Source organism: Mustela lutreola, chromosome 13 (genome assembly GCF_030435805.1).
Source record: "Mustela lutreola isolate mMusLut2 chromosome 13, mMusLut2.pri, whole genome shotgun sequence".
Classification (NCBI taxonomy): Eukaryota; Metazoa; Chordata; class Mammalia; order Carnivora; family Mustelidae; genus Mustela; species Mustela lutreola.
The window spans coordinates 82454933-82557499 of NC_081302.1; the positions used below are offsets into that span (position 1 = coordinate 82454933).

The 102567-nt window shown below is 40.0% G+C and overlaps 1 protein-coding gene across 4 annotated transcripts; it reads right to left on the reverse strand.

The window, feature by feature from the left end:
* Positions 1-710: 710 nt before the first annotated feature.
* On the reverse strand, positions 711-91458 carry TNFRSF19 (TNF receptor superfamily member 19). 4 transcript variants are annotated; one of them, XM_059144108.1, is made up of 11 exons: positions 90898-91458; positions 84215-84304; positions 70975-71080; positions 69407-69517; positions 56338-56516; positions 47451-47536; positions 14418-14582; positions 13842-13967; positions 9085-9187; positions 8088-8487; positions 711-3655 (listed from the first exon to the last, which is right to left on the reverse strand). In XM_059144108.1, exons 3-11 carry the CDS (start codon positions 71041-71043, stop codon positions 3647-3649), a joined length of 1248 nt encoding a protein of 415 aa, XP_059000091.1. In that variant the 5' UTR covers positions 71044-71080; positions 84215-84304; positions 90898-91458; the 3' UTR covers positions 711-3646. The 4 variants fall into 4 exon arrangements, with proteins under 4 accessions (XP_059000091.1, XP_059000090.1, XP_059000089.1 ...); XM_059144107.1 differs by lacking the exon at positions 84215-84304; XM_059144106.1 differs by lacking the exons at positions 84215-84304; positions 90898-91458 and adding an exon at positions 82094-82305.
* Positions 91459-102567: the final 11109 nt, after the last annotated feature.

Genomic DNA, 102567 nt, shown 5'->3' on the forward strand with positions numbered 1-102567 from the left:
TAGAATCTTGCAAGCTCTAAGTTACTTTTTTCAGAGAGGATGGTACCCACACGCCCAGCCAGACTGCACACCCATGGGACAAGTATACTTGAGCCAAGGAGCTGGGGTGTGAGTGGTGTGGAAGGAGGAAAGAATCTAATGTTCTCCCTTCAGGGAATTCATAGTGTCATTTAACACCACAGACTGACTGAGCGAATACGGTGCACTTTAAAATAACTCAGTTTTTTTCCAGGAAGTTTAAAGTCCTCTCTCAGAATCTAATAATAGCTTTAAAAGCTTAACTGGGGGGGAAGGAAGGTCAAAAGGTGGGAAGGAAAGAAGAAACTCTTCCAGGGACCCGTGTTGCTCTGTGGGAGTCAGTCCACTCCTCTGCAGAACACCCTACTGACCTCCGGAGAGGATGAACATCAAACCTCCCCACCTTTCGTTCTTTCCCTCTTTACGTCATAAAATGAAGGAGGAAAAAGAAGAGGTGATAATAAAATCTTGATGCCAAAGCTTCTCAATGAACTCAGAGCACTCCTCAGCAGCTTGACAGGCGTGAGAAATAGAACCAGCTAACTGCAAAGGATTTCAAATCCCCCTCGTGACATTTGAAGGGCCGAAGGGTTCAACCGGAAGGACCAGAACTTAGCAAGGTCCCCACCTGGAGAGCCAGGGAGGAAGACGAGTCAGTATTCCCATCACCAATCATTTCTGTGCTGGACATGTCAATACGAATACCGGATAACGATTTTATTCACATATAAAAAAGGGTATTACAAAACTATTTGTATAAGAAAAAGAAAATTTACAAATTTATAAATTCCAGTATGCAAAATAGTAACGATGAACTCTAAATCGATTCGAGCTGGCGACCTGCAAGCAAGGACGGACTCTTGTCCTTTTCTTTTCAATTTTTTTTTTTTTTTTAAACTAGCACTGACAATAGAGCTTAACTAGGTAATAGCAACATTAACATGTTATCTAAAGTCGAAAAATCTATATTTGAAAAATATATTCCATATACACAAAATGAGAAAACCCATGCCTTTCCATGGTCATTCCCCAAATCCTTGTCTCATTCTTGTTGGTGGGTTTCTGCAACTTTCGAAGTCACACCAATTCTCACTCCTAGACCCGACGATGATTTCCTGGTGCCTGTACCTTAGCAGCCAAGTTCCTGTAAGCGTTGTAGAGCACTCAACCCCGGAAAATGCAGATTGGGCTTTCCCTCTCAAGGGTTTATACAGAGTATAGAATCTAACATTATTGGATGTTTCTGCAGTAGGCGGTGGTAAAACGTCTTTATCTTGATAAAACAGCCTGGGATTTTTCCAGTGCAATATCAGATGAAATCGACTTTCAACCCGAAGTGTTTCCTTACTGATCCGAAGTGATGTTTTAGGGTTTGGGGCCACAGTCTCATGCCTGTCCATCTAGCTTTCTCCGGCAAGTATTTGTCTTTGAAGTTGAAGAGAGTTTCTACATGTGGAAAATATATTTAGGCCACCAGAAGGAGCACAACTCTGACTGACTTTGATCATCCCTCTGTCAAAACAAAACGATCAGATTGCAAACAATGGCATACACATATGTGAATTACAGTGAAGCCACTCGAAGAAACTCTAGTGTGCGTTTTCATAGACATCTTGTGGTCAAATCCTAAATATTTTCCTAAAGGCAGCTCTCATAAGAGCTGGCAAGTTATCCAAGTTGAAAAACCGTTGGTTAACGCTAAGAAGGGAAAAGAAAAGAGGGCACGAGACAGACAGAAAAGATTGTGGGTCACCCTGAGATTACACTAATTTCTTGTTTTGGTTCAGGTAACTGCGGTCCTGAGGAGAACTGAGCCCAGCAAGCTAATCCACACATGTCAGAGCCTAAGACTGACAATAGGGGAGAGAAACTGGTCCCGCCACGAGGAAGGGGGCTCAGTAGATTTGCCTCATGTCTTACAGAGAGAGAAAAGCATAGTCTAATAAATGAGAAGAGAAAAATGGCCTAAGAAAGACAGAATTTTTCCACGTTCAGTTTAATGTTAGGTAAAAGGCACTGATCTGGGTGGCAGTGGGGGAGGGATTGTGAAACCAAGTTTTTTAGTGACTCCAACAAGGTCATGTTTGATTTCTTTTTTAAGTGCAAATGTGACAGAGCTAATAGTAATCAGTTAGAAGACAAAGGCCAGAGCTGATCATGGAGGTTCAAGAAGGAAAAAGATAAATCCTACTCCGGTAGTCCTCTCCAGGACACCAAGACTAAGAACAAATGAGCCATCCCCATGTTCGTGACTGAGCTGGGTTCGTGTCTGTCTTAGCTGTAGAGAAAGTTCTAGTGCGTAAATACTAGGATGGGACACCTGAGACCCCGCTTAAATCCAGCATCACTGGCTAGGGTAGGAGAGAACTGTGCTAAGGAAGCGGGCACCATGGGAGCGCCACTTGGTCAGATCCCATAAAGGCAGTGATGAGCTGTTCACCTATAGGCCACCTACAAATAGGGCGTTTTCTTCTCCTACTAGTCTGTAGTGTCTCCTAGGATGACTCCTGTGTTGCATTTCAGTAGGAGGGGAACCAGACAGGGGGTACTTTCTGAAGCCCTTAGTATAAGATACGATGCATGAAAGCAAAGAGAAAAACATACTCACAGGTAGAGAGAACAGGGGGGTGGTCGTCAGATGGCAGGAGGTGAGGGGGAGGTGGAGGAAAAGAAAGCATTATCTTTATAAATCATCACTCTTCTCTAAGAGAGAATTCTGGATCTTCTAAGCTCAGTCACAGGGACAGAAGTAGCAAATGCTTCCATGTCAACTGATTTTCACAGAAATATGTTAATCATTGTATACAAGTCTCTAGGATACGTGTGCTAAGTGGTTTTGAATGCAGGGTGGTGGGGTAGGGGGCTCTTTCACCACCACTCCCTCAGCTCGGGCCCCTCTCCCTACTAGCTTCAGCAGGGGTTCACGAGTCAGTGACTAAGGTTACAAGTGTTGATTCTGGAAAAGACTTGCTATCCTCTTACTCCTAGTTCCTAGATGTTAACTTCAACTAACAAAGCCCTGACTGAGGCAGTCAGCATCAAGTCAACTCTAATTGCCTGAGCTAATCAGATGATGAAAAAGTGAGCTTCACCAAATACAAAAACACTTATTTTTGAACCACTCTACAGAAACAACTAAAGTAGCTGTTTGGACACTGACTTTTAGTAAGCTAATCGGCTATACGAAATTATTTCTGGAAAGAAAGTGTAAATGAAAACCTATACTCTGGGTCTTCAGTTTGGTAAAACCACATTCACCATGAAAATAAGCATGAGTGCATTTCTGTTTCTTGTTATATGCTCATAATCTCGTAGGCTGCAAACTCGAGCCATCAGCCTTTGAAGTTACGCTTTGTGGCATAGAAGCTTCTTGTTTAGGAAAAATGCAGAGTATCGTGAGTGCCTGGAGTCTTTTCTTGTTATTCCTTGAGGTTTCAGCTTACAGCTGGTCTGGCTCAGAAGCAACTGGTTGAAAGGCTTAAAATGCCATCAGTTTGGTTCAGATTTATTTTTTTCCCCCAGAAGCCATGCAGGGTCCAGACGGGGCTCAGTCCGTAAGCCTAAGTGGAGGGGTGAGTGCACACTGGGTTCCATCCATTTTCTTCTACTGTAGAAAGAAGCAAGTCCTTTAAGCTTCCTAAAACAGCAACAGAAAGGAAAGCTTGAAAAACAAGACCTTACACATGAAAGCTACTGGGCTAACATTGTTAAAAATTATTGTAAATAACTTTTACTAGTAGCACACATGACTTGAATAACTTGAACATCATTAATGATGTTTGAATATCCAGGTACGTATGTACTCCAAGAATAAAATAAAGATTTTATAACAATTCACTATCACTCAGTATTTGCAAATGACACTGCAGAGACAATAATGTGTGTCCCACAGGAAAAAAAAATGTATTAACGAATGATTCTTTTGCTCATTTTGACCCCATTCAAACACTTAAAGCTTGTTTCTATGTTGCACTCTTTTGAAGCATTTATAGGTAAAGCTGTTAGGATCCTTTTGGTCCCTTCTTTGAAAGGACAAAGATGATTAGTGAATAGTGACACTCTCATTCTTTGTATTTAAAACTTCTGCTAACCCACTGGAGAAAGTTTAGAGATGGTTTAGAAATGATTTCCCTCCTGATCTTCCTGGAAGGCTCACACTCTCCGTAGGGCAAATATCCTCGGCGCAGTGGTGTCCTTCAATCTGTCCCTTATCACAGAAGGGCAACGACCTGACTTCTGAAAACATCAGCCAAAGGCACATTACTGTGAGTAAATAAACCTTCATTTTAAGCAGTAATCTTTCATTCACTTATTTACCACTAATCTGACATTGGTGACATATCTGGTAAGTTTACAGGAAAAGATTTTTTTTCCCTAGGTAGATGAAGAGAGTCTAGAAATAGAAGCTTCTGAAAGAACTCTCAATAATCTAAAATAGTTTCATCAAATATGTTGATCAGTTGGTATGACCATAATTATCACATTAACACGACTGTGGGAGAAAAATGGCACTCATTTTGCCAACATGGAAAGAAACAGAGATTTGAAAAGACTGAGCAACTAGAACCCAGGTCATCTAATATCTTTCCTACCATTCTTTCTATTATTTCATGTTGACATTTCCAATGATGGCTAAAAACATCACCAAAAAGAACCTTTTCTGTAAGTAAACAGACTGGTCTCATTCTCCCAAGTACCTTAGTGAATGATGTCCCAAATATCTTAGTTCTCTTGCTTTCTGGGGAGGTGTGTATAGGGGAAATTTGATTAGAACTGAGTCATTCAGACTAAACAAAGTTCTCACACCTCTTTTATCCTGCACCATAACTATCATCATCAGATTCTGTGTGGTCTCAAACCACCCACAAGAAAAACGACAGTGTAAAAATACAGTTTCTGGAAACAAACGCCTTGTTCATTAGCAATGTGACCCTGTAAGACAAAAGTGCCATTGTGCATTTTGCAATATAGATGTGTATCAGATCATCACACTGTACACCTTAGCTCACACAATGGCAAATGTCGATTGTTATCTCAATAAAGTTGGATAGAAGGCGGAAATAAAGGTTAAAAAACTGAAAATATGAGTGAATGACTAGGTAGGATTTTCAAGTTCCTTTGAAAATAAGTAGAAATAAATCACTAAAGGGGGAGGGCACTATAATGGCTCAAGCTGCCCTTATGCATTTCTCAAACAGAAGTGTTGTGCTTTCCTGAATTATGAATGAGCACACAGACCAAGCTAACTGAACACAAACTCAAGGAGCCAAAAGTCCTTTGGTTCATAATACCAAGCTGCTGAAAGCAAATTATTTGTGAGAAGTAAGTATGTTTCCTACATTGGAGAAGCAACCTGTTAAGAGGAAGTCTGAATTGCCTTTTGGAATTTAACATTTTGAAAAAAAAAAATAGAACTGTTGAGCTACCTACTTGGCCAACCCTTGAAACAAAGAAGAGAATCAATCTCCCAAAGATGTACAATTGTATTTCTCCTACTTGTTTCAAAGATTAAGGTTCCCTCACTAAATATCACACACTCAGTAAAGGCAACCAAAGACACAGTGCTTTTCAGAACCTGGATAAGATTATCTCAAAATAGGCTCATGATATTATTTGTTGGTTTTAACTATAGGGGGAAACTGAAATGATTCATTTTTTAAAAAATTCCTTTCCTGAATTCAGAATGCCTTATTTATATTTACCAAATTACCTAATAATTATAAGACAACACATCTTAGAAAGTTATTAAACCTTTCACTAATACATTACATTGTGTAACTTGAATGTAACATTTTCTCATTCATTTTACATGATTATAACTTTCTTTCATAATAACCTGAGTTGAAAGTATCTTTATGTAGATCATGATTACCTTGACAACTGTCTTTGACAAGAAGTTAATGCTGTTACATATAGCAATCTTCTACACTAAATGATTTTACATTCATACAGCTGTAATAATGACGCTTCTTCCCATGCCCACCTCACCAACAACACAAACAGAAAAAGGTAGAAAATGAATTGGCTCTGATATGACTTGGCATTGAGAAGTTTCACTCCTTAGTCATAGAATTTACATCACGAACCTGGGGATGAGCTACACAATTAAGATGAGGGGTAATTCTACTTGCTGACGATACTCTGCAAAGCTGTAGGTAGTCACTGGAAACACAATTCCAGCTACTCTAACATTTGTGTACGTAGGACAAGTTTCTGATCAAAACCAATTGACTTGGTATCAAAGAAACTTCCGCATCTTGTAATGAAACAGTGTCTCAGATTGAATTTTAAGAGTCTTCCAAGACTTGTGTTTTAGAGTACTTGGCAAGGCATCTGACTGGGAAGTTGGGGTCAGCTGCTGAAGGGACAGGATCTTTCTGCATCCTGTTCTCTGCCTCTTTCACTGTTCTCAGGGCCTGTTACCTCCTCCTCCAGGCAGCTGCATGTGGCACTTGGTCCTCAAGGCTTGTGGGCCATGGTATGTTCTTGACAACTACACACAACTCAGCTAACTCTTATCTTTTCTTAGTCTTATCATGGAAGTTATAAAAATTACGGGATGGCTCAAAAGAACAAGGTCAGTAAAGACTCATTCTTCACTACAGAGGTATGTATTTTACATTGTATTTTATTAAAGATTTTATTTATTTATTTATTTATTTATTTATTTATTTATTTGGAGGAAAGAGAGAGAGAGAGAGAACAAACATGAGTGGGGGGACAGGCAGAAGCAGAGGGAGGAGCAGACTCCCTGCTGACCTGGGGCTGGATTCCAGGACCCTGAGATTATGATCTAAGCCAAAGGCAGACGCTTTTCCGAAGAAGCCACCCAGGCACCCCTGTGTTTTACATTTCAAATGCCTTAGTTGTTTGCTTGTCTTCCCTTATATCTTCTTCATTTATTTTATTTTGAGAAAAATGAAATTATTTTTCTCCAAAGCCAACAAATGCCTTCTGCATAGCATTCCCTGTAAATTTTCTAAATTTTGCATTTCAGAGAAAAAGTTTTGCAGATTTCGATCAACCTATAACCTACGTGCTATTCTTGAAAGGCACACTTCTCCATTCACACCTCGACTTCAGACTGCATCTGACATCATGAGACCAGGATACAGGACCTCATGGGAAATCGAGTCCCCTCTCGAAAGCAGACGCAGCACGGGCCAGAGCGCCTCCCCAGGACCTGGGGCTCCTGAGCTGGTTTGCTCACGAGCAGTGAGAGCAAGGCTGGGTGTGCAGGTAGGACCTTCTGGCACCTGGAAGCCTCACTTTTGCTGTGACTCGGCCCTTTTATACTAAAGGCTGGTCATTTTTTCCCCAAAGAATGTATTCCAACGTATATGTTCTTATAGTAGGGAGATGCTTGTAGACATTAGGTCAAATTCAGGACCAGCCACATCCTCACAAGAAGGGGAAAGCAGGGTTAGTGCCCAGGCTTCCCTGATGCTTCTCTGCCTCTGGCCTTGTAGCATGCTTGAAAGCCCCAGCTCCCTGTAGCAACCATCTCCTTGCAAATCTGATTTTAAACCCTTCTTTCCAGAAGGTACTTCTGCAGTATGTGGACCTGGATCACAACCAACAATCAATTTCCAACAACACTGGTCAGTTTTGAAAACAACAGGAACAGAGAGGGAAAAGAGATCTAAACTTTGGGAGATCTAAACTGCCATTAGCTTGATGGTGAATGAAGTGCATGTAAGTTTCGGGCAGAAACCATCATTGGGTGGAAAACGAAGATGAGGAACTGTTTACAAGATGTTCTTGTGACTCTCTCTCTCAGTCAGCAACGGGGCTAGGGGGTGCTGTGCTAATACTTGGATTTACAAGGAGTAAAAGAAAGCAGCTGCTCATTATAAACTTCAGAGTACCTGTTAGTTACAGGGGGAAAAAAAGACTCTTGAAATTTAATTTACAATATATTCTCCATACATATAAGAAAAAGAAGTTATGGACAATGGAAAAAACCTTCTCATCAGGTCCTCCCACATTCTCTGGTGAGAGGAGTTCCAGTCCCCTGGGTCTGCCATGAGTCAGTGCTGTGTCCTTCTTGAGGGTAGTCACTGACTTACCTGGAGGGACGTCGGCGTGGTCAGGCTGACAATGTCACCATTCTCCTGACACAGTTGGCTTCTGGCGGTCAGTGTATCCTGAGTCAGCACTGGCTCCGTCAGTGAGTGGTTACGTCTAGAGGAACCAGCAGCTTCTGTACAGTTTTCAGAATGAATTGGAACAGCTCCAGCAACCAAATCCTGACTACTGTTGGAATCCAAGGAGGAAGAGCTTTCGTTTTCTGGATTGAGAGAATGAGTATCTTCTCCAGTGAGTTCAGGATAAGAATCACAAAGAGAGATGTCGTCGCCACACACGGGATTTTGCATCAGAGGCCAGGCGTCTGAAAACTCGCCACAGATGGACCTTGAAAGGGACCCGAAGAATGTGGGCATGGTCTCCTCCACTGGACCTGGGTGTCTGAACACACATTCAAAAGACGCTCAAGTCATCTACGGGGAGGAAAAACACCACTACAAAGCCATACCCTCTCTGCTTTTAAATTTTCTAGATGAAACAGCAATGGATTACATCTGAATTCTAGTGCTTCCTTTGTTATAAACTTGCTTCCATACAGTATGTTTAATTATTCTGCTTACTTTCAAACTGAATTTGTGTACCTACTTCTAACCAATGTAGTTATACGTATAACTCAATGTCTAAAACAGGCAGTTTCCTGGGTCTTAACTGAGTTTCTTCATAGCTCTGTGAAAATTCTGTGAGTAAATGACATGTTACGAATTATTTACAGGTAACAGAAGTGTCACAAATCATGAATATGAAGTAAAACCAAAATTAATGGAGTGTAAAGTGTAAAGAATGTCTCACTGGGCATCCAGTAACCCCGAGAGACTCACATATCTCTTGTCAAGGATTTGTCCCCCTCCGATATCCAGAATGCCATCAATAATATTTTTAATTGACGTCTCATAGTTTGACATGAAAATTGTTAAGTTGGTAGAAGGCACATTTAGACAAGGGGATGTGATATTATATGGATTAAAAATCCCGAGTTACCTCTCCTGAAGAGTGGCCTTGGAATGCACCCTACAGCCAAGAGTCACCCGGTCCACGCTGCCAGCCTCATCACAGCACAGAGATGGAATCAAGTGAACAGGCCCTAGGGAAGCCAGCAGAGCTGTGAAGTACAAGGCTGCCTTCTGGGAACTTTCTCATTAATACTGGCCCAACATTGCTGGAGGAAATCCAGCTAGTCTCCTTTGGGTGATTTTTTGGGGGAAAGGAAATCTGAGGTTTAATTCTCTCTCTTTTGTTATATTATGAAAATAATGAAAGGGCTTATACGAAGTACCTGGAGTAGTCAAAGCTGTAGAGACCGAAAGAACTGTGGGTGCCAGGAGCTGGGGAAAGTGGGATGTGGGGGGCGGCATCACGGATTGCTGGGGACAGAGTTTCAGTTGGGGGAGCTGAAGGGCTCTGCAGATAGGGGTCGGTGACGGCCGCGCACCGGTGTGAATGGGCTCAGGGCCGCTGAATGACACCCTTAAACAGCGTTAAGATGACAAATTTTATGTTATGTGTATTTTACCACAGTAAAAATAATAACAAGAGGTGACAGCATGGCCTGTGAGACAGTGTGTCAAATGAGACTCCCTGAACTGCTGAGGAGACGGCAGAAAGCGGAACAGAGTCCTGCCGAGTGGGCTAGTGGTACAGAACATGAACAGAGACACGTTCAAACCCTTGAACACAACACAACACACACACACACACACACACACACACACACACACACACACACACACGTGCATGCACGCACAGACACCACACAGAGGTATTAATGTTTTCCTGCTAGTAATGGAACGTAAGGAATATGCACACAGCACAGCTTTGCAAACCATTTTGTTCACTGAGGCAGCATCGATTTTTGGTTACAAAGATAATGTAAGTGTACAGAAGAAAAAAAAAATTTAGAGTACAGGGATTAAGTTGAGAAATTCAAAAATAAATACGACCCAACCTTATAAACTGAAATGAACATTGTCGACGTTTGGTGAGCTCTCTACATACATACACATGTAATTCTGATTATATACAAACACATACTAAAGCACATAAAGATAAAAACACACATTTGGAGAGAGAGAAAGATGTGAAAAAATTCTCTATTTCCATATCCATGTATGTGTTTGTGGATCCAAAGTCTGCATGTGAAATGATTTCACTCTCATAAAAAGGAAAAATATAGTGAAATTCTTGGCCTTTTCAAAAATGAATGTTAAACATCGACATGCAATTGCCAGCAGGATGGATACCCACACACACCTTTGCCTAAATGTCTCTCAGCTCAGGCCCCACGTTGTGTTGTGTGAATATATGCTATTGTGAGCTCGGAGAACTCGCCTGGATACACGGCCGATCCTCAGCAAACCTGTGTCATGCTCACATGAGCTGTTTCAAAATTATTTAAAAGCCAGGGGCACCTGGGTGGCTCAATTGTTAAGCGTCTGCCTTCGGCTCAGGTCATGATCCCAGGGTCCTGGGATGGAGCCTCGCATCAGGATCCCTGCTCGGCGGGAAGCCTGCTTCTCCCTCTCCCACGTCCCCTGCTTGTGTTCCCTCTCTTGCTGTCTCTCTCTCTGTATCAAACAAATAAATAAGTTCTTCAAAAAAAAATTATTTAAAAGCCAAAGACACTGTCTTTCCTTTTAGAAATGGCTGTTTCTAGGGCTCAAGCAACCAAGAGCAAGTTGAGCCTAGAAGTTTCTTTGTGCCTGAGATGAAGCAAGTGCTGAAAGAATAATCCGGACATGTCAGAATGACACATGAGCCAGGCTGAAGGGATCTGTCCCGGGCCAGCCTAGGAAAACATGAGCACCAAGATAAACGATGATGGCAAAGGAATAGAAGCCGTGGAAGAGGGTCCATGAGTCCATGCTAATTCAAGTAAATAAATAAGAGGGGAAGAAGAAGTTCTTTCTTGCTGTGGGAAGCCAACTAATAAATGTGGACAAAAGGATGGAATTAGAAAACTAGCATTTGTCACCATCATGGTAATGACTGATTTAGGTAAGAACCACCAGAAGATGCTAAACTCTTGGGTGAAAGTTTGGAGAGTAACAGGATATTTACACAGCCTCGAAGAGTCTTTTGCAAAGTATTTCTTAATTACGAAGGGAAAAACAATCATGTTATAGCAGAGAAACTTGGCAGATGCCTCCTTAACGAAGGGAACCAAACTGACCCGACCAGGAAGGGGACGGCTGCTCACGCTGTGCCTCTTGATGTGGGACACTGGGAAGGACACAGCATCACCCCTGCAGGATTTCTGTTTCTAATTATACAGAAACATCGGACGAACCCAACCTGAGGGTTATTCTACAGAATTACTGGTCTGTGCTTGTCAACAACAATAATGTCCTGAAACACAAAGAAAGATGAAGGACCTATGCCAGATTAAAAAAAGGTCAAGAGACACCTGGGTAGCTCAGTCGGTTAAGCGTCTGCCTTTGGCTCAGGTCATGATCCCAGGGTCCTGGAATCAAGTCCCAAATCGAGCTCCCTGCTCAGCAGGGAGACTGCTTCTCCCTCTCCTGCTGTTCTCCCTGCTTGTGCTCACACTCTTGCGCTCTCTCTCTCTCAAATAAATAAATAAGTAAAATCTTAAAAAAAAATAATAAGATAAAGAGATTTGACAACTAAATCCAATAATGTTATCTGGGATTTTCTTTTAAAGACATTTTAAATTTAATTTAATTTTTAGTTATTTATTTTTAAAAATTTTATTTATTTATTTGACAGTGGGAGAGAGGGATCACAAGCAGGGGAAGGGGCAGAGGGAGAAGCAGATTCCCCACTGAGCAGGGACACCCCCCGAACCCCCCGATGCGGGAGTCAATCCCAGGTCCCTGGGATCATGACCTGAGCTGAAGGCAGACACTTAACAGACTGAGCCACCCAGGCGTCCCTCTTTTTTTTTTTTTTTAAATATATCTTTTATTTATTTATTTGACAGAGAGAGAGAGAGATCACAAGTAGGCAGAGAGGCAGTCAGAGAGAGGGGGGAAGCAGGCAGAGAGCCTGATCTGGGGCTTGATCCTAGGACCCTGAGATCATGACCGAAGCCGAAGGCAGAGGCTTTAACCCACTGAGCCACCCAGGCACCCCAGGCCTCCCTCTTTTAAGGACATTTTTGCGACAACTCAGAAAATCTGAATATGCTCTGTAGATTATACAATAGGTTTGATTTAATGCTGATTTTCTGATTTTCATAACCATGCTGTTCTGTAAGAAAATGTTCTTGTTCTTAAGAAACGAACACCGTAGTATTAAGGAGTAAAGGGATATCATCTCTGCAACTGATTTTTAAGTGGACATGAAAGCAGTGTGTATAAATACATATATCTTTACCATATTTAGAAAAATGATAAAGCAGATGTGAAACGAGATAAAATGTTAATATTGGGGGAATCTGGGTGAAGAGAGTGAGAGAATTCTTTGTGCTATTGTTCCAGCATTTTTCTAAGTCTTAAATGATGTCAAAGTAAAAAGGTCGAAGGGTGAAGGCGCTGCCATGGAGGAGGAAACCACGTTAAGTGGCAAGCTCTATGGAGCGTGGGGGGCAGGCAGATTCTTTCCAGGCTCCGTGTGCTGCTCTGTTAAGAGGACGAGCACCAAGGCCATCTGCCCATTTAATCCTTCTTCTCAGACAGAAGTTAAGAGGAGGCAGAGTTTGCCCAGTGCTGCATTTTATTACATCTGAGTTCAGGTCTCAGGAAATGATTCCTGTGCCAGTTCAGTGTCTGGGAACCCCAGCTCTGGGGGTGTTTGGAGGTTCATCCAGTTATCGTCCATACTGTCTAGAAGTCTAGTCCCTACGTAGGCAAAGGCAAAAATAGATTCACACACACCACAGAGGGACCTATATTTTGTTCCCGACCCATTCCTAAAACAGAAGACAATAACGAGCTGTAGCAAAATCAGTCTGCTAAAAACGTCTTCCTCCACATACAGAACATCAGCTCAGAAAGTGGAATCCTGTAATTTCTTGACAGCACAGCTCCAAGAGTGTCAGTCAATCTAAGTGGGAAACCCTCAGCTTAGAGAGAAATGGCCCTGTCAGCATTGCTTTAAAGGGACTCTGAGCACTTGAACCAGGCAGGCAGGGGTGGATGTCCAGGAAGGGCACTGCCAGAATCTGCTTTGCAGAGGAGGGGAGGGGTCCTCACAACAGGGGTTGAGAGGGCAGTGTAAATGTGGGAGCCTTGTGTGGATGAATGTAAATAAGTGGCAGGAAAAGTATTATCTGTGCTTGTGTTTTGCCCTGGTGAGAATCCAATTTCCATTGCATGACTTCCCTAAACTTCCTTTTCTGTCAGTAGTCCCCGGGGGCAACTGAGGTTCCTGGAAACCCCTGCCATAGTGCTCCCTCCCTGCTCTTCTTTAAGGAATCCCAAAAGACATTTAGAAGATCCATCAAAGTTCAGCTTGAATCCACCAGACAAGACAAGATACATGCTCCTACTCTACAAAAGGATTTTATTTTTAATCAGTCAATGGACCCAAAACAATAGAGGCAAACTTGCTTTAAAAAGTTGCCCAACAATTCTAGAATTTTAATGAGATGCTTCTTTTCTTCTCACTATTAAGAGGCTCAAAACACCCAAACCATGAGGGCACAAAGAATCCTTTAACAAGATTAGCTTTAACTAGGAAACTAAGCAGAGCAACCGAGCTGTGGCAAACAGGGACACTTCTTTGCAACGTATATGTCCCTAGATTCCCCTAATGGCCCCTTGCCCTGCTACACTTACCACAGGTCTGAGCAGAGTCCCGGTGGCACTGACAACATGCTCTGGGAGCAGATTCGTTGAGCCGAGGTCTGTCAAAACATGACAGTTCAGAACCGTTGTACTGAATGTCTTGCGCTCTCAGCGACCCTACAGGGGGAGAGAATTCTGTCAGCGAAGATCACTGCCTCTGTTAAGGAGCCCATGACCACCACAATGCAGATAGGTACCCTCCTAGCTCTTAATATTTCTGAAGAAAAAGATGGCTCTCACACACATTTAAAAATACATCTTCTTATGCAGAGGCACAACTAGGAATGAATCTGTTAAAAGCTCAAATTACAGATACTTCTGTTGCCAGAAGTTGGAAGGATTTTCCATTTTGTCTAGTGGCACAGGACCCTGAGGCCTTTTCAGGGTCCTTGTAAAGTGGTGCCTCTGGGGGACCAGGTGACTGGGAGCTGCGTCTGCGTGTGCACTTTGTCCCTTTGGATAGCTCCTGACTATTGTCTTGGTCAAGGCCTCGTGGAACCTGCAGTGACAATGAAGGTAAACACTCCTCACCCACATGCTAAGGAACGGAAAGAGCTCCGCACTCACAGCTGGGCTTTTTCTCCATAAACTGCCTCTTACAGTAGATGACACAGAGGATCAGCAGGGCCAGAAGGACCGTGGCCAGCGCACTGCAGATGACGGCCGCCAGGGCTGTGTCCCTCGGGCTGGAGGCCGTGGACGGGATCTTCACGAGGTTGACCTTGCTGGTACCTGGAAACCACAAGAATGGGGTCAGCAGGCTCTCAACCACCCAAGAGACTCAGACGCTTACCCCCAACTTGGTGGCCACCTTTATTATTTGAGTAAGACTCCAGAAGACAAGAAAAGGTATTTTAAGAAGGCTCAGTGCTCCCTCCTCTTAGATTTCTTTAATACCACACCTTCACCTGCACCCCAAAATGTGTGGATGAGCCACGCTTCCTTTCCCCCAACAAAGACTGTGTGTGGACACACAACCTTCAGCACACTGTGTTGCCAGAATGTGCTTTTAAGGCCCGTTAGACCAGAGCTGTTGGCGAGCTGGAATCCCTCAACTTTCTCTCTGTCCCAGTGCTGGACATGCCTTTGGCACATCGTAGGTATGTAATATTTGCTATTTAATTGGAATGAGATCACCTACATTTTCAAACACACTGAATTAAGGGATGCGGGGCGGGGGGGGGGAACTTTAGGGAAAAATAAGGAGTGGGATCATTCACAGCCTGGTAGTCACCCCCAATTTCTGAGACAGTGAACATTTTTTTAATGTCTGGCTGTTGAATGACTGAACATCTATGAATCATAAAAATATGATAGCAGGAGTGATCACCTGGGAATATTGAGTCATGGTATTTCTAGGCTCAATGATTCTGGGGCCACACTTAAATTGAAATCTGAAGCAGCCTCTATCAATGGACAAACTGACAAGAGGATCTACGAACACAGGCACAGCTGTACAAACACTGACAAATCAATAACCGAAGAGGAATTTGTATCCCGCACAAGGGAAATAGTGGACTACACCCCAGGGTCACGGATTTGGGAGAGGTGACTCTTATCTTTTTGGATCAAATGGTGCAGCTGTGGAAACCTGCCACCTTGCTTATGTTGGTGACAAAGGTGACTGACTTCAGAGCAAGGTAAGCTGAAACTCTTCGTCAAATGACCCAGCTCCACACAACATAGGGCTTCAGCAAGAGCTGTCGTCCGAGCAAGACACAGCACGTGACGTGACGCGAAGATCGCAAAGTTCCTAACCCTGGTTTAGCTCTCGGGTTGAGCTCATCAATTCACATAGCATTGGATATTCAGGAAAACCCTACTGAGAATCAGGATTTCGGGTTAAAGTGGAATCACAAAGAGAGTCCTATACGTTCTTGTTGAACTTCTTTGTAAGTATGTTAGCTTATTTGCCTTCATGTGAAAGGAAATGTTCTTGCTTTATAAACATGCTAAAATGCCCCTGATGAGGATTTTGAGTCTGGTGTTTATGATTCAGGATTTATCTTCCCTAAGCTAATCGTAAAAGTCTTAGGAATAAATGTCTTTCCACGGCAGGATGCTAATATTGTAATCTCAAGGATATCGAATTGCCATAATAACATTGATTTTTTTTTTTTTTTTTTTTTACAAAAGTGCACTCAGTAAGCCCCTTCTGTATACATTTCCTTGGAAGTATCATCTGAGGATGAACAAGAAAAATATAGTAGTTTTACCTCTCAACATTTGACACCTGCATTAAAAAAAAAGTTGTCTTGTGAACCCAGCCACCCTCTCAGAGAGGTCCCCAGGGGAAGCAGGGCTCTAGAAACCCCATTCTGGGTTTTTGTTTATATGTACAAGTAAATGCAACCATTACAGCAAACAATTTATTTTCTAGGAAATAGTCTCATCCTCTATAGGTTCAATCATCACATACGACAATGCAGACATTTATGTGGACGTTATGGGAGATTGGGCTGCCTATCATTTGGATTAAGAACAACTCCAGAAACTTATTCACATGAGTTTCTGCTAAAAATCTGTTTTCTTATAATTCTTTTTGATTTGGGTAGTAAAAAAGGGGGAACGGGGCAGAGGAGGTTGGTGCCAATTTATGAAGTAGCTTCTAGTCTATTAAGTTCTGGTTAATTGAGGTGTTGCTGAGAATTTCTCAGAAAAAGATGTATCTACCACAAACTGAAAAGTATTTTTTTGCTGACCTGTGCTCACTGCAATGATGCTGAGATGAAAGATTCTTTCCACCCACATGCCTCGACTGAATTCCCCGTCCATAGTTGACCAAGCGTATTGAATGCCCGCAAGGAATTTTACCCCATACTTTATTAGGATTCTGATAGGAGTTCTGAAGAACTGGGAACAGGAATGTCCACAGTCTTTGGAAAGTTTTAACTTTTCTGGAATACAAAGGCATCTCTTACCCTAATGAAATTATTAAATTCCACTATAATCTTAGCACTACCCTCTGGCAAAGTTACTTCAGAGTGAGAACTGTTTTCTTAGCTTAAATTTTGTATTACATTAAATAAGTGGAATTTTATATTATACATTTCCTTAGGAGTTCAGCTCAGCAGAACAATTATATCCTGAGTATCTACTCTGGATAAGGCATCCTAAGAGGCATTAAGTAAGCTAAATGAGAATCTGAACAGAAGAGGAAGAGAAAAGAGAGGTCGCCAACAAAGTCTGGCAAATGTTTTTATTCACATACACTTTTACCCTCTTTGGAGTGACCAGTGCAAAATATCCCAATTGCAGAGATACTCTCCTTATATCTCAACCCCTAAGCAGCTTCAGAATGTAGCTGGAGAGACGCGTGTAGTAGAGAGATCTGTATTACTGGACTCTGATGAATCATGGAAAAGTCCTCAGAAGATGCAAATTAGGAATGCAGTGTGCAGGCCATAGACTTGACTGAAATAGGCTTCAGCTGACTTCTGGGTGCTTTTAGAGTCCTGGACACTGCTGACATACCTCTAGGAATTTCATTCTCTTTGCAACCTGGCAGAGCCGTGAGAATGCACTGATGGGCCTCCTTGTATAGATGAGGAAACCAAGACTTGGGGTAGTTTGCTCAAGGCTACACAGCAAAGCGAGATGGCTGGAGATCTGAAACCAGGCTTTGGGACCCTTTCCAGTGGACCACATTGGTTCGTGGGTGCATGTAGCTTGTAAGTGAGTAAACCTTTCTACAGGGAAGAGGAGCCAAATGTGGTTTGTGTCTGCATGCAGGCCATGCTCATTTCTGCTGAGGGAAACTAGCCTGGACACAGAGAGATCTGGGGACTTTCTCAACAGCAGGCTGGCCCTGTGTGCATGAAGCCAGTTCCGCACAAGGGCCCCTGGCCTGAGAGAACATTTCAGGTCCCTCGGTCTCAGCGTGGCTCTCGGAGTTGCATGTTGGTGGCAGGCACATGGAGCAATGCCCGAGTGTCACTGAGGTGGGGAGGAGAGGCATGTTAAGGGAGGCCACTGAGTCTGGGACGGGTCAGAAGCATCAGGCTCCCACGTGCACTCTGTGAGGTTTCACTGGTAATTCCATAGCTCTGCTTCCTACTGATCTCCCGACATGTTTAACCTCCCAACTTCCTAGCAGTCTGTTTAAAAAACCCGCTAAACAGAAGACCCTTCTTCCCAGATCATTGTCCTGACCAAGAGCCCCGTCTTGGCTTAGGCGGGAGGAAACTAGGTCTCCCAATTCTAGCTCTCAACGCTTTCTGCCCTGGCCACAGACAAGACTTCCCCTCTCTCTGAAGCTTGGTTTCCTCAATGACAAGATTAAATAGTGGGCCACCATGCAGACACCAAGATCCACCATCAGTGAGGCTGGAGACTCACTGAAAGTGTCCCTGGGGCCGGATGAGCTCCTATGGAGCTAGCTGCCAGGCACACTAGGACACGCTGGCTATTAAGAAAGCCTTGTGATCTATCTGTGGCCTGGCTGATTTCTTCTTACAGAAATGACCATGACCTTCACATTGAAGAATGAGATTAAGTAGGATGCTGTATTTCATGACTCTGAAATTTTTGTTTCTAGTCTGAGCTGTTTCCCTGAACTCGAGATTCATCTATCCAACAGCTTATTGAACCTCTCCACTTGGTGGGCGGGAGGGAGGCATCTTAAACACAGAAACGAGTCCAAAAGATGACCTTGACAACCCCGACCTCCTCACTTCCTTCTGCAATCTCTCCCTCCCCACAGACCTCTCCTGCGCTACACAGCCTGTTGGCAGGGCTCATCCCGGGCTGCACAGATTGCTCCGTCAGCGGCCCTTCTGCAAACATCGCCTACTTAGCAAGGCTTCTCCACCAAAGTATTTTAAACCTGCAGTCTCTGACCTGTGCTTCTTACCCCTTCCCTGCTGCCTTTCCCTTCCGAGTACTTACTGCCATCTGGCACTTTATGTCTTTAACTTGTTTGGTTCGTTTTCATTCTCCCCTCCAGTGGGGGTAAAAAAAAAAAAATCTGTCCTGCATTCCCCAACACACCTGCTGGGCTTGTGTGTAAGCTGGTCCCAGCCAGAGGCCATATTTTCCTGCTTCCTTTGCAGCTAGGCATGATGTTATGTCGAAGTGAGAGTCAGTAGGGAGTAGGAGGGATGAACGGAAGTGATGTGTATAGTTTCTGTCCTCTCCGATCTGGGGACTGATGGCTTGCCCCAGCCGTCCCTTTCACTGTGGGCGCTAAGCAGAAAATGGCTGAATAATGCTCAGATCCCATAGATGAAGATATCCAAAGGCTGGTAAAGCGCTGGACACAAGCCACTGGGCTCTGTGTGACATCCTGCAGTGGACCTGCTCCCCCATGCAGGCCTGCAGAATGCAGACGGGAACATCTCTCTTAGTTATGTGGCCATCTTTTGGGGTCTCCTTGTAACAGTAACTTATCAATTCACCTAAGCAGTTTCACCTCCCACCAAAATCCAACTTCCATAAGGGCAGGGATTTTTGTCAGTTTCATCTGCTACCAGTGTTATAACACCTGCAATTGTTGTTGGCACATAGTTGGTGCCCATGTGTATATGATCAATGATGGGATGAATGGATGTTTGCAAAAGAGACTGGAAAACTTGAAGTATCCAGAGGTTTACTTAACAGGGACCTCTCTAATTAATAGGCTGAGATTTTGCCAATAATGTGTTTTCCGCATTTGCTTCCACCCTTGGCTACACAGTTGGTGATAGTGCAGATGGCCACAGCTGGTAGCAAAGAACAGTTCCCCTGGCATGTTTTTTATGTGATGTTAAGGTGACCACAGGTGGAAGAGCAAGGGTTGCTCCGATTTATCAACACACAAACCTTGAAGATTATTGAATATAACCGCAGAATGAATAAGAAACAAAACCCTCACCTTCTCTAGTCAATTTTAGTTAGCACTTCATGGACTCATCATGAAAGGATCTTATTTTAGTTATTATATGCCAAATGTAATCTTAGTTAACAATCCATACATCGTGAGGACTAATTTATAGGGAATGACCAAAGAGGTTAGAAAAGGGGAGGCCAACCACATCCTCCAGTGAAAGCCGCTTTGGTATCATTTTTGGAAGCTGATTACTAGCTGAATTGGATAAAGGGGATGATGAAGCATTCCTATCATTTGATCAAATCAGGTATGCTAATCTTACATTTTTACTGCACGTCTCCCCCTAAAACTAGGTAGAAGTATGGAGAAAGTAACACGAGCATCTGGAGAACTCTTAATGACAGGAATCCGTGATTATTTTCTGGAGACACTTAACTCAGATTATCACAACACCATCACAGTTTCCATAGGCCAAACACCTACAGAAGGTCAGCTCCTTAGTTACTCACTTTTGAAATGTCATAACAATCCTTTACAGTGAGGGTTTTGTCCATGAAGAAGGCTGTACATACATATATATGTATTTTTTTTTAATTTCGAACAAATATTGGGTGGTTGGATCTAGATGTGAGCCTCGTTTGTATGACTCTAAAATTCATGGATATTTTTTTGTTTGGTGTGTGTGTGTGTGTGTGTGTGTGTTTTGTAAATTATATTGTGTTTTTCCCAACTATTTAGAGCAAAAAATTTACTACAGTGTCGGGGCGCCTGGGTGGCTCAGTGGGTTAAAGCCTCTTCCTTCTGCTCAGGTCATGATCCTGGGGTACTGAGATGGAGCCCCGCATCGGGCTCTCCGCTCAGCAGGGAGCCTGCTTCCTCTCTCTCTGCCTGCCTCTCTGCTTACTTGTGATCTCTCTCTGTGTGTCAAATAAATAAATAAAATCTTAAAAAAAAAATTTACTAGTGTGAAGGATTCTTGGCTGAAATTTTGTACAGACTAATAAATTCTAGGTAATCAGCTAAAATATACAATATAATGTGACCTAATTTTTTAAAAGATTTTATTTATTTATTTGAGAGGGGGAGAGATAGTGACAGCATGAGGGGGCAGGGGAGAGGGAGAAACAGGCTCCCTACTGAGCAGGGAGCCTGAGACAATGAGATGCAGGGATGGATCCCAGGACGCTGAGATCATGACCTGAGCCTAAGGCAGTCGCTTAACACACTGAGCCACCCAGGCGACCCTAACATGACCTAATTTAAAAACACAAATCTAACTTCACAAATTTAAACTGTCTTATCCCCAAGATTAAAGAGGCTATTGTATTTTTTTGCAGTGAAAAATAAGGTATGGCCTTTTTAAACGTTATTTTTAAGGTCTCTAGGATATAATTGGATGAGTATAAAATAAATATAGTGGGGAAGAACAAGCGGTAAGTGAACTATGCTTTCTAAGCTTCTGTTTTCAAGATTTCAATGATGTCTTGCATTTTCATCAGCTAGTTTAACACATGCAAATAATATATCCGGTTTCCTGCCCTAGGACATGTCACTCTGACAGAATTGGAAGTGTGAGCACTTATGACCACGTTCTGGCACAAGCAACGCAATTAAAAATTAGTTCTGAAATAGAAACATACACTTCAGACATTTCCCAATAACTTTCACTGAAATATTTTACCTTTGATTTTTAAATTTCTTTCAAGTAAACTATAGTTCAATCTATTGCTTTCTGTGTTCTTCTACCACCGCCAAGAAAAATCCCATATCAAATACAGGTTTAACAAAATAAAACCTGATGAATCTATTTCTAGTAATGTTCTTTAATAAAAAAGAAATATTAACAAAGAGTTCTTTGCAATGTTAATTGAGGCAAGGATACAGTTCTGGAGTGTAAGCTTTATCTTGTTAATCTAAACTGGCTAAACAAAAATCTATGTTAACACTCATATGAATTCCAGATGTACCACAAAAGAGTCTGTCACTAAACAAAATAGATGAATTTTTTTATCCACTTTATACCAATCATTGGTATAATATGGATAAAATTAAACAGTGAGCCTCCATCATTTATTATTTTTTCATTTTAGACTTTGGTCTTAGAACTATGTGGTTTTTTGTTTTTTGTTTTTTTAGTAACCAATAGAAATATTACTCCAAAATGACTTTTTTCTGTGTGTTTCCATATATATTTAAACTGGACTGATTTTTTTTGAATTGTGGTAAAATATACATAACAGTTAACCACTAGTGACACTGAGTATATGATGTGCAACCATCACCACTAATTCTAGAACATTTTCATCACCTCAAAAGGAAACCCCCTACCCATTAAGCAGTCAGTCTCCATTCTCCTTTCTCTCTACTTCCAGGCAAGCACTAATCTGCTTTCTGTCTCTATGGATCTCCCTATTCTACATATTTCATATAAATGGAATCATACAATATTAGGTGGCCTTTTGTGGCAATATTATGTGACTCTTATCACTTGACATAGTGTTTTCATGGTTCAACCATTTTGTAGCATGTATAGGAGCTTCATTCCTTTTACAGTTGAATAACATTCCATGGCATGGATATACCACTTTTGTTTATCCATTCATCAGCTGAGGGACATGTGGGATATCTCCACTTTTTGGCTCACAGATAAGCCTTTCCCATATATTTTTAAAACTTTTCACAAAGATATATTGTTTCATATGCTATCAAAAGATACAATATTATTACAGCAACAAGCATTAAGTTAATTAATAATTCAGGAAATAAAATTATTTCCTGAGCAAGAACTAAAAGGAGAGCGGAGGAAGATGATTGTTGGAGAACCCGTTCAGCGTCAGTTCATGTAGGGATTTAAAAACCGTAGTGAGGAGTTTGGATTCTTTTCTAAGAATAATAGGATATGTTCAACGATAGCAGAACACACTATCTTCTCAAGTGCATGTGGAATATTATCTATGATAGACCATATGTGATGTCACAAAACAAGTTTCAAAAATTTTTAAAAACTGAAATCATGCAAAGTAACTTTTCCAATCACAGTGGAATGAACCTAGAAATCACTAACAGAAAGAAAACTGGAAATTTCACAAATATGAAGAAATTCAACAATGTACTCTTAAATAATCAATGGGTCAAGGAAGAAATTGCAGAAGAAATTAGAAAATCCTTTGAGATGAATAAAAACAAAACCACAACATAACAAAACCTATGGGAAGCAGCAAAAACGATGCTTAGAGGAAAATTTATAGTACTAAAATGTCTATATTAAAAAAGAAGCTCTCATATGAATAACTTAAACATCAACTTTCAAAGACATTAGAAAAAGAAAAACAAATTAACCCAAAAGCTAGGTGGGAGGAAATAAGGATTAGAGCAGAGATAAACAAAATAGAGAACAAAAAAAAACAAGAGAGAGAGAGAGTTAACAAGACCAAAAGTTGATTCTTCGAAAAGATTGGCAAAATTAATAAAACCTCAGATTGACTAAAAAAAAAAGAGAAATATATAAATTATTAAAATCTGAAATGAAAGAGAGTACATTGCTATTGACTTTACAGAAATAAAAAGGATTATATGAGAATACCAACTGTACACCAACACACTGGATAAACCAGATGAAGTGGACAATTCTTAGAAATACACAAACCAAAAAAAACAAAACAGAAGAAATAGAAAATCAGAAAAGAACTATTAGAAGACAAGGAAACAGAATCAGTCATCAAAAACCTCCCAGCAAAGAAAGAGGACCAAATGGCCCCACTGGTGAAGCTTACCGAGAATAAATATAAATATAGATACATGTATTTATTTATTTTAAATATTTTATTTATTTATTCCACAGAGAGAGAGAATGAGTGCATGCATTAGGTGGTGGGAGGGGCAGAGAGAGAGGGAGAGGCAGACTTTCCACTAAGCAGGGAACCAGACTCCAGACTCCAACCTAGGACCTTGAGATTATGACCTGAGCTGAAGGCAGATATCTAACAACTGGGCCACCCAGGTGCCCTGAATTCTGCCAATATTTAAAGAATTCACATCACTCCTTCTCAAACTCTTCCAAAACACTGAAGACAGAACACCTCCAGATTTTCTAGGAGGCCAGCATTACCCTGATACGAAAGCTAGATAAAAGGCACTACAAAGAAAGAAAACTACAGATCAAGAGCCCTTACAAAGACAGACATGAAACCCTCAACAAAATAACAGAAAATCAATTTCAATAGCATGTTAAAGGGTTACATACCATGACCAGATGGGATTTATCCCAGGAAGGTGCTGATGATTAATCATACAAAAATCAGTCAATGTAATATACAAAAATGAAATGAAAGGGAGGAAAAAAAAATGATCATCTCAATTTTACACTAAGAAAGCACTTGACAAAATCTAACACCCTTTCGTGATAAAAATACTGAATAAATTAGGAAAACAAGGAACTTCCTCAACATGATAAAGGTTATATGAAAAACCCACAGCTAACATCATATTCAATGGTAAAAAACCAAACACTTTTCCCCTAACATCAGGAAGAACACAAGGAAAACTGCTTTTACCACTTCTACTTTACATAGTAGAAGTCCTTGCCAGAGTAGTTAGGCAAGAGAAAGAAATAAAATACATCCAAACTGAGAAGGAAGAAACAAAACTTTCCTTGTGCATAGATGACTTGATCTTATACATAGAAACCCCTACAGATTCTACAAAGAAACTATTAGGACTAAAATCCAAAAAGGAAATTAAGAAAATAATCCTATTTATAATATCATAAAAAAGATTAAGGTACTTAAGAATAAATCTAACTAAGGAGGTAAAAATTTGTACACTGGAAATGCAAAACATTGTTGAAAGATAGAAGACCAAAATAAATGGAAAGACATCCCATGTTCATAGATTAGAATACTTAAGATGATAATACAATCCAAAGTGACACACATAAGTTACTTGGCTGGCTCAGTCAATAGAGAAAGCAAATCTTGATTTTGGGGTTGTGAGTTTAAGCCTCTTATTGGGCATAGAGCTTACTTAAAAAGAGTACAGATTTAAATTAAAAAATCCATTAAAAAAATAACAAAGTAATATGCATAACTCAATGCAATCTCTATCAATGAATCTTAATGGCTTTTTCAAGGAATGAAAAAAAATCCTAAGATTCACATTGAAAAAGGAACCCTAAATAACAAAAAAAATCTTGAAAAAGAGCAAAGTTGGAGGACTCACACTTCCCAAATTTCAAACTTGCTATAAATGCTATAGTAATCAGAAAAGTATGGTACTGACATAAGGATAGGCATGCAGACCAATGGGATATGATTGAGAGTTCAGAAATAAACCCATACAACCATGGTCAACTGATTTTTGACAAGGGTACCAAGACCATTCAATAGGGGAAAGAACAGTCTTTTCAACAAATGCTGGTGGGAAAACTGGATATCCATGTGCAAAAGAATGAAGTTAGATACGATCTCATATCATATTAAAATAAAAAAATGAATCAAAGACCTAAATTTAAGGGTGAAAGCTATAAAATTCTTAGAAGAAAACATAGGGGTAAATCTTGGATTTGGCAAAGGTTCCTTACATATATACCAAAAGCACAGGTGACAAAAGAAAAAACAGAAAAATTGGGTTTTATCAAAATCAAAAACTTTTGTGCTTCAAAGGACACCATCAAGGACATTGACAACCCATGAAATGTGAGCAAATATTTGCAAACTATATATCTGAGGACGTTTAATATTCAGAATATATAAAGAACACCTACAAGCCAACAACAAAAAGGCAAACCATTCAAAATGGGCAAAGTACTTCAATAGACATTTCTCCAAAGAAGGTATACAAATGGCCAATAAACACAAGAGGCTCCAATTCACTAGTCATCAGGGAATGCAAATAAAAACCACAATGAGCTACAACTTCACACCTACTAGAAGGAGGAGGATAAAGCAGAAAGTAAGTATTGGTAAAGATGTGCACACTGCTGGTGGGAATGTAAGTGATACAGCGACTGGAGGAGACAGTCCAGCAGTTCCTCCAAAAGTCAAACATTGAATACAACCTAACACTTTTACTCCTAGGCCCATACTCAAAAGAGTAGAAAACAGGGACTCAAACAGGTGGGTCTGTGCAATATTACCCACAGTGGCTGAAAGGTGAAAACAACCCAATCATCTACTAACAGATGATTGGATGACACACATGTGGTATACAGATGAAATGGAATGAAATGAAGATATGAAATGAAAATAAGATAGATATTATGGCATAAACAAATCTTGAAAACATTATGCTAAGTGAAATAAGCCAGATGCAAAAGGACACATATTGCTATAACTCCTCTTATATGAAAGATCTAGAACAGGGGGGTGGATGGAGTCAGAAAGCCGATCCGACATTACAAAGGGGCGGAGATGGGAGAAGAGGGAGGACTGTCAGCGTTTCTGTTTGGTGGGACGAAGGGTTATGGAAGTAGATGGTGGTAAGGGTTGCGTGGTGGATGTAGTCAATGCTACTGTCCGTTTAATAATGGCAAGTTTCACTACCATTAAAAAAGAACAGGAAGTGACTGGAGGGTTTGGGGTGTAGAAGGTGACAAGCTCTAGCATTAGAAAGACGCCCGCCTGCAGAGGGGAAGAGAGGAGGACATCCGGTGGGAAGGACGGCAGTGGTTCAGATGATGGTGATCATGATGATGGTGGATTGAGTTAAACTTAGATAACCAGGGACATGCTGTCAACTGGCTGTAGTTGAGAAATACTTATTGTAAGGACAACTGGATATACTGAATGTGAGTTAGACGCGAGGTCAGATGGAACTGAGAAGGATGCCTAGGTTTCTGCAAACCACGGGGAAAATTATGGTGCTGTTTCTCAGTTTTTGGGGGAGAGTGAAAACGTGAGGGATGGTGGAGAGTGGTGAGGAGGTGGGGAAGAAATAAAAATTCTGTTTTGAAATGTTAAGCTTGAGATACCTGTTATCTACCCATGTGGAGCTCTTGAGTTGGCAGGAGGACTGAGCAAGACAGAAGGGAGACAGTACCTGGAGATATAAATTTGAACATCATGAGTGCGCAGACAATAGCCAATGCCAAAGGACTGTTAAAATCCCATCTGTGTATAATACAGATAAAGACGAAGACCTAGCCCGGAAACCAGGTACACTCTGAAATTCGGAAATCTGATGGAAGAGGAGAAGCTAGCCTCTGAGATCAGAAGAAAACAATGGTGTCAAAGTAGCCTGGGAAAGGCGCATGTCTAGAAGGAAGTAGTAAACCAGAGTTTAATGGGATGAATTCTGCTGATTCTTAAATATCTAGGCTACAGATGATACTTTATTTGGGGGACTAACGACAGAAATCAAATTTTAACATTCTGGCAGAAGTGAAATAGATTTGTGATTTAAAGAAAAATTAGTGACCTTGGCCATTGTAGCCATTTACTGCTGAATGAATTTTTGAATTAAGATGAAACCAAGCTATGATTTTTAAGATATGATGTCACAAAGTAAAATTATAGGCACAAAGCTCAGTGCAAGTTTATAATAAATAGTAATCATGACTTAAGCAAGATGCCATTACTTACGCTGAATTATCTGAGCTGAATGCAGATACTTAACCATCTGAGCCAGCCAGGCACCCCATTTAGATGCATTTCTTACAAGAGAAAAAGCTACCGCTGCTTTTATGTAAGTATCTCAGAGCCTTACCAACATGATCTAACTGGTAACATTAAGCAATAAGAACAATAAGCAATGGCAATTAAATTATTTAACTTGAAAAAGTATCATTTTTCAAATGAATGATAGAAGCATCAGACTAGGCAATTAAATTATTTAACTTGAAAAAGTATCATTTTTCAAATGAATGATAGAAGCATCAGACTAGGATATGCATCTTTTTCCTAAGGAATCATTACAACTTTACTTGTGAAGCATGAGCCAAATACTATGTTTTTAAGCTTGACATCTGTTTACCAGCTTCTGAGACTAGTAGGCATGGGGCAGAGTATCATCCCACACCTATGTCTAGGACAGGCAGTTGTATGCACGTAAACCAAAGGTTCATCATGTCAGGCCAGTTTCAAACATGCTCTGAGTGCTGAGTTTCCAAGGTAGTGCCTGCCCTAAGTGTTTTTACTGATTTTCTTTTTTGAAGAGAGCACATCAAAAATAGTGCAAGTTTGTAAGCCCCTTTCCTTTGTTGAGCCGTGTTGTAACTAACATCTACTGATAAATACAGAACTTCTGAGCTTGATTCTTTCTTATAACTTCCCTTCAGGGCACTGCACTAATTACCAGGGTTGGGTTTTTTTTTTTGTTTTTTTGTTTTTTTTTTTTGTAATATAAATGCGAGCAAATCAAGGCAGAGTCCCAAAGTGGTCTCAAGCTTACTTTCTTTTAATGTTAATATAGATGATTCACAAATATGGCTGTGTTATAAACAGGACACACCCCTAAGAAGTAAACTTTTATATCTTTACTTCCCATCTGGCCAAGTTGTATCTATGGTCCACAGAATATAAAGAAAGTGGAATGTGAAAGCTGAAAGAATAACCTTGGAACCAAAAAAAATCCATCTGTATGAAATCTAGTATATTGCAATGGCACCGACAGGCTCTCCAACTGTGGTATCATGGGATGGAGGCTATTCTGTTGGGAACAGTGCAGAGCAGGTGACCCTGAGAGCTCCCATGGAGGATCTCTGAACCTTCTCTTCACCTTCCAGCTCTGACTTGGTCAGTTTCTGTCTGCCCATCACTATTTTATTGGCGTCATCAGCCTTTTATCGTGTTTTTTGGGAGGAAACCACGAAGAAAATGTGAAATACCCTTCTTGGGGGAGCAGGGAAGGAGGGGGAAAATATATCCATTCTTAAATTTAAAGCACTAAGGAGTGCTTTATATGCTCACAAGGATATGTTCATATCCTTGTGAGAAGTCATTTAAATAGTAATTTCCCTTAGATTATCAACAAACATTACTCTCTCATATAAGACAATTAAAAATATATGGTTATAGTCAATATTCTAAAGTGATTCCAGTTACTCCATTATTACTTTTTAAATTATAGAAGGAAAGGTCCAAATATTGCAATTAAAACATCGGTTATATGAATATCAAAGCCTTTTACTGCCTTCTGGAAAGCTTTCACCAAAACACTGCACCATAGAACAGTTTTGTTATTAGAAAAGTATAAAGTTCTTTAAACAATAGGTCTATCCGTTATCAGTTCTTATTTGCAACTTTGTCTCTGCTTATAGAAAATCTTCACTAAAGTCAGTGGTTTTAAAACATCTCTTGGGGAGTAAAGAAAGGCAATCAACTGTTAGTATCTTGGTATTGACAGAACACTGTTATGAATCAAAGGGTGAAAGATAAGAATGCAGTATCATTATTTTCGTTATATAGAACAGTTGCTTTTAATTTACCTACTGATGAAGCAGAAAATGGTACCAATGACTGTCCAGATAAATTAATATACATAATAACAAACTGAATGAGCAGATTCTAGCAGTAAACTGCTCGAATATTCAAGAGCCTATTTAAGTTGTGTTTACATGAACCTGAGTTTACTAAGTGAGAACTAAAATAGCAAACACACAGACTCTAAAGGTCTGATCTCCTGTTTTTACTGGGAATCTGCTGGCAGGTGCTCCTAGAGCTGGAAGCATTTCTTGTTGACCAATTTAAGCGCTTTGCATCTGAAGGACCATGGATTAAACCTTTAAAAAGGACTGAGACAGAAGCCTCCCTCCACTACTCCATCTGTCAACATAGATATCAGCGCGTCTTCACCCTTTCTTCCTTCTGTCCTTTTCTGACTTTAAAACTTACTGTAAACACTGCACATTCTAACGATTAAGAGCTTGGTAGCGAACAGTCTGGGCTTGAATCCCCACTTTGCCATTGACCAGCAGTCTTACAACCAGCAATGACAGCTGTTTGCCTCAGTTTCCTTACTGGTAAAATCAGGATATAATGAGATCAAATGGACAGGATTTTTGTGAGAACTAGATGAAATAATGTACTTGATTGGCATAGTACCTCATACACAGTAAGATTTCTGTAAGTGTTAGCCACGCTTTTCCCATTATTATTCAGAATCAGACACTGTATTATAATTATTATGATGTCAGAATCTGGACTGTCTTTTAACACCGTTGAAACCACCTATGTCATAGATAGGCCGTGGACTAAACCGACAGAATGAGCTACTTGTAACAGCGTGTGCATGCCTGTGTCCTCATAACACATCCCTAAAACACTGGAAAGTTCAGAAGGAAAATTAACAATAAAAACATACCAAAATAGTCCCTTCAGAAGTTTAGATGCATTCCTTTTTCTTTTCTTTTTTTAGATTTATTTATTCATTTGACAGAGGTACAGAAACAGAAAACACAAGCAGGGGGAGAGGGAGATGAAGAGGGAGAAGCAGACTCTCCACTGAGTAGGGAGCCCAATGTGGGGCTCGATCCCAAGACTCTGGGGTCATGACCTGAGCCGAATGCAGATGCTTAACCATCTGAGCCAGCCAGGCGCCCCATTTAGATGCATTTCTTACAAGACTAAAAGCTACCACTGCTTTTATGTAAGTATCTCAGAGTCTTACCAACATGATCTAACTGGTTACATTAAGCAATGTCACAGAACAATAAGCAACAATTAACAAAATACCTAAACCTCAAGGAATGTTGTGACTAAAATAGTAAAACCATTATAAGAAAATTCTTTGGTAAGCAAATAAAAATTTTAGTTATCTATCAGTTACAGCGATAGCTCTGGTAATACAAGGTCAGACACACCAGCCAAGAGTTTAAAGCCACCCTGTAGTTCATGGTCTCGCTTGAAGGACATGGAAGACGAGGTCTAGGACCGGCACTTCCTCTTCCTTAAATGTATGTGTAGAGAGTGCTGCATGGATTCTGATCTTTATCTTACCTGGAATAAAGTTGAAATGTTCCCCTTTCAACTGAGGCCATTATTTTCCATTGCAAACCTCTCCCAACCTAATACACCAACTAATACAACTAACACTGATAGTTCCACACCTGAGTCCAATTTTAGTAGATTTCCAAATTGTTTCAAAGGCTTATATTAAGTATGACTGGTATAGATATTTGGAGAGAAGGGACTAAAACACTACGATTCTTCTTTCTTCCTAGTTCCTTGAGCACTAAGACCATGATCTGAACTTATTATCTACATGGTGACAAACAGAAACATGAACAAACCCTAGGCAAAACCAATGTTACATACTTAAATCATGCAAAAAAGGGGTAATGAAGGAAAAGCCGTGGATAGAAATGATGTTTGCAAGGAAGGCACAGAGGAGAAATCTCTGTTTTCTCATGTATACTATCATGTGTCTCGTTCTCCTGCCCATATTTAAATGGTCTTCCCTTACCGCCAAATTACGGTGGAAAAAAAGACCCGTTGCTTGGACAAGGTAATTTGACTCTATTTATTCCTGAAGGTGGGCTGGTGACAATCAAATGGGCATTTTGGATTGCCAGCACGGGAAGGGAAGTACTTGCACCCGAGTGAAGTAAAGGGAAGAGATGGTAGAGAGAAAGACACCTAGAAGGCCATCTGGCCGAGCGGAGCACTCGCAAGCAAACAGATGCACTGACCAATGGAAAGTTCTAGCCCATGTTGGCCATATTTTTATCCTAGGCCTCTTCTCTCTCCTCCAGTTGCCTTTTCAGTTTTACCTGGGGAGTCAAACTCCCCCTCCACGTTGGTGCTTTGTAGTCGTCAAGGAAGTTCCCAGCAGCATTATGCGGCAATAAGTGGATGGTGTGAAATTAAATAGAGATTTGGCAGTTTCCAATTCTCATCAACACAACCTGGTGCATTTTCTGACCTGAATTGCTAACCTGTGTGTTTATAAAAACTGATTTTGAAAAACAAGGCAGAAGTTACCAAGCTTGCACTTGGTGTGTGTAGACATGGGCTTGGTTCTGCTTTCAACCAAGACTATTATTTTCCATTGCAAAGCTCTTCCAACTACATACACGACCTCTCACAGCATGTTTTATGAGTCTGGGGGCAGCCAAGCTCCTCTCTCCTCTGTGGCAGCACCACCCAAACCCTCCCCACTGCTCCTGGGGTCACCATGCCAATGGGTTAGATGGTGTAGATGTCTATGACCCACACTGAAAAGGAAGTTGATAGTACTTAATTCAAGTACAAAGCATTACCATGCCAATACAGTTTCCTTTTGTTTCTAAGCCAGAACCCACAGTGCCAGCTTTCATTCTGATGGCTCTAATAAGTACTTTGTATTGAAACTGCTAGAAAAATAGTGACTTTAGACTCTTCTTTCACATCAGCACTGTATACTGCTTTGAAAATCATCTCCCTGAATACTTGAATACTTGGATTTTTCTCCTCTGCTTCTCTTCAACCACTACCCAGGTTCTCAGTGATCACCTCCTTCTCAGCTGCACACCAAGGCCTCCTAACCGGCCTGCATCCTGCCAGGCTGGGCCGTGCAGACCACTGGGTGGCCACAGAAGCCTGTTTTGTTCGGACCACACAAGGTGGGTGGGGGAGCAGGCAAAGCAATGAGGACTAAGTGTGGACCCAGAACCATCATCTCCCATGGTTTGCTTCCCAGCACTGGTGGGGAGACAGCCGGTGAAGGGGAGGACAGCTCAACTGAGGGTGTGTCTGTGGCAGAATTCTTACCCCATCACTGTTGACTCTGTTACCAACCATAAGTGGCAGAGACTTTAAAAAAAATTTTCTTTAAATTCGCTTTGAATTTTTTAAAAAAGATTTTATTTATTTAAGACGGCGGTGGGGGGGGGGGGGTGGACAGAAGGAGAAGCAGATTCCTGGCGACGTGGAACTCGATCCCAGGACCCTTGAGATTATCACCCGAGCTAAGGGCAGCTGCTTAACTGACTGAGCTCCCCAGGTGTCCCTTGGTTTTAGATTTTATTAATTAGTCCTAAATGTGAATGTTTCTACCTGGAAAATGAAAATTATCTGTATTTATAAGGCATTAAACTGAACAGCTGTATTTCTTCTCAACAGGACAAAACAGAATTACAGATGAAGAAGACAGTTTCTACTCTTTAAGATACACGATATGCAATGCACTATCAGAAACGCAAAGGTGAAATTAATGGGACCTGGGCTATACAGGCACTCAGCAGCCCGGTGACAGGACTAGAGCAAGTGTGATGTGGAGCTAAGCAGACGAAGGGGTCAGGAGTGTTGCTAAGAGAGGTGCTGGGGTGGTCGGTGAGAGATTCAGGCTGGCAACAGTTAAGACAGACATCTGTGAAGGCCTAGGAGGCAGGAAGAGAGTTATCTGAAGGGCCGGAGCTCAGGGCGGATCCTGAAGCTCATCATGACGGGAAGAAGCATCCTCGGAGAAAATCCCAGGTGGCGAGCCTGTGACAGGAGGCTGATGTCACAGTAGCCGAGACTTGGTAAATTACTTCACTAGACTCTGTTTCTATTCTCAATCTTGCTTCCAGATCACTTGGCCCAGAGCTGCGTTGCCCACCAGGACTGTACAGAATAAATACTACCATGCATGTCTCTGAGGGATAACAAGGGAAAGAAGAGGAGCAGAGAAGGCAGTTATCACAGGAGAGCAGCTGGCTGGTCAGGGGCAGAGCAACAGGCCCTCACTGGCCACATTTTGAACCCCAGGGTTGACTCAAGACGTTTACCTCTCTGTGCTGTTTTGAGAAAGTCTGTCATGCCAAGAGCAAGTTCATTACTTTAAATTTCTCTTCAGTGCTGGGTACATTGTAAGTATAACTATTTGGTACCTTAATTACGATAAACACCGTAATTAACACTGAAAAATTATAAGCCACAAAATGGCAGCAAATTGTCTATAGTATTTACTATAGTAAATTTATTTATAAATTTATAGTAAATGTATTTACTATAGTAAATACAAATTGTCTATAGTATTCTACACATATGATAAAGTGAAACCGTTTTTTCCTGCATTCAAGGATGTTTTTCTTCTTTTTATTATTCCACAGTCCTATAAGGTCTTGCTGTGTTTATGTGACCGATGAAACAATGAAGCTTTGAAACTTCAACACCAAGAAACAGAAAGGACACCATAAGAGAAACACATTATTACGGCCTTGAACATCTGTGCCGAAGGATACACAAGCTCAAAAATAGTTTTGCTTCAACTGGGACTGACACACGGGGTTGCCATCTGGGAACCGGAACAAAGATATGAAATCGGGCCCTGGCCCTCCCTCTTCTCTGAGCGGACTGCTTAACCCTTTGAGTGCCAGGCTCCATTCAGGCGCCTGGACTCCAAGTCCTTGTTAAAGCACGACCTTGTTCGTTCTTCCTCCAAGTGGAGAAGGCGGTCTTGAGATAGGCACGCTTTCACCCAAGGACTCTGCATCCTATAATTGTCAGGTTCCCTGTTATTAGTAAAGTGGATAATTTTTATTTACCTCACTACAGCATTTAAAGAAGTAATCTCCTGTGAAATTATCCCAAGATGATGAAACTCAAAATTATTTCTGCCCATTAACTTCCAACTAGGAAAAAAAAAAAAGGCATATATGTTTATGCACAGCCTCACATGGCTGGATCTCCACTGAAAAGGAAATCTGGATTCAGATCATGTTTCTTGCTATCTCCTAGTCCAGCAGAATTGATATGCCACTAATTTATTTAAAATTCTACAGTTGATGTAACTCATGATAAAGGACACAACTCTGGATGCAGTTGGAAAGAGCCCGCTTTTCTGGAGGCTGAGAACAGTGAAGCAGATTAGGGAATTCAACCAACACCTCATTTGCTTTTAAAATCACTAGAATCTTCATTTGACACATGAAAAACCTGGGTCCCAGAAAAGTTAAATTATTGAGTTGAGAGTTATTGCTAGGACCAGGACTCAGAATCACATCCTCTTGTCATGTTACAGAGAAAGTGACATGAGCTAACATGTGAGAAACGTCACGTGGATACTGATCTCCATTCATCCTGGGATGACCAAAGTGGATAGTTCCATGAGAGTGTCCTTTCAGTGTTAATTAGCATTGGAAGTTAGAGAGAAACTTCCCCAATTTTATTGCTCAGATCTTCATCTGTGTCCCTAGGTCCTAAGGTAATAGAAAACAGTTGTGATGAACTAAAATCTTATGGCACTGATGTAAAATCTTCAGTTAGCCTCTTCCAAATTTGTAGCTTCCCCAAGTTTAGGGAAAAAAAAAGTCAAACATTATTCCTCTGTGATTTTGTTTGGCATCACACAGAGCAAGCAAAGTATAACAAATATTATATTGTTAATATAACTAATCATTAAATTAACTAAATGTATTTAAATTAAATTGATTAAATTAAATACATGAATAATGAAATCTTAGAGAAAAGGGTGGAAAGCCTATTTTTCAAGGTGCATCGATTTGTTGTAACAGCTAATAATACTGTATTTAACTAGTCTTCTTACTCCTTCCCTTGCTCCCCTGAGATCTATTCTGAACAGCAGCCAGACGGATTTCTTAAAAGTGAAGTCAGGCAGTGTCATTCCTGTAGCAAGACTGCGGCTCTTACAATGGTCCACCAGCTTTGCTTAGTCTATGCCCTCTCCCCAAGTCCAGCCGCCCCACTCACTGAGCTCCAGCTCTGCCAAGTGTGCTGCTGGCTCTGCCCCAACACTCGGAGCTCAGCTCACTCCCTTCTCTCCTCCTTCAGGGTCCTGCCGTAGAATCACTTTACTTAGGCATTTTGTGACTACCTTATTTTTAAAAAATAGCCTTTCTCTGGAGCATCGGAATGCCCATTCCTTGAACACTGAGAATTTCATTTGTGTTTTTGACTGCGGGGTCCCTAGCACCCACATCAATGTTCAGAGAAGGCATTCAACGCATTTGTCAATGTACATGTGGGCAGACTGGTCCACAGGTAAATTACAACATCGCAGAAATGTCTTTATGATTATTCCACTGTATCTAGACTAGCATTAGGCAGTCAAAAAGTACTCCCTGACGTGCTTCCTGAGCTAAGCAGCCTAACACCAAAAAGTGATTTTTCCTATTTTAAAGAAAAGTATGCCTCCTATAACCACTGGAAAGCTTTCCAGAAATGATTAGTTTTCAATGACTTTTTTTTTAAGTTTCATACTGAAGACTTTGCTCATTTAAAGACAAATTCAACATTTCATTTCATAACTCTTGGGTCTCCTGACAGAAAATGAAATGTTCAGAAAACAATACTATATACATGCATACTTTTTTTTTAAATGCAAGAGAACAAAAAGATGCCTAAACCATATCTTTCACGACAGCTGGTAAGATAAAGAGAAACATTCTGAAGTTACTCCAAAGTCTTCAGTTAACAGGACTTCCCTTCTGAGAGAAATGACAGCAGTGTTTCACATCTTTACTAGAGAGGTGATTACACAGGTGTATAGATCTATCAAAACTCACTGAATTATATGCATCTTCTTGTATGTGATTTGTATTTCAATAAGTTAAAAAATTATTTGCAACAGTTAAAAAAAGAAACATGTCCTCCTTTTAATTATAATTGTGTATCAAAAGATATTTTTTGAATGTTTAAGGAAATTGCTACATGATTCATAATATAGACAGAATTCTCATGAATATTTAAAATAATTTCTCTGAGATAAACAAAATAATTTTAAAAAGCAGTTAAAATGATATTTTAAATCCCTAAGGTGGAATATTATCTTTAAAAACCCAATTTCTGTTTGATAAAGGACTTGAAGCTTTCCGTTTTTATCTTTTACCACCTTTTGTAACATTTGAGTTTTTTAAACTATCTCTCCAAGGAGAAAGACTCAATTACATTTCATTTATAGTTTCAATTTTTTTCTTAATCTTAAAATTATTTTAGGGGCGCCTGGGTTGCTCAGTGGGTTAAAGCCTCTGCCTTCAGCTCAGGTCATGGTTCCAGGGTCCTGGGATCGAGCCCCACATCGGGCTCTCTGCTCCTCAGGGAGCCTATTTCCTCCTCTCTCTCTACCTGCCTCTCTGCCTACTTGTGATCTCTGTCTGTCAAATAAATAAAATCTTTTGAAAAAATTATTTTAAACTCTCTTACAGGAATAAGAGAGGTTCTTCCGAGTTCACCTAGAGAGGTGAGTATTGAACTTGGCATGTCTGTGCTGTCAGGTTGACCAGGGTTCAAATCCTATCTCCCCTTCTCTGTGTTGTCTGGCTGTGAAGTAAAGGCATTAAATAAGCACACCACAGAGAATTCCTGCAAACTCAGGCTGAGAAATACAGAGGAAATGTCTAGGCCCTTCAGAATTTTAGATTTACGATCTTAAACTCTCCTGGTCCTTCTCTTCTTTGTCCTCAAAATAACATGCCCTAAATTAAATCCCCTTCCTTACATAGTTGATACGGGAAGTAGCCAGGCATTCACCCTTGTTTAAAAACGAAAAGGTCTCCATCCATTGGTGAAGGCAACATATTCCAGTCCCTTTTAGAATGTGAGCCCACAGGGGACCAAATCCTGGTCCCCTGGCTCCATGTGAACCCTTATGTACTACCTCACAAGAATAAATGTCCTGCCGGGGGAAGGGAGGGCATTTGGAGCCTAAACGCTGAGTATTTTCACCGTAGTTTGGCATAAACTGTTAGGACGCTTTCTCCACGTTTATTTATATGCTAAGCATTTAATGGACGCACACACAAATCACTGTTCCATTTGCAAAAGTCCGTAACGTCATGAAACAGACCTGTTGGATTTTATATTTTTTAAGTAAACTGTACTTAATCTAACTTCCATTTAATTTAGTGATGGCCTTTAACAAACCATAACCTGTTTCTTCATGAGTAAATATTTAAACCAGCTCACTGACTTTAAATGTTTCAGAGAGACTGAAGATAAAGGGCAGAGAAGTCAGATTTATAGCTGACGGGGTAACAATCAACAACTACCATTCTGGGGGCGGGATCAAAGCCTGTGGGCACAGCTAGTGACACTCTGCCTCCCTGACGTCATAGGCACACAAGCCCTTCTCCAGAGCATCTCCACGTTCAAGGGATACTGTCACCTGACCAAGCCAAGGTATTTAGATTTTCCTTTCCTTTTCTTTTTTTCCCCCTTGGAACAGTTAGTAGCTTACAAATATTCAGCACTTTCATATTGGGGCAAAAGGACAAGTACAGAGTTAAGAAACATTTTTTTTTTTTTTTTTTTAAGAAGCTTTGACTTCTAGAACTGGCATGAAACTAGGGCTAAAATAAATATTTGAAAGAGCGACATCATCGTACGAAGCAGTAGCATTTATAGCACCCTTTCCCTCTAAAGAGGTCAACACATTTAAACTGCCCAGCTCTTTTCCCCATATCCTTGAGAAAGGAGTCTGCCATAGCACATTTTAACCTCTCCGTAGATGACCATTGTTTGCCTCTCAGTAAGCAAATAAGCCGAAAGAAGGATTAACCATTTTCTACAACAATCAGTCTAAAACAATTACAATGGCTTGCCGCTTTCTTAAAAATACTTCAACAGGGACGCCTCAGTGCCTCAGTCAGTTAAGCATTTGCCTTCAGCTCAGGTCATAATCCCAGGGTCCTGGGATGGAGCCCTGCTTTGGGCTCCCTGCTCAGTAGGGCACCTGCTTCTCCCTCTGCCCCTCTCCCCACTGTGCTCCCTCTCTCTCAAAAATAAATACACAAATAAAATTTAAAAAGAAGATATTTCAACAAACGTAATTTGACTGTCTTCCAACCCCTTTTGCAGGGTCCAGAAAGAATAATGAGAAGTAGGATTATTGGATCCAGTGGTATTCGGGACAAAACCTCAGGGGTCAGTACTTGAGGATGCATAGCTCTGTTTACGCTACACTAAATGGCACCAAATCTCAGCAGGTTTGGAGCTCCTGTGGGGGATTTGTGCCTGTTTGGGACTCCTCTCCGCTGGACCACAGGCTACCCTTCTGCTTCTTGCCCTCTCCATCTCTGCCTCTGCTAGCTCCTTCCCTTCCTTCTTCCCTCACTGTGGCTCCTTCTATTGGCACAGCAATGCTTCTGACAAAAAAAAAAAAAAAAAAAAAAAAAAAAAAGGATTCTGGGAGACAGTTGAAAAGGTGGTCCCCTTGGCAGGGAGCTCTCCTGCTGGGGTTCTATGGGGGAAACTGGCTGATACTTGTTTCTTTGGTTTCCACATAAGCAACCTTTAACCACTGCTATTTTAGATTGTTTTCCAATATAATAATGAAATTGCATCCTACTGACCGGAAAGAAGGGAGATCGTAGGGAAAAGCAGGGAACTGTGGAGAGTGCAAGAAGAGAAGAGCGACAGTCCCTTAAACCAACAAATCAGTAGGGGTATAGCAGAGGCAAGCTCCCATTCCCACAGCAGAGGGGAAGGCTGGCTCTGTAATCCATCAGCCACAAGCCAGGGACTGTTTCATCTATGCTGAGTTCTCTCTTTATCTCATTGTCTTCCTATCTCCTACCCTGAAAGTTCTGTTTAGCAGTAAAGAGCTAAACTTTGTAAGACTCCTCTTGGAGAAGTTCCCCATCTCTGCTGCGTTCTGGACTTGCTCAGGGTGCCTGGAGGCACCTGTCTGTTTCTGCAACAATCCCCAAGGCCAGGTTCCATCCACGCAACCTGTGGCAACCGTCCCCTGGCCGGACACTTAAGACCAAGGACTACTTGAAAACCCTCAGTGAAGGGAACCCTTCATTAGCATTTCGTGGCCATATGGCCCCATCCCGCAGAGGGCCCAGTGACTACCCTGGAAGTCAGGCCACTAAGTATTAAGTGCGCTCGTCCTAAGAACTCCAGTGCAGAAACGATAAACACCCATAGATGGAATAAAAATCACATCATGTTTCCAAAGCAAATACCAAATACTCCCGGAGTATATGCATCTCTTCCATATCCTCTCGCATGGTCGTTTCCTCTGATCAGTTTCAGTAAGTGTGTAAGTGCCCCAGGATGTGGGGTGCTGGGTGCTGTGAGAATGCCAGGAACTGGGTGTTTAACTTCACCAGTCTATTGACTTAAACATTCAGGCCACAGCTGAAGCCTGCTTGTAATTCACTAAAGGCAAGGTCTCCCCCTCTGCCTCCTTCCTCTGCTTTTAGAGAAAACCTGAATACTCATCTTGGTACTGATTTCAAAACACCCCCAATGTATTTCCTTTAAATGTGTTGTATTTTCTTTCAAAGACGTGTTTACCGGCGCACTTAAAATAACCTTGCAATAACTGCACATTGAATATTAATCCCTTTGGACACATACATTGTGAGCACCCACTCACTAATGCAGGAGGAGGGAAGGCTCCCTCCTCCATAGAGATGTGACCAGCAGCAACATGGGTAGCAGAGCAGCCTTAAAATCGAATGGGAGCCCAAATACCGGCATAGTACTTTCATCAGTAAGATCATGAAAATAGTACCTAAGTCCGTAGTGGATGAAAAGAAAATCACACCGCAAGTGGAAAACGGATACAAAGGAGCATGTGCGGCATGATCGCATCCATTGGCCAAAAATCAGCAGCATAGACAGAAAAGGGATGAAAGAAAACCACCAAGATGCAGGTTTTTGTTTTGTGAGCTCTAATGTGGGAAATGCTTTGCCTATGGTAATCTCCCTTCTTTTTTTCTATGAAACTTTAAGAATTATCTGTAATGAGCAAATATTTCTTTTAGAAGTTTATTTTGATGTTACTTTTATCTGTTACTTAGAAGGTAGTTTCAGTTTCCTTTGGAAAAGAGTCCTTTTTTAATGTCACTTCTTACTTGTCGGTACAGAGACCTGCTGTTCTTTGAGACCAGTAAGCCATGCAGAATTCCTAAATAGTTCCAGGCCAACAGAGCTCCTGCTTGTCTCTCTCCCTTTTATCCCCCCTACAGCGACTTATCTGGTCACTTATCTCTTCAGAATCACGTGGCTTGTTTTACAAAGCCCCCAGGAACAAAGCAAACATCTAGGTTAAACACACTTAAATAAAGCTGTACTCAGATGAAAAACCGCTTTGAATTTTTTCAAAACCATTTGTTCCAACCAGAGTATTTGTTCCAAATTAAGTAAACATTGCTAAAAGAAATCATACAAAATCTGCATTTCTTATCAGGCCCAGGGCCGGATATAGTGCTTCTAAAATTTCTTGTGTGTTTTTCTCGATTTCCCTTTAATACTCTAAATGAGTGCACATTTTCAGGAGGTGAAGATAAAGTGATGAGGAACAGAGCCTGAGGCAGGGATTTTTATGTGAAGGGTGCCTTTCATTGATCTGCAGTCTACAATGATGTCACTAATCAGCTCTGTTCTCCGTGCCCAACCAGTCAGTCTCACAAATTAACGCTACTGGCGACCTGACCAAGAGGTTATGAGTGGACAATCAATTACAATCACACATCCATCATTATTTTGAGGGGAGGGAAGCTTTAAGCTCATGTTGGTTGGGCAGGCAAACTTGGGCCTTAGGCGGTAGGATAGGGAGGAAATAGACCAGCTTAAGTAGGGTTTCTTCAGTCTGGTACTCAAGCCATTCAAGCAATCAAACACAAAAATTTACCGCAGCCCCATTCTAGGTATCCTTCATCGCCCACCTGCCAGAGGGGGTGAAGGACAGCAAGACAAAGATCAAAGCCAGCTGTATCATGAGATCCTCCCCATGTGGAACAAGTCCCAATCTCCATGTCCTCCAAAGAGCACACCTGGCTTGGGAAGAGGGTAGGTGGGAATGGAGGAGATGCAGGGCAGATCAGTCACCATTTAGAAGAAAGCAGGCTGGCATGAAGGTAGTCATGACTGAGCTAACTCTGGGGCCAGTATGTTTCTGGATAGGATTTCATTTAGTTCTACTCAAAATCTGCATGAGATAATACTCTATCTCATGAGTTGGAAGAATTAACATTGTTAAAATGTCCGTACTACCCAAAGCAATGCAACGATTTAATGAAGTCCCTATCAAGATTCTAATGGCTTTTTTTTTTTTTTTTTCCCCACAGAAATAGGACAAACCTTCCTAAAATTTGTATGGAACCACAAAAGCCCATGAATGGACAAAGTAATCTTGAGAACAAAAGAACAAAGCTGAAGGTAACATCCTTCCTAATTTCAAACTATATTATAAAGCTATAAATCAAAACAGCATGGTATTGGCATGAAAAGAGACACATGATCAGTGGGACAGAATAGAGAACCCAGAAATATACTCACATGTAGAGGGTTAGTTGATTTACGACAAATGAGCCAAAAATAGGCAAAGAGGAGAGGACAGTTTCTTCAATGCATAGTGTTGGGAAAACTGGACACCCACATGTAGAAGAATGAAACTGGACCACTTTTTTACACCATACCCAAAGATCAACTCAAAATAGATTAAAGACTTGAATGTAAGGCCTGAACCATAAAACTAGAAAAAAAAAATAGTAGTAAACTCTTTGATATTGATTCTTGGTGATGATTTTTTTTGGATCTGACCCCAAAAGCAATGTCAACAAAGGCAAAAATAAACAAGTAGGACCTACATCAAACTATCAAACTAAAAAACTTCTGCACAACAAAGTAAACCATCAACAAAATGAAAAAGCAACCCACTGAACAGGAGAAGATATTTACAGGTCATATATCTAAGAAGGGGTTAATATCCAAAATATATAAAGAACTTATACAACTCAATAGAAAAAGAGAAATCTGATTAAAAAGTGGGCAGAGGTTCTGAATAGACATTTTTCCAATAAAGACATACAGATGGCCAACAGGTACATGAAACGATGCTCAACATCACTTGTCATCAGGGAAATGCAAATCGAGACTACAATGAGGTATCACCTCACACCTGTTAGAATGGCTATTATAGAAAAGACAATAAATAAGAAATGCTGGTGAGGATGTGGAGAAAAGGGAACTCTTGTCCACTGTTGGTGGGAGTATAAATTGGTGCAGCTACTGTGGAAAACAGTAGGAGTTTCCTCAAAAAAATAAAAAGGGGACTATCATACAGCTCAGCAATTCCGCCTCTGGGTGTTTACCTGAAGAGAATGAAAACATTAACTCAAAAAGATCTATGCATCTCATGTTCACTGCAGCATTATTTAGGATAGCCAAGATGTGGAATAACTTAAGTGCCCATCAATGGATGAATGGATAAAGAAAATGTGATATGTGGCCCCTTAGTGAGCTGACAGAAATATGGGAAGTTTTCAATTCTTGTGTTTCTGTTAAGTCATTACTTTGGTTTATTTCAGGTATTACAGAAATATAAGAAAATGTATTTACGTTTATTTAAAATTATTCTTGTGTTATCAATTATTTTCAAGACTTGTTTGTAACTTGCTACAAGCTGCACATTTAGGGCATAATTTACATATGTTTAGGGCAGAATCAGAGGTGGCCTGAGTCATTCCTGTAGCAGAAGTGCCTATAGACGTCATATGAGACGCAAACAATGCCTCTCAATGCCTGTAGCACCAAGAGTCCAAATGAAGTTCATCAATGACCATGAACTTCATTTGGACTCTTGGTAGTACCAGGACACCCACTATTTTCTCGAATCAACTTCCCTCCCATACTCTGTAATGAGAATCTCAAAGGCCTATGCTTTTCCAGCCTCTGAGTTCCTTGGCTCCTGCCTGACTTGGCAGAACACAATGCCTCCTACTTCACACACATACTAGCCAAGACTATGAGTCCCTCACTCCCTGCCACCAAATGCAGAAGGCCATGTTCATTGCCCCACTGCCCTCTTTCACTGGTTATAGCAGGGAGCACTCCCTCCTTCCAGAGAAGGACAACCCAACAAGTGTGCTTTGGGATCCTTTTCCAGAAAAGGACTGATAATTCTACTGTTCTCTCATAAATTCAGCCTCTCTCAGCTGGACACTTTCCTTCAACCTGCAAACAAGCAAATGTGTCTCTCACCTCAGGAATGAAATAAAACAAAACCCCTCCATTGTCTGCATATTCCCACATCACCTTCACAGGCAAACTTCTAGACAGTTGTCCATAATCATCTCTATTCCTCCCCTTACATTAGCTTGTCATTGCATTATAATCTGGCTTCGTTCCCATTACTCACTCAGATGGTGCTTGTCAATGTCACCATAGCCCTCCAGGGTGCTAAATGGAAATTTAAAAGGAAATTTCCAGGATCAACTGACCTGACTTGCACAGGAAAGGACACTCTCATACTGTCCTGGCTTCCTCCGACTTCCCTGGCCCTCGGTTTGGTCTCCTTTTCTGGCTCATCCTCCCCTATGGACCCTTCAGATCACAGCTTGGAAGTCATGGTTCTGGAAATCTTCCCTAACATTCCCACGTCATTATCCATTACCTGTTCTTAGGGCACCACGGATCCCTCCAGGCACAGGACCGGCCAATCACACTTTTGCATCTATATGGGTAGTATCCGAATACTGTTTAATTTGGAACACTTATTTGACAACACCCCCACTATGCCGTAAGCTCCAAGAAGAAAAGAATTGGGGTCTATTTGTTCATCATTGTGTGCCTGGCCCCCAAGAGGCACTCAAATATTTGTTCAACAGTTAAATGAAAAAGGCTCTGTCTCACAGGACGATGGTATTTTACTTGGCCAATCAGACTCTCTCCTTCAGAAGCATGACTGGGAAGTACAGACCAGTCCCTTGGAAGCATGAGGGGAAAAGAGGTGACATAAGCAGAGTCCCACAGGCTGAGAAAACATCAGTGGTGCTGACCAGAGCCCAGGGTAGAACTCAGAGCCTCCTGTGACATGGGGTTATAGCCCCCAGACTCCAGGGCTGCCTCAGATCCCAAGTATGAGCTGCCCCCAAGTTCAGGGAAGTTCCAACCTCTCACTACTACATATATCCTTGAAACAAACCCCATTACTTTTTTTTTAAGATTTTATTTAGGGCGCCTGGGTGGTTCATTTGGTTATGTGTCTGCTTTCCACTTGGGTCGTGATGTCGTGGTCCTGGGATCGAGTCCTACATGAGGCTGCCTGCTTCTCCCTCTCCCTCTGCCCCTCCCACTCATGAGAGAGCTCTCTCTCTCTCTCTCTCTCTCTCTCTCTCACTTGGTCTCAATGAATAAATAAAAAATCTTTAAAAAAAGATTTAAAAAAGTAAAGATTTTATTTATCTGAGAGAGACAGAGAGAGCATAAGCAGTGATGGGTATGGGCAAAAGGAGAGGGAGAATCAGACTCCCCGCTGAGCAGGGAGGCTGATGTGGGACCCGATTCCAGGAGCCTGAGATTATCACCTGGGGAAGACAACTGAGCCACCCAGGTGCCTAAATCCCATTACTTGAGGCAACTTGATGGGTGTCACTTTCTTACAGCTGAGTCTAAAGAAAACGGGAACTCCTTAGCAGGGAAAAATCAGTGGAGAAGTAGTTCTTTGTGGATGAGTTGAAATACTCAAAGTAGGAGAAATGAAAACATAAGACGCCTTACATAATTCCCCCAAAAGATTTCAAGATCGCTTTTGAGGAGATTAGTTGTGCCCTGGAATTATTCCTACGACCTATGCCAAAGGCAGCAAACTTTTCCTTTACAGAGATAAGGATTAACACTTACTAAAGACCCCGGACTGTTGTCTCATGATTTGAAAGACTATTACTTTGTGCACTGCATTTCTGACTTACAAAAATAATTTGTTTTTCTTTGCTTTCTAAATAGTTTCATGTATGGAGAAATAGATCTATACATATAAATTAAACTAGTTAATTTTCTTTTCAAACTGTAACTTACTCAGGGCTTTACAAAGACGTTGGAAATTAAATGTGAAAACTGTGTTTAAAGTCTAATTTATGACGTTTGAGCTTAGCCAGATCCCTAAAGGCAAAAATTCCAATGCTTCAGACTTACGACCAGATCATATTAAATTTAAACTGAGTAAATTAAAGAGGAAAAAAAAATAATCCTAGTACTTTCCAACTCTACACTGGGCAATAGCAGTTACTTTACTAAATCTTTTAATGGTAGTTTGGGATGAAGTGCATGATCTTAATTTGCCTTCTGGACAAAATGATGGCCGAGTGGACCCAACAGGCAAGCCCAGGTCACCACCCTGTTTTAACTGGCAAGTGGACATGTCCTTTTACAGACTGTAGCGTAAAAGATCTCCTCTATGTTTGATTTTTAGAGTTTTTGTTTAAATGATGACTATTAAACAGGGTGCCTGGGTGGCTCAGTCGGGTAAGCATCCGCCTTTGTCTCAGGTCATGATTCCAGGGTCCTGGGATCAGAGTCCCAGTAGGGCTCCCTACTCAGCGGGGAGTTTGCATCTCCTTCTCCCTCTGCCCGAGGCTCCCCCTGCTTGTGCTTTCTCTCTCTCTCAAATAAATAAATACAATCTTTTTAAAAGAAGATGCATTTCTTTCTTTAAAAAAAATAATATGAAAGCAAACAAAAAGTCAACATGTAGTAGACTACACCAGCCAACAGCAGACAGATTAGACAGTTTGGTTTTTCTTAGGGAGACAACAGAGTGACAAAAACACAATGTTTGGCATTAGACAGACCTGGGTCTGAATTGTCTCTGCCATTTCCCAGACAACAGGGGAGAGTTCATAACCTTTCTGGACCTGGAACCCTCATTGACAAATGTAGGACAGTGAGAAAATTAAGTGAAACAACAGTTTACCTACTATGATTGATACGTAACATTTAATACTGCATTAGTTAAATGCAATGAATTAATTGGCAAATGCTTGCATCTTATAAAAAAGAGGGTCACCATACATTTTTGTAAGACTTAGAATCCTTTTTTTTTTTTTTTGCTTATTTGTTTTTTGCCCTTTTACTACATCAAACGAAGAGAAAGTAACACATTTTGGTAAAGGACATAATAATATGGACTGCAAATTCCATGACATTCTTGGAAACACAAGTACTGTGTGGCTTTATCAATAATGCACTAACTTTCAGTTCATTCAGAGGGGGCTTTTGTCACAGAAAGAAGCAAGAAGATATCAAAACAAAATATCCCAACCATATTATCTTATGCTGCGCAGAAAGGCAGGACCAAACTATGGACAGGATGAAGCACCTTGCCCCATCCTTCCTGCTGGACCTGTGTACTGGGTATCTGTGTACCAGAAGCACAGCTCACTAAAGCTCTGCTTAGTAAAGAGAAGCCCTGAGCACAGTGGGGGAGCCCACCGGCTGATTGTGTTCCCTGCCCATCACCTGAGGCCAGGTCTGTAGTTGGGATTAAGAAAAGTGGGGAGTTCCTCCCCTTCTTATTCAAACATCAATGCACATTGATAGCTTGTAACAAATATCTTTTATGTGGAAGGAAAAAATACAATCAAAATGATTCTTGTTAAATACAATGAAGAAAAGGCACAATTTTCTTATTTACAGCTGTAGTCCCACTGTGCAATGGGTTTTCTCTTCCTGTTTATTTGTTAAAGAGAAAATGAAAGAGTGAAGGAAATGAGCCAGTATTTAAATGCATTAGTGAGGGCAGGTGATTCGTGGAGAGGAATGTCTCTAACCACCACGTGACAGCACAGGACTAAGAAGGGAAAAAACAGGAATTCACGGGCCTGAGGGAAAGATATTATGCCTTAGGATTTGGATCACCTAGTTAATTGGAGTCACCTGAGGTTTATATCAGAATGAAAGATAAAAGTTTGAATAAAACGAGCAGCAGCAAAATTTCTGTATTTCACTCTGAGATTCAAATCAAGGGACACAGTTTGCTGACTGAGGCACCCAACAAAAGGGCTTTATATCCTGCTGGAGGCTTTGATAAAAGAAGGCAAGCTAAAAGCCCCACAGCGGAGAGAGATTTTGCTCCATTTGCTAACTGCAGAAAGATTTCTAAAAAAAGGCCAAGAGCCCTTCTGCAGTGTTTGTATGGCGTTCACTCACAGTGTGGCTCGTAAGGAGGAGGAGGGTCTCCACAAGGTACGCACTCCATGTCTTGAAAACCAACAAGTTTTGTCTTCCTATAAAATCTAGAAGAGAAAAATGCCCCTTGTTAGCTCTTTCTCCTAAGCTCACAGTTGTGGCAAACAGATTCATGATAAATTATCAGTCATCTCCATTACTGGTTTTATTTAAAAAAAAAAAATACATAAAAACAAAAAAACAAAAAACCAGCAACTCAAAGGCTTAAATACAACAGTATCTTAGACACAGAGGCAGGGACCATTCAAGAAATAATCAATTCCACTGAACATGACATCGTAAGTTCTACTTAGCCCCACTATAGTGAGGTGCTGGTGCTGGAGTAGGAGCTCAGTGGCCTTTGGCATCTCTACTGTCATTTAAATGACAATACCCCTCCTAAATCAAGTGCCAGTTTTTAAACATTTGAAATTCAGAGACCAAAAAAACCCCAGCAAACTATAAAAGCAATGGAAGAATTTAGGTAGATGCTTATACAGTCTTCATAAGGGGATATCTTTCTAGGCATGATAAGAAACCCAGCAGCCAGAATGGAAATCAATGGTTTTCACCACACACTCACAAATACACACATACACACAAATGCACACGCACACACACACACACACACACACACACACAAATAGTAAAGCCATCTGAAGAGTAAAAATAAATAAAGCATCATCGGCACAGTTATTAGGAAAATTAAACTGAAAAATAGTTATAATATCATTGTAACTTCAGTTTGTAGTAGAAACCTTAATCATAATGGTAAAGGTGAACACTGCAACTGAAAAACAGGCAAAGCACATTAATTCCCCAAAGAAGAACATTTCATAATTTTAAAGCTTTGTAGTTAAAACTAGAATACATGTTGCAATTAAATTTTTCAAAATTTAACACTGAAATGTTCAGTCTCATTAAACTAATGAGTAAAGGCAAGCTGCAATGAAAAGATCCCATTTTACTTAGAAAACTGGGAAAGTGGTGGTGTGAGCAGAAACAAAATAAGCACATGTTTCTATGCCAGGGACATTATAAATTGCTACTTGTGGGAGGACAATGTAGCAATATGCCATCAGAACGCAATAAAAATTGTTTATATATCCTTTGACCAGTACCTTCATTATTTTGAAGTATATCCTAAAGAAACAACCAAATGGGTGAAGCTGTATGTGTAACAATGCAAACAAAGCATTGTTTATAAAAGGGAAAAAGCCAAGCAGGCACAATTTCAATATACAACAGCAGATAATGACTAACCATGGTAGTCCCAAGGCAATGGAATACAAAATGGCCTTTAAGAAACAATAATGTAGATCTCCCACACGTATTTTTTTAACTCGCGAAATAACAATAAGTAAAAAAAAAAAAAAAGAAAGGTGAGTAATATGATTATATATTGTACAAGTACATACTTTGGTATAGAGATCCCTTGAGATTTTTTACCAAAGCAGCTAAAAGAATTTACATATAGATATTTGCATTGAAAAAAATTAGAAGGTTATTATATACCAAATATTAACAGTGATTACTTCTAAATGTATTTCCAAGTCTATTTTTCTATGACAAAATGGCGGTATGGAGAATAAATTTGCAGACAAAATGGTGGTATGGAGAATAAATTTGCAAAATAAGAGGGCAGGATAGATGCAATTTGGATTTTGTAATAGCAAATCTGTATGTTTTATGGTTGAAGCAAAATTTGCATTTAAAACAGGTAAGTTATATCAAATGCCCAGATACATTCAATATTTGCTTAGCCTTCCTTTTTCATACTTCCTGATACTGAAACATATCACAAAGCTATAATAATCAATGTAGCATGTAACATACAATACAGTGTACAATGTACAATACAGTATAATAAACAGTTATAGCTATAATAATCAATATTGGCATAAAGACAGACATGTAGACCAATGGAACAAACTCTCACATATATGGTCATATGATCTTCAAAAAGAGTACCAAGACCACTACATGGGGCTGGGCAGTCTCTTTAACAGATGGTGCTGGGAAAATTGAATATCTACATCCAAAAGAATGAAGTTGGAACTTTATTTAACATCATATACAAAAGCCAATTCAAAATGAACTAAATACCTAAACATAAGGCTCAAAACTATAAAATTCCTAAAAGATCAAGAAAAACTTCATGACATTGAATTTGGCAATGATTTCTTGGATATGACACCAAAAGGCAATCGAAAGGCATATGTGAGACAGGCAACAAAAGGAAAGTTACATTAGGCTACATAAAACTTCAAACTTTTATGCATCAAAAGATACAATCAACGTATAGTTATCCCCAAACTCATCAAATTGTATACATTGTTTTACATGTCAATCATAGTAAAGTGGTTAAAAAAAAGTTAAGTTGCATCAAAAAAGTACTAACTGATAATAAAATAATATTTTTTTCCAGTATTAAAAAAAAAGGATACAATCAATAGAGTGAAAAATGAACCTACAGTAGGGGAGAAAATATTTGCAAATCAGGTATCTGATAAGGAATTAATATCTAAAACATATAAAGAACCCCTACAACTCAAAAACAAAAATCAAATAATCTGATTAAAAAATGGGCAAAGGACTTAAATAGATACTTTTCCAAAGATGAAAAAGCCAGTAAGCACATGAAAAGATGGCCAACAGCCAACACCCCTCATCATTAGGAAAATGCAAATCAAAACCACAATGAAGTATCCCTTATACCCATCAGGACGACTATTAAAAACAACCAAACCAAAACAATCAGAAAATAAGAAGTGTTGGGGGAGGATATGGAGAGAAATTAGAACCACCATGCACTGTTCATGGGAATGGAAAATGGTAGAGAGCCATTTTCTGTGGAGAACAGTATGGTGGTTCCTCAAAAATTTAAAAATACAACTACCAGATGACCCAGCAATTCCACTCCTGAGCTGTATCCCACAGAACTGAAAGCAGAGTGTGGGAGAGGTATTTGTACATTCATGTTCCTAGCCACATAGTTCGCAACAGCCAAAATTGAATGCAGCCCAATGTGTGAATGCAGCCCAAATGTCCATGGAGAAATGTACTTTCACATCCTACAGCATGAGCATGGATGAACCTTGAGTACATGTTAAGTGAAACAAACCAGTCACAAAAGACAAGTATTACAGGATTCCACTCAGAGTATGTGTGTAATCAAATTCAGATAAGCAGAAAGTCGAATGGTGGTTACCAGGAGCTGAGGGGAGGAGGAAAAGGCGACTTATCATTCAATGGGTATAGAATCTCCATTTGGGAAGATGAAAATGTTCTGGAGATCAGCTTGCAACAATGTGAATGTACTTAACATTCTGAACTGTACCCTTAAAAATGGTCAAGATGGTTAATTTTATGTTACATGTTTTTTACAACGAAAACACATGAAAAATTAAAATAAGGTAAAAACCATAGGGCAATGTAAGAGAGCTTTCTTATTAAAGATGTGTTTCTTACTTAACTGTGTAATATATTTATCCTTTCATCCGGAAAATTTGCCAAATAATAAGTAATTGAACATTGACACAGTCCAAAAATAGTTTTATACATAAACTCTCATTCTATATAAATATAATCAGAACAAAGAGTGAAACAAAAAATGTAATATCCAACATCTTCTGTATCAACTATTGATACAGACATACATACTTTAAAACTTTTGGGGAAACAAACATGGATGTTTAACATTTTTAAAATAAGGAAATCTAGTGACAGAACAGTCTTGAGGTCTGAGATTTCCCTGACAATTGAATAAAATACATTTGCCAAAAATATATAGATTAAAATATGGGTTTGAGCCATCAAGGAAATGAGACTAGAAGGTGAGCAAATTACATCATGTTTTGAATGATCATTAAATACAAAGTAGAAATAGCCTGAAATCCTAACTGGAGAGGAGGTTGAGTGGGCACACTGATTCACAGGGTTCCCATGCGTGTAACCCTGCTCACAAGGAGAGATAGATGATGCTTGGACTTTACTCTGAGGACAGCTATCTGCAGCTACAAAGAGATTATATAAAAGCATTTAGAATCTGCTCTGCCAGTTTCTTTGTGACAATGGCTTGATGGCAGAATCTAAGTTTTTTTTTAAACTTAATTTTTAAATTTAATTTAATTAATGTAATTACATTTAATTTTTTTTAAAGATTTTATTTATTTATCAGGGGGGGAAAGAGCGAGCACAGGCAGACAGAATGGCAGGTAGAGGCAGAGGGAGAAGCAGGCTCCCTGCTGAGCAAGGAGCCCGATGTGGAACTCGATCCCAGGACGCTGGGATCATGACCTGAGCCGAAGGCAGCTGCTTAACCTACTGAGCCACCCAGGCATCCCTTAAATTTAATTTTTTAATGAAAAAAGTTTTTAACAAAATTTTCAAGACCGTCAACTGACTCTTTTTTTCCTTTTTTGTACAAAGTGAGATTAAATCAGAACCCTGGGTGCCTGGGTGGCTCAGTGGGTTAAACCGCTGCCTTCTGCTCAGGTCATGATCTTGGGGTCCTGGGATCAAGTCCCGCATCGGGCTCTCTGCTCGGCGGGGAGCCTGCTTCCCTCTCTCTCTCTGCCTGCCTCTCTGTCTACTTGTGATCTCTCTGTGTCAAATAAATAAATAAAATCTTTAAAAAAAAATCAGAACTCTAAAACATAGTACATTCACTAAATTATAAATTATATAGTAACCATCATAGACATGGATGGTTTTTTAATTTTTGGAAGAGTTGCCTCAAAATTACCCTCCAATGTGAAGATGAAGTTATAGAAATTAGAATTTTAACATATAATTGAAAGTATTAAATGCATAAATAAATGTATCAAGCTTGAAAGATTATTTTACTTTTTCTTGCTTAGACTTCTGTGGTTTTGGAGACACAGAAACATTTCTAACTCTGCTTTCTGACCAAGTGAGAAAGAACACAAGTTTTAAAAAATAAAATAAAAGGGATTAGGGATACAGCTGTCTGGCTAAACAGCCTTTAGTTGAACTTCAGCTTTTACTCTGGATGTTCAGATAGCTAATGGAAAAAAAAAAAAAAAAAAAAAAGAAAATCATATTGGATTTTACTTAATCATGGTTTACTGAAAGGCATCTAAAAGATGTATTTACTAATACATTTGTATTTATTTATTTAGAATTTATTTATTTAGAAACTCTAAAGTTTCTCCAACACTGAATTTGGAGAGGAATTTTTAATTCAACTCAATCCAAATAACACCAGTTTGCTTAATGAACACCATGTGGAAAAGTGCCCTTCTAAGATATGCCTGGTTATAGGAGCCCCTGGGTGGCTCAGTCAGTTAAGCGTCTGCCTTCTGCTCAGGTCATGATTCCAGGGTCCCGCATAGGGCTCCTTACTCAGCAGGGAGCCTGCTTATCCCTTTCCCTCTGCTGCTCCCCCTGCTTGTACTCTCTCTCTCTTTGACAAATAAATAAAAATTTAAAGAAAAAAATTAGCTATCATTGTTACTAGAAAGAACTGGCAGGAGCTGGCTTATTCTTTCGGGCTGGGACCTAGGTCCCCTTAGCAGAGAAAGGATGGGAACATGGCAGGCAGAGGAGAAGGCTGGAAGCCCACTGCAAAAAACAACAAAAAAAAACCAGTCATGTAAAGCGTTCACTGGCTCCCAGGAACATTAACTGGTGACAAGGTCATGTATGTATTTGTGCTTACTATGGGTCAGGCATTCTGCTTAGCATTTTGCATGCATTATAGTCTCCGTCATTCCGCCAGTTCTGCAGGTTGGTATTATTAGATGATCATTTGTAGGTGAGAATAATGGGTGTCAGAGAAATTGAGGTATTGGCATAAAGTCATTGGACATATTTGGAAACAAGGAGACTCTTCAATCACTCAGATTGAGGGCACAGAGGACAAACTATTCCCACGCGGTACTGCCACTGGGAAAAAGGCCACTGCTGTCCCACTGGGGCTGAGCCTCCAGGCAGCAGAAAACTCTGATCAGGTGAGGCTGAGCCTTCAGAAGGCAGGGGTAGCATTAGAAATGAAAATGCCACCCTCTGCCTGATGTTGGCATCACTTTTCTGGGAACAATATGCAATTTGCTTATTTTCTTTCTGCCTCAATTTTCCTGTCTATAAAATGGATTTCAACTATTTACCTTCTTCACACAAATATAGTGAAGCTGGGCGAGCACTTTAAAACACTCTGGATAACCTCGGTAAAAGTCACTATATAACTATCGCCTGGCTCGTACATTCGCGCTGGCTTAGGAAGCATGTAATTTTAAACTAATCATATAAATAAACTATGAAATATCATTCAAATGTCTACTCACTTATATATGACTTTCCCACATCTAAGCATTAACTTAAAGAATGAGCAAACACTGCAGCTAAAGGCGTGGGCTCAGGTGACAATGAATGAGGTTAAGCATGAGGAAACACTTTTGGTGGGAGGTCGTGGGGAGAGCGCGACCTCACTCATACTCCAGCCGCATAACTGTGTGAGTTCCCTCTTTGTAAAACCAGATCCTCTGGTCCTGTGCTTCTCCTCACTTTCTCTGCCTCTGAATCTCCTGTGGACCTCCTCTTCTCCCTGCCCCACAGAGGAGGAGATGGACACTAACATGCTTTTAGCAGAACTGTAGAGTAGGAACAGCAGAGATGGGTCAGGTATTTGGTTAGTGTTCCTCAATTACATCTGCATTAGGTCAGAACTCTGGATACTGATATTCACAGGTATCAGCATCACCTGAAGTTATAGACCATTCCTTTTTTTAAAGTAGCAGATTAATTGAGATCTAATTCACATATATTACAATCCACCCATGTAAAGCATACAATTAAATGGCCTTTGGTGTATTCACAGAGCTGTGCAACCATCAGAACAATCAGTTTTAGACATTTTTATCACAACAAAAAAGAAACTCTGTACCCTTAAGCAGTCAACCCTGACTCTTCCCAGCAACCACCCCCCTCCACCACACACACACCAACCGCTAGCCCCAGGTAACCACTCAATTACTTTTTGTCCCACTCAATCACCCGTTCTGGACATCGCATACAAATGGAATCATATAATACGTCTTTTGTGATTGGCTTCTTTCACTTAGCATAATGTTTTCTAGGTTCAGCCATTTTGTTGCATGAACGAGTGATTCATCCCCTTTTAACACCAAATAATATTCTCTTGTTTGAATATCCTCCAATTTGTCAACCAATTTATCAGTCGATGGATATCTGGGTTCTTCTCACTTTTTGACCATTAGGCATAATGCTGCTATGAACATTTGTGTACCCATTTTTGTGTGGTCAGGTTTCTAACTGTCTTGGTTATATACCTAAAAGCAGAATTGCTCGGTCACATTGTAACTCTATTTTAACTATTTGAGGAACTGCCAAACTGCCAAACTCTAAAGCAGCTGCACCATTTTCTATTACTAATGGTGGATGGTGGTTCCAGTTTCTCCACATCCTCACCAACCCTTGTCATTGTCTTTGTGGGGACAGCCATCCTAGTTGGCTTGAAGTATGTGGTTTTAATTTGCATTTCCCTGATGGCGAATGACACTCAGCATCTTTTCATGTGCTGATTTGCTGTCTGTGTATCTTCTTTGGAGAAATGTCTACTCAGATCCTTTGTCCATATTTTAATTGTGATATTGGTCTTTTCATTATTGAGTTATAAGAGTTTTATATAGTCTAGATAAGACAGTCCCCTATCACATATATGATTTATATATTGTTCCTCTAACTCTGTGGGTTGTCTTTTTATTTTCTTGATAATATCCTTTGAAACACAAAAGATTTTAATTTGGTGAAGTGTAATGGTTATTTTTTCTTTTATTCCCTGTGCCTTTGGTTTTAAACCATTACATTTCATACCTGCTCAGGTGCTTAGCATAGGGTCACAGTTGGCCCATGAGGCTATTTTGTACCTCTTTCTGCCCTTCAGGCCCACAGGTTGTCTTCCCCTCTGCCCTCAACAAGAGCCCCAGAGCTAGCACTCACCATTCTGATAGCAGGGCTGTGATCTGTGGGGGTCCTCTGGCTGTCTAGTTAGACACCTGCCTCTGTGGTGACTGAGAGCCCGGATTCCCACGTTAGGGTCCCTGAACTCCAGGGTCCTGTCCACGTTGGGGCCTGTCTCTCTGTTCCCTGTGTCCACAGGGCTCTTTCCCCACACGCCTACTCAGCAAACTGCCTCAACTCTGAGTCTTGCTCAAAGCTCAGGTAACCCGGTCACCCTCCCAGATGCTGCCGTTTGCCTCGGCATCACTGAGCCAGCCTAGCCTCATCTGCCTTATCTACTCTAGGTTCTCCTTCCACAGAAATCATCCTCTGCTACCTTTCTGCAGAATGTACGGCTTCATTATTTACCACTTAGAGCTTTCTAAAACCTTCTTAGGATATAATCTGCATGTGGGTAGGGTTCCCAGCCTCTTTACCTCAGCGACGCCTGACTTCTGTACAGCCCTGCCTCCTAGCTGCTTCACAAATAGCGGCAGAAATGAGTGAATGGCCCTGATTTGCATTTCTCTGATCACTGACCAGGATGAACATGGCCATAGGATCACCGGCCGCACGTGTTCCCTCTTTTGTGAACAGCCCCGTCCCCTCTGTTGTCCATTTGTCCCCGTTTTCTTTTTCATCGATTTATAGGGAACTCTGTCGATTCTCCTGACACTAATACTTCGTTAGTGCGCGTATTCATTTTGTTTATAACCAGCGCCCGTCACCGGCTCACAGCCCGCGGTGGGCGCAGAGGAAGTCACGGCCACCCCACAGGTGCGCTCGGGTTCCTGTGGGTGTGCGTTCACCTTTGGGACGGAACCAGGGAAAGGCGCGTTTGAAAAATCATTCCATAATCACGAGGGAAAGAAATCGCCCGACCTACCCTGGCAAGCAGTCCCCGCAGACGGCGTCGCTGGTGACCGAACAGTTTGCCTTCTGGAAGCGGTTCACCACGGCGCACTCCAGGCACGGCTTGCATTTCTGAAAGCCCCAGTCCTCCTTGAACCTGTGCGGCCGGCATGTCATGCACTGGGCATCCTCCCCGTAGCCAAAGCCGCATTCCTGCAGGGATTAACAGGCAACAGAACGCTATTCAGACGTGGCAAGCGTGAAAAAGACGGCTGGGATAAAAGGAAGACCTGGTCTAATAATTACCGAGTGCCGGCCTTCCTGGATACAAAGACGGCTCATTCAGCAAGTTCAAATGTGTCTCCCACTGCTAATAATCTCTCTTACTAGGATAAGTATACTTAGTCATCCACTTTATTCAAGAAGCCGTGAGCATTTGAATAAGAAAGGTTCTCCAGGACCCCCACTGGGGCATTATTGCTAGCTTATGGCAGAATTATGGCACTTTCTTCTTTTCTAATTAAGCCAGTCATGGGCATGTTCAGAAACTAAAGTCAGGGTAATATCCAGGCACTTACTCACTTTTCGAGGCAGGAAATAAATACTTTGCTATCAAGAGTGATATTTTAGAAACGAGGCTCACTGTAAGAAATTGTCTAAGCTGATAAATTTAGAGGTCTATGCAGTAGAGAGCATCCTTACGTGTTAGCTGTATGTTATTGTGTGATGGCAGGGAGATTCTGACATATTTCTTAAAAGAACACTAAATTCTCATGTGGATTAAACTGTGTGATACTACAGGCCGCATGCTTCTCTAGATTTGAATGTCAGCACACAATATTGCTTACCATGGATGGGCAAAACGGATGGTTCTTTGATGCATGTATGATCATTTCCACAAGGCCCATAATCAAATAAATCACAGCTTATCATATAATGTAAATACAATGCAACCATAAGAATGACATTGATATGGGTTCATGGTAGCTTTAAAAAGTTATTAATATAGAATTAGAAGTATGATCCCATCACTTACAAAAATATTAATAATTAGTACTAACATTTATTGGGTGCTTACTCTGTGCTGGGAACTTCATACACATTATCTCATTAAGTCATACGTCTTCCAAATGAGGGAAGCAGGATCATTATTTCCATGTCATGAATGTGGGTGTGGAGCTTCCCAGAAGGTACGTACCTTAACCAAGGTACGTACCTTGGTTAAGGTACCTTAGGTATCTAAAGTACGTACCTTAACCAAGGTACATAGCTAATGTTAGAACCAGGATTTGAACCCACATTGTTTAATTCTGGAGTCAGATTCTATACCCCCGACACTGTAGGATCCCTCTGGTACTTCCTCTCTCCATGTGGAGAGCACACTGAGGAAGCCCACAAACACAGCTCAGTGCAGCAGAGGAAGGAAGGACTCCAACAAAATCTCTTGGTTTCCTTACCCACACCCTTCCGATGCAGAATACAAACGCCTGTTAGTTCAAAATGCCCATTGGCCTGTCCAATTTATATATATAAAGTTCTTTATCCATACTTATATGCACAGTCAACTAAGGCAGTACTTATTTATCAAAAATTAAATCAAAACCAACACAAAAGATAGTATTCTCTGTACTCAAACTACTGACTAAAAGAGATTCATAGTAACACTGCAATTCAGTTTTACTAATTAATTCGTACACATCTTGGAGGAGCAATACCTTCTGTTCTCATTTCCAGCCAGCCTTTCAAATGTGTACCCTGAACATACACAGCAAAGAGAGACGGAGGGAAAAAAAGCAGATCACCAACCTTCTGAATCCCGAGCGCTCCAACTAGACAAATTTCTAAACCAAGGCACAGATAGAAGGAGGAAAAAAAAAATTGAAGAATTCATTCACGAGTAGAATTTCCTTCAAATTGTTAACAGGGATTATCTCTGGGGGGTGGGGAGTGACATCCTGAGATGTTTTGAATTTTGATAATTCTGCGATCATTTAATTTTTGCCAAACAGCATCTATTACTCAGGTAATCAAGAAAACACCAAAGATACATATTCAGAAAGCATTGCCTGGGGTGTGGACTAGGTCTCTGCGGGGAGGTCCCTGCCATTTTGGGTGCTCTGTACACAGGTGATGTGGTCGTGCACTGGGGCAGAGGGTGTTCTTGCTAAGTAGTTGCTAAAAGCTGAGTGCATCCAAAAACTCTCCATCAGTCACACAGGAGCCACCCTCTCACAATTTTCCAGGATCAAAGTGTGGTGACATGTGACATTTGGAAGTGGGATGGGCCCTCGTTGTCCACAAGCTCAGCATCTCCATGTCAAAAGCTCAAGCAAGAGTAAAGTTTCAAAATCATACATTGATCCAAGCAACTTGGATTGTAAGGGTGTTAGATGCAAGTTACAACGCAACAAAGAAATGGAGGAAACGGGAAGTGAGCAGAAGAGGAAACAAAGGGAAAGAGAAATGAGAACGAGAAGAAAGTGTATTAACTGGGAATAAATGTCTGAAATCCTGTTTTTCAAGTGAGGCTGACATAAGAGAAAAAGTATATGTCTTCCTACAATGACATATGATAACCAGAGACATATGAGTTTGAAGGCCAATTCTGCCTCTTGTCCTCTAAGCTATTTTGGGAATTCTCTGACCCTCAGTCTCTTCATCTCTGAGATGGCAACAGTACATGTCTGCTCCACAGGGTTGTTTTGAGGAATAAACAGGAAATATTTATTTATTTATATTTATAATATATATTATATAATTATATATATATATATGTGTGTGTGTGTATATATGTAAAAGTTGTAACCTATAAATCAAGCATAGAGGGGCATTCACCAAATAAATGATACCTTTTTAGATTCTCTACAACCCAACAAATGAACTTTCCCGATTCAAGTATAATAAAGCCTTACTGGGGAACAAAAGGATCTTTAGACTCCAATTTTTTCTGGGTTACTTGCAATGTCAATTTACATCTAAATTATTTTTATAGAATGTCTTTTGAAAAAGGTACATAAAATACAATTTAGCCATAGCTGCTTGAATCAACTACTACATTGTGTTGTAATACAAGGAAGTAGGAAGCCCCCATGTCTATATAGGCGGTTTTGCTCTTGTAGTGCCCCTGACAAGCAGTCAACTCCCATTTGTTGCTCCTGCCACATATCACTGTCTCTGACAATTCACTTCCTCTCTCCATTCCTGAGAAACTAGATGAATATCCAAGCAGACATGGACTTGAAGGAATTGACAGACTCATCTCTTTTGAAAATTAAGGGATACGTGAAGCGTTGGGAAGATCTTCGTGCTTTGCTTATTTTTTGATTCTCGACTGTATTTTGAAGTTTGTGTTGCACATACATGAGGACCGATTTGACCACTGTGTTTTTGCCCACATCGCACTGTGCGTCATTTACATGTCACTATACTTCATAGACTGAGGATTTCATGAAAAATTTTTTGGGGGTTCATTCTATGTTCAAATCATGTATAGAAAAAACAACAGGGGCACCCAGGGGGCTCCGGTCATGATCCCAGGATCCTGGGATTGAACCCCCATCAGGCTCCCTGCTCAGCAGGGAGCCTGCTTCTCCCTCCTGCTCTGCTCCTCCCCCAACTCCTGTGAGCATATGCTTGCTCTCTCTCTCTCAAATAAATAAAAACCTTAAAAAACAATTAAAAAAAAAAAAAAGAAAAGAAAAGACAACAAAGCCAGGCACCAAATGCATCATATTTTGCCTTCATTGTCTGGATATTACTTACTGTTTCTGCTTAGAGTTTATATGTTTTAGTAATAACAACACTAATTTCAGAGTAATTTACGTGAGAGGTTGAGATAAGGCTGCGTGTCCATTACAAGCACAAAATAATACCTAAATGTATTAAACAGGTACTGTGACCTGTATAGTCTCCTGGGAATTATTATATAGAGACTGATTATTTGGGGGAATTTAGTTTAAAATATATTTTCTCTAAAAAAATAAAAAAATAAATAAATAAAATAAAATATATTTTCTCTACAGTACCTGTTATTTTTTAAAAACATAATATCAAAATAACGACCTAATATTATTTTTAAGCTTTTAAAAAATGCTTGCAGTTCATGATAGTCTAAGAAATTTATGAAGTGATCATTCTGGATGTAGAGAAGATATATTTCCAAGGAATTACATGACAGCACACTGTCCATAGCGGCAACCTCGTTTAGAGCGACTGTCGTGTTTCTAAAGCGCCATCAACACAGAGATGCTGTAATTATTTGAAATCCAGGCTGTAATGTAAACAGCATATAAACATTAAATTACCCTCAATATAAATGTCTACTTTGATGTTTTTATTTCATTCAATAAAACTAGGTGGTTAAGATGCCTTGAAATCTTCCTCCATAAAGTTCAGTAAAGAGCTACCAAGAGCAAAAGAGGAAAGGCTGAACAGCTCCAAGAGCCCGGCTGCGCCACTGCCTCCTGGCCAGGGCAGCGCTGGTGCGCATGCGCCGAAATCGTGCCTCTGTAAACTCGGGTCCACCCCCAGTGGCCGAAGGGCTGTGCTTTCTGGTCCCTTTCCTTTCTATCACTTTTTATACTGAAAAACTACTAGTACACACAAGATTTTAATAAACAAACAGTACGCCTTCCTTCCCATCCCTGGTCTCTTCACTTCCTATTCCTTCCACAGAGGCAAACATTGCTACCAGGTTTTGGGAAACCCTCACAGAAATATCCTAATTCCGTGTGTGTGTCTTTCTTTTCTTTCTTTCTTTCTTTCTTTCTTTCTTTCTTTCTTTCTTTCTTTCTTTCTTTCTTTCTTTCTTTCTTTCTTTCCTTTTTAAGACTTTATTTATTTACTTGAGAGAGAATGGGAGAGAGAGAGAGCATGAGAGCGGGGAGGTCCGAGGAAGAAGCAGACTCCCCCCTGAGCAGGAAGGCAGTTACTTGAGCAAGTATTCCCCACCCAGTGCATCTTGGAGAGTGCTACCGATCAGCACAGACAGAGCACGCCATTGTGTGGTTACAGCTGAATTTGTTCTACGGAGCCTGGTCATCACTGCATCCCAAGAGCAGGAGGCAGGGGGCAACCACAGATGTCTGTTGAAGTAAGTTGGCATTGATCACGTGGTCTGATCCTGCATCTAATGAAAACAGTATGGAATATTTTGGGTTTCCCCCCCATTATTTTTGCATATAAAGGAGGCAATTTCCCCAGGCAAATGATTTCCCATAGCAGGCTAGTATACTACCATTGGGAATAAAAGAAATGGTAGAAATGGATTTTTGGTGAGATCAAACAAAGAGTACTTAAAGAAGAGAGTTAGCTGGCCATGCTCACTGTGGTTAGGTTTACCTCATTTCTGACCAAACTTCACAGGCTCCTGTGAGCTATTTTCTCAATTAGGCCCCAGCCTTGGGCCTTGTCCTCAAGAACCCAGTTGTCCAAGAATCCTGTGTAGTTGGTTAAGCCAGAATCCCCCACCGTCCTATCTGCTCACCCTCAATCTCTGATCCGATTTCCTCCTGCCCCTCTATCCTCTGATCCCACTGGCCTGCCTTCAGTAAGAATCCTGTTAGGTCCGTTTTAGCTAGAACCCCCCCTGCCCCAATGTTTCCTCTTAGGAATTTTCCATCCACTGCCCCCCACTCCACTCCTTGGCTAAAATCCCCACTTCTCCATGTTGTATTTGGAATTGAGCCCAGTTCTATACTGAGGCCTCTCTTCCCCCAATGCAATAGTCCCTGAGTGAAATCTGTTTTTTACCGCTTTCACCTCTGTCCCACTCTGGTTCTCTGACACTTTCCAGGTTACGCACACTACAGCTCTCCCTCTCATCATTTCGTCAGAAGGACTGGACACGTGGCTTTGGTGAGGGAGCATACATGGGAGGAGTCTGAGATGGGAATGGGGGTGTTAGGCAGCCCTTGGCCTGGGCGTCACACTTAGAAATGGGTTTTGTTTTTATGCAGTGTGGTCTGCCATTAATATCAATTGTAGAGATGCATTTAGGCTTTAAAATAATCCTGGAGTCTTTGTTTTTGAAATTATGACCTGGTACCTTAAAACCTTAAAAGAAATACCTGCAACTTCCCTGAATTCCTAAAGAAGCCTTTCTATTAATAAGCTTCAAGGGGTAAACATATACACATGAGTAAAATAATAACCCAATTTTTTTTTTTAAGCATTGCCATAGGATTCCAAGTGATTTCCCAAAATCCTACAATAAGCAAACAATCCCCAATATCCAACGCCTCCCTCCGTCACTCTTTCCCTAAAGCCTATCAGGGCACCTGGTACTTATAAAGATTCTTTGCTTGACCAAACTTCAGCCAGGCTTCTTAACCTTCTTCCAGACCCACACATGTACTTCCTTATAAAATCCAGCTTTAGCAAGTGCTCTGCTAATTCAGCTTAACCAGAACTACCCACCCTAATATCTGCTCGGGTTCCCCACGCTCCACTTGAAGTCTCATGGAGCTTTGCAGTCCAATCACCCTGGTTTGTCTTCAGCAAAGAATTATTAGGTTGGCTTCAGCCAGGACCCCTCTAAGCCCTAAGTAATTTTTCACCCACTGACCCCTGCTCCCTGACTCTAAATTCCCATGAGCTCATGTATCGGGATGGAGGCCAGTGGTTTCCCCCACCATAAAATCCCCTTGCAGTGGTTCCCCTCCCTACCCAGCGACTAAAGCCTGCCTTGCCATCCTTATCAACAAGTGCCACTGAATATTTTTTCTTTAACAATACATACCAGGCTGGTGAGTAACATATAATGTTTGCCGGCTAAACAAATGGATGAACAAATAGCACTGAAAGCAGTATTTCCTGAAGTTGTTGTTGTTTCCTTATTGGTATCATTATTACGTTATTCCAAGGAACAAAAGCCTATAAAGGTCACACCAGTGTCCCGATTAGTAAGGCCAGATAACTCTTGTGGGCTGGTGGAGGTGCGTAGGGGGTGGGAGATGAGGGTGGGGGTCTATATGGGGTGGGGGTGGAAGCAGTGAGTGGCCTTTCTTATTTGGGTTCCAAGGCAAGAGAGGGCTGTGTCCAGCTGGGCCATTTCCACCCAAGCTGGACACAGCAGTAGCCCTGACACTCTGCCCAATATTTTTTAAGCCACATTTGGTGGCTTTCCAATGGCAAACTGACTCAAAGTAAACAGTCCTCAGATCCCCTTCTCTCTATTCTCCCTCTGCAAATTCAGCACTTAGCAAAAACACAAGCGGATCCCATCTACGTGTTCTAGGAGCCGTTCCCCAGACCACAGGGGAGATCCTCACAGACCATCATTGTCCAGGAAACACATTTGGGGCCCTTGGGTCTAAAGCACTATTTATTTGTACAGCCAATAAGTTATTAACTCTGGTTCTTTGAACTTTAAAAGCTCAAATTTGGACAGAGAAGAAGTTACTTGTGGAGAAAAATCTAGCACAAGCAAATGGAAATGACAAATTAGATTTATGTAGTTGGTGTTTAGAAATCACCTTTTTAATTTCCTTTAATAAAACAACACCAAAGACATAGCCCCCCCCCACAACCAACTTCCAGTTTATGAAAATCTGTAATTGAGTTTTTTAAAGAAAAATTACAAGCTAGAGCTTGCTAATATCTGCCAAACATCGCTGGGCCCGATTAGGTATAATTAAACATAAATAAAGTGAGCAACACTATAATTAAATGGCATAAATGAATCTTTTTCATGCTTGCAAATTATATTAATTTTATATGTGCCCGTGTGACTTTCTTCATAGGGATAAAAACAGCTTACCAAAAAGCAGACATCTTTAAAAATGGGAAACCAGACACTCATCCTTGTGGAGGAAAGTGTGTTGTTGTTTACGAGAATTAACTTCTTCACATTAGCTAAAGTTATCCCAATAATTGGTTAGAAAAGCTGACTTTGAAAACTGTGCCAGAGACTTGAAGACTGTTTCAAGTGGTTCATGCAAAAACTAGTTTCCTGGTTTACTGCTGGGAGGTAATCATGTTAAAAGCACATTGTTGGCATTAATACTCGGTGAGGAGGAGGGGCTGTGGCCGGGCAGATTCTAGACAGTAAGAATTAAAAGGCTAATGTGGTCACTTCAGGGAAACAAAAGTCATCCTCCCCCATGCATTGCAATGCTGTTTATTTTCACCAGCTGAAGGGCTGGCTGTGTAACACTCCTGTGCACATTTGTGGCTCCAAATGCCCAGCGTGTACCAGTCGTGGAGCTATGTAAACAGCACTTATTTTTTGCCTCGAACATAGGAAAAAGACATTATCAATTCTCTTTCTCATAAACTTTCTAAACCTAAACCCTGTATTGAAAGAGAGAGAGAGACTAGCTATGGCTCAGCAGGAGAAAATCCTCAAAACCAAGCCCAGATGGCTCAGTGGTTTGTCCTATATTTTCCCAAAGATACACGAAGCCTACCCATTAAGTTGAATGGCCAAAAAGAACCCGGCTGAGAAGACAGGATGCTTGGGGCTTTCAGGGAAACAACTGGAAACCAAAAGCGCTCATGCCATGAGACAGCTCAGGTGGCAGGGAGGGGACTCAGAGAATGCCACCCGGTGTGAGGAGCCATGGCAATGGTGCCCACGTGGCTGGGCCAAACATGAGTGATGGAGGAAGAGAAGCAGATGGATGTTTGGAAACCAGTGGCCAGGCTAAGGGTGGCATAGCCAAGGAAGGAGAGGAAGGAGCCTGGCCAGGGAGGCAGCTCCTGGAATGTGCAAGCATCAGGTCAAAGGATTTAGATATCTCCCTGTGTTAGAAGTTGGTCCCTAGCCAGAATTTCTGAAGGGAAGTTCATCATTCTAGATCTGCACCGTCCAATACAACAGCCACACCTTCATGTGGCAACACATAAATTTAATTCATTAAAATGCAAAATCTAGTGGTTCAGTGACACAAGCCACCTTTCAAGTATTCAATAACACATTTCAAGTGGCTCGTAACTCCCATCTTGGCCAGCACAGATACAGACCGTTCCATCACTGCAGAAAGTTCTACTGGACAGCACTATACATGAGCAGTATGCAAAATGAGAAAAAAATTATTACCCCATGTGGCTCCAGCACCTTCTCCCAGCACTTACTAATGATGACAATGGATAGATCAACTAACCATCTCTGTGTCTGTTCCTCCATCTATAAAACAGGAGAACTGATACCCCCTACTTAAGACATACGTTAAAAGGACTCCATTATTTAATATACAAATACCACATAGAAACTGGCTTATTATAACAAACATTGGCTAATTATCTATTTTAATTGCACGATATATATTACAAAATAATAGCTGAAGGGATGTTTGAGAGATAGTGCATTTTTGTTAAGAGACATCTTTTAGATTCATATAACCCAAAGTATCTAGGGTAAAAGGTTAAAATAAGGAATCATTTAAAAAATGGCCAATGAAGGGAAGTGTCTCAATTTAAACAAGCAACGATGGTTATTATTGAGCCTGGAGCTTCTGTGCAGACTTCTTACTATCTAACCATTGAAAGGAAGTGAAAAGAGGTCAGAGGAACTGCTGACCACACGTGACAGGTGTGCCAAAGTGTACACTGTCTCCAGGAATGCTATTCCGGGAACCTCCCCCAAACCCAACTACATGTTTGAAATGGCAGAGACCTAACAATGGGAAAGTAAGCCCAGACACCTTTAGAAAAAAAATAGAATTGAATGCCTTCCAAAGAAAATAATCATTAGGAGTAATAAAACCACAGATGGAAATTTTAACTCTACCTGCTTACCCAAAGTATTTCCAGGCTTTAGTTTTAAGACACAGATAACATGTTTGTAATGCAAAGAACTTCATGACCCGGCATTTTTTATTTTGGGTTGAGAGACATGATATTAGAAAATGGATAATAAGTTTTAAGTTATGTTTACTATAACAAAACAAGTAACTTAATGATGTTAGAATGAAGGTTATTTGAAAGCTCTCACATCTGATGAAAATGGTTTTTAATAACTCACTTTAAAATATTTACTATTTATTGTGCATTCAAAATTTCAAGCACCACAGGTAACCAAAATTTTAAGCTTCAGTTAAAAAGTAAGGACTCCTGAATTCAGTCATTTCATTATGAATAAACAGGTATCCCTCTTCCAAATTTTATGTTCAGTGCAACAAGTAAAAAGCAATTCAATTATTTATAAATATCTGACTATTTTTTTTTTAAAAGCTTGGTCTTAGGCAAAAAAGTAAACTTTCCTTTAATTTGTAAACCATGGATGTCATAATTAATCAGTTGAATAAATTCTCTAATTTTAAGTGATTTATCTGATTTTAATATATTCAGAACTTAGTTTTTGGGGTTTTTTTTGTTTTTTTATCCTCTGAAAGATACATGTTCTTGCTAAAGACTTAATCAAGGAAGCTTGGAAAGAAGAAACTGCAAATCAGGAATAGATAGTTTAGAAATTTCTAGCCCCAAAGTAATCATTTAATAAAAACTCAAGTTCTTTGCCTTAATTAACTATATATATATATTTTTTTTCATATGTTTAATATGTCCAATCATACCAATGGAGTATATATATATTCCATCGATATATTTGAATTCCTCTGCTCTTTAGGGTATGAGCAAGGCTAAGTTACTAATTTCATTTACTAGGAGCTAAAACCAAGATAAAAGACTTGGCGAAATATTTAATTTATAACATAAACACACACACACACAGAAATTCATTACCTTTTATATGACAATATTTAAGTAGCACTTCTTTTGCCCTCAAAACTCTCTGAGGTTGACTGATTTGTTCGCTCCTTTAGCGGAGGTATTCTCTGTGGCTGTGCCATGTCCACCTTGAGGTGGACACTGCAGGCCATGCAGGAACATGGTATTTATATTTGTAACAGTTGTGCATCCGAGTGGGTCTTACCCTAATTTTTCAGTGACATCATTACCTTGACTTTTATTCTCTTGCATGCAATTTGGCCTAATCATTTTTTTCTAATGAAGAAAATGATAATAAATATTGAAACAGAATTATTAATACATAAAATTAGTAATAAAGTCAGAATTATTCAGATTGTTTCCCTTTGGTTGCTTCCAGTGTCATAGAGGTAAACATCTGTTTCAGTACTTGGGGAAAATTACTACCTAGAGAAAAATAATTCTTCTGGAAATCCACGGAAAAGTGTGAAATAGGAAAACTGTTATCAGATAATCTTAGGTGATGCATTCTTAAAATAAAAATAATATTAGGGACAATAGGATCTTCATCCTATTTTTTAAATAGAAAAGCTTTTTTAAATAAAATTTTTTGATTAAAAAAAAAAGCTTAGCTATAAATACTACCTAATAAAAGATTCTGGAGCTTATAGGACTCTCATCTTCTGACCTGATTCTCCAGAGTCAGGCTATATTCTCTAGATCCAAAGGATGAAGGAGAAGGAGCAGCTTCTTGAAAATGATTTACTTATCTCTCAGAATCTGTTATATATCACTCAGATTTTCACCGAGATTTGTGGAAAGAACTTTTGAGAGGTAGCAACTTCATTGTCTATTTTCCTCTGGGGCATTGTCGCATTTTCCACTATTCTGTTCACTGATCCTAGATCTACAAGTCTGCTCTAAAGAATCCTTTTACACCCAACACCACAAAACCTACCTCTGAAAATGCACCTTACTACAATCAGTAGGAGCTGAAAAACACTGGCTGAGATGCTATAGCTAACACTCAAGGTAACACAGGGTTTGAAGGTCAGCCAATTTCAATCCAAATGGAAAACTCAGGATATTAAATGGCCCCACTTACTGAACACAACCAACAGAGAAAAGCCATCCACCAGGAATTACTTGCAGAATGCAGAATGCTTTGTTTCCTGCTGTTTGTGGATCATTGATGCAAAAATCTAGGAATGACAAGACTCAACTTTAAATAATGGCAGTCTCTAGGAGAAAAGGACTTCTCTTTTAAAAGTCACTTTAAGTAAAAAGAAAAATCTTTTGTTCCTTTTCTAACAGGCAGACTTTGATGCTTTATTTAGAACAAAATGATATATCCATTATCCACAAGTTACACCTTCAAAAGGTCAGAAAATAAAGCAAATGGATGTATAGCTCTGAACACATTCACAAAAAAGAAAGGTCTGAGAATATTCAAGACCCTGAAATATGCCCTCCTAAAACATACCGCTTCTTAACAAATAGTGGGTAAGATGAAAATATTTAAAATGCTCCTGGGAATACCATGTGCCTAGCATGGCGACTAATAATAGTGCTTGCATTGTCAAAAGAATGCATGTAACCCTGGTTTGGAAAGGTACCGCCACCATGGAGTTTGGTTATGAGAGAGGCTACTTCTTGACTAGCAATGGTAATACTTATTTTAAGAGAAGGAAGGTCCAGTAGAAGAAAGTAGCATTAGCATATTCTCTTATCACTGCTTTATTTTTAATTCTTTAGTAGATTCTTATAAATTAATTCAAATACACCTTATTAATCCATTCTTTCGGGGCGCCTGGGTGGCTCAGTGTGTTAAAGCCTCTGCCTTCAGCTCAGGTCATGATCCCAGGGTCCTGGCATCGAGCCCCACATCGGGCTCTCTGCTAGGCAGGGAGCCTGCTTCCTCCTCTCTCTCTCTGCCTACTTGTGATCTCTATCTGTCAAATAAATAAATAAAATCTTAAAAAAAAATTCCATTCTTTCAATGAAATATGATAAACATGAATTACACAAAATAACAAATTCTATTAGAACCTACACCTTTTAGCTCAGTAAGACATAATCAAAGGTATAGTGTAATCTTTGGCTAAAGTAACATAATGAGCCAAGAATCTTCACTAGCAATGAACTAGTGAAGTACATTCTTTTTTAGCCCCCCCACCCCCGCAAAAAAAATGTACTTTAAAAACCCAGATCTAGGGCACCTGGGTGGCTCAGTCTATTAAGTGTCTGTCTTCGGCTCAGCTCATGATCCCAAGGTCCTGGGTCAAGCCCCACATCAGGCTCCCTGCTCAATAACAAACCTCTGCTCCTCCCATCTGCTCGTGCTGTCTCTCCCTCTCACTCCCTCTCTCAAATAAATAAATAAAATCCTAAAAAACAAAAACAAAAACAAAAAAACAAGCACAGATCTGCAACTTCACCACACATTCGATATTTACCTTAGACAACTCCATGCCTGGCCCACATTGCTTGCAGAGAACACAATTTCCAGACCGATCCCTGAATTCTTGTTGTCGACAGTCTCCTGTTTCACAAATCACTTTACATGTCTGAAAAAAAAAGTTTCACAAAACAGTATTTTTAAAGAAAGTTGATTACATTTTTTTGCAAGAAAGGAACAATATCATCAGTATCTATTATTCACTCTATCAATGAATGTTAGCTTAAATTCAGGGTGAGGCCAACTTAATTCGCATTTTAGGAAGAAAAATGACCTTCTGAATAAGTCAGTGGAGCAAATAAATCAATAAGCCTGATTCTCTTCTGTATTTTCTGAATGAGGGCTCCTTTTCTTTCTTTCTTTCTTTCTTTCTTTCTTTCTTTTTTTTTTTTTTAAATTCAGGGCTGTCTTCTTCTGATACTTTTCTGAGAGTCTAAGGTAGAAAATGACTCAGGATCTGTTCTCTTTTCTAAGAAAGAAGCACTGGGTGAACAATCTATTTGTCTGTAGAATGACTGTTACACCAGGGGCACAGGAAATTGTTTCTGATGATTGTAATAATAAGTAATTATTCAGTACAAACTACCTCCATCTTGAAGCAGGAGTACCTATAATGAAGTCCTGCAAACTAACTAAATAATATCAAAGTCTGAACCTCTCCAGCAGGCAGGAGGGAGAAGTCGGTGTGAAATTCAGGAGTAGAAAAAAATCTGGGGCTAAAGGTCTAATAATCTCTTCCTGCCTCTCTTAACTCCCCTTGACAACCATCCTAAGGAGTCTGATTTTATTTACGAGAGGAAGGAGATTCCATTTAGCCACAGAGAGACTGTAATCTCTTTGAGAAAGAAATTCCACTGCCTCCATTCTAGACAGTTCATATGGATGTGGAACAGCCTCAGTTGAAAGAAAGGAAAATTTCCCTCCTCTCTCTGACTCTCTCCCCCTCTCTCCCAGACTCCAATGTGACCCCAACTCCTCTTGCTTTGTCTTTCAAGAAGACTTTAGGTACTGTCTCTAATAATCCAGTAATTCATTTTACGTTTGCAGATAATGATCTTATCTCCAGATTAAATAAATTTCAATTCTGACACCTGCCTAGATCTTTCGAGTTAAGTTTTCAAACATTAAAATTCTCCACCTGTCTTTAATGCTTTTTGGAACCAAAAAGGATATAAATAACCATATAAAAAGAATAGCTCTTTTAAAAACAGATTCTAATTTCTTCACAATCCATGCAAGTCATGGGCTCCAAAAAGAATGTGGTCTCATTAGGGCCTCGGGTGTGTTATGGAGACATCTGCCCATACACCCAAGGGAGCACCATTGTCATGGGGCTCTGAGTAACGCTGTGATTTTTTTACTTCATCTAAATGTAAATAAAATAATCTCAAACAATTGCTATAAATGTCAAGACTGAGCAACAATCTTTTGTTAATGACCTGCAACATCGATAAACTACAATTTAAAAGAAAAATTCAAAAGACGGGATTAGAAATCAAAAATAGTTTCGGTGCTACTAAAATGACCCTTCCACCACATTCTTATGAAAGTAAAGACTTGACTCACCAAATAGACCAGTAGAACTGCGATGGTGCGAAATGCTTTTTCTTGTTCCAGGAGCACTTTTAAAGCCATGGCTCTTATTACACGTATTTATTGTTGAAGAAGTTTTCTAAAAGACAAGAAGGTGTACTTAACCATGATGACGCTGGTCACTGTGTTCTGTACTCACTCAGAAAGTTTACCATTAACCTATATACTAGAGGTCACACTATTTATGTTTTAAAGGAGATCACTTGGTAAAAGAGACATGGACAAGTAATAGGCAAGCCTTTCACAATTTAGGTTAGGAGACTGGAAGCTCTGTATCCCTACACATATGCAAAACTCCTATGGGCTCTGAACTCCTAGGGTACACCTAACTTTATTTTCTTCTTCTCCTTCTTCTTCTTCTTCTTCTTTTTTTTTTTTTTTAAAGATTTTATTTATTTATTTGACAGAGATCACAAGTAGGCAGAGTCAGGCAGAGAGAGAGAGGAGGAAGCAGGCTCCCTGCTGAGCTGAGAGCCCGATGTGGGACTCGATCCAAGGATCCTGGGATCATGACCTGAGCCGAAGGCAGAGGCTTTAACCCAATGAGCCACCCAGGCGCCCCTCCTTCTTCTTTTTTTAAAGATCTTACTTTTTAAAGTAATCTCTACACCCAATGCGGGGTTCAAACTCACAACCCGGAGATCAAGAGTGGCATGCTTTCCCAACTGAGTCAGCCAGATGCCCCTACACATGCCTTTATTTTCTACCCAAGTCTCTATAGAGTGTTCAACCACTCTACCCAGTAGAGAGTTATATTCAAACAGGGACTGTATAAACCTTCCATGTGGATGTGTTTAGTCAGTGCCAAGAGGTCAAGAATGGTGATAAAACAGCAATGAATATGTGCCAAGCACTACGGGCCAGGGATTCTCCAGCTTATTAATGGACTCATTTACCTTCACAAGTAGATATTATCCTTTTCTATCCTTATCTCCATTTTGGAGATGGGGAAACAGACTCAGAGAGGACTGAGCCCCTTTTTCAAAACTAACCATGAGAGACTGTGGACTCTGAGAAACGAACTGACAGTTTTAGAGGGGAGGGAGTTGGGGGGATGGGTGAGCCTGGTCGTCGGTGTTAAGGAGGGCATGGATTGCATGGAACACTGGGTGTGGTGCACTAACAATGAATCTTGGAACACTGAAAAAATAAAACAAAAAAACAAAAAGATACACTAGTAAGAGGCAGAGAAGGATTCACACCGAGGGTGGGTTGGCTCCAGTGTCCCTAAGTCGTATATATCCTGTAACACAATCTGCTCTGTTTCATAAAGACATTACACTTGAGTCTTGGGCCTCCGGCTCCACTAAGAACCAGATACAGCTAATGTCTGGCATTTGTGAGTTCTTCCTCCAGCCAGAACAGTCAAAATAATCTATGAGCAGAAAAATGAGCAATTATTTTAAAACATCTAAAAATTATTTACAAATGATGAACTTGGAGTCATTCACTTTTCAAGAAAAGGTAAACCAAACCTTATCTTTGCGAGAATGACGTAAAATGTGGAAAAAACAGGGTTGTCTTTTTTTTTTTCTTTTCTTTTCAGATCCACACAATGTTCAGAGAAGAGATTAATTTGGGGGAAAAAAATGGGGGAGGGGGAGACTCAGCTGGTGGCTCCATCTACTCGGTAGAGAAACAAGGGTTCAGTTTCTCTTCAAAGTGGAATCTTCCAAAACTAACAGAGACCAAGAGCAGACAATGTGACTACTTAGAAAGAAACCGGAGCAGAGAACCAGAACTGTGGGCCAAAGACCTTAAGAAAAACAATAGCAATTAACAACAAAGGAAGCTCCGCTGTCAGGCTGCTGTCTCTCTGTTGGCCAAGCAGCCAGCCCTGGGGTGAGCCTGAGCACAGTGTGGAGACAGACAACCCCACAAGACTATTGCAGCTGCCTGAATAGCTCCAATTATCTGCACAATGAAAAATCACTCTTATGTTTGTTGAATGAATGACCCATTTTGACTGAATTCAAAAGTTTTTTGGCTTTTCCAGCTCCTTGGTCATAGCTTCTTTTGCATATCTCGAAATGACCCAGCCATTACCCAGACAGCTTCCTGCTTGTGCAGGCACCAGACTGGGATGAGAAGATAAAGTCACATTCCCTGAAAGGTGTGTTTTGGGCTATCTCTTTCTTGACATGGTCCTAATTTTTTAAAATGTGCTGATTTTTTAAAAGAAAAACATAAAATCTGTTGGATTAAGCTAATAGGGAAAAGAGGGTATAAATACCAAAGCATTTACACAAAATATGAGAAAAAAGAGATCGACAGAGTCAGTGCATACCACAATCAAGCATCTAGTTTGGATGGACCATTACACTGGAATTCTGTACTAATTATTGTGAAGGATACACAAATACTGTAGCATCTTCTTGTAAAGGCAATCACTACCATGCACATCAAGTTAGAAGTTATGGCAATATGATTTTGACTTTAGAAGATACACCTGTTTTATGTAAAAAAATAAACAAGTCAAAAACTATCAGCAGTTAGGTTCATATCGGGGAATTCTGGCTGAATTTTTTTCCCCTCTTCTTCCTAAAAGTTCTTTCTAGTGTAAGTACTTCATTAATAATGAAAAAAAAAAATACATGTATAATGTTCTTGGAGCAAAAAGGCAAATTACATAGTCCTCCTTGAAAAGTCTATAAATTATGGGGCACCTGGGTGGCTCAGATAATTAAGCAGATATCTGCCTTCGCTCAGGTCATGAGCTCCAGGATTGTGGGATAGAGCCCCATGTCGGGCACCCTGTTCAGGTGGGGAGTCTGCTTCTTCCTCTCCCTCTCTCCCTGTTTGTGCTCTTTCTCTCTCTCTCAAATGAATAAGTAGAAATAAAAAAGAAAGTCTATAAATTAAAAGCAGTCATGAGAGAAAACCCACATAAACACCATTACAAGAAAAAAGAAAATTGAAGTACTATGATTTTTGCATCAGAAGATTTCTTTTAGATGATAGGGCACAAAAAACCTGAACGGAACTATACCCTATGTGCTGACCTGTCTTAGTCTCTCAACACACATGCTAAGTTGAATAGTTTGAGTGGGTTTATCTTGGCAAATTACCCTTGAAAGTCCTTAGCCTGGCACCTGTCCTCTTTATAACCTCACCTGCTAGCGCCCCCCACCCCTGTCGTCCCGGGTCACTGCTCTCACACCCATCCAGCGCTGCCATAGCCCAATGCCCACATTTCTCCTGAACACCTGTGGTCTTGCCCCCTTGCACAGACTGTAACCTTGGTCTGAGAGCCTTTCTCACTAAATCCCTCCAAGAAACTACTCAGTTTTCACTCTGCCGAGATGGTGTTCACAACTAAGCACACTAAAGCGATTTGCTTCCCATGGCCCGATCCGCCTTTCTGCATTCACGCATGGCATCAATCATATGGCATAGCAATTATGCTTACTGGTATACCAGTTTCACTCAACAGACTGTATGTTCCTTTAAAACAGGGACACCACCATATTACTCTTTGTATTCCCAGTGTGTAGCTTAGTACCTGGCTCATATAGGCACATAAATGTTTGCTGAATTAACTAAGTGAATAAAGATGCACATAACAATAAAGAGTATATTGTGGAAAACAAGTGACATTTGGTTGCACACTTAATTCTTCTGTAGTGAATACGAATAAATATTCTATCTCAGATATGTCCTATTACCATGTCATATCTATAAGGCATTTAAGTTCATTGGACTAGAAGACAGAATTGAATGATACGGTGATGTATTTTTTAAAAATCCTAATATACTTTTTTAAAAATGTGAGTTTTTTTTAAAGATTTTATCCATTTATTTGATAGACAGAGATCATAAGTAGGTAGAGAGGCAGACAGAGAGAAAGAGGGGGAAGGCAGAGAGCCTGATGTGGGGCTCGATCCCAGGACTCTGGAATCATGACCTGAGCCAAAGGTAGAGGCTTTAACCCACTGAGCCACACGGGCACCCCAAAATGTGAGTTTTTAACAAAAGATTTCTTATTCTGGAGCTAGAGATAAAAAATGTACCACTGGAATATGTCACTTCTCTTTCCTGTGTATTCTCTCCTAGCCTGGGTTTTTTATACCAAGGGGCTGGGAAAGAATTTAGCCTGGGTAGACTGTCCTGACAGCAGTTGGGATGATCTCAAGTCCAAGTTCAAATACTTTTCTGCATGTAAAACCGAGTATGGGCAAAAAGAGCCTGGCTCTTCGCGGAAACTCTCAGGAGGAAATGGTGACAAGAACACCTGGGTTTTCAGCCCCATTTCTTAGCAAGTTCTATTTGAAACTACACATCTGTTGAGATAAAGATAGAACTTATCTTACAAGGCTGGTGTGAGGATTACCTGAGATAATGTATATCAAGCGCTTAGCCCAGTGCCTAGAACACTTAACAGATGACTGGGGCCGATGTGGTTACTGTGGCAGTTGCACTGAGAATGCAACCTACTAGCGTGTGACCTTGGCCAAGTGACTTAACCTAGTCTCAGTTTCCTCATCTCTACATTGGGCATAGTGATAATACCTGCCTTCTGAAATTGCTGTGAGGAATTGGTGAGTTTAATAGCACTTACAAAGCACAGCTTACACGGTGAACTGATCCAAACTGTTTCTGGTACATAATCAGTGCTACATAAGTTGGCGATAATTATTATTATTATGACATTGGTACTGAAAATCAAATGATCCAATGTATGTGATGGTCTTTGAAGACTGTAACTTGTTAGAACAACAGGAGACATTACTCAGACGGTCACAGTCCAGTGGCCACTAACATTTTAAGACCTCTGGACCTACTAGTATGCAGAAAACATTCAAAGATGAAGAATCAATTCAAAGCCTGGACTGAACATTTTTATGTTGAGTACTATGTTAAGGCTTTATTTAAAAAAAAAAAAAAAGTATAATTTTTTTCTTTACTACCGCACTCTAGAGTAGATATTTATTTCTATCCCATTTGAGAGAACACTGAGGGTCAAAGGACACATAATAGAAACGGTGAAAACCAAATAAAATCCATGTCTAGTAACTCCAAAATGGGGTGCTCAGGCACTCTGCAAGGTTGACTTAGGGTCGTATCATCCTAGGCTGCAGCATCCAATGGCCCATGGCACAGGAGGACGACGGGAACAAAAATGATTGACAGAAGCAAAACTACATTACAAAATAATACATTTAGTGATTTGCCCACTTATTCAACACACTTCGATTAAGTGGTTATTAAGTGCTTGAAAGGAGGCAGTATCAAGCAGGGCAGGGCGCTACAAAGGTGTACTTTCGGGCAGCTCACAGCTTAGCCAGGGCCGTAGCATCTCCTTGAGTAGAGCCCAGCAAGGGGGTATTTAGAAACAACAGTTTAGCTGGTGGGGTGTTATACATGTGACCTTGCATTTCCTGGAAGAAAATGAAATAACCTTGTGAAATACTTCAGTATTCATAAAAAGAAGAAAATTTTCATGAAATAACGAGTGTGTAAGCAATAATATTTAAAATAAAAATAAGAAAACAAAAGGGTATTTATTGAAATTGCTCTTTAACTTCTAAGGATTCAGGATTTGGCCCAGAGAGAAAAATGTTTTTATATGCTTCAGCATTCTGTTTATTTGGAGATGATTTATTAACCATGAGACACAAGACATACAGATTATTGGGATTATGGGTTTTCACAGTTTGAAAAAAAAAAAAAAATCCGGACCAGATATCATCTACTAGCAATCCAGCAACCATTTTTTGCAGCACGCGTGCAAGAGAAACTGGCTCTAGCCAAGCAGTAAGGAAAAGGAAAAGGAAAGGAAAGGACAGGACTCCGGTCTTCTAGGAGTTTGGAACTTCTGCCTCACTGACTGCTTTTCCACGGTATCAAAAGGAGTGGCAGTCTTGGGAAAAACAGGCAAGCAAAAAAGAAGACACAGGAGCCAGAAGCGTGGAGCTGGCAAACATTCTGTTCAGCTGCACAGAAAGTGGCTGCTTATCAAATCAAGCTGCTCAGTCTGCTCATTTGAATGACTGGTAACGAATATGAGTGTCCTGATTGGCCAGCCTCTAAAGGGGATAAACCCCACAGGTGCTGAAATGCACTCCCCTTCTGCTTCCTTGTCCAAATCATGAAACCTGTGCTGGGGTGTCAACAGAAAGGAGGCGGGGTCTCAGGCAGCCCTTCCCAGGAGCCCCCTACGGAGGAGCAGCTGAAGGCACCATTTTTTACTGGCTGGGCAGACCACTGGATCCCAAACTACAGTGGTTGCTTCAACCTACAGTGTACCTAATTGCTGCCCCCTCTTTTGCCTTGGGACCTACCTATATGTACTATGACTGACTATATCTACCATGCCTGCCATATAATCTGTCAACGTTCTTCTGGGATCTTCCTCAATCTCGCATGACACTTGTCCTTTGTGTTTCCATTGCACCCTGGGCTCATCTCTAACATTGCAGAATGATCTTTTAGTTTTTATCTTACAAATGACCAAAATAGATTACCTAGTTACTTCACTCTATTTGCTGGCCATGTGTGGCATTATTTTCTTCAGTCACTGCAGTGGTTAATTTTTAAAATACGTTTTCAATATAAAATTAAATAATTTTCCTGAAAAATTAGAAAAATCTTGTTCCACATGGAGGCAACATGAGTTAGAGCTGAGCATCGGTTGTCCCTTACACAGAACAAGTACTTTTCTAGTGTCCCAGTCTCCATCATTCCCTAAGGACACACTGAGCTCCCTCCCTTCACTCCAGCACCAACCAACCAATTATGGTTTGAGGACTCAATGACAAGAATAGTGATTTTGCTCTAGAACGGTAACCCACCCACAATATTCATTGAATGAATAAAGAACTTCACTAATTAGGGATGATATTTTAGCTCTTAGGATTGTTATAAGGGCTAAAGCAATATATGTGAAAAATATGTGCGACTATAACTTGAGATTGAAATATAAATTAGTAAACTGAAAAATTCAGTTCAGGACACCACTTCTTGAATACAGTGCTATAATATTAACAAAGCTCACTCGAGAATCGGTTATTTATTTTTCTAATTTTAACAATTCAGTAACTTACCTTCCTTCCTTCCTTTTTTTTTTTTTTTAAGTAGGCTACACACCCAGCATGGAACCCAACAGAGGGCTTGAACTCACAACCCTGAGATCAAGACCTGAGCTGCAATCAAGAGTTGGTTTCTTAACCAACTGAGTCACCCAAGCACCCCTTAATTCAGTAACCTTTCTGAGAATGATCTTTAGTTTTTATCTTACAAATGACCAAAATAGATAAATTTCAGAATAATTCAAATAATCTGGATAGTTTTTCCAGAATAAATGAATTTCTTTATTTTTTCACCCTTTAAAGTTATTTGATTTATTATCTAACATACAGTGTATGCAATACATAACAGTTTTCATCTCATAAAACTGTATCACCATTATGTAATAAAGCTACATTCACCTCATACATTTTTCCAGTATGCAATAAACTGAAATATTTTTTTTTTTTAAATCAACATTAAAGTAAACTGGCAGGCTTACAATTTATAAAATCAGCATTGAAATAAAGCCAATGCTATACATACAGTCTTTTACATTTTAATGGTGGAACATAATCATGAATGGCTTAGAAATAATGTCAGTGCCATACGCTGAGAGAATAAAAAATCAGTTAGAAATTTAGGATACAGCTATTTCCAAACAGGACAATAAGCCCTGGCCTCTAGCCTGCCTCTATCTTAGCCTTCAATTTCATTATGTTCTGAAAATCATTCCTCCTACATCATAGAGCTGGCAGCCTCTTTTGTAGCCTAGGAAGCTCACAAAGGCATGTGGTAATAAGCACATACATATTGTTGTTGGCTGGGGAATGAGAAAGATTTCCCTTTTTCAAATCATGAAATATTTTCTACTAAAAAACTCAACAAGCTTTACAATGTTCTGTTGCCAAACACAATATCTTCAATTCCCCCAAAGTTCAAAAACATTAGGGACCACTCACTGTCAGGCCTCTCTCTCTCTCTCTCTCTCTCTCTATATATATATATATATATATATATTTATATATATATATATTCCCCACACCCCAAACAGATCTTAACTTAGGATAGGGTTTTTGGAGACTAATTCTTTTTGTTTCTCTGAGTTGTAAACTCTATCATCCTTGTGTTCAGAAAATACTGTCAGTATTCTCGAAATGTAGCATATTGTAACCCAGGCAATTCATAAATCTCCCCCCCATTCATAAATGTTTCTCTATCTCAAAATACAAGTAGAACAACTGTAGCATCAAGGACTGGGGGACCTCCAATGCCGACACAGTGTATCTTAAGAGAACTGCGCATAACCATTTCTAAAACACAGCTGTTTCAATTTTTATTTTAGAAGTCTGGATCAAATCCAAAACCTCTCTTTGAAACATCTGAAGTGCTCTTTTCCAGTGTAAGTAGTGTCCATTCCTTCAGATCTCCTCATATTAGACATATCCAAGTCCACTGAAGAGTGGCTACATAATATTTAATCTTTAGATATACAAGTTCCTTTGTTTTATCTAATTGCTGAGGGGTCCTTGTTCTCTTTTTAAAACCCAGGTTTTAAAACTTCAGTGTAAAATGTACATATTCATAAAATGTACAAATGTACATAAATGTACATTTGATGGGTGGATTAAAAGATAGCCCAATACTGTTTAAACATCTTACTTTTAAATGTAAACATTTGAGCTGGATAAAATAGGATGAATGAACTCACTGCTTAACCCGTAAATCTTGAAAAGAAATTGTGTTCATACTGCTTTACTGTTCTTTTTTCTTCAGCTAGAAAGTTACTTTAAAAAGGCTATGAACGTTTAATAATCAGCTGCCATGAAATGAATGTACTTCACTGTTGAACTGTCCTGGCTCTCTTATCACATAAGCAGCTGTCTATTTATTTGGAGTGTACATTTATTCAAGGTGGGTATTCTCATTCAACCTGTGGTGAACATAGATAGGGCATGTTAGCCTTTTCCCGCATTTTAAATGCTTGACTTTAAATACTGACTCATCAGATTTAAAAGGACTTGCTTTTTCTTCCTACATTCAAGATGCCTGAAGTTTTTTTGTTTGTGTTGTATTAATGTCTGAATAATGGAAATAGTCACAGGGGGTTGGGTTAAGCTTCAGTTCAAAGATCTAAATAAGTGAAATAGGAGAATCAAATTCTCACTTATGTTTCAAAAGTCTCCAACATGCCCTTGAGTCATGTACTAGAGCTATAACTGGTAAATTAAACTAACATATTAAGGACAGCATATGACAATTACATGTCTCCATTCATTTTCTATTCATATGTGTGTGCAGGTAAGTGTAAACTAAAACTGATGATCATCTGAGGTAAAAAAAAAAATCATTTTCTATTGTTTTGAAAAGCCTCTTATAGTTACTTATATACTAGCAGTGCTCCTTATTCAAATTTCTAGATAGGAAAGGTACTTTAACGATGCAACTTCAAGTGCGTAAAAAGTCTTCACATGTTCTTAACCTCAAATTCAAGATGCAGCCTGGGGGTCAGAGTCAAAAGACACTCTCATCAAAGGGCAGATAACTTCCATCAACATCCCAGAAAATACTAACACTTACTATGGAAAAAATTCTCAAGTCAATAAAGTCATGTGGTCTCAGTAATAACATAGATGTCATAAGATAGTTTCATGGATTTAAAAAATAAAGAACATACAGAGCTCATGATAGTGTTCTATGTACTGATGTCAAGGTAATATTTTCTCAATGAAATTGCATGTCTGTGTTTTATAGTATTTTCAGAACGACTTGATAAATATCACCCAAAGCTACATTCTTTTTAAGTACCCACATTTCTGTGAATAATAATTAATGCCAAACACTTTCTTCCACAGTGGGACTCAATTCTCACCCCCTCTAAGTTACTGATCTTTAAATCAGAGAGTAAGGAGTGCTTGAAATATTTGTAAACTACATGAAAGTAGCTTTGGCAAAAATGCCTAAGGTAAAACTGCACAACAGAGAACATATTGAGTAAATCCTGAACTAATGCAATATAATCCTCCCTTTTGAAGAGAAGTATCTGATCATGAAATAACAGCATATTAAAATCTTCTGTTTGCATTAAGTCATGTTTAACAATCACTGTTTCCTGTTTATGTGAAGAAATTGTCTTCTAGTAAAGGAAAACCCTCAATGGAGTAAAATCACACCTTCACAAATATTTTCAGTTAGTTGTTTCAAGTATTGCTGAACAAGTCTTACGGTTTTGTTTGCAAATTGAGTCCTGTTATAAAATTGCAAAATGTGACACGGATTTCCTAAATGTATGTTTGATGAATAGTTGGCTACCATCAAAACAGATCATCCTTGAATTTTAATCCTTCCAAATTTCATCTTCAAGAGTATATTAGTAAATTCCTATTCCATGAAACGGCATCAGAACCTAGACAAGGACTGTGAGCACTGACCTTTCTGTCAAATGTATTACATGCTCTACCCATCACTGTACTAACAGATAGTGCTGATATCTACGAGAGGTACTTTTCCACGGAATGCTCTGTTTATGGACTATTTATAAGCGCTGGGAGCGTTCTCGTTGCACCTCCCCAGCGGCGTGGGTAGGTGGTCCAGGCCCGCGCACCGGTCCTCCGGAGCAGCGGGAGTCCACGCAGGGACCCCGCGCAGCTGCGAGGTGCCCAGCACAGACCCTGCAGCGCCACCGTTCCGGGCCCGGGTTAAGCCTCACGCAGATTTATTTACATACTCACGGAACTTTGGTTTTCTAATTACAAGATCCCTGCCTGGAAAGACGAAGTCCCGTCACTGCCATCGTGGACAGAGACCGGGAGGCTTTCACCCTCCCGCTTCGCTCGCACCGTGGCTTCCTTGGTTCAGCATCTCCGGTCCCTTCTCCCCAGGCAAGACCTCCTGTCCTGGCTGTCACCCCAGCCCCGGGGGTCGCCTTCTCCCGCCTTCTCCCCCCTCTCCTCTGCCCTGGAGCAGCCCTCGCCAGCGACCCTCCCGTTCCGCAGCCGCCTCTTCCCGGGCTGCCATTCCTCGGGGAATCCACCCGGGGCGAGGACTAGGGACCGCCGCGCAGCCCCTGGCGGAGCGGGGCACCTACCTTCTCTGTCACCTGGGACTCTCCGCCGCCCGCGCTCCCCGTCCTGCCCTTCAGGTCCAAGCCCGACTCGCTACCAAAGGGGAGCACGAAAAAGGCCGGGTGCAGCGTACCGGGAGGGCTGCTGGGTCCGGGGTCCTCTCACCCAGAGCACGCCGAGCGCTTCCCGGCGCCGCGGGCTCAGCGCTCCTCGGTAGCCCGGCAACGGCCGCCGCCTCCCGCGCCCCGCCCACCTAGGCCCCGCCCACCCAGGGCCCCGCCCGCTCCTGGTCCCGCCCCCGGCGCTGGGGAGCCTCCACTCGGCTCCGCCAGGCTTTCGCTGCAGAGGTCTGAGGCGCGGGCGCGCCCCCTGCGGCTGCGGGAGCTGGTGAAAGAGTCTCGCAGGCCGTCGAGGGCCACAGGGCTGGGGCGGGGCGAGGGGAAGACAAGGGAACACCAAGATCAGCAAGCACTTGGCTGTTAGGAGAACTGCCTGCAGCGAAGGGAGATCCTTCCTTTCCATCCTGGACGTATTTTTCCCAGGACTTTTGTACCTTTCCTTTGCCTGATTACATTCTACCCAGCACCTGCTTTTGTGTAGGTGGAAAGCCCCCCCTCCCCCCCCCCCCACGAAAACGATGTGGCACGTTTACTCTGGCTGATCAAAACCCCCAGTTCATCAATAACCTTCTCATTCATTCATTGATGTATTTTTTTTTTTTTTCCAGCAGATACTCAATCAAGGCACACACCCATTCCCCCCACTCCAGAACAGAAACCTCTAGTGGTCAGTGAAGGTGAATCTTTGTAGGAGCCAGTGTCCACCTCTTCCACACCAGCACTAGCCCAGTCCAACCCATAGGGTCGCTCAATATGCTCAAAGCCCTGGCCATGCGGGGGAGCATAGAGTCCAGGCTCCATACCTCTACAATTGTTTTGTGCAAGGTGTTGAAACTTACAAACTTTAGTTTGTGCATTTATGAAATGGAGCTAACGGTGCCCAGTTTGCAGATTTGTTGGAAAGAGTAAAAGAATCATATGTATAAAAAAATATTTTTCAGCAGTAGAATGCTATAGAAATGTAAGCAATTATTGTTTCAACTGTCCAGTGAGTAAACCAAAGGCTAAATTTCCTCAACACAGGATACCGTGCATGACTCTGGTACAAAGAGGCACCCACTTTTTGTGTGTTGGTTTTGTTTTCCTGACACAACTGCACCACTCTTTGGATGGAACGATAGCCTCTTTCCTTACCATACCTCAAAGCCCATAGTAGCTCCTCAATAAATATTTGTTGAATGAATAAATGAATGGGTAAGTTGTTCTAATTAATTTCTGATAGCTGGTCTTGTGATCTTGAGAACGCCATAGTGATAGACCAGGTTCTTGTGAAACACACGTTAAAAGTATGATTCTTTCCAAGTGTCACACTTCAAGGATATCTACTTCAAATCTAACCCAGCCAGAACATAAACCTCAATGAAAATTTCTTTATAAACAATTTACAAATACTATGTACTATCTTATTTGAACCCCAAGGTAAGTCTCCCATCCTTAGATTGAGAGGTGGTTTAACACCATCCATGGTTGAGTTCAATTTGCTCTCTGATGAAAAGGGGGAGGGAGAGGTGACGTGGGTAGGTGGGGCTTCCCATCAACTTTATCAAACCATTCCCTCCCACAAAACCCACTCTCTTTGAGAGGAGTTCTGACAATTACAGCTTCCTCGATCCTGCTGAATGTCCCCCCAATACTTGGGCAGTTCTAGCCGATCATCAGGGGCTACTGCCTGGCTAGCCTGTTCCTTCATTAAAGCACACACAGAGGAGTCTGCCACATTAATCGGGAAAGAGGAAGAGAGTTTCCCTAGCCCGTCTGTGCTGTCCCCTAGTACTACCACATGTTCTGCACTAACATGCTTGTCATTATATTGAAGTTATCTGTTCATCTGAACTCCTTTCCTCACCTAGACTTCAATCATCAGAAGGCATGTCTTGCCATCTCAGAGTCTAGGACATAAGGCACTCAGTGTCTTTGTTAAGCTGGATTATTTTTTCTTCCTTTGTAAGGTGTCACTATACTCACCCTTTCTTCCCCTCTTTCTCTTGGTTCCACTACTTCCACCATGGTACAGGCACCCCTTACCTTTCACCTGAATATTGCCACAGTTGGCCAATCTTTCTCCTTGCTCGTCTGTCCAGCAGTCCTTCTTCCTCTGGCCTTTCATCACTGGTACTGACCAATAAAAAGATTTACAAGAGGTACCTCATTGTAAAGAATGGCTTTCATACTCTTTAAATTAGCATTGAACGTCTGCCATGGTTGGGCTCCACCCACATTTTCAGTCTTATCTTTCTCTCCTATAGACCACACACTTTATATTCTGGCCAAACTGGTCTGCATGCCTGGCCTCAAATGTGCCCTGAACTTCCCCTTCCCTTTGCTTTCTGAACTCATTCTCCGTATACTCACCTATTTCCCTTACTGTGCTGACTCTTTACTTACTTACCTTACTCCTATTTCAAAACCAGCTCAAAAGTCACAACTCTCATGGGTCCATCCAAGATTTGTGGACTTCTTACTACCATGATAGCACTTGCCACACCTCCCTCGTGTCCTAAGTGTCTGTGACTTAGCTTTCTTCCTTAAGGAGTTAAAAATTCTTTTCAGAGAAAGGGTATATTTTGTTCAAACTTGTATTTCTGATAATATCAAACATCCAAGCAAATGTTCAATAAACGTTTTCTCAGTGGAATTTAATCTGCCAGCTCAGGAAATACCTCTTTGATTTCAGCCAAGGGCTCTTTTATTCCCTGGCCTCCTTTTGTACTTAGAGACAGTAAGACATTATTTGGTCCGTTAGTTCTTGCATCATTTCTTGTGTGTTTGATTGATCTGCCTGGTTAGCCTATTGGTTGACTACAGAGAGAGAGAAATTATTTTTAACATACATGGACCTGTGCATCAGATTATCTGGTCTCAGGTGCCAATTTGCCATTCACTAGTTGCATATTTTTGGAAAAGGAACTTAACCTTTGATTTCCATTTTTTTTTTCATCAGCAAATGTGTTGTGTCTTTGGTGGTTATTAAATAAAGTATTTAAAGCACTTAGCACTATGCTCAGTACATAGTTAATGCTCACTAAATAGCAGCCATTATTAGCAGGAGGACATCTTCTATAGGGCACCCAATGCCTAGCATCAGTAAATAGATGATCATTGAAATGATATTTGACAATGGGGACAAAGAGCATTGAACCCCTGCACTCTGGTTATTGTATGCATCTTATTCTCTAAAAAAGAGGATGGTTAAGTTAAATAAATATTCCCCACTTTACCACACTCATTCAGATACTCTTTTCCAGTATCTGAATGAAAACCCAGAGCCACAACTGAGTGTCAGCAGAAGTACAAAAAGAATAATGTGATTCCTGTGCCCAATCAGAATGAAGCTGATGCTAAGAATCAGGGCTGCAAGCATTCTTCTCCCTTTAAAACACTGAATATCAGTAACAGGTTAAAGTTTTTTTTTAGGAAAAGCCAAATTGTCATGAGGATCTTCATAGTACTGTTGTTAAGGACTGGTTTCCAGAAGCCAGCTTTAGCACTATCTAGGCTGATACAAAGTGTATTTGTTTAGGATATTTACCAGCTCCCCCAAATTGAACTAACTGACTTCTTTTAAAAATAGTTTCAGGGGTGCCTGGGTGGCTCAGTTGGTTAGGTAACTTGCCTTCGGTTCAGGTCATGATCCCAGGGTCCTAGGATCAAGCCCTGTGTCAGGCAGGGAGCCTGTTTCGCCCTCTCCCTCCCCCTGCTACTCTGTCTGCTTGTGCTCTTTCTCTCTCTGTCAAATAAATAAATACAATTTTAAAAATAAATAAATAAAAATAGTTTCAACGATAAGTCATCAGCTCACTAGAAGCAAAGTTCAAGGAAAATTGTTTGACTTTCTAATCATTTCTAGTGTAAATCACTATTCCTTGGGAAATGTAACAGAATGCAAGCTAAGCGAGAATATTGAATTCTGTCAGTTCACAGTGCCTGACGCATGGTGAAAAATTTGTTGAATGAATTAATAAATGCGAATGAACATCTCAACGATTAATCAGGTTTGTCAAATATAGTTAAGAAAATAAGGGAAAAAATAATCAAGATGCTTATCCCAATACCCACTGTGGCCAATTCTAGACTCTCAGTGTAGAGCTGCGCCCAGACATTGAATGACTCGCTCAAGGTCACACACTAAGTTAATAATAAAGCTGGAATAATCCAGGCTCCCTAATCTTAATAAAATCTTACTATACCACTAGTGCATAAACCAATATACATGAAAAGGCCAAAGGGTTTATTTAGTTAGTTTATGTAATGTCAAACTTCTGACATTTATAGAACAAAGTTGTTATAAGTTATAGCACTTGCACTGATCTTCATGAGTTTATGACACCCCCACTGGCTAGACTTTTCATGTTTCTAATGGGAGAAAAAATGGACCCTTGACTCCCCTCCTCTCTTTCCTATAAATATGGCAGACTTCTCTGTGTGTGCCTTAATGAAGGAACCGTTTAGCTGGGCAGCACCCCCTGTTGCTAGGCTAGGCCTGCCCAAGTACTGGGGACATTTAAGAGGATGGAGAAAGCTGTATTTGTCAGAACACCTCTTGCAGCGAGTGGTTTATGTGAAGGAATGGTTTGATAAAGTCGATGGAAAGCTCTACCTCCCCACCTCACCTCTCCCTCCTCCATTTCATCAAAGAGCAGATTGAACTCACCAAGGATGGTGTTGAACCACCTCTCAATCTAAGGACAGGAGACTTGATAACTTCTGAGGGGTCATTCCAGCAAGTGGGTGGGTTAAGGAACAACCCCAGAGCCAAAGCTGAATGCCTTATAATGGTAGAGGGGAAATTAAGCACAGTTACCAAGGAGCCTCCTTCTGCCCTCCTTTTTATTGCCCATTTTTGTAGATTGGGCGTACAAAATTATAAAGATCATTCTTTCAAGGGGCACCAAATTATTAATTTTTTCAGGATGCCTTGGTCTGGCTCTGCCATCATAGAGAAGAGAGTCTGACCAAGCCAATGTCCAATGCTTGAGTTCTGTCTAGTTGTGAAGCAGCAGAAGAAGAATTTCTGTCTTGAGATACTTTATAGCTATAGATTCTAGGCTAGGTGATGGGAAACTCTATAAAAATTTCTAATAACTCTCATAAAATATATCAAAAGAAAGAAAAAAATACAGAACTCTCTTTTTGGTCAAAATTTTTGTTCTAATGTTTGCTAACAATTGAGTTGGGCTCTATAAAATTCTTGTAATGGAAAAAATTAAGTACCCACCCCTAGAACAAAAGAACCCAAGATTTGAAATCAGATGTAGTCTAGTGCTGTCACTTAATTAGCTTCGTGATCTTGCATATGGTGTTTAACCTCTCTGAGACTCACTTTTCTCATCTGTATAATGGGAATGCAAACAGTGATTGTAAATTTAAATGAGATCATGTTTTAAGAAACATGGTGAGAGTTCCTGACATACAAATATTCAGTAAGCATTAGTGAATTAATTAATTATTAGTGAGTTCATAAATATTAGTGAATGTTACCAAATAATAACTTGTAAAGCTTCAGATGAAACTTTTATGAGGACAATAAGACACGAGGGACAGCTATTTGGTCTCAAGACATCTATGTTCAAAATTTACAGTCCATAAATAAATCAAAATTTATTCTATGTTCAAAATTTATAGTCCATAAATAAATCAAATTTATTCACAAGAAATTCCGCCCCCCACCCCCAGGAAAAGAGAAACAAAAGAAAACAAATCCCAAATCTAAACTAAATGATCAAATTCCTAAGCATGAAAATTTTTTTTACCCCAGGAAAAAAAAGTTAATGGCACTCTTAACATGATCAAATGTAGTATGGAACACCTATCATGTAAGAACCATATTAAATTTGTGAAGTGAAATCTCACAAAAATCGCACTGGGAATCTCCCTCAATGAATAACAACTTTTCATTAACTATTAGACTCCTCTGGGACCCTATTGACATCTTCTAAGAAAATATGTATTCCTTGAAAACACACAAAGATGGCCTAGATAATGCCAAACTTGTATATACATGTATACCCAGGCAGAAACACACAAAGTTCTGTATTTCCATGTTGCATTGATACATTAATTTTTGGTAAAAAATTTTTTTAAATGTTCTGGTACATTATGTGTAACAGTAATTGTGTTCAGACTGCTTAGAGATACAGAACAAAAAGAACAGTTGGAAAATAACCAGACTAATCCAGTTAACTGACATATCTACTGTGGAAACGAAAAAATATATATATTTTGTATATATATACACTCCTGTAGGAACTGGCTACCTTTATCTTTTGAACTGATATTGTTCCCTGTTCAGCTACACAGCGCATTGGTTTCATTGTTCAGTTTTTAGAAAACAGACTATGTGCGGTGAACAAGAAAGAACACAAGATTAGGACTTGAAAAACCAGCTATGGGGCCTTGGTTCAGATAGTCAGGTTAACTCTTCTCTAATCTCAGTTTTCTCATCTGTAAAATGGCTCTAAAAATTCTACCCAGCTTCTTTCATAATGGTAGAGTCAACTCCCTCCGTTCACACATGAGAAAAGTGAGTAGTGAAGCCACTTTCTTAAGGTCACATAGCAACTCTGTGACAGAATCAGGACTAGAAATAAAAGTCTTTTGAAGACTTGGACCTTCTACAGTAACAAAGCTACCATTGAAGCATTAGATAGGAGAGTGCTTTGAAAATTGTGACATAAGGGTTTCCTTCATGGAAGTATTATGGAGTATAGCAACTTAAGTCACAATCAAGATCATCATGAGGCAATTAATTAAGAAATGCTTTTTAAGACTGTACCTGTACATTCAGTAATAGCCATCTTTATTTTAAAATCAAATACAATCTGTTTCATTTCTCAACCAAGACAGAAGTAGTAAAGAATTAACTGAATTAATTCAGACACTGAAGTGGATTTTCAAGGACTTGACTTGCCCAAGCTCGTTTTCTACAAAGCTTAAATTAATCAGATAATTGCTAATTCTCCCTTTTGTTTTGTAATGAGGAGAGTCTGTAGCTGTTAAAATGAACCTGGTAGCAGAATAAACAATCATTTACAATTTTCATAAATCCCAAATCTAAACTAAGTGATCAAATTCCTAAGCATGTTGTTTCTTCAGGCATCTTCTCCCCTCATTACTTTAAGAAACTTAATTTTCTTTATTGAAATGTGAACATTAATACTGCTTTTGTGATTTAAAGAGGATTTTTTAAGCAAACAAATGAAAGAATCAACCTAAACTGATACCTCAGGATATTTTGAACATGCTTTGTTACATTGTCAGTAGAACAAAAATTAAATGCCTCTCCTGGCATGACTAAAAACAACAGTTAAATCTTTTAGATTAAATTCTTACTGACACATTTCTAAAATATAGTCAGTTTAGAACGGTTTTAAATAATCTCCACTTAATAGCTATCAAAGTTTTAAAATTAAGCAAACAGTGCTAATTACCCTCCTTCTAATATCTGGAGGAAAGCTTAGAATGTAATTAAATTAATTGGCTCTGAAAAAATTAATTACATTTGAAATGAGGCTCGTTAGACCTTTCCTTTTTCATCAGAATTTCAAACTAAAGGATAACTAGTCTTATCACTTATAATTTCTTTGTGGTTCAGTTAGCATAAAATAGACCATTGTGATGATAATTATTCTACCCAAATAAACCTAAAATTAGAACATTAAAGTGAACTAATGTGAACACGGAGCTCTTACTTTTCCACTGTATTGAATTCTTGCATCTCAGTGTAAAGATTTCTCTGTATGTGTGTGTGATCATTGAGTCGACAAAATAAAAAAAAGAAAAAGAAAAAGAAAAACCCGAACAGTGAACTTTCAAGTTCCGCACCGTGATATATATTTTGGTTTTGCCAAGTTGAGTATAAACTAAAGTGAAAATGTGACTAAAAACTATATGTAGCATAGTAACTATTGATTACTCAGATAGTTTTCATAAACAGTTGGCAAGTTTTAACTACAACAGCTGTCACTATAAATTTAAAGTAAATGTTAATTTAGGAACACTAACGTCAGGAATGTTCCTGTAAATAAGGCTTGTGCTATTCCCAAAGGTTACAGAAAAATCACTAGCGAATTTTTTTTAACCAAACTTGGCACCACTTACGCTCCCTGTTTTAAAATTCTTCAGTTTTACACATAAAAGGCTTTAATCATACTTGAATGCCTTTTCAGTAATTCCCTTGAGGATGCAAAATGCATAAGGAAATGTATTTGATAGGTTTACATCTTGGAGGTGGGAGAATAAATAAACTAAAGGAACAGTATTGCCAGCGATACACTATACTCTTTTATGTAAGAAAACAAGGAAAGCATTGGCAGCCTGTAAAGTTCCACTGTCTGTTTACTAAATAAAGTAACCTGTAAATACTTAGAGCAATTATAGCTTGCAGATCTCAGGCTCTGAAGGCAGAGCACACAGGGTTGTGTGCTAAAGTTAGCACTCAGCTTTCTCCTGCTTGAACAACTCATTTCCAAGTAAAATTTACATGACAGATTGCAAACCCTCTTGTATGAACTATTCAAATGGCTTTGAGAATCATATTTCCTCTGACACATGCATACAACATAATGAATGCAACACTCGAGTAGAAAAATGCCTGCTTTTAATTGATTAAACCCGTCTTTTTCTTAGAACACACAGGAGAAGTGAAGTGAAAGCTCCACACAACATAAAATGCTGTACCTGCAACGTGCTGAACTCTTTCCAGTACTCACCCTTTCCACAGCTTAGTTTCTCCTTGGCAGCGCTTCTACGCCAAATGCTTCCACCGTCCCAAAAATGTATGTCAGCACAAGCCCAGACGAAACTTCAAATCCAGGAAAATAAAATTAACCATGCAGATCAAAGGCAGAGGAGCAGGGAGATGAAATGCCCGTAATCTGATCGGTGATCAGTTGCAGAACATCAAAGGCAGAGCAAAGTTTATATATATGCACGGATATCAAGAAAGTTCGCTTTCGGCAGGTAGTCACCCTCCCGCCTCCTAGTCCACAAATTCTTTTGTTTAACACGGATCACGTTGTTTTCCTCTCTCTCTCTCTTTCTTTTTCCTCTTCCCCTTTGCAACCAGGCAATACCGGTGGCTCTCCCAAGCCTGGGCTGAGTGGCTGGATCTGTAGCTTTTTCGGTTCCCAAGCTGTGTTGTGGATTGTGTGTTGGAAGCTTTGCCTAGTGCCAGCGGGTTCTGCTTTATCCCTTTCATCTCGCTGAACTGCAGATCCCATGACATCATTCAGCGCCGTGGGACTGGTAGGAGAGCTATAATTCAGCCTGTGGGGGAGTACAGCTCCAGAGAAGCCAGAGTCTGCCTGATTTCTAATCACGTCAGGCTATTGTGCCTCACGCAGTCCGGTTTCTGTTATCTGCTTCCCAGTTGGAAAAGACAGCGATTACTATCCCTGATCCATCTGGGTTCCAAATGACAGCATTTAATGGCCTCTTCGTTGATAAGAATCACAATTTTTCACAAAGACTGAGTGTCATATATTCAGAGTAGTTAAATATCACAGTAAGACCATTCCAGAAAACACCCAGGGGCTCTGACACATGGAAAGGGTAAATACTTTGAAAATGTGCCTTTAAGACGTGACACATCTTTAAGGATTTAAAGGAAGCTGTCTTTTCCTTGAAACTTAAATTATTAGAAGTGACTGTCAATTAAAAAGCGGTGTATTCAATTAAGGTAATTATTCGGCGGATAACCAACAATTAATCAGTGCCACCCTTTCACTAAGCCTTTGGGCAGGCACTTACTCTGACTCTTGGTCTTCGTCAGGGATTCTGAAAATTAGATTTTAAAACAATGTGTAGTTCGTAGATAGGTATAATTCTGTAACACCTGTTGAACATTTTAAAATTCACGAAAGAAAAGAATTAGGTAGAGGAAGGCACTGTGCTAGCCCCAAAGCTTTATGTGCCTTTAGGACTGTTTCTCACAAATCCATAGTTTGCACTCTTAACTCGTGAAACATCCCCACATTAGTCTAATTTTCCATAATTTAAAATCAAGGCTATTGCACAATATTTAGAATTTTTTCACTTGGTCCTTCACATTGGCAGATTTAATACTATAAGTTTATTTTATTTTTAGTACTTATCGAAATAGAAGATAATCAGAAATTTCACCTTCATTACAATCCAGGATTCAGTGCACTTCTGAATTCCAGACCACTCTTTCATGGAGTGAAAGGGAAATTTTCTATTTCCTAATGGAAATTTGCCAACTTTTGGAAGGACAGTTAAAAAACATATTTGAAAAAATGAGAAAACAGTAGAATTTCATCTTTCCTACATAACTTCCCTCCCTAATTAGTTTTGTCTAAATTTTCCCCAAAGTGTTTGTAATGTGCCCTCTGAATCTCCAACAAATTTTAATAGCAAAATACTGGTTTGAACAGTTAATGAGCTTAATATATATAACGTGTAAATGGTCACGTTTATTTCTCAGCATCTCTTTTATAATTTTTCTACCTCATACATCATTTCTCTAAGAGGCACAGAGCTCAGATAGTGTTTGAAGTGCAGGTGTGATTCTTTATGACTTCTGGAAAGTAGAGCAGGAAAAATCCTCTGGTATCTGGACTTCACATAACGTTTCCAGGGCTCCTTTGAATACAACAAAAATATTTAAAAGTACAAAATATTTCCAAAGAGGCATGTGCCCATTTCTTCCTGGAGGTCATCCAGCCGTGCGACCAGCATGAAATCCATATTCCATCACACAACACTCAAGAACAGGGTCTCCCCATACGCTGACGGTTGACGACACAACTGAATGCTCTGTAAGGTTCTTTGCACCAGCAAGTAATCCTAGCGTCTTAACAGAGTTCAGCACCAATGGAAATAGGTGAGGGACTGAATTAGGATTCTTGCCCTTTCACTGGAAGCTTACAGGAGGCATTTGAAAGCAGGGACTCGCTTGAAAACCAGTCAAGTGATCCTTGATTTATACAAATCTCACCAAGGAAGATGGGGTGTTCAAAATACATCTAGCGATGTAGTATCATCTCCAATGGAAGAGTTTATTCACCAAGTCACTAAAAATTACTATGAATTGGTCCTCTTGTGGCCCCAAACCCTCCCCCACACCCCACGTGTGAGATGAAAGGGGAATGAGGTTAGGGCCCCATCTGTCGCCAGGAGCAGAGTGTGGCTAAAGGCCCTCCCTCCTCCAATGAGGAGTGACCTCTTGACCCGGGCTCATTAGTGCTGTGCTTCAGCCCACGGAGCTCCCTTCATTGTGGAGATGTGACCTGGACCATTGTTATTCCCCAAGGGCACCGTGAAGGGGAGCTACTGCAAAGCTTTTTTCTTTCCCTCCAAGAAACTTAGATCAGTGAAATGAAATCGGATGCCCTGGTGATGAGAAATATGTCACTACACTCTCCTTAATTATCTGTTTCAATAACACCAGGTTACAACATCTTATCATGACCCCTGGTGCCACATCACTTATCAATGGCTTCTTTTACTCTCTCCTCCAAATGGCGTGTCAGCCCCCGCGCTGTGTCAAAGGCGCCGGGACAGCAAGCTGATCCCCAGTGAGGAGCTTGATGCTGGATCTCACTGTACTGAAAACTGAGGAAGCTTCCATTTGTCCTATCAAAAAGGGCATGTCTCCCCGAGATTCTTAAGGGGGCGCCTCATGTATCCCTCTATTAACGCTGAGTGCTAGCTTCTTTCCAACGGCTGAAACATGCTTTCTCTGTTTCGCTACCTTGAGGGATGAATCGCATCCATCCCTACAATCCTGACCTACGGCTTCATGTAATACAACCACCCCCCCCCCCCCATCGCTTTTCTAAGTTCTTGGAGTTACCTGGAGATCTTTTATTTTTTTAATTTTTGTTATTTTTAAAATTTCTCTTCAGTGTTCCAGAATTCATTGTTTATGCACCGCACCCTGTGCTCCATGCAATCCGTGCCCTCCACAATACCCACCACCAGGCTCCCCCAACCTCCCACCCCCCGCCCCTCCTAAACCCTCAGATTGTTTCTCAGAGTCCACAGTCTCTCAGGGTTCATCTCCCCCTCCAATCTCCCCCAACCCACTTCTTTTCTAATGCCCTCTTTTCTCCACTTTTTGTTTAGATGCATCCTGGCTTCTATCAGCTAACATAGCTGTATGTACATAAACCGGGAGGAGCCACCGTAAAACTTGTTCCATTGACATAACTTCGCGTGCCTGTGTGAAGTAGCTCGATGCTACGGGAAGAGCATGCGCACTGGAGCCAGAAGCGCCTGGGTTTAATCTTTTTATCTGTAACTTAATAACAGCTTGAACAATTTGGGCAAGAGACAAAGCTTCATTTTCCTGTACTGCAAGAAGATGACAGCATCTATAGTCTCGGTGTTGTTGAGACAAGCTTATGCAAAGCAGATCAAGCAGTCCCATGGGAGTACGTATCCAGAGGAAATGAGATCAAAGAATGAGCAGCTTCGTGTACCCATGTTCACGGCCGCATTATTCACTACAGGCAAGACAGGGAAATAAGCTAAATGTCTCTCCACAGATAAGTGGATAAAGAAAATGTGGTGTGTATATATATAAAATACTCCATTGTGTGGCATATATATCCAGATATATATGTGTATATATATATCTATCTCCACACAATGGAGATTTATTCAGCCTAAAAAAAGAAGGAAATGCTGACATTTTTGACAGTGTATAGGAAGCTGGAGGATATACAATAAGTGAAGCAAGCCATACACAGAAGGATAATATTGCATGATTTGACTTATACATGGAATCTTAAAAAACAAATCACACACACAAACTAAAAAAAGAAAACCAAAACAAAAAGCCCCATCCAACTCATAGTAACAGAGAATAGAATGGTGTTTACCAGAGCCTAGGGTATGGGGAAAAGGGGCAACTGAAACAAAGAATAGTGGTTACCAGGGGCTTGGGGGAGAGGGTCATTGGAAGTTATTGTTTAACAGGGACAAATATTCAGTATTGCAATATGAAAAGAGATCTGGAGATGGATAGTGGTGGGTGCACAAAAATATAGATGTCTTCAGTACCACTGAAGTGTACACTTAAAAATGGTTAAGGTAGTAAATTTAATGTTATGTGTATTCTACCAAAATTTTTAAGATGGAGAAGAATTAAAAATCAAGCAGAAAAGACTCAACAGGAAAGCCAAGTTTCATTTCTTTCTCCATAAGAATTAAAGAGCAATAGTGAAACACCAACACTTAACTTGGGAAATCAAACTCAAATTTGAGTTGGGCTCAATATTCCAAAGGAGCAGGGCAAAATATCGCATGGGTCCTTGGACCACTTAATCTGAATTTGAGGTAACACAGATGTCCTCAAGTCTTCAGAAGCCAAGGACCATGCTTATATTATCTGATTACCCTCTCCATTACATTAAAAAGAAATGTTTCAAGCCATAATGGGTTGAATTGCAGCCCCAAAATTCATATGTTGGAATCCTAACCCCCAGTACCTCAGAATGTGACCTCCCTTAGAGGTAGGGTCTTTATAGAAGTAATCACCTTAAAATGAGGTCATTAGGGTGGACTGTAATCCTATATGACTGGTTTCTTCATAAAAGGCTGAAATTTAGTCACAGAGACACACAGATGGAAGATGACGTGAATAGACCCAGAGAGAAAAATGACCATCTACAAGCCAAGGAGAGAGGCCTGGGACACATTCTCCCTGGCAGTCTTCAGTTGGCACCAACCCTGCCAACATCTTAATTTCAAACTTCTTGCCTCCAGACTATAACGGTCAATTTCCGTTGTTTAAGCTCCCCTGTCTATAATAGGTACTTTGTTACCATAGCCCTAGGAAACTAATACAGAGCCCACCCAAAATTTCAAAAGGCTTATATTCTCATCAGAAAGCCTCCAACCCACTTCCTAAAAATCTCTCTCAGCTCCTGTGGATACCTCCTGCTCTGGCTGGATCACTTCCTCTCCTGTGGGAAAAAAGTTTCTTTCTTCTCCAAAATGTCAGTTCATGGGTACTATTAAGTGAAGCAAAACACTGTTGAAAGTAATTAAAGAGGAATTAAAGCATACATTTCAGCTATTAGATATAAAGCTGTTATGAACATCTGTACAAGTCTTTGAGTGGGTATATATTTTTAGTTCTCTGAGGTAAATACCTAGTAGTAGAAATTCTGGGTTATATGGCATATATTTAACATTACAAGAAACTGCCAAATTGTTTCCCCAAATAGTTACATCATTTTATGTTCCCATCAGCGATGTATGAGATTCCCATTTGCTCTATATCCTTGACTACACTTGTTATTGTTAATCTTTAGAATTTTAGCTATTCAAATGGAGTCTGGGGGTGCCTCATGATGGTGTTAATTTGCAATTTGTTGATGCCAGTGCTTAACTTTATATGTGTGTGTGTGTGTGTGTGTGTGTGTGTGTGTACATATATATATATACATATACACTTCATTTTATGGAATAGTTTTAGACTGACAGAAAAATTAAATAGTTCATACAGAGATGTCCCATTTAACCCTTACGCTTCTTAACAGCTTCCCCTATTATTCGCATCTTGCCTCAGAGTGGCATATTTGTAATTAATGAAACAATGTTGATCCATTATCATTAACCAAAGTCCTCAGTTTACACTAAACACATTGTTTGTGTTGTGCCATTCTATAGATTTTAATGAATTCATAATATCATGTATATATTAGTACAGTATCATACAGCATAGTTTCACTGCCCTAAAAATCCTCAGTCTTGGGGCGCCTGGGTGGCTCAGTGGGTTAAAGCCTCTGCCTTTGGTCTAGGTCGTGATCCCAGAGTCCTGGGATCGTGTCCCACATCTGGTTCTCTGCTCAGCAGGGAGCCTGCTTCCTTTCCTCTCTCTCTCTGCCTGCCTCTCTGCCTACTTGTGGTCTCTGTCTGTCAAATAAATAAATAAAATCTTTAAAAAAAAAAAAAATCCTCAGTCCTCCACCTAATCACCTTGCCCTGTCCTGAATTCCTGGCAATCACTAAATTCCTGGCAATCACAATACCACTATGTCTCCATAGTTTTTCCTTTTGCAGACAGTCATATAATAGAAATCATACTATATGATTTCTATTATATGATTGGCTTCTTCTCTCAGATTGGCTTCTTTCACTTGGTAATATGCATTCTTGTCTTTTCCTAATTTAATAGCTCATTTCTTGTTATTGCTGAATAATATTCTATTTTATGGATGTGCCACAGTTTCTTTATCTATTTCCATAGAGAAGAGTACCTTCCAAGGATCTTCCAAGGTCTGGCAATTGTGAAAAATGTTGCTAAACATCTTTGTGTAGGTATTCGTGTGGATATAAGTTTTCAAGTCACTTGAATATAGAAGTGCCAAAGAGTGTGGCTGCTGGATCACATGGTGAGACAATGGTTAGATTTTTTAAAGAAATTTCCTGTCTTCCTGAAACAACATGTGTTGGAGAGGATGTGGAAAAAGGGGAACCCTCTTTCACGATTGGTGGGAATGCAAGTTGGTGCAGCCACTTTGGAAAACAGTGTGGAGATTCCTTAAGAAATTAAAAATAGAGCTTCCCTAGACCCTGAAATTGCACTACTGGGTATTTACCCAGTAAGATACAGATGTAGTGAAAAGAAGGGCCATCTGTACCCCAATGTTTATAGCAGCAATGGCCACGGTCGCCAAACTGTGGAAAGAACCAAGATGCCCTTCAACAGACAAATGGATAAGGAAGATGTGGTCCATATACACTATGGAGTATTATGCCTCCATCAGAAAAGATGAATACCCAACTTTTGTAGCAACATGGACGGGACTGGAAGAAACTGAATGAAATAAGTCAAGCAGAGAGAGTCAATTATCATATGGTTTCACTTATTTGTGGAGCATAACAAATAACATGGAGGACAAGGGGAGATGGAGAGGAGAAGGGAGTTGAGGGAAATCAGAAGTGGAGGTGAACCATGAGAGACTATGGACTCTGAAAAACAATCTGAGGGTTTTGAAGGGGCGGGGGGTGGGAGGTTGGGGGAACCAGGTGGTGGGTATTAGAGAGGGCACGGATTGCATGGAGCACTGGGTGTGGCACAAAAACAATGAAAAGAAATAAAAAATTACACTGAAAAGAAATAAAAAATTAAAAAAAAAAGAAATTGTCTTCCAAAGTTACTGCATCATTTTACATTCTTACTGACAATGAGTAAGAGTCTCAGTTGCTATGCATCCTTGTCAAGGCATTGTCAGAGTTTTTTTTTGTTGTTGTTTTATTTTGTTTTGGATTTTAGCCATTATGTATAACAGTATCTCATTGTTCTAATTTGCAATCACCCAATGACATATGACATTGAACATCTTTTCATATGTTTACTTCTTATTTGTATATCTTCTCTGGTGAGGTGCCTATTCACATCTTTTGCAAATTTTAAATTGGGGAGTAAGTTTTCTTATTGTTGACTTTTAAACGTTCTCTGTGTATTCTGAGTACAAGTCCCGTATCGGATATGTGCTCTGTGAATGCTGTCTCCTAGTCCGTGGCTTACCTTTGTATTCTATTAACAATATTTTTACAGAGCAGATATTTTTAGTTTTAATAAAGTTCACCTTATCAATTTTTTCTTTAATGATAATTATGCTTTTAGTATTGTATTTAAAACTCATCACCAAACCCAATGTCTCTTCTTATCTTGCCTTCTGGAAGTTTTATAGATTTGTGTTTTACATTTAGGTCTGTGACCCATTTTGAGTTCATTTTTATAAAAGGTGTAAAGATTCATGGTTTTGCACAGGACTGTTCAGTTGTTCTAGCAGCATTCACTGAATTATCTTTGTTCCTTTGTCAAAGATCAGTTGACTACATACATGTAGGTTTATTTCTGGGCTCTTTTGTCTGTTTCATTGATGAAATTTATCTCGTCTTATACTAATACCACATTGTCTTGATTATTATAGCTTTGTAGGATATATTGAAGTCAGATAAAACCAGTTCTCTGACATTTTTCTTCAGCATTGTGTTGGCAATTCTCAGTCTTTTGATTTTCCATATAAACTTTAGAATTGGTTTGCTGATAGTCACAGAATAACTTGGTGGAATTTTACTTGAGGTCGTATTGAATCTATAGATCACAGTGGGAAAAACTGACATCTTAGCAATAGTGAGTCTTCCTATTTGAGAACATGAACAGCTCTCCACTTGTTTAGATCTTCTTTGATTTCTTTTGTCAGAATTTTGTAGGTTTCCTCATATAGATCTTGTATATTTTAAGATTTATACCTAAGATTTATACCTAAGTCTTGTATATTTTAAGATTTATAGCTAAGTCTTGTATGTTTTAAGATTTATACCTAAGTTCATTGTCAGTAAGAATGTAAATGTAAGCAACCTTGCTGTTATCACTTATTAGTTTTAGAATTTTTTTGGTCAGCTCCTTGGGGATCTGTGAGCAAAGAAAATTTAATTTCTTCTCAATCTGTTTATTATTTGTAAAAGTAAATCACACATACCAGGGCAACCATTAAGAACAAATCTAAATCCGTTCTTATATAATACTATAATGTTTCACGGGTAGTATAATGTATCTTATAACTGAGCAGTCCCAATTACTCTTTCTCATCTCTTATAACATTGTTGTCATTTATTTCATTTATCCATAAGCCACAGTCACCCAACACATTGTTGCTATTATTGCTCAGAACAGTTATTTATTAGCTCAACAAAAAGTAGGAAAATAAAAAATTTTATTATATGTTCTTTTACTCACTCTTCCTTTCTGTAGGTCTAAGTTTTTATATAATTTTCCTTTTCTGTGAAGAGCTTCTTTTAACATTTCTTTCAAGACAACAAATTCCTTGTGTTTTCATTTGTCTGAGAGAGTTTATTTCTTCTTCAGAAATGGATTTCTTATATCCTTTTGAAGGATAATTTTGCCAGGTACAGAATTCTAGGTTGGTAAGGATTTTTTTTTCTTTCCACTCTAAATATTTCACTCCACTCTCTTTATGTTTTTGTGGTTTCTTAGGAGAATTCTTTTTTTTTTTTTTTTAATTTTTTTTTTTTTTAAGATTTTATTTATTTATTTGACAGACAGAGATCACAAGTAGGCAGAGAGGCAGGCAGAGAGAGAGGAGGAAGCAGGCTCCCTGCTGAGCAGAGAGCCCGATGTGGGACTCGATCCCAGGACCCTGAGATCATGACCTGAGCCGAAGGCAGCGGCTTAACCCACTGAGCCACCCAGGCGCCCCTCTTAGGAGAATTCTGATATAACTTATCTTTACTTTTAAATAGACAAAGTGTTTTTTATTATGTATGTATGTATGTATTTATTTATTTACCTTCAGATTTCTTTTGAGATTTTTTTTTTTTTGCCTTTGCTTTTCTATAGTTTAAATATGATGTGCCTCCCTGTAGAATTTTGAATGTTTACCCTGGCCACTGTTCTCTAAGTTTCCTAGGTTTATAGTTTGGTGTTTGTCATTAATTTTGAAAAATTCTCAGCTATTATTATTTTAAATATTTCTTGTATTCCTTCTCTCTTTCTTCTTCTGCTAGCATTCCCATTACTTGCATGTTGCTCCATTAGTAATTGCTCCACAGATTTTTTAAAAATTATTTTTTCTTCTATGTATTTTAGCTTGGGAAGTTTCTATTGACATTTTTTCCAAACTCACTGATTTTTTACCTCACTGTGTCTAGTCTATCAGAGGGACCATCAAAGGCATTCTTCACTTCTGTTAGAGTATTTTTACTTTCTAGCATTTCTCTTTTATTCTTTCTTAGAATTTGTATTTCTTGGCTTACATTACCCATCTGTTCTTGCATGTAGTCTACTTTTTTTTTTTAATTCAAGCCTTTATTATGTTAATTGTAGTTGCTTTAAATACTCTGTGTGATAATTCTTAAATTTATATCACATATGAGTCAGTTAAGTCTCTGGTAAAGTAGTTTCCTCTGCAGGGCAGGCTTTTATTGTGGAGAATGTTCTGGGCATATTTGTAAATGGTTACTTTCCCCTACTCTCTGACTAACACACAAGGGTTTTTTCTCTGATCATCACTGTAAGAACATGATGAACTTCCTGGAGGTAATATTTAAGAAAGTATGTTGGTTCCATGAAGATTGGGCCCCCCAGAATTTCTTAGAAGTCTACACTCAGTCTCCAAGAACACATCAAAATTACTATTTAAGTGTTCCTGATAGTAATTGGCTCCTGCATCTTCTGCTTCTGGTAAGCAGATCTCTGTTTAATTCTTGAGATCTCCTCATCTATCCAGATTTTGGGGTGGCAGTTTGCCCTGTGACCTCAGTTCCCTGATGGATCTAGAAGTCATTGGTTTTCAGTTTTTTCTTGTTTTCATGACTTCTAACCTCTTCACATGTAGGAGCTAAAATCAGAAGTGACTTGAATTCTATTGTGTTTAATAGTAATCATTATTATCTAAATATTCTGGATGCCTGGCTGATTCAGTTGGTAGAGCATGTGACTCTTAATTTTGGAGTCATGAGTTCAAGCCCCACAATAGGTACAGAGCTTACTTTGAAAAAAAAAAAAAAGTCCATAATTTTGGTTTTGAGTTTTTTCTCTGAACCATCTGTGGTTTAAAAAAGAATTTCATCATTTCCAAGTAGTTAATACTTATTTTGATTCTCTTTATATTGGAAATGTATGCTTAGATACTATGAATTATGTTGTTTCCATTTTTGTTAGTTTCTCATCTAATTAAAGAGGTGCATTCTCTGTTATCAGAGCATGAAATTAATTGTGCTGATACTAGTACCTAATTCTCAAAGTCTTACATCTGTTTACTTTGGGTGCTATAGCACTGGTAGTTTTAATTCTTAAATGTCCCTCATATAAAATCGGAAATTATAAATGTTTATCCATAACTAAAAGACAATAGAACAGCTAGTGATTTAATAATCTGTCAAATTCAAGATGCTCCAAGGTAGTGGTTCATCAACAGTGAATCCCCACAATGGTTCTGATTCTGATAAAACAACAACAAATTAATTCAGCAGATACATATACACACATGGGCCATCAGTGATCAAAATGGTTCTTTACTCACAATGAACCCTTGCTCCCTTCTGTTCTTCAATTTAAGAGATTAAGTATTTAAGAGATTACAATACCATTCTTATCTGCCCTACTACCCTCCAAATACTTCTCTGAGGTCAGGCTAGCTTTCAGATCAGCTATCAAACTTGTATTTTACAATTAAAATCACAATTTCATTTTCTGCCTATTTAGAATTCATGCTGATTAGTACACCGGACTATGAGTCTTGGTTCCCAGGAGCTCAACAATACTAACAAAGAATGCAAATGGAATGGTGAGAAAATGGCAAAAGACATACTAAGAAATTTCTTGGGAATGATAACACAGAAGAGAGAAGGACTAGGGAAATATTTCAGCTTCATCA

Bases quoted from the DNA above. Each gene is read 5' to 3' on its own strand.
- TNFRSF19 (XM_059144107.1), bottom strand. From the start codon at position 71,043: ATGGCTTTAAAAGTGCTCCTGGAACAAGAAAAAGCATTTCGCACCATC. The intron at 56,517-69,406 runs GTAAATATCGAA...TAATCCCTGCAG, and splicing joins CAGGCATGGAGTTGTCTAAG to GAATGCGGCTTTGGCTACGG. The intron at 47,537-56,337 runs GTAGGTCGGGCG...TTTCTCTTCTAG, and splicing joins TGCGGGGACTGCTTGCCAGG to ATTTTATAGGAAGACAAAAC.